The sequence below is a fragment of the Leptidea sinapis genome, chromosome 7, assembly GCF_905404315.1.
Source record: "Leptidea sinapis chromosome 7, ilLepSina1.1, whole genome shotgun sequence".
In the NCBI taxonomy this organism is placed as follows: Eukaryota; Metazoa; Arthropoda; class Insecta; order Lepidoptera; family Pieridae; genus Leptidea; species Leptidea sinapis.
This window is the reverse complement of record NC_066271.1, coordinates 5,225,025-5,369,203: the sequence shown is the minus strand read 5'-3', so window position 1 is coordinate 5,369,203 and position 144,179 is coordinate 5,225,025. Positions and strand designations below refer to the sequence as shown.

Sequence of the window (144,179 nt, the reverse complement as noted above, 5' to 3'; positions counted from 1 at the left end):
CATATTAAAGATAAACCATGTTGCTCCATTACAATTACATATTAAAATTACCAAATTTATTTTATCGAAAGTCGCAAATGCGATTTGATTGATTACCGATTTTCATAAGAATCTCATGCTCGATGGGTTCTGGGGCCGCTAAATTACATTAAAAATTCTTCAAATAAACTATTACAATTAAGATTCTGATTCTGATTCAATTAGTATTATTAGTCAAAATCTATGAGAATCGAATAAACGTAATTAAGACGATTAACACCTGTTATCTTATATTTTAGTTACATAAATTATTAAAACTTTCGTGAGACTTTATTTATTTAGATCCACTTTACACATGATTCGACGGTGTTGATACCGACTAATTTCGTTTTTTTTTTGTATGAAATTAAGGGACGTGACGAGCAGGACTTTCAGTTGTACAACATTGGATTTAACAAGTTTAATGAACAAGATACCATACGAGTAGTTAGTTAAGTATAGTAAATACATCAATATACGCACACTGAAAATATATTACATTAACGAATAAATTAATACACCATTGACTTTCAAAAGCCGATTAATTCACGTTCAAATGCAAAATCAACGGGTTTTTTGTATCAGGAAATAACCGAGAGATTAGATTAGCTTACAGTCCAAAAAATATGCTGAATTTTTATATTTTAAATTGTAGTTCTGGTGTGTGCCTGAAATAACTCAATAATGACAGAATATCCGACGTAAGCTTCTTCTACTTGTAGCTAACAAAATAATAACTTATACTACATAGCGATACAGCATAAATTGCCTTAAAACAGTTTTTAATATGTGAATTGCGAAATATTCAAGAGATATACACACAGTAAACATGCAAGTCAGATTTGATTACAGCTACAATCTCAGCTATCTAAACAACTTGTTCGGCTCTCAACGTGGAAATGGATATGAGAGATTATATCAAGCGCACATTTTAGATTTTCGATGGTATGAATGGGTATTGCTAACTCAAAGGGCTTCACTATCACTAATCTTGGTGCGGAGTTATCTTGATTAATGTCATATTGAAAGTAAATAGAGAAGTAATTAGGACTTTAGTTTAAAAAAATCTGAAGAATAATTTCTTATATTAATACAACCTTAAAGTTTCGAGAGTAATTTTCTTCTATTGTTTAATAAATACTTTCTGTTTTGTGATAACTGTAAAAAAGTCATTTTTTTAATAACATTTTTTTTTAATAAGGTAATAATCTTACGTTGAATAAATTTTATATAAATTTTTACTTTTATCAATCTGTTTTTGACAATTAATTGGTATGCGTAACATTATTTATTTTCAAAAGGATTGCCCCGTTACATATTAGCATTTGAAGTTAATTTGTTATTGCGTCGATTTAGTGTAAATATTATAAAAGTTTTTTTTTTATGGAATAGGAGGACAAACGAGCGTACGGGTCACCTGGTGTTTAGTGATCACCGCCGCCCACAATCTCTTGCAACACCAGAGGAATCACAAGAGCATTGCCGGCCTTTAAGTAAGGTGTACGCGCTTTTTTTGAAGGTACCCATGTCGTATCGTCCCGGAAACACCGCACAAGGAAGCTAATTCCACAGCATTTTAGTACGTGGAAGAAAGCTCATTGAAAACCGCATTGTGGAGGACCGCCACACATCCAGATGGTGGGGATGATATGTTAACTTGTTTTAAATATTGTCATAGTAGTTTATTAGTTTTAAACGAATTAATTTAGTTGCTTGCTTAAACAGGGCCTGCTATAATATGTATAAACATATATTATATCGTCATCTAGCTAAACTTTAAAATTGCAAGAATTTTAGTATTAGGTTTATAAGAAGATAGGTCATGTTTGACACTTGCTAATCTTCGAAGGACCTGCCATGATATAAGTTTACCAATGGGAGGCTTCTTTGCACAGGATGCTGGCTAGATTGTGGGTACCAAAATGGCGCCTATTTCTGCCGTAAAGCATTAATATGTTAGCATTACTGCGTTTCGATCCGAAGGGCGCCGTAGCTAGTGAAATTGCTGGGCAAATGAGACTTGACATCTTGTGTCTCAAGCTAACGAGCGCAGTTGTAGTACCGCTTAGAATTTTTGGGTATTTCAAGAATCCTGAGCGGTACTGCATTATAATGGGCAGGGCGTATCAATTACCATCAGCTGAACGTCCTGCTCGTCTCGACCCTTATACTCATAAAAAAGTATTTAACTTAATTAAAATAAATATTGTTATAAGACATTAATAATTGTGGCCATAACGTCTGTTCATCGAGCGAATAATTATTATAATTATAGTAAAAACGGCAGAAACTAAAGACAAAATATAATATATTTAAGACTCATTGTCAAACTCTTCGTATAAGCATTACAAAGGACACCGATGTATCCTTGTCATCAAGAATGCCCGTGGGAATTACGCGTAGTAAAAATTCAGGTACAGATACACGAAATGTAATGTCAGGAACGTGATCTACGAAGAAATACGTTCTCTACCTTTGACTGTGTAAGCAAAATCTGCATATCTCTTTCACTGGTCGTTTCAAAAGCCACTGCCTCCCTCGTGTGTCGTTTACGACGACCCTCATACAAGTTCACATTGCGGAAGTTTTGCTCCCACACTCTACCGGTTGCTATAAATTTAAAGATAATTTATTGTACACTTTTCCTAAGGAATAAAATCGATGCGTTTCGTAAGAAAATTTTTGATAATAAACTGATTCTGTTTGGCACCTGACCTTAAATTTTTCAGACGTCTTAAATATTTGATGTTTCTTTTAATATCTAAAGTATATTTTTCTTTATTATGATTGATTAATTATATTATATTATGACGTTTTTACCTACTTACTACTTCAAATCAAAATCAAATCGAAATATATAGCAATGTCTTTATCAGCAATGTGAGTGACATTGACTTCATATGAAATATCTTTATTTGATAGAGTCCGCATGAAAGCACAATAATATAATTTCCTTTGTGGTAGAAACTGTTTCATAGTGCCCTGCTTATGAATTTATTCAAGTATATCTAGCATTAGCCCCATTATATCCAGCATTACCTCTTTTGCATAAAGAGGATGTATATATTCCATAATATGCCATAAAACAGTTTGTATTTTTGATATATGGATACTTTGTTACTATCAAATGTTTGTTTCTGTAGCATACGGTTTTTGGTTTTTTCGTCCATTATGAGGACAGGCAAAGGGTTCGAGCCCATATAACTATATTCGTTAATATTCAACAACCTTATATTGATATGTGGTACTTAATAAACTAACCTTCTATCTCTTATTTTCAATTATTTAATTTAATGGGTGAAAATTTTAACACATGCAAACGTTTAATGATTTTATAAATAGAATATTAAATGAAAATAATAATCGGTTAAATCAAATGGTGAAATCCCAGGAACATTCAACTCTTTATCTCTCTCTCTTTTAAATAAGAATAAATGAGAAAATCAAGAACCAGATAATGACTTGACCTGTAAAAAGTGTAAGTGTTAATTTATAATAATATCAATATAACTCTAAGTATATCATTCCTTGTGAAATAAATACAAATCTCACTTGTTAAAATAATATAATTATAAAGTTTTTTTTTATTCAAAGTAGAGAATGAAATGCCAACTTTGCTCAAAAGATCAGGTTATATCGTCAGCGTTTCCGAGAGAAAGAAATTGCAAAAAAAAAGTAATGCTCCTAGCTCTTCAGCAAGACGAGTACGTTAGTACTTAGTTGGTTACAAGACTTTAATAATATATTTTTGTGTCTGTTAATTATTCCTAAAGTTAATTACTAGTCACTTTTACTGCAATCGTACGTATAGATTACACGCACAAAACTTTTTTATTAAAATAAGTTAGATAAAGATTGTTATAATATGGATGCCGTAAATCATTTAACTAACGCGAATATAAAAATAAAATACCAACTCCGAGGCAACAAATAGCACCAAATTTGGATAATTAATTAACTGTTTACAGTTTGTACTTTAGAACCAGTGGGAGGCTCCTTTGCACAGGATGCCAGCTAGATTATGTGTACCACAACGGCGTATTTCTGCCGTGAAGCAGTAATGTGTAAGCATTACTGTGTTTCGGTCTGAAGGGCGCCGTAGCTAGTGCAATTAATGAGACTAAACATCTTATGTCTCAAGGTAACGAGCGCAATTGTAGTGCCGCTCACATTTTTTTAGGATTCTTGATCCTGAGCGGCACAACATTGTAATAGGCAGGGCGTATCAATTACCATCAGCTGAAAGTCCTGCTCGTCTGATCTCGTATTTTCATAAAAAAATAATACTATTTAATTTGTATTTTTAAATTTTAATATTAAGTAATTCAGTAATAAATGCAAAATATAGATGCGCATCGTGCTTTAAATATTTACGAGTGTTTTAAATTTATATAAACATTTTAAACATGCCCAAGTCAAAGGCTACAGGGTAAACAGTTTTCTTGACGACTTCTTAGAGACACTTGTTATACCAAATAGGTAACAATTTACAAACTTGGCTAATTAGACTGTAACTCCGCCCGGTGTGCGCTTACCTTCAAAATTACGACATAGTTCGTATACTTGTTACTTAGAAGTTGGCTTTAACAACAAAGCTTTCTTCTACTTTAAAATTAACTAACTTTGTAATTATATTGTGAATAAATATCCATACCAAACGTTTCTTTCATTCTATTACGTACAATATATTTTTTTTATGCCAATAAGGGACGAGACGAGCAGGACGTTCAGGTGATAGTAATTGATACGCCCTACCCATTACAATTCAGTGCCGCTAAGGATTCTTGAAAACCTCAAAAACTCTGGGTGGAACTACAACTGTGGTCGTCACCTTGGAGACATAAGATGTTAATTAAGTCTCATTTGCAAAGTAATTTCACTAATTACGGCGCCCCTCAGACGGAAACACAGTAATGCTTATACATAACTGCTTCACGGCAGAAATAGGCGCCGTTGTGGTACCCATAATCAAGCCGGCATCCTGTGCAAAGGTGCCTCCCACTGGTACCCTGGACCTCGCTGGAACGTGAAGCCCCCTCCAGTTCCCCTTTCACCCCCTCGCGCACGTCCTATTGCGCCAGTACGGTTTGCAGTTTCATTACCGTTATATACATGTCGAGATATTTTAATGTTTCACTTCACTTATCACAGCTTTGTTTTTGAAGTTTTCGTTGTCAAGTTTTGACTTTTGTTGTTAATAATAGTTCTGTTGTTTCTGTTGTTCTGTGTCGCTCTAAAGTATTGCCAGAAAAATAAATGCTTTTTTACGTAACTCAGATTTTTCATCATTATAATAATAATCAACATCACAACAGAACATCCTACATCAATATATAATAGTGCTAAAATAAATATTATATTAAATAATAGGCTAAGTTGAAATATGTTTTGATAGATGGACTGGGAGTTTTTTGTCAGTTCTTCTCCCCATGTCAAAGTGTAACTGATGTAGCTTCATGACATTTACCAAGTGTTGTTGCAATATATTATGTTATTGTCACTCCCTATGGTAAATATATTTATATATATATATACATTTCTATTGCCATAGCTCATCGGTGTTTAGTGAGGGTATTGATAACTTATATTGATCCGAAATAAATAAAAAAAAAATTGAACTTTCGTAATCATAACAAAATTAATACCGACAAATTAGAAAATTATAAATTGTAGTGTATGAGGAACGTGATTGCGTAATACGCGACTTGATAATATAATTACGTACGTATTATGAAAATTATTAGATATGATTAATTATGAATACTTCAAATTCTTCAATTTGAATATTTTTTTATAGCGTTGGTAGTATAGTCTATATTTTAATAATTTTTTCTTTCAACCAATATGCATATCTGTGTTTGTGTGTGTTACAATATTATCGTGGATTCCTCCATTCCAAGTAATATAAGCATGTCATTATATTGATCTGTCTGTGAATGCGACTGTAGGGTGAATTATATCCCTTAATCACGCTACAGGTGTTAAAAGTGCTCCAATTTAACTCCATTTAATATTTCGCAAGTTTTGGGCACACTAACCTATTTACGATAAAAAAAGCTACCACTACTTACTAAACATTAACGCTGAACGAATAGACACGAAAAGCTTTTCAGAAGCTGCTTTCAGTGATGAAAGTGAATACCTTGTAAGCTTTTTATCATTTTGTTTCTTACCTCAGTTTGTCTTCTGACTTGACAGGAGGGATTAAAGATTAAATATCTCGAAAGCTTTCATCGTGGTAGGGTGCGCAACATAAATAACATCGAAAAAGACAATCGTACAAAGGAATACCATGTAAAGTAAACGATTCGTACTCCACTGATAAGTTAATGTATAAGTATATACAACGCCACTCGGACATTTTTAACGACCTTTTAAATAGGCGATTGAGAGTTTAGTTGTTTATAGTACGTCAATGATTTTATATATAATGATATATAGTGATAATTAGTTTAAGTCTGGAGCTCCAGCTTTCTATACACCAAGATTTATAACAAGCACTTCAGTACTTTGCTATACAACTCTATGGAGTTCAAAATCTTTGATATTGTGTGAGTACTATTACTTATATATACTTATTTTCACATAAAGTCTTATGCTTTTTTCCACGTTTAAAAAAATCCATACCATTCATAACCTCGCGCCCTTAGACATGTGCCCGGGGTTCCTCTTGGGATAATCCGCCTATATATTTAACGTATTTCTTTGTGGATTACATTCATGACATGACAATACTTTTCTCTGCCAGTACTTGAATTTTTATTACACGTGAATCCCACAGGCATAGTTCATGACAAAGACACATCGACGTCGTTACGCTCTGTGATGCTAATATCTTGTACGTGGGCCACGAGAATAAGACACAATTTATATAAGTTATGTTATAACTTGCTGTATGATTAAAGTATTCATTTTTTCTATTTTTTCCATTAGAGAAATTGCAAGTTTCTAATTAGGACATTTCTCTCACTTTTCTAAAGTAATATGACATATTATTTTATTCCATAATATTGACTAAAAAATAAAAGATTAAGTCAAACAATCAACCATCTGAAAATTGATATTGTTTTCATATTATTTTCAATGTAAGCGTCAATGAATAGAGTAGAATTATGTGTAATAAGGAAATTATACAAAACTTGTGCAATGTATTGATAAAATTCTATTAACTATACTTGCCTCAACAACAATAAGATACTAGAAGAACGTACAGTTTGAATATTATGTAAATTACCATCCAACAGATAACACTTGGTGTGTCAGATTATACCTACAGAAATATTTTTTGAATTCAGAACCCGATTATGTTTTCTTTAAGAGCTACAACTTATATTTTTAGAACACCTTCCCCAATACTTTTAAGTAAACATCGGATTACAAGGTGTCATTTAAAAAAAGTAAAAAGTAAATAATGAAGTGTAACTGAATAAATCATTTAATATCTACAAATATGGAATTTGGTTCTAAATTTAAAATTACTACGGCAACACCTAAGTTTGTATTCGATATATAATAATACCTACTAATGAGATATTAGACATTGTTTTTACTTCAAGCTTCAAATTATAGAGAGCAGGCTTTTCCTCGTTTAAAGTGTTATTTTTTTATATCTTAAACATTTTGATATTATATAGGAACATATTTAGGATACCTTCCGTTCACCAAATCAGTTCAGTGGCACTGATTGCATAAGAACCTTAGTTTGATCAATTATGGTCACTTAACTACAAGGTCACCATACGTGAAAGACTATAATATTATAATAACACTAGCGGAACGCCCCGGCGTCACATCCGTGTGAGTAGAACATAATGTGGGTTTGATTTAATTTAAGCACTCGTACAAGTTCCCACTACTTGGAGTATTTAGAAAATATTTTATTTTCTATCCTTCAACATACTTAAAAAAAACCTTCACAACAATCCAGCCAGGACTGTTCTACTTAAAGGCAAGAAAGACGAAATAAAAATGTGACCTTACAATTAAAGTATTTCACTACGTAAAAAAATAAAACCTATTTACAATAACCATTTTCAAATAGGTACATAGCTCCTACCAACATAGCTATCAAACGTAAACCAAAATTGCGACCTTTATATAAATGTTTCTGTGCAATCAACACACTAAAAAGTAATGGAAAAATTAATTATACTACTACATAATCGAGATAAATTAAAAAAAGATAAAGACCACAATAAAAACCAAAATAGACCAGAGGCTAGTGGTAATAGGAGTCTTTATTGATCTAAAAAGGCTTTTGATATAGTCCGTCATACCTTCCTGCTAGAAAAACTGGAAGACATAGTTATAATAGAAACAGCACACATAATCCTAGACCCAAGACTTAAAAAATCAGTATCAGATTGTTAAAATTGGAGCTGGTCAAGGCAATTTCAAGCAGCTGAGATGCGCCGTAAGCCAGGGATCCTTTCTTGTGCCTTTATTATTCCTATTGGCAGGGTCATCTTAATCTTTATGCACGAGATATGTCTATTTTACTTCGGAAAAATCTTTGAAAACCTCATGAGAAATGCATAAGATAACTGAAAAATACTGCATAAGTGGTTCAAATATAACCATTTAACTATCAATACCTCCAAAACATCATGTATGATTATAAGTGCAAAAAAAAATCCCTAAACTTAACCGCCCAATCTTACCATTAATGGACAAGAATTACAAAGGATATAATATGAATAAAAATACCTTGGATATAAAAAGCAAACACTTCTCTCTAGTAGGCTCTCTACACAAAATAGTTTGGTGTATTCCAAAAAAACTCGACTAATTTCATATAATTCCCTAGTAAAAAATTTAATAATAAAAGTAGTTTTTGCCTTCCAATAAGTGTATTGAAAGGCAAAAACTACTACCCATTCCAAAACGAATGCCTCAGACCTGAGAAGAATGGGCGCAATAAACTCAATGAACCTTATATTATGTTCTTTGTTTTAACAAAGCTTAAATAATAAACATGCTTCATAGTAATAATTTGGTATATTATTAAACTATAAAACATAACATAAAATTACAGAAAAACTCATTCAAAACGCACGATAAAGTCAAGTTTATAAAGCATGAAATTAAAAGTACCTATGAATATGAGACAAATTCATAGTCAATAGGGAAAGCGAAACATTAAAGTGGAATATTAATCTCGCAAACAAACCTACTGTTATAATTACACACTCGACTGCCTTTACAAATATTCTACATAAATTCCTGTGTTGTATAAATTATCTACGTCATGTATCTGAGAATCATTTTCTGTTGTAGAAACTTATCTAACTAAAAATGGGTGCTGCTAGTGGTGCTCGACCTGTTTCAGTAAATTCATCATTGTATTTTTTGGATGAAATTACTGATAATGACAGTGGGAGTGGGAGGCTCCTTTGCACAGGATGCCGGCTAGGTTGTGGTTACCACAACGGCGCCTATTTCTTTCGTGAAAGACTAATGTGTAAGCATTATCGTGTTTTGGTCCCAGTTAGTGAAATGATTGAGCAAATTAGACGCAACATCTTGTCTCAAGGTGACGAACGCAGTTTAAAGATCTGATCGGTACTGCATTGTAATGGGCAGGATGTATCAATTACCATCACCTGAACGTCCTCCTCGTCTCGCCCCTTATTTTCATAAAAAAAAACCTTACACAAACAATGTATTCAAGGTCTTAAGGTTGATGCATCCAATATACGATAATTCGATAATTTATATTTTATACAGTTTATTCTTACTCTGTTTTAGATGATTTGAAAGTTATAATAGAAAGTTTTAGCTCAATATGTCTTGCGTTAAATTTTTCGAAATGAAAACTTTTTACTTGCAAAAATTTCCAAATTTCAGACCGGGTTGATATTACCAATAAATTTAATGTTCTGGCCCCCGATATTACGGTTTTGAATAAGGATGCACTCCACCTTCTTAGAGCTCCATTATTTCCTGTTTCAATTCCAACGATCTTAGATGATAACATTAAAAAATTTAATAACGTTTCGGACAGATTATTTAAGATTCATTCTCATATGGCCTTAACTATTATTCGGTCATGTTTATTTGTTCCAAAAACATCCCTCTTAAGGTCTAGCCCGTTATGGAGTTTTCCAAATTTACTTGATGTGATTGATATTTTTGGCCGTGACACAAAATGATTCGGGCTTTTGTTTACAAGCGTTGCCTACTGACACGATTGGAATGCTACTTGACAATATAACATTGGCATATTGACAATGCGTCATTGTCAATCACTCCAGATGGTATAAAACTGTATGAACCACAACAATGAAGATATGGCGTTCAGGTAGATGGTCTTGGGCATCACGGGCTATCTAGCCCAAAATCGGGAGGCCGTATCAATCGTCATGCCAGCATTATTGAAGTCATCTGCAGGGCATTTGCCGCTCTTAACATACCAGCTGTTTTAGAGCCAAATGCTATTACCCGCCGCGGTGGTGGATGTCCTGACGGAATGACTCTGGTGACTAGGGCACGGGGAAGGTCGCTGGTGTGGGACGCGACTTGCGTCGACACTCTAGCTCCTTCCCATATCCAGGTTACGTCAGTTGGTCCTGGGGCTGCTGCTTTGTCTGGTGAAGACAGTATGCGTCGCAAATATGTCTGTCAATGAGTTTTACATCTTTGTGCCGTTTGGTGTCGAGACACTTGACACATGGAGCCCAGAGGCACGGAGAATGTACAAAGTACGATCTTCTCGCCTCAATAGGGCTACTGGAAACCCAAGCGCGCGCCGGCAGCTATTTCGGTCAACGGATCAGCCTATTTATCCATCGTGGGAATGCTGCCAGCATTCTTGGTACGCTTCCCCGTAGTGATAGTTTTAATTTTATGTAATCATAGTATTGTAAATATAGTTATAAGATTTGTTTTGTGTGAATAAATATATATTGTTTATTCTTCAAAACTCAATGGCCACTTTGTTTAATCAATTAGAGTATTTTACAATGGCAAATATTCATAACAAAATAGTTTGTATGGTGCTGCATCCAATATATGAATAGTTTTCTTGGTTAAAAGCGTTTTAAATATCAAACATTTTATAAAAAGTTATAAAGAATAAACTGTATAAATACAAATTATCGTATATTGGATGCATCAACCTTTAGACCTTGAATTCATTGTTTGTGTAACGATTTTTTTTATGAAAATAAGGGACGAGAGGAGCAGGATATCCGGGTAATGGTAATTGATACGCCGTGACCATTACAATGCAGTGCCGCTCAGAATTATTGAAAAACCCAAAGATTCGGAGCGGCACTACAACTGCGCTCGTCACCTTGAGACAAAATATGTTAAGTCTCATTTGCCCAGTAATTTCACTAGCTACGGCGCCCTTCAGACCAAAACATAGTTATGCTTACACATTACTGCTTCACGGCAGAAACAGTCATCCTTTGCAGAGGAGCTCCGTATTGGTCTCTACTATAGTTATAAGTTATAACTGTATATATATTTATGTATGTAAGATGCAATTTTGTTCTTAGTAGCTTGACCACTTACTACAGCCGTCAGAACTAATATCAGCATTATGAAGTGTAACAGGAAGTAATAACTGAAGCATTGGTTTATAAAGCAGAATGCCCCGAGGTAACAGTCCTAATTTAAACTGAGACTCAGAGAGCTATTGTTTCTAAACATCCAATAAATTTGCTTACTGTTCTTATGAAGAGAAAATATCATAATCCAAATATATATTACACAAAACTGAAAACAAAATTTTATGAACGATGCGGGACGCGAACCGCTACCTATCGCGTTCCGTGCGAGCGCTCTTTTCATCTGAGCCAACCGTTAGAGTGACGTATCGTTTATAAAACCTTGTATGCTTTGTTTCACTCTCAGGTTGTAGCTTCATCTACAGGATCTACTTTACAGTTAATAACCTGCTCAACCCCAATATTTGAATATTTGGAAATTGACTTGAGATGTCGCTCTTGTAAATCTAAACAATTTGTTATGTTATTAAAGTGACCCTCACTTCTGGGATTAATTACACAAATAAAACTGAAAATAAAATTTTATGAACGATGCGGGACTCGAGCCAACCGTTCGAGTGACCTATCGTTTATAAAATCTTGTATGCTTTGTTCAACTCTCAGGTTGTGGTTTTAATATTGATAAATGCGAATATGAGTTTGATTGTTATTATTGCACACTTAGATAATTTATACGTCTAGATAGAGTGTCTTGCTGTTACACAACCGATAAAAACAGGCTAGGCTAAATACTCTACGCTATTTATATGACACTTTGTGTTAGTGTGCGTGAATTGCTCAAAATAGAGGTTAACTCTAAACTCAACGTTTTCACAGCTGTCATAGTCTATCTATTTATCTAGACGTACACGTATAGCGGCCGTTTTCAATAACGTATCTCTAGTTACGGATATATTGCTATCAAAGTTTAATGACAAGATCTTATCTATCTATAGTTAAAATGTCCAATACAGTTATTTTATTAGTTATAGTACAATGCTATCTGTCGGTAGGTTATGGAAATGTATGTGTTTTCTTTGCCCGTATACAAAGAAAACACCTATTTTATTAACGTCATTCACAAACTAAAACAGAAAGTGTTATTCAAAACATCATCACCAATATAATATTTTATTTCTACTCATTGGAATCATTATAATCAAATAAAATAACAAAATAACAACCGACTTCAATAACACTTTTCCAAAATAATAGATATAATATGCACTAAATAGTTTTAATAATAGTTAAATAGCGTATTTTTATACAATCTAATTAATTAATCTAATTCTAGTAACGATTGTTGTTATTTTTGGAATCGGTGACCTTCCGCCGCGGCCCCGCTCTCGCCACTTGCCTCCTCACATCGCGCGTGCGACTCAAGCACATCTCACCTATAACTATGTATATAGTTACAAACCTACCTTGGATGACACTGACTTCTTCACTTAGCCTTAAAGTAAGAATTACAAGTAGTTTTAGTTAAATTGTCGTGCAATTGGAAAATTTTATTTTATTTGATTATAATAATTCCAATGAATAGAAATAATATATTATATTGGTGATGATGTGTTAATAACGCTTTCTGTTTTAATTTGTGAATGACGTCATTCAATCAATGATAAATATCACGCTACTTTATGTAGATAACAAAAGTAAAATCGAGCAAAACTCACCAAATAACAGAATTCAAAACAACAATTTTTCCTTCACTTAGAATTTATGATTCGCTCTCATTATTTTAACCTGTTCATTCAAAACGAGGTATCGATGAAATTTTTACGCACGCAATTCAGCGATAATCTAACGTACAATAGTGAAACTCAACGCAAAGTTCCTTATCGTAAGAAGTCGTTAGTCGATATTAAAATGCACCTTATGGGTATAATTAACACAAAAATGGAGTAACTTTAACAATATCAATATACATACCTACTATGAAATATTTAGCTTTTATCTGAAAAATACGTTTAATAAGGCTTTTGTGATTAAAGGTATAATTAAATAAAATAATAAAAATTTTACTTCTAATTTGTCACGTGTACGTTAAAATACACCCATACATTTGTTATGGATATTTGGCATTCCAATAATTAGTACCAACATTCAGAATAATATTTATAGAATAATTTGTAGTTACAGAGAAAAGGATTATATTTCTTACACGCTCTCGGGTGACTTTTTGAAACAGCAAGGTTTAGTTAGAGAATCAATAATATTACGTAGTAATTTAAAGAGGAACATAATGTCGACCAATGCTCTACGGGACTTAAGTGAGTTAAGGTGGAAATACTGCAGTCTCCCTGTATTTTAGGAAGATTTATTGATGGAAATTTTTTCGCTAGATTACAGCTATGCGATAAATATCGATCCTTTGCACAGGATGCCGGCTAAATTATGGGTACCACAACGGCACCTATTTGAAGGGCGCCGTAGCTCTTGAAATTACTATGCACATGAGACTTAACACCTTATGCCTCAAAGTGCCGAGCGCAGTTGTAGAGCCGCTTATACTTTTTGGGGTTTTTCAAGAATCCTGAGCGGCACTGAATTGTAATGGGCAGGGCGTATCAATCACCATCAGCTGAACATCCTGCTGGTCTCGTCCCTTCTTTTTATTAAAACAAAATTATATTTTGATGGGGAAATGTTACAAAGAAGCTTGTAAGTCTAATGCTGAGATGTATAGAGCGTACTCAGACTTCACTTACGTAAAACTAAGCTCAGACTAAGTCTGATTATGGCCGCGGCGAAAGCTTCAGTAGTTCACATCCTTTGCTAGCTTCAGGATATCATTTCTTCCGTCCTGAGTATGGAACCACGAACTTTTCTTTTATCGACTTGGAAACACACGAGTAGAATGACCACGAAGTATAAATGATTTCAACTAGTTTTATTTTTTAGGTATTATCTTGTTTTGGATGGATAAATTTATGGTTATGGAATTGGATTGATGGTTGTGGGAAGATTAATTATAGCATGTTAATAGCCCAGCAGAATGATAACAAAAAAAATATGCTCATCAAAGCGCTCCAACGAAGCCACGTCATAGAATATTCAATAGTATAACGAGATCTAAACCCACAAAGCTAATTAGTGAATTAAATAGACTCCCGACGGCGCTCTTATTATTTCTCTTTCACAGCGATGAATAATTGTGTGCAAATTAACAGTGACAACTCATTCTGTCAGGCAAGGCTTTCTCATAGTGTCGTATTTTACTTCCATCCTTTGTGTGTTACTCAGATTATTGTAATTAATGTGAAAGTTTTTGTAAAATTATATTTCTTTAGGCACGTTAAGAAAAAATGATGGGAGTGAAATTTTAAGATGCGCGCGCATCACTGTAAAACAAAAGTAACAGGGTGAAATTGGTTCCTAACATTTTTTTTTATTTCTTCGTTCTTTATTGGGATAGGCAAAGAGTTTAATCCCGTAGCCGTATTGGTTATTTAATATTTAGTTTTCAAACCCATCGTTGCAAGATTTTTACAATATTGTTATTTCTTCAAACGTAGAATACCACGAGGAATAAACAATTTAAATGATTTTTGCTTATTCAAATGATTTGAGTTTTCTTTAGTGTTAATTCCGCCAATATTTGTCTTTAAGCAATTCGACGCGTGTTTCGCCTCTAAACGTGGCATCCTCAGGACGTGTTGTCTCGCTAAAATCTGGCACGATACTGGTCCAGTCAGTCCAATATTGGCGGAATTAACTCTAAAGAAAACTCAAATCATTTGTATAATTATGGATTTCCGCAAAGTAACGCCTACTTCAATAAAAATGGATTTTTGCTTTGTTAGGCCAAAGAAGTATAACTTCTTGCGTGCATACGTAAGTCTCATAGTACACACACACTTATTTTTTGTGTTTACTGTCTATTACTAGTTTACTCAATAATACCATATTATTCTTTTGTAGAAGTCTCATTCAGACAAGAAATTAATCTTACTAAATAACAAGTATTAAGAGTTAATTACTATATAGACACAATTTGATTTTCATGTAAACACAATTAGCAAAGTGAATGGACAAGGAATATAATGTAATGTAATGTAAACCTACATAATCCTTTGCATCGTCATTTCAGATTTCAAAGTTCTGCATGTTAGGTTGTGTAGGAGAACCTGTTATACCTTGGCTATGGCCTGGCTGGTCTCAAAAATTCCCGCGTTGTTAAATTATTGTCTAGTGTATTCTGTACGTCACTGCTGACTATTCAAATAAGTGTTTAAGTATAAGCAATGTCTAAAGATTGTTGAACGCTAAACAACAGAAAGACACAGTTTTGTAACAGTACTTTTTTAAGACCAGTGTTAACACATGTTTAACTTTTTTGTAGTCCAGCTAAAGCTGGACTATAAATGCTATTAAGGAAAAATAAGAGTTTAAATAATGTTTTCCACGGATAAAATAACCTACAAAATATATAAAACTTATTCTTTAATATGTATATATTAGCGTAGTATTTGAAAGAATATCTATAAAGCTCAAGGTTGTCATATTCAATCTTGCTAAAAAACCGTTGAAAAAGGGCGAATCACCGGGCGTTTCATACTATTGGACCAAGAAACAGGTCAAGTCTATTCGACTGTTAAGTTTATTTTTCAATGCATCACAGTTTGTTATTTGATTTTATCGCATGAATATATATGACTCACATAATAAATTGATTCTGTGGTTTTATTTAATATCAATACTGAAAAGATCGATATATATGGCCCTGCACAAATTTTATTTAAAAATACCTATTATAAAATTATTTAGCTTACAAGCAACAAACTTCATCCAAATAAAAACCACAAAATAGACGGATTTTCAAGTCCGACATACTCAAGTCTCCTGTTTTTCACTTCTCATATTTGCGTAAAAATAAAAACATTGACTTACTTTGACTCACGGACATTACCAATTGTAATTTGTTACTATATAGCCTTAAAAATCCACATTTCATTGTTCACCATCTCATTACACCATAAATTGTGCTCCTTCAAGGGTCACATTCAACTTTGTTGAGTAAAAGTATTCTATCTTGAAAAAGGATGAGATGAGATTTCGTCAGAATTAATTTTCTTTTTCTGAATGCCTTTTGCAAGTTGTAAATTTTCGATGGTCGCTGCGCCACGTTCCATCTGAGTTTGCGGGAAGGTTATTAACGAAATGTCTGTTTCCAGTAAATTAGATAAGTGAAATAATTCCGCGCGGAGTTTCCTGTTAATTTGCTAATTTTCATCGAGTTAAATCTATTAATATTAAGGAAGACCCAGCTTGGAAAGATGAGGAACACTACTTTAACGTTGAAACTTGTCATTTTATTGTTTTTTAAATTAGATTAAGTATTGGTCTCCGCTGCGCTCCAACTAGATGCCGCACTACCTAAGAACATAAGCATATTTATTACGGTAACTATTAGATGCTTGTGTGCATAATGATATTGGCACTAAAATGGCATCTTTAAAATTTTGTAACATACGCTTCGTGTTATTTAACATGGAAATTAATAAAATACAAAATTATTACTGATGATATGTGATACCAATGTCTTTCTTATTTCTTGCAGTATTATTTTTTACAAACTTTACTACTCAACCCGGCATTTTAGTTTCTAAGTATTAAAAGAAATAGCACGCGCCATAGTCTTTGGCACAAAGATACAACCTATCGAACATAAAATAATAATAAGATTCTGATATAAAAAATGGGACGGAGTATATAAATTGTCTAATAATAAAGTTTCAAATTAATCTGTGGTTTTAAAGGGGATTAAAATCACGTTAAAATATTCCGTTACATACAAACAGACATACATACCAGGCTAATAAAAGTGCAACAGATTGTTTAAATTATGGTATTGTGACCAGTCCAACTTTCAATTCAATCGAAAATTTTAAAGTGGGTGAAAATCATTTTCAAAGGTTCCATTACTTACATAGATGCTAACATACAACCTGACAGGTGAACAAGAAATACGGTCAGGATTTACGGGCGATGCGTCACTCGGCTTAGTTGGTAAGACCGCTTGGACGGAAACCGAGGGGCGCAGATTCGAGCCCCATATCGCCCATAATTTTTGGCACATATAAAATTTTTATATTTAATCCCAGAAATGAGGGATATTACTAAAAAATAACAAACTGTACTTTCCCCGGGGCATAAAAAGAATAGGGAAGTCCCAGGCTCATGGCTGTCGTAAGAGGCGACTAAGAGCTTTTTAGAAGTGGGAGAGTCACGCTGCCGTCTTTTGACGTCAGCACAATCGGGCCAGACTCGTCCGGGTTAATTACCACACTCGCACAGGATACCAGCGTGAAGTAGCGGCCTAGTGCCGCTATGTTTAGCATAGGTTAGTATCGAGGACCGGTGGCCATTCCTATTCGTAGTCTTGGGTGATTTCAACGGGCACAATGCCGAATGGCTTGGATCACGTACCACAGACTACACCGGGCAATCTGTGCATAATTTTGAATTGGCGTATGGTCTGTCCCAATTGGTTGAGTCGCCAACGCGGCTCCCGGATGTGGATAGCCACATGCCGTTCTTATTAGATCTTCTGCTGACTACACATCCCGATGGTTACCAGGTCTTTGCCGACGCCCCTCTCGGAATGTCCGACCATTGCCTGGTCAGGAGTGTAGTGCCTATCCGACGCCCACGTCGCAGACTACCAGCGAACCGCCGCGTTTGGCACTACAAGTCAGCAGATTGGGATAGGATGCGTTCCTTTTTTGCATCCTACCCTTGGAGCAGGGTTTGTTTCCCTTTGGATTATCCTAGTGCCTGCGCCGTTGCAGTAGCCGATGTGATACTACAGGGCATGGAAAATTTTTATACCAAGCTCTGTAGTACCGATCGGTGGCAGATCACAGCCTTGGTTCGATGCGTCAGTTAAGGCAGCATCTGACTGCAAAAAACAGGCGTATCGAACTTGGGTTGCAGCGCTGGGCACAAAGGATCCGAACTGCACAGTTCTTAAGAGGAAATACAACCGTGCCTCCAGATTTTTTAAGCAGCAAATCGCCCGTGCAAAGTCAAAACACGTCGTCAAAATCGGCGAGCAGCTTTCCAGTTACCCGACCGGAACACGCAAGTTCTGGTCGTTGTCGAAAGCTTCTCTGGGTAACTTCAGCCAGCCGTCCATGCCGCCGTTGCACATGAGGAATGACACCCTGGCCCATACGGCAAAAGAGAAAGCCGATCTCCTGTGCGCTCTTTTCGCCTCCAACTTGACTCTTGACGACAACGGAAAAACACCGCCGACCATCCCGCGGTGTCAGAGCTCTATGCCTGAAGTACAGCTCAAACAGAAAACTGTTAGGCGAGCTCTGTTTTCGTTAGACGTCAGAAAGTCGAGCGGGCTGTGCTTAGAACGTGTGCCTCTGAGTTGACAACGGTGCTAACGCGTTTATTCCGGCACACTTATTCAAAGGCGTAGTCCCTGACTCATGGAAGTCAGCCCTTGTCCATCCGATCCAAAAAAAAAGAAGACAGTTCGGATCCGGCAAACTACAGGCCTATTGCTATTACCTCCCTGCTTTCCAAAATCATGGAGAGCATAATTAGCCGTCAGCTCTTGGTATACCTAGAGGGTCACCAGTTGATTAACAACCGACAATACGGCTTTCGCCATGGTCGCTCAGCAGGTGATCTTCTGCTATACCTAACACATAGATAGGCTGCGGCTATTGAAAGCAAGGGGGAAGGCCTTGCAGTTAGCCTGGATATAGCGAAGGCCTTTGATCGTGTATTGCACAAGGCGCTTCTCTCAAAACTTCCATCATTTGGGCTTCCCGAGAGCTTGTGCAAGTGGACCTCCAGGTTCCTCAGTGGGAAATTCACTTCCTCAATTCCACCTACGCACGACACGCCACAAGTTAGGATATCATCCCCACCATCTGGATGTGTGGCGGTCCTCCACAGTGCGGTTTACAAGGAGCTTTCTTCCACGTACTACAAAGCTGTGGAATGAACTTCCTTGTGCGGTGTTTCCGGGACGATACGACATGGGTACCTTCAAAAAAAGCGTGTACACCTTCCTTAAAAGCCGGCAACGCTCCTGTGATTTATTTTTTATTTTATTTATTTTACATTTTTTGGAAAACTTACAGCTAGGTTGCAAAATATAAGTTACATACATAATTACAGAAGGACAATTAAAAGTTTTCACAGATAGAAATCGGTATATGATGTAAGAGTTAAGTGGACAACAAATACGAAAATTATATAAAATGATAAAGAGACAAAAATAAATTAACAAAATAACTCAAATTTACAATTACACCTGATTGAAAAAGTTCTCGTTAAGGAGCTGTTTTACCTGCCTAATTGGAGTGGTGAACAAATCCAGGTCTAATAGCTTAGACAAGTCGTTGAAAGACCGACCAGCCCGCAGTAGATAACTATTTTGTCTATAATTAGTTCTAGCTCCGGGAACATGCAGGCAGCATGGTCTCCGGAGTGAAGCAAACGGAACCTGAAGACCAATGCGCGCGAGCAGTTCAGGCAGTCGACCGAACCCCTCGCTTTATTCATTAAGTAAATGAGATCGGCTATACGTCTCCTCTCTTCCAATGGCAGAATATGGAATTTTTGACAGCGCTGATGGAGTTTGGAAGATATGCTTTTATTTTAAATTGAAGATGACGCAGAAACCGTTTTTGTAACGCTTTAATATGTCTATTCTATATATTGTAGACGGGGTTCCACACTTGTGAGGCGTATTCTAAGTGACTTCTAATATATGCACAATTTAATATTTTTATGGCTTTAATGGATTTAAATTCTGAAGACATACGTAAGATAAAACCTAAGGATTTCGATGCCTTACTTATGATCGAGTTAATGTGATCGTCAAAAATTAATTTATTATTAAATACAATTCCTAGGTCGCGAATCGAGTGGACTCTTTTTAGAAACGAATATTTTAATCTATAATTGAATGTAATGGGAGTAGATTTTCTAGTATATGAAGTTATATAACATTTATTAACATTTAAATCTAATTTATTTTCTTAGCAATAATTTTCAAATCTATCGAGATCATACTGAAGGTGTTGTGCACATTCAAGTGATCTGATAGGAGATAGTATCTTCATATCGTCAGCATATAATAATATTTTTGAATTAAGAAAGCATGAAGAAATATCGTTTATAAATATATTAAAAAGAAGGGGACCTAGAAGTGATCCTTGAGGAACTCCTGATGGGATCAGGATTATTGACGATGCGTAGCCTTGTAGTACGACGGTCTGGCACCTGTTTTGTACATATGATGTAAACCATCTGAACAGATTACCACGTATACCAACAGACTGCAACTTACGCAATAATAGTAAGTGATCAATTCTATCGAAACATTTACTGTAATCCGTATATATTACATCAACTTGTGACCCGTACGCTCGTTTAACATCCTATTCCATAAAAAAAAAAACTGTATAGATATGAATAAGTGACATCTCAAGTCAATTTCCTAATATGCAAATATTGGGGTTGAGCAGGTTATAATGTAAAGTAGATCCTGTAGATGGAGCCACAACCTGAAAGTTGAACAAAACATACCAAGATTTTTTTATTATATTTATTTATTGCAAAACGAACAGCTTGAGTTATGTACATATTGTAACACATAATTTATATTACACACAATTATATACTCTGTGATTACGCAATAAAGTTTCCACTTAAATATAAACAAAGTAGGAGTGAATATAATACAAAATATAACGATTTGATATACAATTAAACATAAGGCGAAAAAAGTACACAAAAATACAAAAGATACAAAAGAAATCAAATTTATTGGTTGGACATATTTTAAGGATGTTTAAGATATTCTTTAATTATATTAGCAAATGTTCGATAGCAGCTGATGTCTAAATGTCTATAATAATTATTATAAGTGTTGCATGTTCTTATAATAAAACAATTGCTAGAATAATTCGTACGAACGACGAAGCCACGAACAGGGATAAAGAAAGTATCGATAGAACGTGTTTACATATTTTAAATTTACGCTTGATGTTTCACTGTCGGTTGGTTCAGTTGGAAAAAGCACTCGGACGGAACGAACGTCCAAAAATGTTGGTAAAAATTAAATTTGTAAAACAAAAACATGTTAAAAATCAATAAATAATCGTCTAGCAATCAAGATATTCAAATATATATATAGTTTATGCTAATCTTGTAACGCAGTTCTGATTATAAATTTAATGTAACATTCAGCTTATAGTGTGGTCAAACTTCACTGGGACTTGTATGAATTGTTAAATTTCATCTCTAGTAGCCTATTATTCTACTCAAGCGTTTCAACTTCGTAACTAGAAATTAATAATGCACAAACAAGCGACCGTGGTTGTGATATTAAAGCTCAGACTTGCGTTGACAAGTCAAGTGATTTTACGAGAGTTAATTTTTCATTAAAACCTTTGCTTCATGTTGTATCGCAACTGGACAATTTATGTTTACTAAAATTATATATTGAACTGCTTCTAGTTTACGTGATATCCCCCACTTCTGGGATTAATTATACAAATTAAATATGTAACTAAAATTTATGAACGATAATGGACTCGCTCTTACCACCTGAGCCAACCGTTCAATACGTGGAACATAAATCTTGGTATATATTGTTCAACTCTCAGGTTGTGGCTCTTAAATTATTTAAGATCTCAAATCAAATCTCAACGATTTGTTGGCTCAGTTGGACTCAGCTCAGTTCGGATGGTTGGCGCCTTTGGTAATAACGCTCGGACTGAACCCGAGAGTTGCGGGTTCGAGTCCCGCATCGTCCATAAGTTTTGGTTACAAATTTAATTTGTGTATTAATCTTTTAAGACTCCGATTGAATTACTTTTAAAGTAAAGCTTATTATGAATTTCATGCCACCAGCTAGGAGCTAGAGGAAGAAAATAGCTGTTCCATTGCAACTTTTTAATAATCAAAGGTTAACAGAATTAAGTACAGTGAATATGCTTATTTTAACGTTTGTGTGGTAAGGGTTACTATAGTATAAATGACTTTCTTAATGATAACACAGATTGGGAATGCAGCGAACGCCCCCAGGCTATTTTAGTATAAATTTCATTACTTATTATATTATATTACGTATTATATTGTAACTAAATGAAGAAAAAAAAACCCGCTGAGTTTTTGCCCCCGTTCTTCTCAAATCTAAGGCATACTATTTTGAATGGATGGTAGTTTTTGTAGTGCGCAGCTGGACAGGGCGGGGGGTGCGGAGGGGTGCGGGATGTTCCGGTGATGACGAGTACGGTATCACTGACACTGTATCACTATTGGTGTCCACGGGTGCACAGAATGTACTCACAATGTCCACTACGTGGACCACGTAGTAGACTGAACTACGGGCTCAAGTCCGCAGTAATAGGTGGGACGTTATCGCGAACCCAGCACACTCACCCTGACGAAGGACCTCCGAATGGTTCGAAACTAGTCGGTACCGACACCGAAAACAACGTAAGTAAATCCGTATTTATCGATAATTTAAAAATATTTTTATTTGAATTTTAATATGTAAAAAGGAAAATTTATTTTAATTAAAAATATTGTCATTAGATGTGAGATAAAGAGACAACTAACTCTTTTATAAAGAGCTAGAATCGGTATTGCAGAGAGTAATTATGTATGAGAGAGTATGGCACAAGGCGCTCCTCTCAAAACTTCCATCATTTGAGCTTTCCGAGAGCTTTTGCAAGTGGACCTCCAGCTTCCTCACTGGGCGCAGCATACAGGTTGTTGTCGACGGTTATTGCTCCAACCCAAAGCCCGAGAACACTGGAGTGCCCCAAGGCTGTGTGCTATCTCCCACGCTGTTTCTTATGCATATTAATGATATGTTGGACACCTCCAACATACATTGCTATGCAGACGACAGCACTGGTGATGCCGTATACACGGGCCATGCAGGTCTCTCTCGGGAAATCGTCGACCAGTGCCGGGAGAAACTTCTGTCTTCTATCAAGTCCTCTCTCGAGAAGGTCGCGGAATGGTGTATATTGAACCTTGTCCAATTTAACCCCCAGAAGACTCAAGTTTGCGCGTTTACCACTAAAAACCCCATTTTGTCGTATCACCGCTCTTCAACAACACTTCCCTTAAAGCCTCGCCTAGTATCGGAATACTGGGTCTCGAAATCTCGAGCGATTGCCAATTTCGTGGCCATCTGGAGGGCAAAGCCAAATTGGCTTCAAAGAAGCTGGGCGTCATTAGTAGAGCGCTACAAAGCGCAAGTCCACACATGGAGTATTGCCGCTATCTCTGGTCTGGCGCACCCCATTATCAGCTCGATCCATTTGACCACGTGCAACACAGAGCAGCTTGAATTGTCGGGGACGCCCTGGTGGGAGAGAGAGCCTGCGCTGATATAAGACATTATAACTAAGGATAGATGTCTGGAGGTATGGCGTTCCTCCACAGTGCGGTTTTCAAGTTTCTTCCATGTACAACCAATCTAATTAATGAGCTTCCTTGTGCGTTGTTTCCAAGACGATACGGCATGGATACTTTCAATAAAAGTGCGTATATCGTCCCAAAAGGCCGACAATGTTCTTTTAATTCCTCTGGTTTTGCCACATAATATGGGTGGCGGTGATCACTTAACATCAGGTGACCCATACGCTCGTTTGTCCTGTCTTTCCTTAAAAATCTGCTTATCACTTTTATTTATTTTATATTTTGATAAATTTGTTTAATCCATCAAATACACTTACAAGTTACAGTAAGATTTGTTTGATTTCCAGTTACTCAATCTCTTATATTTTATTTACGTGCTCTCTAGCAGATTTGTAGGAACGCGAACGGTGTAACTGATAAATTGACATGAAATGCACGTGACACTTTCATTCATTGGTTCTGAAACAGGCTAAGAGCTGTTGACATTTAAATAAGCTTTATAAAGCTTAAATAAAACACTTTTAAAGGATTAAAACACGTGTAATTGTAACGTTTATTTAAATTTGTAACACTTGCATTAATCAAAGAAAATACTAGAATGTTTTATGAAGCTTCTTTGCCTGCCTTTTGCAAGATTGACATCGGGCTTTCATTGGATATAATTTGTAGGTCTACCTACAAATTTAATTCGAACTACAATGTGTTGTAGTGACAAGGTGTTCACTTACAAAAAGCATACTTAGTGAAAAAGCTTTAGTCGGTATCTCTCTCATTCTGTAAATGTGAGAGAGAGAAAAATTACATCTACTTACTCAGCATATTGGTCTTATTCAGGCGATCATATGTTAAGCACAGATAGTATTGCATTGTTGACTTGTTCTAAGCTTCTTGAGAAAAAGAAAGTGACACTGTCAGTATATAACAGCATATAGGTATGTTATTGAAGTTTATATTAGATTACTCGTAGTGTTAGTCAGAGTACTGTAGAAGTTTATATTAAAATAGCCTTAAACACTTAAGTTGCGGCCAAACTGTCGAGATAAAGGGAATTTTTGAATTGTCACTACATGTTTGGACAAGGAATTTGCTATTTTAAAAAATATAATAAAAAAAGTATAATACTTTTTTAATTTATTAATGCAATTTTTTTCGAGTAGAATAAGGAACTTTGTCCCTAAAACGTATCTTACGATACCACTTAAGGGCATTATTGATTCAAACAAAATTGATTCCTTTAAGATTTATTATGATGTTATATCTAAAACTACCGCCGCTTCGGAAACAAATGATGCTCTGTGAAAGAAGAAAGTGCGCAAGAATGTCTGCCAGCATTCTTTTTGCGCTCTTTATTTATAAAATATACTATATTTTACTGTCATTGTTATTGCTATAAAATAGTCCCAGGCTATCTGATCACTTTGGTATTCAGCTGTGGAGTAGTAGGATTTACCACAGAGCCATTTTTTTGTAAAACATTTATATTTATTTACAGACAATGCTTGAACAGTGACTGGGACTTATTTTTTGTTATCAGAGATATATTACAAAATTTGCTAATTAATAACCAAAACCATCACTTTCATATTTAAAATACCTGAAGCCCATTTCTTGAAAGGCAGGAACATATACCATATTACTATTCTACACGACCAACTGACTCGCCTTATCATGAAAGTAAACAAAATATGCTCAGTTGAGGAATCCCTACATATACAATACACTGGCACGATTTCTTCAAGGTTTTTCTTGCTTAATAAGGCCCTTTTTTATTGTATATGTTATCAAATAAGGCTTAAAGTATTATTCTCCCTCTTCCTTGCTATCTCCGCTCTCGTTATTTAGTTAGTCATTAGGCTACTCAGAAAACTTGTGATAATTTTACCGCGAGAGAGCAAAGCGTGACCATATGTATCAGTTAACCCCAACCGTAAGATTAAAAAGAAATTCCTTCCAAAAAGAAAAGTATTGTATTAATTATAGCTTACCAAAAACACAGATGTATTTAATATATTTTACAATCTCTTAGGCTATATAGATTCAAGCTGAGTCAACAGTGTCGCGAACGATCTTTACGGACAGTCCAACAGTAATTTGGTGTATGATATGGGCTTAAGAGCAACCTAGTCACGTTAAGAATTAACTTGTAACTACTGACTATTTAACTATTGTATCGATAGTTCCATTCTTCAGACCTATAAATTTATAACTAGATACCTCACTACCTAAGAACAATAGATTTATTATTACGGCTTATTAACTATTAGATGCTTGTGTGCGTGCCACCTTAACACACAATGACATCTACTAACATACGCTTAGTGTTATTTTTTTTACATTGAAATTAAAAAATACAAAGTACTAACTGATAATATGTGATTCCAGTGTTTTTCTTATTTATTTATTTATTCAAGGTCCACCAACACAGAATACACAAGACAATTCATAAGATTATAACATTAATTTCAAAAATCGAGTTCCTGCAATTACAGGTGAACACATCATGCACATAAACATACAAACAATTTCTGTTAGTATTATTTTTACAAAGTTTTACTACGCAATCCGGCATTTTAGTTTCAATTACTAGCAAAGTTTAACAGAACAAGTGGCACGTCAACGTAACGCATTGTTCTAGTTTGGCTGGAATACGCCCAATTGGGCGCAGTTGAAGCACAGCGGAGACCAATTCTTAATCTAAGACGTGGAGCTTATCGTTTTAAATGAGTAGGCTACAAAACTAAAACTATTGATGAGCGCTACGGTCTCATTTTTAAAAACATGTTTGTTAAATGTTGTCATAGGAAATTAGGAGACTGGTAATCTGGCGATAATTTGGTAGTCTAGTAATAATCGACTGGTAATTGCTACAACACTTGTACTAACTGAACTAATAAAATAATTCAATTAAATGAACAATCTAAACAATTTGTTATTTTTTAAAGTGATAAATAAAGTTTTATTATTTATAACGAGCCTGTTTTGAAGAGCGTTATTGTTTAGATGTTAGAAAGTTTATTTATATATATATACAGTAGGTATGTATTCAGAACATACAGTATTTGTTATATATAATGGTCGTAACAGTTTGGTCGCGTCAATCAATTTCAAACTAACAAAGCAACAAAGTTGAAAGTATAAAAGAAATAAAAACAACAATCTCTCCTGTCTTAGATTCTTATAATAATATTAATATTATTCCTGTATTTACATACAAATTATTGGACATTGGCACAAAAATAAAGTTAATTATTTATTTCCATTACAATTAAATTCATGAGATATAAGTACAGTTTTTCATTCTTTTTTTAAGTCCATGGAAAGCTAATAGGTACAGGAGCGCTATTCGATAGAAACCCTAAAAAACTAATAATTAATATAACAAATATTAATTAAAATACATTCCTACTGAACTGGCTGAAAACCCAAGAGCTGGCAGCTATTTCGGTCAACGGATCAGCCTAGCTCTCCAACGTGGAAATGCTGCCAGTATTCTAGGTACACTTCCCCGTAATGATAGTTCTAATTTAATGTAATTGTAGTATTGTAAATACAGTATTATAAGATTTGTTTTATTTGAAGAAAGAGAATATTATATCTATTATTTAGTATTCCCAAGTGGTAACCCAAGATACCCATCTTATACTACTTCTTATCTTGATTATTTAAGTGCAGTGATCGCCAGAAAATGAAAACGGACAAAAATTCAAGAACAGAACATATTGTATTGATTGTTTTCATATAAAACACAGCCTGAACAATGTTATATTATCTTCTTCGAATAATTCTAGTCATGAAACTTTTTTTTGTATATTTTCCATTCTCAACTTAGAATATAATATAATATTACTCTTTCTTTCAATACAAAACGCTACTTGATATTGAAAATAAAAAATGATTAAATACAAAGTATTTGTGTTGTTTCTATCGCAAAAGTATAAAACGATTTTCGGAGATCCAAATGGCTACCAGCTCCTAACTCACAACAGCTGTTTCAAATTACACTCTTTGTTTTTGTTATGAAGCTTAATACCGACGTGACCTTCTGTGGCTACACAAAAGTCAATGTTGTCCTTTTAGATTTCATAGAAATATTTTAATAATATAGGTTAAGATACGTTCCTTAAGAAAGAAAGATAGCCACTGTACGAATGTAAAACAAAGCGTTCACTGAATATAGCGCCTTGATAGTTTGACAAAACGACACATAAAAAATACTAAACCTGTTTAGCTTGGCACAAAAGAGGATGAAGTGAATTGAGCTGACGGCCAACCTCCGGTAGTAAGTACATAAGAAAGTAAAAAACATATCCAATTGTACCTCTTAACATAACAAACTAAAAAGGGCTATACACGGATTTTCCCCGCGAGATCCAATCAGAAATTAGGACATCCGTAGGAGAACCAAAGTCACCGATGTCTCAGATGGTTATGAAGAACCAACTGCCAAAGTGCCAACTGAAACGGAAGTGGGCAGGCAACTAGTTCGACAGACAAATGGCCGTTGGAACCATGCTCGAATGGCAACCACGTACCGGAAAACGTAGTGTTGGAAGGCCCCCCACAAGATGGACAGACTATCTGGTTAAGATCGCCGGAATACGTTGGAAGAGGGCAGCGCAGGACCGATCGTCATGGGTACCACAACGGCGCCTATTTCTGCCGTGAAGCAGAAATGTGTAAGAATTACTGTGTTTCGGTCTGACGGGCGCCGTAGCTATTGAAATTACTGGGCAATGGGCAAGGCATATCAATTACCATCAGCTGCACGACCTGCTCTCTTCGTCCCTTAATTTCACTGAAAAAAAGCCTCAAGGAAGGTCTCATCATCAGCTCAGAATAGATTTTTGATTAAAGCTTGCAGAATACACAATGACTGCAATTAAATCACAGATATTCTTCGATGTAATATGAACAGTTTTGTATCTTATCTTAAACAATTTAATGGTAGCTAAAGGTTATTTTAGTATCGGTAAATGTATCCTAATTTTTAAATTTGTAATTGCTTGCAGTGATACACTGTTTGCTCTGCAAAAGATAGCTGTTCGTGCTATATATCAGCTTGGTTATGTCTATAACAGTCACTCAAAGAAAAATTTATAGAAATAAATATTATGACAGTTCATTGTCAGTACATTTATGAAAATTTATTATACAGTAACAAAAATCGTCACCTTTTTGCTCTTGAAAGTGATTTTCATTATTATAACACTAGGAATAAGGGGTTGCTTGTAACTAATACTAGTGGGCTCCATAATATACATAATACCATTAAGGAAAAATGTTTACACTTTTATAACAAAGTCCCAGCCACTGTTCAGGCATTATCTATAAATACATTTAAATGTTTCATTAATTAATGGCTCTGTGGTAAATCCTACTACTCCACAGCAGATCTAAGTGATCCGACAGCCTGGGACTAGATTATGTTTATTTTATAGCGATAGAAATAGCCTTACAATATTGTATATTTTTATTGAATAGAGCGCAAAAAAAGAATGCTGGGAGAGTTCCTATCGCCGCTTGTTCTCTCTCAGAGCGCCATTTGTTTCCGAAGCGATAGTAGTATCTAGTATATTAGAAATGACATCAAAAATAATTCTAAATGAATCAATTTTGAGAAAATAAATGCCTTTTATGCCTTTTTATACCTTCATACAATTCATATAATAGATACGTTCATACTCTTGCGTATGCCAGTGGTTGCCCAAGCACTTAATTTAATTAGGTTTGTATTAGCCTGTATTGATTTTTATTTACTTGTATTATGAAATTACTCAGAGATGCAATAGAATACTATGTTGTACATATCATTAGGGTTATCTGAATTTGGAGTAATGTAACATAATTTATTTCCTCACTTTTCATAGAATGTGTCTGACATTGATTTTGGTCTAAAAATAATTACCGGAATTGCTGTTCGCGGACTATGATTAATTAATGAGATCATTTAACATTTATAATCGGAGCGGACTCCGTTTAATATGCACTTTTCAACTACTTTAAAGTTTTAAATTATATTGTCAATGTCAAAGTTGAAGTTGGTGCGATTCTAGTGGGCTCGGAGAACACACAATTAAGGTTAAATGAGTGTATGTATTAAAATTTCCACAAACTAGGATTTTTTTTATGCTTTAAAATTTCTAAAATTGTCTTCTAATAAAGATATAAAAAGAAGCAAGCTAGAAGATGGCGGTCTATAAACATATTATTAGATGGTTACTGGCAAGTATGTCTCGTCATGACAGTCACATATAATACGATTTTGTTACAATTTATAAAACTTATAACTTAATATATTATATTATAATATTTATAAAACTATACCTTATAATTATACTTACTTATATTTATAAAATTTGTAACAATTTATAAATTGTGGGATGGCCTCGTCTAATCGTAGCAGTTGACGAACTAAACTTAAGCCATCGCTACTCACGCAAAACGCGTTAATTAAAATATTTTCAATACACTTGCTTGTAAAGTGAGTCTTATTACATCATTTTAAAGGCCATAAACCGAACTATAACACACATGTGCGTCTTAATATTACACACTAGTGCATAATAGAATTATGCCTACAAAGATAATTTAGTATCTAACTGCAAATTATGAGACCAAACAGAGCATTTTCAATTTAACCGGGTAAACCGGGTTTTTGTAACAAGAAAGAGGTTTTATGCCGCTGCATATTCATTTACATTATTCGAATAAATAAATGTGTGCTTAGTTTAGAAAAAAGAAACTATTTATATTATTACCATCAAATTATTTATAATTCACAATAGTTTGCACATAAATACAAATATAATATGCATTTTATCACAAAATTACAATTTTGAAGTAGGCTGTAGGCTATTACATATAGTAATCTATCACCTTACATTTGGCGCGTGCAAAAATATAGAACTTGCGCACCATTTCACATAATTTTCATATTTTGTTTGAACGATTTATGCAATACATGTTTGCCATTTCCTCGCAAGTGTTTTGAAAAAGTGCGTCTTAAACTTCTAGACATTCGGCTCATTTACTTATGCCCTCGCCTGCGGTTCAGTCTACAACCTACAGCCTTGTGTATAATGGGCAACTTAGTTCACTTGTATGTAATACTAGCCGTTCCCGCCCGCTTCGCTGGGCGAATTTTAAAAGAAAGGAATATTTTAAATAAATTTGTTTCCTAATGTAATTAGCTACTCAAACGTCCGGGCAACTAGAGCGGCTTTTTTCTTTAGACAGTCAAACGTCCAGGCAACCAGAGTGGCCCAGTCGACTTGCGTATTTATTTTGTGTTATAATCTGTAGTATGAGTGAATTAGCTTGTCAAATACGATTTTTAAGACTCTATGGTAAGTAATTGTAATAGGCTTATCTTTAAATATCAAGTATCCGAGCAAAAATTAAAAGAAATAATTAATTGAAAATCGCTTTGCGGGGGGAATTGTCATTTGTTTATTTTTGTAGTGTCAAGTGTTTTGTTATTGTTTTGTTTATCATGTAAGTGTAATATTTTAATTACGTATTATATTTGTTTTATATATGAAATTAATCCTCATGATATCTAGTTTCCGATTTTATCTACAAATTACATATAAAATTCTTCTTACGACATTAAATCGACAAATTATAACAGTATGATCGATACTACTTTGTCGATTTGGTTTAAATATCAAATTTTTATTGTAATCCAATTAATTAACAGTAAATCATTGCTTGTAATAGGGACAAAATATCATAAATATAATGTTTATAATATTCAACAATCTGGATGTATTGAGACAACCAAGTATTTCACGTTTTAGTTGTGCATTCCGCAGATAAATTGTAGGTATATACTAAGAATGGGTGCTTTATTTTAGTTTAATGCAACAATCCCGTAAGTCGAAGTAATGACAAATTAATATCAAAAAATAGGTTATATAGTCTATTTCAATAATAATCAAGTTTTATTAATGTGTGCGCTAATATTTTACATAAAAACTAAAAATAAAGTAAAATAATGAAAATGTTATCACATTTCTAACTATAATCTCGAGCTTTAACCTTGTATTTATATATAACTTGGTTTCAAAAACATTATTTATGATTTGACACGTTGATTTTCTATACTTTTAACTACGTTAATGTATTTTTTATATAGCCATAGGTGGAGTCGTTATGTAATTATATCGCTTCTAATAATGATGAATCTCGCGCTCGCCGTCGGATAATCTTAATCGCGTCATCGGACGTTTCGCTACCTGCCAGCTGTCATTAATCGGACATTAGGAAACAAATTTATTTAAAATATTCCTTTCTTTTAAAATTCGCCCAGCGAAGCGGGCGGGAACGGCTAGTATTACATACAAGTGAACTAAGTTGCCCATTATACACAAGGCTGTAGGTTGTAGACTGAACCGCAGGCGAGGGCATAAGTAAATGAGCCGAATGTCTAGAAGTTTAAGACGCACTTTTTCAAAACACTTGCGAGGAAATGGCAAACATGTATTGCATAAATCGTTCAAACAAAATATGAAAATTATGTGAAATGGTGCGCAAGTTCTATATTTTTGCACGCGCCAAATGTAAGGTGATAGATTACTATATGTAATAGCCTACAGCCTACTTCAAAATTGTAATTTTGTGATAAAATGCATATTATATTTGTATTTATGTGCAAACTATTGTGAATTATAAATAATTTGATGGTAATAATATAAATAGTTTCTTTTTTCTAAACTAAGCACACATTTATTTATTCGAATAATGTAAATGAATATGCAGCGGCATAAAACCTCTTTCTTGTTACAAAAACCCGGTTTACCCGGTTAAATTGAAAATGCTCTGTTTGGTCTCATAATTTGCAGTTAGATACTAAATTATCTTTGTAGGCATAATTCTATTATGCACTAGTGTGTAATATTAAGACGCACATGTGTGTTATAGTTCGGTTTATGGCCTTTAAAATGATGTAATAAGACTCACTTTACAAGCAAGTGTATTGAAAATATTTTAATTAACGCGTTTTGCGTGAGTAGCGATGGCTTAAGTTTAGTTCGTCAACTGCTACGATTAGACGAGGCCATCCCACAATTTATAAATTGTTACAAATTTTATAAATATAAGTAAGTATAATTATAAGGTATAGTTTTATAAATATTATAATATAATATATTAAGTTATAAGTTTTATAAATTGTAACAAAATCGTATTATATGTGACTGTCATGACGAGACATACTTGCCAGTAACCATCTAATAATATGTTTATAGACCGCCATCTTCTAGCTTGCTTCTTTTTATATCTTTATTAGAAGACAATTTTAGAAATTTTAAAGCATAAAAAAAATCCTAGTTTGTGGAAATTTTAATACATACACTCATTTAACCTTAATTGTGTGTTCTCCGAGCCCACTAGAATCGCACCAACTTCAACTTTGACATTGACAATATAATTTAAAACTTTAAAGTAGTTGAAAAGTGCATATTAAACGGAGTCCGCTCCGATTATAAATGTTAAATGATCTCATTAATTAATCATAGTCCGCGAACAGCAATTCCGGTAATTATTTTTAGACCAAAATCAATGTCAGACACATTCTATGAAAAGTGAGGAAATAAATTATGTTACATTACTCCAAATTCAGATAACCCTAATGATATGTACAACATAGTATTCTATTGCATCTCTGAGTAATTTCATAATACAAGTAAATAAAAATCAATACAGGCTAATACAAACCTAATTAAATTAAGTGCTTGGGCAACCACTGGCATACGCAAGAGTATGAACGTATCTATTATATGAATTGTATGAAGGTATAAAAAGGCATAAAAGGCATTTATTTTCTCAAAATTGATTCATTTAGAATTATTTTTGATGTCATTTCTAATATACTAGATACTACTATCGCTTCGGAAACAAATGGCGCTCTGAGAGAGAACAAGCGGCGATAGGAACTCTCCCAGCATTCTTTTTTTGCGCTCTATTCAATAAAAATATACAATATTGTAAGGCTATTTCTATCGCTATAAAATAAACATAATCTAGTCCCAGGCTGTCGGATCACTTAGATCTGCTGTGGAGTAGTAGGATTTACCACAGAGCCATTAATTAATGAAACATTTAAATGTATTTATAGATAATGCCTGAACAGTGGCTGGGACTTTGTTATAAAAGTGTAAACATTTTTCCTTAATGGTATTATGTATATTATGGAGCCCACTAGTATTAGTTACAAGCAACCCCTTATTCCTAGTGTTATAATAATGAAAATCACTTTCAAGAGCAAAAAGGTGACGATTTTTGTTACTGTATAATAAATTTTCATAAATGTACTGACAATGAACTGTCATAATATTTATTTCTATAAATTTTTCTTTGAGTGACTGTTATAGACATAACCAAGCTGATATATAGCACGAACAGCTATCTTTTGCAGAGCAAACAGTGTATCACTGCAAGCAATTACAAATTTAAAAATTAGGATACATTTACCGATACTAAAATAACCTTTAGCTACCATTAAATTGTTTAAGATAAGATACAAAACTGTTAATATTACATCGAAGAATATCTGTGATTTAATTGCAGTCATTGTGTATTCTGCAAGCTTTAATCAAAAATCTATTCTGAGCTGATGATGAGACCTTCCTTGAGGCTTTTTTTCAGTGAAATTAAGGGACGAAGAGAGCAGGTCGTGCAGCTGATGGTAATTGATATGCCTTGCCCATTGCCCAGTAATTTCAATAGCTACGGCGCCCGTCAGACCGAAACACAGTAATTCTTACACATTTCTGCTTCACGGCAGAAATAGGCGCCGTTGTGGTACCCATAATAAAGCCGGCATCCTGTGCAAAGGAGCCTTCCTTCTTAAAAATAAGCAATCCGAATCCATTTGAAGCATATAAAAATAAATATTTTTAATATACTCGTTGTCGTGCAACGAAACACTTTCATTTTACAACGTTGCCGACACCAGCTTTACTAAATTAGCACCACCAAGCTGACAGCAAAGTAATATTTTCCTTGTTAGCTCCCGGGAAAACAGAGTGAAACCTTAATTACCTGCAACTTGTACTGCCGTATATCTTTTCCTCCATGGTTTTATTTTCTATCCGACATCTCGTTATAATGTACGAATTTCATTTCTTAGTAATATGAAATACCCAGAAAAATTAGTTGATAATGATTTTTAAATGAAATAAAACTCTATGATGATGTGCTATGAAATTTCTTTGATTGGACATATTAACAATTTATTATTTTTTAAAGTAATAACACTCATTTTCTGGAATTAATTACACAAATAAAGCCACAACCTGAGAGTTGAACAAGACATATCAAGATTTATGAACGTGACGTCACTCTAACGGTTGGCTCAGTGAAAGAGCGACCACACGGAACGCCAAAGGACATTATTAGTTTTGGTCAATCAAAATTATAGGACAATACCGCGTCTCGAAATCTCAAGTGTTTACCATTTCCCTGGTTGTGTGGATAGTAAAGCCAAATTGGCAATCGTGATACTACATCCTAGCATATTATATTCTATAAGTCGCACATCCGGCCACATATGTAATTTTATTTTCATCTCTGATTTGGGGCACCATAGTATCAGCTGCATTTGAGAGCAGCTCCAACACTCTTATTTAAAAGATTTGATACTAAAACACTTTTTTTTTATTTTTATATTATATACACACACACACAAACACATACACTTACAAACAAGGCTTATAGCACAGAGTAGGGATGGATACTTACGAGTATAGAGTGTGATATATTCTATGTATGTAATATGATAGATTTAAATACATAATTATATGAAACTCAGTATCTGTTATTATAGTTACAACATATTTTTTTTATTGAACAGGAGGACAAACGAGCGTACGGGTCACCTGTTGTTAAGTGACGACCGCCGCCCACAATCTCTTGCAACACCAGAGGAATCACAGGAGCGTTGCCGACCTTTAAGGAAGGTGTACGCGCTTTTTTTGAAGGTACCCAAGTCGTATCGTCCCGGAAACACCGCACAAGGAAGTTCATTCCACAGCTTTGTAGTACGTGGAAGAAAGCTCCTTGAAAACCGCACTGTGGAGGACCGCCACACATCCAGATGGTGAGGATGATATCCTAACTTGTGGCGTGTCGTGCGAAGGTGGAATTCGGCGGCAGGAATCAGGTTAAACATAATAAAACAAAACTAGATCAAACATCAGCCGCAAATATGCTGCTGACACAGTATGAACATGTATGTCCAGCGCCGATCTTCCGCTTGAGCGCATTTGTAAGTTTAATTGTTTTAAATTTTATTGATGATTTATATTTGGTGAACGTGGACCCTAATAGTTCCCTAATAACACCTCAGGGACGTGCGGCAGCTGAAGCGCTGCTTGGAGTATTACATATTACATATTACTCCAAGCTGTAATATATACAGTATTTACAGTGAATGTAAATATGCCGTAACCTGAGCCGGTACCCTTTGTTTCATTTTAATTTGTTAAATGTAGTATGTATGTTATTCTGTATTTTTATTGCTTTGAGAACAATGAATGTGATTTAATTTTAATTTTAATAGTCGGGAATCTAGCGTTCTGTGAATGGCTCCATCGCCATCACCGTCCATCACGGGAGTATTCCGAATAAATGTTTTACCTAATCCCTTGCGCCTAACTTCACACCACATATCGCAAACTTATTTATCATTCTCATCATGGATGTGTGAAGTACCGCCTTAATACGATTTTCAAGGATCTTTCCACTACCAACTTTAGGAATGAACTTCCCTACAGTATTTATTCTACGACACGACATATATACATTCAAAAAAGCTTTTACAACTACCTAAAATGCCGGTAGCACTCCTGTATCCCTGGTGTTGTAAGACTGTGGTCGACGGTGATCACTTCCTATTAAAAGTACGTTCGTTTGTCTTCCATAAAAATCTGCACTGCAAGTTTATACTCCAAGCAAATAAATCTTAAGACTTGGCTTCGATACCATAATGAAATTGCTTTTCGAGAACAAGACATGCAGTCGAAATACTAACAAACACTTAAAGGAACTTAAAGACAGATTTATAGAACCTCGGACGCATTTCGGGGACATTTCAATTCACAATTGTAGTTTGGTGCCACCTTGCTTTATGAATATGATGCACTTGATATAGAGCCGCAAACTTATTGTTTTTGAGTCTTTGGTTTCTTATAGACGTGATTTCTGTTAGACATACGTTTTTTATTTTTAAATAATAATAGATTTAGCCTTAAGGCGTTAATGGGATATAAAAAAAATGGAAAGTGTGTGGATGTGTAGCTGTTTAGCCGAAAATTTTATTAAATTGTTTCTTTTTTTAATGAACCATTCAAATGTCATCATAACGAGCCAGATATAAATGGCATAGCGTAAGATATTTAACTACAAGTTTATACATAATTTGAGAAGAGATAATAGCAGTTTAGTTAAAAAGACTTACCAATGAAATAGTGTTTCCGCATACGTCATATTTACGGTTTGTTTTACGTCCGCTGAAAATTCCGTATCTCTAAGTAATGATATTCCGATTTCTATATAAGAAATGCTACGATCGCTATAGATTTAAAATTAGAACGTTAACTTAATGCCTTTGTTTGAAGACAATAAACACAACAATGACTTGGGAGAATCACCCACTACATACGTGACCTCCCCGCGAAAGGTGGAAAGAATATGCATATACTTGGTTTATTCTTAGGTCTAACTTAATATCAAGTGTATTTGTGAGGCCGTAAATTTTATTCTAAGCTGTGCAAAACTTATATCTTAATTAGATAAACCTAAGTGTTTGGCAACGAAATCATAATGAAATTGGTTTTTTGGAAGAGGTCATGCAGTAAAATAGGAAGAAATACTTTAAAGAGAATTTAAAGACAGATTTATAGAACAGAGAAACACATGTTGAGAACATTTCAATATACAATCGAGGAGCAGCCTTGCTTTATTTAAATGTTGCACTCGATATAGTGTTGCCAATTTATTGTAACTGAAACGTTGAATGTACAGGATTCACATTGAATTTTTATTATTAGAAAGATAAAGTTGTAGTTAGAATACTTCTTCCTTCTTCATCTTCAACCTTGATCTACCCAATACTGAGTAAAGGTCTGTTCCATTTTAGACCATTTTGTGCCGTCCTGAGTTTTCCAGCCAAGCATCCAGTCCTTCCCAGCCGAACCAAATCTTCCGTCCATCTTGTCCATCGGACCTACAGCAAATATGGCCCGCCCAATTCCACTTCCTAGAGGCTATTGTTTTTCCTATGTCAGTTAGTCCCTTTCTCTTGCGGATTTTAGTGTTCGTAGTTAGAATGGGTGTAAGTAATTACAGCTGCCGATCTTAGATAATTTATACGTCTAGCATATCATCCCTACACGTCATACGATGAAGCATGTAGATTTTTTAATATAGACCCACTGGAACTCCGCCGAAACCAACAAGATGTAATTTTTCTACATTCTTTATTGTCAGGCAATACAAACTGTTCTGAATTATTAAGTGCCCTATCGTTTAATGTACCACAATATAGAACACGTCATACGAAACTCCTGGTTGCACCACGTACCAAAACGAACTATTATAAAAACTCGATTATTTGCAGGATTCAAAATAATTACAATAATGACTATGATATTCTAGATATCTTCATGTTAGAAAAGGATAAATTGAAGCGTGAAATTATTAAATTACACCAGTCTAAAGCAGTGCCATACTCATTTGTTTAAAATATATACATATTGTTATCTACTAACCACACACATACCCTTTCACACCCACACACAAACATACACACAGTAAATAAGAAACACAAGAGGCAGTTGTTCTGTAATATATCTTGTTGTAAAACTGTTGTAAAATAATATTGTCAATATGAGTAATCTATAATGGCCTTAAGAATTATGTTTTATATTATTGTTTATTAACGTTTACTGTAACGCTGTTGATTACCAATAAATAAATAAATAAATAGATAGAACCTCTTGCTGCTAGACAACTGATGGAAACAGACCAGGTTTTTTACTTTAGTGTGATTGACAAGCTACGTCTTACACCCGCAGTTTGTATGTCACTTTGTGTTTGTGTGCGTGCATTTCTCATAATAGAGGCTAACTGTCAACCTCAACTTTTTCGACGATTTCACAGCTGTCACATTGTATCTAGACGTATAAATGATCAAAGCTGCGTTTTGCAACACCACAGCATGCTTCAACTATCGCAGTGGGAGGCTCCTTTGCACAGGATGCCGGCTAGATTATAAGTACCGCAACGGCGCCTATTTCTGCCGTGAAGCAGTAATGTGTAAGCAGTGCCGTAGCTAGTGCAATTGCTGGGCAAATGAGACTGGAGGCAATGCATTATAATGGCCAGGGCGTATCAATTACGATCAGCTGAACGGTCTGCTCGTCTCGTCCCTAATTTTCATTAAAAAAAATACTACCAACCGCTGAATGAAACTTATATGCCAGGCCTGTTTTTTCATCGGTTATCTAACAGCAACATACTCTATCTAGACGTTTTAATTATCTAAGATATATTATTTAGACATAGAGATTATAAATTTAGACTAATAAATCGAATTAGTAGCTAGTGTGGAATGACCTAAATGCTGCTCTAGCAAGGTCGTATTGTAATTTACCAGCTTTGATGGCAACTATAATCATCCAAAAGTATATAAATAAAAAAATAATGATCTGGTTTCATAATACAACAAGTACCTGAATAGCAGATTTGTATAAATGTACAAATTCACAACACTTAGTAACCAGTAACAATTCTAAACATTGCATATCGAAATAAAGAAAAGCTTTCAAGAAATTCACAAATTCCGAAAAAATAACATCAAAAAAAGCAAGCAAAACATATCTCATCGCTAATACAATCTAACTCAGAATTTAAACGTACAGAACAAATAACGAGATTTATCCATTAATAATTGCAACGTTCAGAAAACCTGAGCTGAAAGTATATGGCCAATAAATACGAGTAAGTAACCCTTATAATATTAAGCCCTCCATTTGGGGCGTTTTTTACATTCGTGCACGCCATCACGCATTTTATCTAATTGAGATTTAATGGTCCTTCGATGTTAAAAATTTAACTTCAAAGCATTTTTTGTTTAGTGATAATTATGATCATTGATCATCAGTGTCTAAAGACGAAGGTTTTTAACCAGTGTCTGTTGCCAGTAATGACATACGGAACGCAGTCGTGATCGTGAACTATGGGCGTTATCAGGAAGCTCATGGTCGCTGAGAGGGTAATGGATAGGGCTATGCTCGGAGTTTCCCTGCAAGGAAGTTTTCCTTTTGAATCAGAAATGAGGAGATCCGTAGGAGAACCGAAGTCACTGACATAACCCAGATGGTTGCAAATCTGAAGTGACAGTGGACAGGACGCATAGCTCGACGGGCAGGTGGCCATTGGGGCAGTAAATGGCGACCATGTACCGGAAAACGCAGTGTTGGTAAGCCCCACACAAGATAGACCGACGATCCGGTCAACATCTTCGTATAGAGTGGATGAGGGCAGAGCAGGACCGATCGTCGAGGAGATCTTTGAGGGAGACCTATGTCCAGCAGTGGACGTCTTCTGACTGATGATATTATGATCATGAGTTATGTAGTAGCAGTAATGTAAATTATTTACTCAATTGTCTTCCCAAAAATGCATAATATGAGATAAATAACTCGTTGTATAGAGAAATATAGAGTATATTTCTCTATTCAGGATTAGGCACCAGAAGTTTCTAACACGATTAGCGCACAAAAGCAAAGCAATGCAGTCCAACCAAACATTATAAACGCTTTAAAATGAACTAAGTCAGATTTGTAGCTCTCACATTCAGAATACTAGAACAACTGTGTTTAAGAATTTAGTTCAGTGACTTCACTGTGATTTGTTGCAATATCTTAAGTGCTTCATAGCAATAAGTGCACTAACTCGTAACGAATTGGTTTTTTTGAAGAAAGAAAAATGATAACTATAGTAACAGTAAACTTTGATTCAAGTATTTAATAACATAGTATCTCTTGTATTATGTTGTACAAATACAACAACATTCTTGTCAATTTAATTGTTTTTAATTAAAAGGAAAAAAAAGTCATTCAGAAAAGTCCTTAAATGGCGACCAAGTACCGGAAGACGCAGTGTCGGTAGGCCCCCCACAAGATGGACCTACGATCTGATCAAGATCGCCGGAATACGTTGGACTAGGTCATCGCTGGACCGGTCGTCGTGGAGATCTTTGGGGGAGGCCTTTGTCCAGCAGACGTCTTCCGGATGATGATGAAAAGGAAAAAATATTACCTATTAAGGCGTACAATTATAAAATTATAATTTATGGAATCAAATATAATATATTCATTACACCGTAAAAGTGCTTAACACAAACATGAAAGGGGACTTATCGCGCCTTCTTGTTAATGGATCACTAATATTAGCATAACTTAAGAAACTCATTAATTTTGTGATGTTTTAAATAAATAAATAAATAAACCCTACTAACATTATAAATGCTTAAGTTTTTAAGAATGAATGGATGTATGTTTGTTGCTCTTTAACTCAAAACTACTGAATAGATTTTAATGAAACTTTACAAGAATATAGCTTATACATCAGAATAACACATAGGCTATAATTTATAAAGCTGTAGTTTGAAATATCGAAAATAATACGATAAGTTTCAGTATGTAGGAATAAATCTGCAATCTGCGAGGTAAATTGTAGGAGTTACAAATATCCATATAATATACCATCCAATATACCCATTAAATACTGTATAATATAATTGTTTATCACATTAATATTATAATGGTGAAAGTTTATGAGTAACAGTTTGTTTCTTCTTTATGCACAAATGGCTGGACAAATGATTAATAGTTTATATAAATAAATAATAATTTCGATACAATTTGGTATGAACTGCAATTTGATGTCGCGGGTATCAGCTAGTTATTTAATAATACTCTTGGTAATTAATAATCTTTAGGATTATTCTATGTAATATTTTTTTAGAAAATCTCTACTTCTAAGCAATATAATACATACTTTTAAATATTGTAATCTGGGCTGTAATTTATAAAAATTCAAAGTCTATGTAAATTTAAAGGAGTATTTCGCAACCAAGACTAAACTGTAATAAACTTAAAACTTAGCTAAATGTGATAAAACACGAACTTAACTTTTTCATTGGACAGTCTTAGCTTAAGCTCAGCATAATTTCAGATGTCAAATGACAGTAAAAAAACATAGATTATGCTAAGTTTACACTCAGCTAAGTTTTACATAAGTTAAGTCTGAGCAAAGTCTAAGTACGCTCTATAGATCTCAGCCTGAGACCAGTAGGAGGCTCCTTAGCACAGGATGCCGGCTAGATTATGAGTACCACAGTGACGCCTTTTTCTGCCGTGAAGCAGTAATGTGTAAACATTATTTTGTTCGTACTGAAGGGCGCCGTAGCTAGTGAAATTACTAGGCAAACGAGACTTAACATCTTATGTCTTAAGGTAGCGAGCGCAATTGTAGTGCCGCTCAGAATTATTGGGTTTTTCAAGAATCCCGAGCGACACTGCATTGTAATGGGCAGGGCGTATCAATTACCATCAGCATTACACCCTGCTCGTCTCATCCGATACTGTCATAAATGATAAATAAAAGACTCTCCCATAATTCGAATGATTAGTACATTGTTCACCAATGTTAGTGATTCCTACTAGGGTGCTGTTTGTAAGCGAAGCTGAGGGCATACATCTAAATAATGGAATCGCACATACTCCCCAGTGATACATAGTGATTTACTATACGAGGACAAAAATAAGAAATTATTATGACTTTAGCTAACAAATTACACAAATTAAGAGAGCTAATTGAGTCTCTTTGACAGTCTTTGGAAATTGTTTCAAAGGCTTTCACATTTGATTTAGAAATTGTACCTAACCAGTACGTTTCCCTTTAAATAAAATAGTAAAATAAACAACAAACAGAACACGTTAGATTTTCATACATTTTTTCTGTTCTCTAAACAACGTTTGAAATGCACTTTCATACAACATTTCTGCCCGTCTATTTGTGCGAAATAAATGACGTAATTTTGGCCCAGTTTTCACATCAATACAATTACTTTCGCAGAATGACGTGTATTATAATAGTTATTTATGCAACTGTTGTGTAATAAGGGGTATTAAAACAAGAATATGAGCTTATAACATGAGGCGAAGTCGAGTGTGATAATAGTATCACATGAGTGTTGCTGTTAACTGTTGTGAGAGTGAACTGTTGATACCAAATTATCAACAGTTGCATACAAGAATTATACACCCATAATATGAATCCTCTATAAAAGATTCTGAAACAGTTATCTTAGTGCTAACATTAAAAAAGCTAATCCTTGTTACCATAACATCATCCAAAGAAGTGTTATTATGAAAACGGATACTATAATGTTGGACTGAATTTCATTACAACACTCGTTATGGGAGGATTTAATGTTAGTTATTAGTTAGTTATTAGGATGATGTAATGGTTATAAGACATTCGGTGTTTTAATGTTGGCAATAAGCAGTTTTAGAATCTTTAATATAGGATTTAAAGCATGGTTGAAGATCAATATTATTTTTACATCTGTCTGGAAATCTGTAGCGTGCAATTACTTGGGATGGAATCCACATCGGTTCCAGGCTGATATCGTGAAAGTTTTTTTTTATATAAAAATATGGATTACAATATAATATCGTACAATAAACATTTATAATTAAAGAGCCTGAGGGTGTTCACTTCATTCCCAGTCTGTGGTGTCATTAAGAAAATCGGTTATGTTATAGTTACCTTTCCCATACAAACGATTTTTAACAATTCTTTTGAATTTCGCAACATGGATTCATAACTGGGATCATATTGTAGAAGCATATAATATTGCCCAATAAAAGACTTACTAGCTCGACTTAACGAGTAGTAAGCATAACAAGTTTATGTTTGTTCCTCGTGTTAACATTATGATTGTCACAATTTAAATAGCAAATTCCTCAATGTGCTTATTAACATATAGAACATTATCAAGAATATATTGAGAAACAACAGTCAAAATGTATATTTCTTTAAATTTTTCCTTTAATGATTCTTTAGGACCTAGGTTATAAATAGTGCGAATAGCCCTCTTCTGCAACACAAAGATGGTATTAATATCGGCCGCAATGCCCCATAATAATGTACCATTTATTTGTTTTCAAAAAAATAATACAGTTTACACCATAGAATTACAATATACTAGCATATAAACAAACAAATCGTGCGAGAGAGATGGAAATATCTAACGGCAGTACACCACGATAGAAAGGGAAACTGTTTTTTTTTTCTGTAAAAGTATTCATATATTTTGACTGATAAATTGTAAGCAGTCAGTCACACTTGGCCGATTTCACCACTGAAGTAGAACGTGGTTAAAAACTTTGAACTTAGCTTACGCCTGTAAGCAAGCTTACAGTTTCACTTGGGATTTCACCAACACAAACTAAACGCAGTTATAGCCTAAACACATTTAAATGGTGACCGCTGAATTTTGGCTGTTCAACATATTTGATCGCGTTCAAGTGCTGTCACTGTCGTTATTGAAATAAAAACATTTATCAATTTTGATTTTGTTTATACTTCTCGATGACAGTTTCGACAGGTATTTGATACATTCTATTGTTTATGACATGTAAACTCATTTTACGTCAACACACGCAAAAGGTATTGGTGAAATCGCTTAGTGTTTATTATCGATTAACCGAATTCACCAATACGTTTAAACTCTTTTTAGGGGTTTCATCTAGTGTGTCTTTACTGGTTTTTCTCCACTTTACTTACTTTATTAATATTTATATTTAAACAAGAAAAATAATCGATATATAGATATTGTAATATTCTTCTGAGAAATAAAGTTCTTATATCGTAATTAAGACTGGCATTTGAACTGGTTTACGTTAAACTGAGTGTAGTAAAATCAGTTTGAAGTATCAGTGGTGAAATCGGAGCTAAGTATTTTGAATATTAAACCACTAGCTAACTATAATACCTAGTCATAAGAAATTGAGGGGTTTGAACTTCCACTTATTAAGAACGAAAATGAAATGAAAATAGTAAGAAACGATATTCAATATTTTAAAAACATAGATCACAAAGGTTGAATCACGGCATGAATTTGTAAGGAATTTCAAGTGATTTATAATGGCGACCAACTCTCGGTGTATGGTGAATGGTGGAAGTACTCCCGGACAAATTGAAAATCAATGAACCGCGGAATTCAATTTGATATTGAAAGCCATCTGTCACGGTACCTCGTAAGGCGCTAGAGAGCTCTATGTGATATCTTCGACTTTCTTTCGCATATAAAATCAATATACGTATATAAAAGGCGTTCATTTTTTAATTATTCATTCATACGCGGTTCATAAAATGAATTACACTATGTTCGCTAGCAGATTCCCGTGTGCTCTCTCACGTAAAGTTAGTTTTCATTTGTCATATTTTGTATGTATCTTTGAATCGAATTTTGTTCATATTGTTATGGTTATTTGACATTCCAATTAGTACCAACATTCTGTTATGATAATATTAATAGAATAATTTGTAACTTGTTAATATTATATTGTTTAATTTATTATATTTTTAGTAATTGTAACATTATTTAATCACATGCAAAATCTTATTGATGTCACTTCATTATGAAGTTGGTAGTTTCGTATCATTAAGATTGTTAGTAGGGTAACTGTTACGGATTGCTCTCAGCTATTGGGTGCTTCTTGTTGGGGTAGTCGAAAGTGTCGGACGTGTTAGCTGCTGTTCATTCGAATGCTCTGTTGTAATAAATCATTTAGTGGTTCGTATAAGTGTTTTACATGAGTTAAGTAAATGTAAAGAATACATATTGTAACGTTTGGAATTGAAGAAGCTGAAGTCATCGTTATTGAAGCTCAACGTAGGCGTACCCATAAGGTTCATTCTACCAAAGCTACTAGAGATCTAACCTAAATACAAAGATTGGCTTGGCCATACATACATGGAACTGAATAAATAGACAGACTTGGTATTACATGGATCTCATAGCTTTTTACGGTAGAAGAACTTACAAGTTATATTTTTGATGGTATCTCATTTCTTTTAGTAGACAGTCCTACTTTTTTCCTTTCCTTTTCAAACCACTATGTATCAAGTGCGACTCACGTACTCGGGTGTAATGAGTCCCTCGGTTGCGTCTCTGCCTGCCTTCAAAACTGCCACCTTAACAATTCACTTTAATTCATAAATATTTAAATACTTCTTTAATGATTTAAACAAGTATGATTTTAAAATTAAATTTGATTTTTTTTTGTTAGTTAAAAATTATTTCCGATTCGACTCTTACGAACTTTTTTTTATCTAGTGTAGTCACAGGCTATGTTTGAAGCTCTCCTTTTATCCAATTATTGGTGTAAAAATCCATCTATAAATACGCTCACTAATCCTCCACTATTAAGGTATCATTAATAAAAAAAATAAAGTTATTCTTACTATTATTCTCAGCTATTACAGAAATTAAAATAGTCCGAAAAAGAGCAGAACAGAAGTAAATAATATGCTGAGAAAACTCAACCACACGTACAATTTAAAATAAACAATTTGGTATGCAAATAAAGCAAGGTGCTAGTTTATTTTCAAATTAATTTAATATTATTGAGCGGAAAGAAACAGGAATCGGATCGCCAGCATAGCAAGCCAAGCTACACTCGGAGTTCAAATTAAATTCTTGCGAATATTAGAAGCTCACAATTATGATAGTCATAACCCAACAAATACAAACATTAATTAAATTTTGTTTTCAAATTTTATTTGTGTATTAATCCTAGAAGGAAGAATTATCATTTAAAAACATTATAAATTGTTTTACAGTTAGTTAGTTTTTGTTACAGTTGATTTACAAGAGCGACATCTCAAATCAATTTCCTTATATGCATATATTGGGGTTGAGCAGGTTATCAACTGTAAAGTAGATCCTGTAGATGAAGACACAACCTGAGAGATGAACAAAGCATAAATAAGCACGAGGTGTGATAGTTATAATTACAATTAAAAATAAATTACGTCTAAGTTTGAAATCTTTCATTCTTATATGATTTTTACTGTGTTTTCACACTCTTGAAACATCCTGTATTAAAAAAAATTGTGACATTAAACTTGCTCTGAATTTTCGGAACTCCTCATCCACTTGGTAGATCAACATACGCTTCTGGAGAAGGTCAAAGAAACTTTTCAATAACACCATAAATGGTCATAGCATTTCAGCATTGGGTCACCGATCCACACAATCGTTGGAAGCAATCACTTATAACTTCATCAGAGCTAAACTGGCGACATGTAGGACTAATCTTAATCGGCTGAATGATTTATTGTCTGTGACTGTTTAAATTGATTGATTTTAACTGGCCTCAGGATTGTATTAAGCACAGTGGAGATAATTTTGAATGAGACCCATATTTCATTAATTTATTATTATTAATTAATTTAAATATTAGATTTTTCCTTGTATCAATTTTTATGAGAAGATTAGATTATTCGTAAATTATTTTAAACAACTCATTGCTATTTTACAAACTTTTATTCCAACCGGCTATCAAACCTCCTTCATATATTTAAATTACAGCGCAGAAGTGAAGACTATTAGAAGAATTCAAATTCCTATGCCTATGCCTATGATTCATATGAGTTACCTCTAGTCTAGAACAGATAGTAGCATACATACATTTATTAAATAAAACGTATGTCTGCGCTATATACCGTCAATCCAAGAACACACGCCACCTTTTTGGACTGCAGGAGAACAAGCGAACATGAAAGTCATCTCCCAGTTACATTTCAAGGGTTGCTTGATGCTACAGCTGGGAACACTTTCGTAATAGATGCAATTTACTAACAACCCATACAACTAACATGGTGTTATGCCTTTGCCATTACAGCTAATAAGTTTATAATACCCTTAAGACGCGGATGAAGTTCCACCATAACTGAAAGTTAACTTCCTTTGCAACTGACATCAATTCAACAAACGTTTCATAATAGTCTGTAGGTCAAACAGAAGCAATCAATTCTGACGACTTATCGTCAGTCGCTGATTGTTTTAGTGTTTTGAAGTTGTTAAATCCGTAGAAACACGCGATGGTCACTACTTTCAAACGTTATTTACTTACATAAACGTGTTTGGTATTAGATTTAGAATACAATAATTAGAATACAATGCCACCAAAAAACATAACTTCTACCTTAAAACTAGTGAGTTCCAAATAATACCAAGTTGGTCAATTTATTTAGTCAACTTATTTTTATAAAAAAAAAGCCCGCTGAGTTTCTTGCACCCGTTCTTCTCAGGTCTGAGGCAGTCTTTTTTGAATGGGTGGTAGTTGTTGACTTTCAATAGGAGATTTTGAATCCTATTTTGAATAAAAATATGTGAATTTAAATTCAGTCCCAACTTATAGGTCCGTCTGTCTTAAGTTATTATTTATGTCAGGGCAGAAAATAGTAGCATGATTCTTTGGAATATTTTATGTGTAGGTGAATGTTTTGTAAATCGAACAGGTATGAGCTTCAGTCAGCATGAATCTAATTCAAAAATTTTTGCTTTAAAACAATGTTGAAACGCGAAAACATAACGTCTCAAATGAAATAGTAAACAAAACAATTAATGTGAAATAGTGAAGCTGAAACTTGGAAATATTTTAAAAGTTTCTATTTTGTGCATCCAAGAAGGATTTGTTCGTATAAAGTTCAAGTGTGGGTTTAGCAAGTTATTTGCTCCGACGTTGAAATATGAAGGCAATTTCCAAGGAATTCTTGTTGAGTTTTCAGTCAATCCCTCGCGTTAGGCAAATCTGAATGTAACACGTATGATTAATTAAATAAACTTTGTAAGTATTCTTGAAGCACGAACATATTGAAATGGGTTTTTAATTAAATAAATGTGGCTTCATTGCACAGGATGTGGGTTAGTCTGGTAACAAAGCGGCGTCTTATTTTCAATCAATATGTCTCGATCCTAATGCTTGAGTACAGAGGCGCGGAGTACTATCTTCGTGCCTCAATAAGGCTACTGGAAACACAAGCGCTGGCTGCTATTACGGCCTACCTACCGACTTACGCATCAGCCTAGCTATCCAACGGAAATGCTGCCAGTATTCTTAGTACGCTTCCCCGTAATAATAGTTTTAATTTAATGTAATTATAGTATCATGATTTGTTTTGTTTGAATATGTTTCAAAAAGTATCACCACAGAATTACTACAGTTTCCATTTGCGATTACTTTAAAGTTAACTGAGATTGCCTGCGAGGATATTGTTCCACGTAACATTGGATGCACTTACTGCAAGGCTCTTATCTCGTCGAGTGCGTCGTTAGAACCGACACTGAGAGCAGACGAGCTGCTTGATACCATCGTATTGTTATCAGCACATCAATAACTGATCTCAAAATGCATTCACTTGTTCAACAAAGCTATCGACAATACAGGATGGAATGCAACTTGAATTGAATCTATGACGTTGCTCACTTATTTATTTATGACGACCCCTATAGCCCAGTGGCTAGTGACCGAGTTATGGAAGTTTATATGTATTTATGTATGTTTAAGGAAGTATATATTAAGATTAAATTTATTTTCCTGAATAAAACAAAACTTATAACTATATTTATAATACTATTACTTCATAAAATTAAAACTATCATTACGTGTAAGCGTACCAAGAATACTGGCACCAATACCGCGTTGGATAGCATGGCTGATCCGTTGACCGAAATAGCTGCCAGCGGATTTCCTTATTGAGGCGCGAAAATAGTAAGTATATTGTATTCAATTAAATATATTTGTTTTGTACCCATAGTACAGGCTATGCCTAGTTTGGTGCAAGATAATTTGTGTAAGAGTGTGTCAATATTATTATTATTATTTACTGCCGATATAATGATGTTTATATCTTAATCTATCTTTTAAAGGATTTTTGTGGTATGGTTGGTCATTACTCTGTTTAAAAAATATATAAAGGAAGATAAGAATGTTCTTTTTGAAATGTAATAATTAGGTTTTCAAACACGTAACTGACATATATCCAGTGCTGCAATCAAAAAGGGGTGAAATTATCGCAGATACATGCACTACAAGTGGGAGGCTCCTTTGCCAATTTCCGGCGTGAAGCAGTAATGTGTAAACAACACTGTGTTTCGGTCTGAAGGGCGTAGCTAGTGAAATTACTGGGCAAATGAGACTTAAAATCTTATGTCTTAAAGTGACGAGCTCAGAATTTTTGGGTTTTTCAAGAATCCTGAGCGGCACTACATTGTAATGGGTAGGGTGTATCAATTACCATCAACTGAAGGTCATGCTCCTCTCGTTCCTTATATTTATTTAAAAAAAAATGGAATTTTACAACTGTATCATACAGTCTAAAAAAAATATATTAATGTATTCCTTAAAATGTATTTATTTATAACATTTATACATTATTATCTAATGTTATTTTTTTTCGAACGCTCGTAGAGCATTTTATCAAAACATCAAAACAAAATATAATATATCAGTACCTTTTCAAAAATTGCATTGTCATGATTTTATTACCATTTCCATTACATCCCAGGATGATTAGATAATCCCATTTCGAACACATTCTCTCGTCCGGAAATCTGACAGATTTTAATATCATATAAAACGTGTTTCACGGAATTGACAAATTCAAAGCGAAATAATATATTATTCAGACATCACATTGTTTGTTTGGAGGAACATTAGAAAATGAGTGAATGTAATATAATAATAATTAGTCCTTTCCAAATCATGATGCTGCGCATGTAAATGCATACAGTAACAGATACATTAATTTGAATAAATAGATGACTTATCACATTGGTCTCTTCCAATTATTCAAACGACGAGCTAGTTAGTTAGATTGCAGGTTGAAGATAGGAGTGTTAACGGTTAATTCGTCAGCTTGTTGCGTGACTGCTTGCGATTTATAGCTTAATTGCCGAGTAAGCTTTAAGCAAGCCTCAGATAAGGTGTCTCTAAGTGAATGTAGGTGCTCACAACAATCTTAACTAATAATAACTTAGATAATTTATACATCTAGATAGAGCCCCTTGCTGCTAGACAAACGATGAAAACAGGCCAGGTTTATTACATTAGTGTACGTGACAAACTACGTCTTACACTCGCGATTTCGCACGGCATTTGGCACTTTGTGTTAGTGTGCATTGCTCAAAATAGAGGTTATCTGTCAACCTCAAGTAATAAAATAATTACTTGAAACATAATTTTCCTTAATATGCTATTGGATATTTTAATTTTTGTTAAAAGATTTCTGAAGAGTTGTATCCAGGCAGCAATAAAACTATACTAACTAAAATATTAAAATATAGCTATATTAGGTTGAAATAACCTGAACAGACAAGACATTATGATACTCATAGTGGCCTTTGCTGAATTTAATATGTATCCGTGTAACAAAAGTGAATTATTTTAACTAGAATTCGATGCATTTATAGTTTGCAAATCGAATTATTTAATAATAAATAGTAGTTGTAAAAATAAATCTTCTACATAGATCTCTAAAAAAAAATCAAATTAATGTGTTCTCATAGGTCCTCGATAAATCTGCGAAGTTTGAACTAAATCTGGTCGTTTAAAATCGCGCCTAAATGAGTCGGTTACAAACAAACAAACATACAGGTGAAGCTAATAAAAAGCATGTTAAAATCAGCAATAACCTCTAAACTAGAGAAATAAATTGGCATGTCTTTGGAAAATTTTACGCGGACAATACAAAAATACAATCAATAATTAGATTAATATAATTATATTATTATTATTATTATTATTATTATTATTATTATTATTATTATTATTATTATTATTATTATTATTATTATTATTATTATTATTATTATTATTATTATTATTATTATTATTATTATTATTATTATTATTATTATTATTATTATTATTATTATTATTATTATTATTATTATTATTATTATTATCATTATTATTATCATTATTATTATCATTATTATTATCATCATCATCATCATCATCATCATCATCATCATCATCATCATCATCATCATCATCATCATCATCATCATCATCATCATCATCATCATCATCATCATCATCATCATCATCATCATCATCATCATCATCATCATCATCATCATCATCATCTTCATCATCATCATCATCATCATCATCATCATCATCATCATCATCATCATCATCATCATCATCATCATCATCATCATCATCATCATCATCATCATCATCATCATCATCATCATCATCATCATCATCATCATCATCATCATCATCATCATCATCATCATCATCATCATCATCATCATCATCATCATCATCATCATCATCATTATTATTATCATTATTATTATTATTATTATTATTATTATTATTATTATTATTATTATTATTATTATTATTATTATTATTATTATTATTATTATTATTATTGTTATTATTATTATTATTATTATTATTATTATTATTATTATTATTATTATTATTATTATTATTATTATATATTATTAATTAAAGCGTGTATTTAAAATACTTTGATGCAAGTATCCTACACAATTTTTAAATGCGAAAATAATATTGACACACTTTTCACACAAATTATCTTGCCCCAACTTAAGCATATATTGCCTGTGTTATGGGTTACAAGATAATGATATATTTAATACAATATACTTACTTACATACATAAATTCATATAAACATACATAAATACATTTAGACATCCATGACTCGGAAACAAACATCCATATTCATCATATAAATGCTTGCACCTACCGGGATTCGAACCCGGGACCTCTAGCTTAGTAGGTAGGATCGCTAACCACTCGGCTATACAGGTCGTCAAAATGTGTGAGTGTATGTGTATGTTTGTTACTCCTTCACGCAAAATCTACTGAATGGATTTTATTGAAAAAAATTGAGGCATACGAGCGGGCCACCTGGTGTTAAATGATCACCGCTATCCATATTCTTTTGGAACACCAGAGTAATCACAGGAGTGGCCTCTATCTCTGCATCTACTGAAAATTAGGGGTGAGACGAGCCGGACGTTGCCGGTGCCGCTCAGGATTCTTGAAAACCCCAAAAAACTCTGAGCGGCACCACAGTTGCGCTCGTCACCTTAAGACATAAGATGTTAAGTCTCATTTGCCCAATAATTTCACTAGCTACGGCGCCCTTCAGACCGAAACACAGTAATGTTTATACATTACTGCTTCACGGCAGAAATAGGCGCCGTTGTACCCATAATCTACCCGGTATCCTGTGCAAAGGTGCCTCCCACTGGTGACTGTTACCAATCGAAAGCCACATTTGTCGTGAGTGTCATATATATGCTATATATTAACCTGAAAAATGAAAAGACTTTTTCGTGTGTCATCTTGATGTATTTACAAGCGCTACCAACGTCATGAACTGTCATAAGACATTTGACATTTTTGACATTATTTGACATTTTTAAGATCACGATATATGATTGATTAGATTAGACATCCCAATTAATTATAATATTTATTTAACTACTAACTGAGTTAGTATTGTTGTATATAATTACTCGTATAACTATAATTTTAGAAACAACTAACATTTGGTAGCATCATCACTGTGACGGTCGCGCCCTATATGAGCCAGACCGCTCAGTTCGAGAGAACGTTAATTATTGTGAATAATTGTAAGGGGTAACGCTGCCCAAATTGTATTGAGTCATTTATTAAAATAATTATTATTAGTGGAAATAGTAAAATACAGATTTTTCTATCTTAAGTGCATTTAAATTACAAACCCTAGAAGGGGTTGGTAATTTAACACGTGGTAGTCGGATTTGTAAATGAAGTGCGTCGGAGAGAAAACAGTCGAACACTTAAAATAATTTATATAGCAAAACAACGTTTGTCGGGTCAGTTAGTTATATACATATATATGCAGGTCTGCACAAAGGTCGGCATAAATTGTAAAAGTATAGGAGAATTAAAAAGTGTGGCGCGTCATCTTGATCTCATAATTTCTTTGGAGGTGAAGCTTTTATGATTCGCTTGCGGACAATCCGTCAGAATTATGGAAATAGCATTGAAATGTTTCGCGAGAGATTCAAATTAGCACCTCACATCAATTTGAAATTTGATTTTCTTCTAATTTATGTCAAAATAAAAATATATCTAATAGACAAATAACATAAATTTTTCAGTAGAGAAATTTATTATTTATTAATATTAAAGGTTTGCATAAAAGGTGTATTCAATTCAATATTTATTAAGTTATTTTATACTTTTTAGGTTTTGAAGTCGGTTTCTTAAACGAAGTTTTATAATATTTATTTAATTTTTCTGCTAAACATGCTGTATATACACCCTCGTAGTCGAGTTGCAGCATATCTTGTATTTAGTAAATTTTAGTTGATAGTTTTCTTGTAAGTTATGTATTCGTTGTAACTCTGTTGTTACTCACAACAGAGTTACAACCTATTAAAAAAAATAAACATGCGAAATAAATAGTTATAAATGTAAATTGTTGTCTACCACACAAAATACATTCAGAAGAATAGAGGATAAAAATCCAACAACCGAATTTACATTTTCACACGCCATTAGTAAATATCACGAGATACAGAAAGGCGTGAAAACAAATCTGTACGAGATAAAACTACTTGTAATATGCGGCTAATGTTTGTGAATAGGTCAATACGATACGATAAAAGTTTCTCGCCGGAACGCGATGTAATCTCTATATTAAATCTCGTGTCTCTTATTACCGTGTACCTCGGATGTACGCTTTATATTATATTATTCAGATATAATAATATAATATATATCAGAAAAGTTTTCGAATGCCGGAATGTACCGGAAGACGTAGTGTTTGTAGGCCCTCCACAAGACTGGTCAAGATCGCCGGAATAGGCTGTTTGAGGGCATCAAAGGACCGATGGTCATGGAGATCTTTCTTTGGGGGTCGGGATGATGATGGTGATGATGATGATGATATTATCAATATGCTTTCTTTTCTATAAGAGAAAAACTGCCCTGCCCAAAACAATGCATTGCCGCCTAGGATTCTTAATTGAACTTAATATTCTGAGCAGAATCATGATTGCGCTCGTCACTGCGATATAAGTTGTCAAGTCTCGTAAGCACAATAATTTCACTGATTCCGGCACCGTCAAACCGAAACACAATATTGCTGCACATCGCTGATTCACAGCAGCAAAAGGTGCCGCTGTTGTATCTGCCCGCCACCTACCTTCTTCTTAAAAGAAGCCTCCCTCATGTATTTACCTCTGGGTTTCCACAACCGCGCGTTTTGCTAGATTTTTCTTGCCTTGCACAGCCACTTTCTCTCAATTACCGGCTGCTGTTTTCCCGAACCGATACTTAACCGAAAGAGCAAACTTCCACCTAAAAAGGCCGGCTATGCATCTGTTGACACCTGTTGTTGCGGATGTCCATTGGCGGTTGCCTCACCACCCCCCATCTAGTGAGTATCTTTCCTGTTTGCCTCCTCTTATATAAAAAATATATATTAATAAATTAATAACAAGTAACAATTCGTCCCCTAGGCTTAAGACCGCCGCAAAATTGATGCCTCTGAGATGTGGTGTTGGAGGCGACTGCTGAAGATCCCTTGGACGGCTTTCTGAACCAACAATTCCATCTAAAAAGAAAGGCCATCGTCGACTGTGCAACTATGAATTCTGAAGTTCTTTGGCCACATCTCCAGAAATGAAGGATCGATTGGTAGTGCAGAACCAGGTGTAGAGGAAAAGAGCGAGGGGATGCCCACCCAAGCCATGCAAGGATCTGATCAAAACAGTTACCCAGACAACTGTGGTGGAGTGCTCCCGCAATGCTACAAACCGTCATAAGTGGAGGAGCAAGGTGCGGAGGCAGTGCGACCCAAAACTAAGGAGACCAACGGCGTCAGTAGACGCATCATCTTAGCGACAACTCTGATAAGAGTATAAGTAGTAAATAATTAGTGATTTGCAATATTTTGCTTCAAAAAATTATATAGTTTTGGTTGAAACCGATCTTTAGGCCACATCTTAATAAAATAAAATAAGATTGACAATTAAAAACACCAGTTTACCAGTTTTAAAAATTGTTTTATTTATCTTTCATATTACTATTAAATTATTATAAGGGTATGGTTTGTATTATTATTATTCTTTATTTTTACGTAGCACCAACGTCAAAAAAACAACACTTAACACAAGACGTATGAACAAATAATCAATATGACGAAAGCTTTAGTATCAAATTAAATTTTTACATCTTTATTTAATGTCAAAAGGTCCTAGCTAAAACTATAACTTACTTCTAACAAAGCAATGACTAGTCACTGCCACACGAAATAACATTATGTACAATTTACAACGTCAAATATTACAACGCAATTGACAACACAATCCAATTACATAAAAACATCACGAATACATTCCAAAATGGCAACAGATGACAAACGAGAGCTATCAATCTTTGGGCGAAAAATGCAAAGGACTCGAGACAGCTAAGGGTTCTCTCAGACAGAGCACGATTTCTGCGGTCGATTATTTGTGTTATGTTACTCACACTATATACCATACATATATTATTTATATAAATATGATTGCTCAAACGCGTGGCGGTTTTCTGTCTGAGAGAAATAATTGTCTAATATTTGAAGCATTCTTCATCAAGTAGGTTAGTGATTAGTCACCAACCAAGACGAAATGCTTAAAATGGTTTTGGCTACTTTTTATTATAAATCAAATTACTACTGGGAAAGGTTTTTAATTGAACAAATAAATTCGTAACCTATGAATTAGAGTGGAAACTTTACCGACTCTTCGTCGTTACTACCAGGAGTGATCATAGGCTGATGATACCACCACTGCTCATGTTGCATTAATGTGCGTACAAATTACGCGCGGGAAACTATCGAAAATTACTTTTGAGACCGCATCAAAGGATCTTCTGTCGTTCGCTCCCGCGCAGTTGGGACGATTTGTTTTTGTGGATTGCCACGCGCGGCGAATATTTAAAAATAGACAATTAACAATGAAATTTACTGTTTTGATACTTGAAAAAGGTATTGCAGGCTAGTATAGGAGTCTCTATGTGCGACAAATCAGTTATGGCTATTTTGGTTTACAAGAATGAACTGGCCTGTCTAGTTGCCGCGGGCTGTACAAGCTGGATCGGCTGCCGGGTGGCATTCACTTTACTAAATTAATAACAACATATTGGCTCGCGCGGCAAATGAACCTCAACTCGGGCAAAACACTCGCGAGGCTGGCGCGCGTAATCTGTACGCACCCTTACACTTCTTATATTTAGCATTATTCAACAGTTGCTAGATTTTAATTATTTTTTCGGTCTGTCATCGGTTAATCATCTAATGTCATACACAATATTTAAAATTATTTTCGTTTGAGGTTTTCGGGGATGTAGTTGTCTTTCCCGGGTATTCCAGTTCCACCGCTGTCACCCAACCATGGATATCTGAGAACAATTATTAATATAATATTAATACCCAGTAAAATATTCTGTAAGTATATCGTTATAGACCAAGACGAGGCCAAGGAAATATAAAGCTCGGGAAATATCAGTTAGAACAAATAACAATTAATCTAAGGGACAAATTCATATACTTTCAATCTAACGCAAAGGAGACGGGTACGCAAGAAAATATAACTAGATAGAAAACACTATAAAAACCCAAATACAACTAAATGCAAATACCAAAGATGAACCAAGAAAATGGATGACAAAAAATACTGTAAGACTGCTAGAAATGAGAAATCACTTAATCAAAGCCAAAGATACACAAGATAGAAGAAAACATTTAACGAAGATTAGTAAAGAAATTAAAGATAGCATAAGGAAGGATAAGAAACAAAGTAGAATGGAAATAATTGAAGCGTATATAAGTAAAACGGGTGGAGTCAAAAAAGCATACAAAGAATTGAAGAATTCAAAAGATTGGATCGTTAAAATGAAAGATAATACTGGAAAATGGAATCATCGCCAAACCGACATATTGGAAATTGCAACATCTTATTACAAGAAATTGTACAAAAGCAACCCAACAACATGTGAAAACACTCTGGTGGGTACTTCAGGCTTTTCTAGCATTCTTCAAGCTGAAGTCGAAAAAGCTATAGTCACCCAAAGAGTAGATAAAACACCGGGTCCTAATGGCATAAGTAACGAATTCCTGAGAAATTACAAGGAAGTTTTAATACCTGTCCTTACAGAGATGTTTAACACTATCTTAAACACTGAAATAATACCTCAGCAATGGACAGAGTCTTACATTATTCTGCTCTATAAAAAAGGAGATAAACATGATATTGGTAACTATCGCCCTATCAGCCTAATGTCAAATATTTACAAAATCTTCGCTAAGATCATTTTAAAACGTATTGAAAGGACATTGGACGAACATCAACTCATAGAGCAGGCTGGTTTTCGTAAGGACTGCTCAGTGATTGACCACATCCATGTAGTTCGTCAAGTTTTAGAGAGGTACAATGAATACCAGCTTACATACTATATAGCATTCGTCGACTACAGTAAAGCATTTGTCTCCCTACTACACAAAAATATATGGGAAGCATAAGCAGAACAAGGGATTGAGCATAAATACATTCGATTAATAAAAAACGTATACAGTCAAAGTACAGCCAGAATACAACTAGAAAAGAAGAGTCATCCATTCAAAGTAGGAAAAGGCGTTAGACAGGGAGATCCCTTATCTCCAAAAATATTTTCAGCTGTTTTAGAATCAATTTTGAGACGAATCAATTGGCAAAATTTCGGAATCAATATAGATGGCGAATCATTAACGCATTTGAGATTCGCTGATGACATAGTGCTATTCGCTAAAACATCCGAAGATATGAAAACTATGATAGAAGAACTTGCAACAGAAAGTGAAAAAATAGGGTTAAAACTCAATCCAGACAAAACTAGAGTGATGACAAATGGGAATAAAGACATGATACAATTAGGAAACACTGAAATCAACTATACTGATGAATTCATATATCTGGGACAGCTCATAACTCAAAAAGAACATATGCGAGAGGAAGTAAAGAGAAGAATTAGGAACAGCTGGAGAAGATATTGGAGTTTGAGAGAGGTTATGAAAGACGAAAAACTTTATATTAATATCAAATTGCAAAGCAAATTGTATAACACCTGTATTTTACCCGTTCTGATATATGGCTGCCAACAATGGACTTTAACTCATGAAATGATTACCAAACTCAAAACTTGCCAATATGCTATGGAGAGAAGTATTCTGAACGTGAAAAGATCAGACAGACTAAAAAACCGCGTCATCAGAAGTAAAACAAAAGTCATCGATGTCAAATCCAAAATTAGAAGACTCAAATGGAGATGGGCTGGGCACATGGTAAGAGGACATGAAAAATGGAGTAAGAAAGTGACAAGATGGTATCCCAGGGAAGGGAAAAAGAAAAGAGGTATACTCCAGAAAAGATGGGAGGACGATATCAGGGAAGTGGCAGGAGTAACTTGGAACAGAGTGGCTCAAGAAAGACACGAATGGAAACGGTTGGAGGAGCCGATTGGCAAACAGATCCACAAAAAATAAAAAAATACAAATACTAGAATAAGTTATTTTGTTTCTAATGTTTTATGTTTGAGTATTGTTAGTTATCTATGTTAGTAAGGATCTGAATAAAGGCTATATTATTATTATTATTATATATATATCGTTAAATTCAGTGTTAACAAAATAATAACCAATATCAAACTAGATTTAGCACTTCTTCATAGCAATTTTAATAATTTATTTAATCGAACAATTTGTATCAAAGCAGTGATAGTATTGATTAAAATTTATAAATTGCTTATAATTTAATAGTAATAATAATTATAATCATAAATAACAGCAAAATCAAAATAGTGTATTATTTTAAAAATAAATATTTGCACGGTTTTTAATCTTCATTATTCGTTGCTCTAGAAGAACATTGACAAATAATTTTTATAACAAATTCTCATTTTGAACTCTGTTTATGACTTTCAGAACTCTTTTTAAATAAACTTCAAAAAAAATTTTTTTTGTTTGGATTTATAATTCGTTACTGATTGTACCTATCATTGTTTTCTGTGTATTTCAAAAACAGTTTAATTTGCAAATGTATTAGTTTTGGCGTCATTGATTCCGACACTAATGTAGTTTTTATCTGTTCTGTGGCACCGAGTAGTTTAGAACCAATTCGAGGACCTATTCTTGCACTGCCTCTGGGTCAGCTAGGCAACATAAATAACTGAATAAAAACTTACTGATTCGGGCAATCGAAACAAGATTCCATGTACCGCGTGTCACTGAAGTTTGTTTCCGGATGTTTGAATGACAACGCACACTTATTGGGCAAATTACAGGGTGCGGCTGGAAGATCCTTTTTGTCACATCGCCAAGGTTCATAATTGTTGTTCAACAATTTCACCGGTTTCGGTTCTGTTATCCATGTGAGAGCTTGTGTTACTGTGACGAACCAAACGTTGTCCCTGGAAAATATATTATTATTACTTTTAAGTATTTTATTTTATTTTAACATTAATAATTACTTGGCCCGTGGAGCCCAGAAGCACGGAGAATGTACAAGGTACTATCTTCGCGCCTCAATAATGAAACCCAAGAGATGGCAGCTATTTCGGTCAACGGATCAGCCTAGGCCAGTATTCTTGGTACGCTTCCCAGCAGTGATAGTTTTAATTTTATGTACTTAGTCATAGTATTGTAAATATAGTTTTTTTTATTTATGTTTTTTTTTATGTAATAGGAGGACAAACGAGCGTACGGGTCACCTGGTGTTAAGTGATCACCGCCGCCCACATTCTCTTGCACCAGAGGAATCACAAGAGCGTTGCCGGCCTTTAAGGAAGGTGTACGCGCTTTTTTTGAAGGTACCCATGTCGTATCGTCCCGGGAACACCGTACAAGGAAGCTCTTTCCACACGCGTTGTAGTACGCGGAACAAAACTCCTTGAAAACCGCACTGTGGAGGACCGCCACACATCCAGATGGTGGGGATGATAGCTTGTGGCGAGTTGTGCAAAGGTGGAATTCGGCGGCAGGAATCAGGTTAAACAGCTCTTCGGAACACTTCCCGTGATAAATGCGGTAGAAGAAACACAATGAAGCGACGTCTCTACGCAACGCCAAGTGATCCAGCCGTTTGCAGAGCACTGGGTCCCCGACAATTCGAGCTGCTCTGCGTTGCGCGCGGTCAAATGGATCGAGCTGATACTGGGGTGCGCCAGACCAGAGATGACAGCAATACCCCATGTGTGGCAGGACCTGCGCTTTGTAGAGCGCTAGAATGTGGGCCGGCTTGAAGTATTGCCGTGCTCTATTGATGACGCCCAGCTTCTTCGAAGCCAATTAGGCTTTGCCCTCCAGGCGAGGCTTTAAGGGAAGTGTTGTCGAAGAGCGGTGATACGACAAATTGGGTTTTTTTAGTTGTAAACGCGCAAACTTGAGTCTTCTGGGGGTTAAATTGGACAAGGTTCAATTTACCCCATTCCGCGACCTTCTCGAGAGAGGACTCGATAGAAGACACAAGTTTCTCCCGGCACTGGTCGACGATTTCCCGAGACAGACCTGCATGGCCTATAGTTATACGATTTGTTTTGATTGTTAGGATGTTTTAGGGTTTTTGTTTGTTTTAATTGTTTGTTCTACTTTGTATATTTTTTTAATATATTAATATATTAATATAAATACTTTCAAGACTTAACTCGAATAGTTTTGTAAAATTACCAAATTTCATTAGTAAAAACACATTAATTTCAAACAGAGATAGCCCGCTTTAAGTTGGTCGACAGTCTAAAGGAACTGATTTTTGAAATAATATGCTTAATAAACAATGTTAAATGCAAAAAATAATTAAATAATTTGAAGGTAAATAAATGAATGGCCGTGAATTTATTTCAATACGAGAACATTGTCAATTTGGACGAGTTGGCAGAGTAAATGCAGAATAATTAAATTACAGCTGAGTAAAATAATGTAAAACCAATTAGTCGGCGGCACTTTTGTAACGAGAGAACAATACGGCCCATTCTGCTGCGGATGAAAGCCTATTGAAATTATCACATTGTCCAAAATTATTTTATTCTCTAGTTGATTTTAAAATAAGCAGACGCGAGGCTTTCTAAATGATATCAACTGCATGATGATGATCATGTTCGATGAAGCCTTCGAATTTAAAAAACTTTATTCTGTGTAAAACTTTATCAGTTATTTAGTGCAAGTCAGGATGAAGTACCAAAAATACTTAAATAGAGCGGCCAAGGGCGAGTCGGACACGCCCATGAAAGGTTCCGTAGCAGCAAGTAATTCAAGAATGAGATCCTGAGCACCTGGCCGGGTGTCTGGATTACTCAATTCACAAGCATTGGTGTTCAGTGCACCAGGAGGCTAATAGGAAATAAATAGACCTGAATACAGAATTGTATTTTAATTTTTTTTATAATATAATTTTACTTTATACATGTATTATTGTAATTTTAACTGGGAGCATACCTTTAAATAAACATATTTGTATTATTATTATGTAAAAGTTCTTATGTTTATTAAATTAAATGTTTTTTTTATATTTGAGTTGATTGAATGAAAGATAAATTGCGGATTACGATTTAAGGATCTCGTACAAACCAATTTTGGGTACACACGTATGGGATTTGATGAAAAACAATTTCAGAATATATTTCTTTTTTTTTTGTGTGTGTGAAAATATTATTGTGGTTCACAGAATACATCTGCTACTAAGTTTCAACAGTATACTTCTTATAGTTTCGGAAAAAGTGGCTGTGACATACGGACGGACAGATAGACAGACATGACGAATCCATAAGGGTTCCGTTTTTTGCAATTTGGCTACAGAACCCTATAAATAGCGTTAAAATGAGTATAACCAATGATATTATATACAATAAAGAGGTAGATATCGCACTAGCGCGCGCAAAATGTTGCAGACAAATTCAGACAATTGTCGTAATTTCATTTAGTCGGCTAATAGCAGCGAACTAAGCCGAACGTTTTCGTGGCGTGACAATAATAATCTAAAATGCCTACCTGTGTCTTAAGAAAATGTATTTCATACGATACGAAATTATATAAAAGAACTTCGTATTTGTATTTTATCACGATTTTATTTCTTATTTACAAAAAAATCTCGAATTATTAACGTGGTGGTTCGAGCAAGACAAAGAATATGATATCAACTGCAGCGCGACAAGGACAAATAGTATGTGTCATAGATTAATCAACCAGAAGTGAAATCGTAGGCAGAATACATAGCGTTCGTAACCGCTTGATTGCGAAACTTGAGTTTTCTAGTTAGTTAGGGAGCGTCTTTCTTAAATAAGATTATGATGATTATAATAAGTTCTGGCTTTCAAAGTCTTATAATAAAGGTGGTATAGAATGAGATTAGTAATAGCAGGCTATTTGATATTTTATTAGTACTTAATCTTGGAATGTATGTAACGTATCAGGAACTCGTCTACTCGCAAAATCGACAACGACACATTTGGAACGATATGATAACACTCCGAATATACCGCAACTACCCTGTTTGCTGCGGGATGATCGAGGTAGTATATTTTAGGACAATTTAGGAAATGATGTAAAAACGGCGTTGTTGCAGTGAATGTAATACGAAATTTAATATTTTTTAATAAACAAGTTAATAATAGCTGAACTATCAAACTACAAAAACAAGTTTTAGGGTAGATGGCGGACGTAGACAGTAAGTGCTATCTGCTTGCGTAGGAGTTTTTTCAGTAACACTGCCCTTTTGGTATATCCCTTGCTAACTGCAGAAGAATCAATGGATCATTTTCTGTTTCTCCCATTATCTTATTGTAATAAACCCTCAACAGAAATACATTCATAAATAATATAATACACAAAAAATAATAATTATAAACTTAAAACTTTTTGGGAGCCGTCGTTAGTACAGTTGTAAAAATGGAACCCTTATTGTTAATACATTTCGGTTTTGTTTTCATATGTCTGTATGTTTTCATATGTTTTTTATTATTTACTGTACAAATAATTTATATCATCGTTATGGCTATATATTATAATCAATATTAAATTATTATTTTTTAAATCAATAACACCTAATTTAACTAATTTAAATGTAGTTTTACCACTTTAAAACTTTTATTACATGAACTCATGAATTAATCGTATTTTAGGGATAAATCACGGTGTACGGTAAAAAATCATATCTGGTGAATGATTCTGTGTTTTTGCTATGCAAATACGAAGTAATTAGTCAATTAGACTTATCTCTTTTTCCCTTGCGATAATTGCATTTACTATCCTTCTTTGACGTGTAATCGTATTGTAGTGTGCTATTGCAATGTTAAATTATTCATGTGTGCGTTTGTGTATCATTTCCAAACACCGAATGTTGTCTAGGTAACCTATCTATACTTTAAAATATCATTGAGTATAACGATATTTAATAAATAGAAATTTAGAAACATAAGTCCCAGCTATCTTTATCATTCAAAAAATCTTTCACATTATAATAGGCCTTAGATGTTAATTTATTTTTTACGATACATTTAAATTTCTTAATTGGAAATATTTTAATATCATTTAGGAGTTTATTGTAAAATATAACACAATCCACCTTTAAAGATTTAGCAACTGTACGGAGCCTAGTAGATGGAATTGCGAGTTTATTTTTGTTTCGAGTTTTGACATTACCTATGTACATCACTATTCTTTTTAAATTGACTAATATGTTTATGAGCGTACATGAGGTTCTCGTATATGTACTGGCAGTGTACGATCATAATATTAATTTCACTAAACTTTTCTCTCAATAAATCCTCCTTGTATATACTCCGTTTTGTTGTTTAAATTTAGGGTAACTAGTTAATCGAACAAAATATGTTTGCTCTCGGTGATGAAAACTGCCCTTATGAAAAGCTAAAATTAAGTTTAGACTTTCAGAATGGCAACCTGTAGCTATGTCACTAGAAGCTAACTTAATAAATTAAGACCAAAACAATGTACGTGGGTAACAATGAAAATGTTTAGAACTGGAGGTCTACTCGCAAAATCTACAACGATATATTCGGAACGATACGATAATACTCCAAATAGATCGCACTTAAGCAACTCTAACAAATGTTCATATTCCATATCGTTTATCGTAACAACATCGTAACCATAGACTAATATTTTGATTTTTAAACGATATTTGAGTGGATGAATTGAGCGCAAACCTATAAAAACTAAATATTATCTGTGCTATGTCGCTGTAAGTGTCAAAAGTCAAAACATAGCTTATCCGCTAAGGACCATGCCAGACTCTGCACCACCAATTTAGTATCATTTACACAAAATGTGAATATTAAAAAAATATGCAATGAATATAATATGACCATTTAAAATTGATTGAATAATACAACACTTGCGGATAATAAAATGTAAAAAAAGCTCAACACTTCTCGTCGACTTCCTATGTCTCAGACGGCCATTTGCATTACTTTCTACGCATAAGCGATCAACAAAATGATTTAAATTACTTGGTAATAAAAAAATCCTGTTGAATAGTAAATCTCATAATATTATTTTACTAATATTTATTAAGTATTTATATTGTATGGCAAATAAATCTATACAACTTGAAACGATAATAGCAACGACAGCCTAGAAGGTGTCGTTGAGATTACCGTAAAAGTGACGTTTGATTATTTGTCAAATTCGAATATTCGTCTCTGACATTTTCAACTAAGAGTAGGGTTAGGACCGATAATATCGAATAATGTTTCGTTCGTTCAATCATCATTTCGACATTGAATACGATATAACTAAGAGTAGAATTCGACACGACTAATGCCACGATAGATCGAATATCGATTTTAGGAGTAGGCCTGCTGGTCAGTTAGAAACATTGCTAATGAAAACTTTTTTTGAATTTCAATTTTAGAACTCTTTGGTATGTAGTATATTGCATTCATTTGTCATTTGTTTTTGTGAATTGGCGGCAAATCTATAACTCGTTACACGTGAAAATGAACCTAACGCGAGAAAATTTTCAGTCAATGATTTATTATGACTTTCATTGTCGGCTTACTCAACAACAAAACTATGATAGGCTGCGATTAGCATTTCTTAATGAAGCCCCATCTCGTGTCACTATTTCCAAATGAATAAACCGCGTGGACGTAGCAATCTCAATGATGATCCGCGTGAGGGACGTCCTTTAAAAGCGACTACTGAAGATAACATCAGTGCTGTGCGACGCATGATAGAGGAAGATAAGAGAGTGACCTATCAGCAGATACGGGCAAGCCTAGGCATTGGTATGAGTCAAGTTCAAAAAAAATAATTTAAACGTCAGGAAACTTTAGACCAGATGGATTCCCAATACTTTAACTAACGACCAGAAACACCTTCGCATGGACTGGTGTCGCCAAATGTTAGATAAGTTCAACGACGGGGACTCAAATGCTGTATTTGACATCGTCACAGGTGATGAAAGCTATCCAGCTTATATATTGCTACGAACCCGAAACAAAAAGACAATCATCTAAGTGGGTGTTTCCTTTCGAGGATCGGCCAACTAAGGTAAAGAAAGGAAGAAGTCAAGGAAAAAAGATGATTGCCTCATTCTTTGGTCAGAAAGGTCATTTCGCGACAGTTGTGCTAGACGATGGAAGGACAGTTACTGCAGACTAGTATGTCAATCGCTGTTTCCCTGTAGTCTTGGAAAAAAATCGACAGCAGCAGAATAGGCTCACTGCTTTTCTCAGTGGTTCCATCGAATGCGAATATGTGTAGAGAGGAACTGAGATTACTTCGAAAATCAATAAAAGTATTTGCAACTTTTTACATTAAGCCGTTTATCATTTTATAAACATTTTCAGTGTTACCTAGGTATCTTTATCTTCTATCAATGTAACTTCCCTAAATATATTTGAAACAGTACTTTTGTCTGCGATTCTTTTCATTATGAATAAATTTACTTCTTTAGATGAGATTATTTTAACGACAATAATAATGGGAACAAAATAATACCACGCGAGTAACTCTAACTTTTTATCTCGCTATTCCTTATTTTAATAATCTATGTGTACAATTTTTCGGTACAAAACAGTATTGTAAGATATTATTATGCAACTCTTAAGTAGCTTTGTTCATATTTATTTTACTGTGTGGAAACAAAATATACTTGTATTATTTACATATCAAAAGAAAATTAATAAAACAGCTGATGTACCCAAATGCTCTCAACATATCAACTAATTAAATCTGAAAAAATGGAACCTTTGTGGCCAGCGTATAATGACAATGGTGATGGGAAAGTTAATAAGGGCCGCGAAGACAATGTAAATTACTTTAAATAAATATTGCTATGCTTCACGTAGTTACACATTTTATCGTAACAAATAAATAATATGCAAGGCGTTCAACAACGGTTGTCTACTGAACGTACACGTTGTTGTCCACGGACTGGGAATAAAGCGAACACCCTCAGGCTCTTCAATTATAAATGTTTATTGTACGATATTACATTGTAATCCATATTTTATATTTAAAAAAGCCCGCTGAGTTTCTTGCGCCCATTCTTCTCAGGTCTGAGGCAGTCTCTTCCGAATGGGTGGTAGTTTTTGACGTTCAATAAGTGATTTTAAATCCTATTTTGAATAAAAATATTTGAATTTGAACATCACTATCATCTAAAAGGTTTCGCCTTACATCATTTATACGTCCAGATAGAGCCTCGTCTGCCAGGCAGGTCAGGTTTATTATTTTAGTGTACGTGACAAGCTACATCTTACACTCGCGATCTGTATGCCACTATGTGTTAGTGTGCGTGCATTGCTCAACTTCAACTTCAATTTATCGACGCTTTCACAGCTGTCAAAGTTTATCTAGCTTAATTTATCGGCCATCTTTGATGACTGCCCAATTTCTCATTTATTATTATAGATTAAATAATTAAATAGCAATTTAACTCACAGTTCTGAAGCCCAACGCAAGAACTTATGTAAGCCACGTTCTAATTCTTTGATCTGGAACCAGTTGGTATGGAAGGGCATCATATAGGGCGCTCTATTCTGTTCATAATGTCTGTTGAAATCTTCTTGAAGCCATTCTAAAACCTATAAATAATAAAATTTGAAATTTAATTGTTTTTTTTTATGGAATAGGAGGACAAACGAGCGTACGGGTCACCTGGTGTTAAATGAACACCGCCGCCCACATTCTCTTGCAACACCAGAGGAATCACAAGAGCGTTGCCGGCCTTTTTTAGTTAGAACTCAGGTTTATTCTTAAAATTACCCTTCCTTCCTTCGTTAAAGGCCGGAAACGCTCTTATTATTTGTTATGTTTTTAAAGTGGTAACCCTCACCTCTGCGATTTATACACAAATAAAATTTGAAAACAAAATTTTGTTTGTGCATTAAGAAAGTAACAAAACCTGAGAGTTAAACAAAGCATACAAGATTTTAAGACGATACGTCACTCGAACGGTTAGCTCAGTTGGAAGAGCTATCGCACGGAGCGCGAGATGTCGTGGGTTCGAGTCCCGCATCGGTCACAAAATTCTGTTTTCAAATTTTATTTGTAAATTGATCCCAAAAGTGAGGGTTATCACTTTAATAACGTAACAAATTGTTTATATTAGCAAGAGCGACATCTCAATTCAATTTCCTAAATTGCAAATATTGGGGTTGAGCAGGTTATCAACTGTAAAGTAGATCCTGTAGATGAAGCCACAACCTGAGAGTTGAACAAAGCATGCCAGATTTTATGATTCCTCTGGTGTTGCAAGAGAATGTGGGCGGCGGTGATCACTTATCATCAGATGACCCAACTCGTGAACTTTTCCTCCTGTTAAGTAAAAAAAAATCGATTACCAAGAAAATATATTTACGTAAATAAAAAAAACTATAAACTTATACTTAAAAAATACTAGCTCGTGACTCGGCTTTGATTCACGTAACTACAATAATTAATATATACAATTATTTCATTTTTTGCTGTTGTTCTCTTAAATACGACGAATTGTCGGCGACCCAGTGCTCTGTGAACGGCTGGATCATTTGGCGTTGCATAGAGACGTCGCTTCATTGTGTGTTTTTTTCACGGGGAGTGTCTTCGCATTTATCACGGGGAGTGTTCCGAAGAGCTGTTCAACCTGATTCCTGCCGCCGAATTCCACCTTCGCACGACACGCCACAAATTTGGATATCATCCCCACCATCTGGATGTGTGGCGGTCCTCCACAGTGCGGTTTTCAAGGAGCTTTCTTCCACGTACTACAAAGCTGTGTAATGAGCTTCCTTGGGGTGGGTGACATGGGTAGCTTCAAAAAAAGCGCGTACACCTTCCTTAAAGGCCGGCAACGCTCTTGTGATTCCTCTGGTGTTGCAAGAGAATGTGAGCGGCGGTGATCACTTAACACCAGGTGACCCGTACGCTCATTTGTCCTCCTATTCCATAAAAAAAAATACACGGACGTGTATAAAGAAAAGGACTCCGTGTCATCTTACAAAATCGTGAAGCACCAAGCCGATCGGCCGCCATCATGAGATTTCCCATCGTCTGTGACAGATCAGTGTGCGTCGAAATAAAATATTTTAAAAAATGCCGTCGTACTTTTTGAAAAAGTGCAAAACAATATATCAGAATTAAAAAAATTGGAGTTATATTATTATGGGAGAAAAATTGTGTTAATATTATCACCCGCACACACACTAGCGTAAAAGTGCTTCACTTGCTAATATCACAGAGCGGATTCCTTCTTTTGTTACTCGTCCTTGATTAAATAATGTCACAGCAAGATCTGTCAAACTGAGCGTTTAAAATTTACCTCATAGAATAATTATTACAGGGGAAGACCCCGAATCACATGGATGTCTATAATAAATAAGAACCTCAAAGAAGCCCAAATAAATCTCTCTCGGTCCTAGGACTGGTAAGAGTACCAGTCCTAGGACCGAGCCACCTGGAGACACATGATACGGAGGGCCGCCCCTAATAAAATGGAAAAGGGCCAGGCAAAGAAGAATAATTATTACAGAGATAAAATTTAAAATTTAAAAAAATTACAAATGATAACAATGATTTTAATCAAATTTTGCACACCTAATTGAAATTAATTTATATTATGTGAATAATGCTTTTTTTTATTTTAGAGGTTTTTAAAAAAAAAGTGAGTGTGTACTTATGTATGCACGCAAGAAGTTATACTTCTTTGGCCAAACGAAGCAAAAATCATTAAAATGATTTATTCCTCGTGCTATTCTACGTTTTTAGAAAGAACAATTCTGTTAAAATCTTGCAAAGATGGCTTTGACAATTAATTACTAATTAATGAATACGGCTGTAAGGGCTTGAACGCTTTGCCTGTTTTAATAATGGACGAAGAAACCAAAAAAAAATAACGAATGACGCAAACGTCAGAAAATTTTAGGAACCAACTTCACCCTGCTACTTTTGTGTTACAGTGATGCGCGCGCATCTTACAATTTCACTCTCATCATTTTTTCATAACGCGCCTAAAGAAGTATAAATTCAAAAAGACTTACGTCATTAGAGTCATGATTATGAAGAACACATTGATCCAAGTACGGACAATGGCCGCCCTCGTACGTTTCCACGTAGTGTGTGTTAAACGGAACCTCCCACAAACCTGTAAAGTATTAACACCGTTTTATAACAGGGCCAGAGTTACCAAGCCTTCTTGTGGTTTTTTAATGATAATAAGGGGCGAGACGAGCAGGACGTTCAGCTGATGGTAATAGATACGTCCTGCCCATTACAATGCCACTCAGTATTCTTGAAAAACACAAAAATTCGGAGCGGTACTACAACTGCGCTCGTCACCTTGAGACAAAAGATGTTAAGTCTCATTTGCCCAGTAATTTCAATAGCTACGGCGCCCTTTAGACCGAAACACAGTACTGCTTATACTTTACTGCTTCACGGCAGAAATACGCACCGTTGTGGTACCCATAATCTAGCCGGCATCCTTTGTTGACATTTATGAACATTTAGGAATGTTAACAACAAACAAAAATCGATACAATAAGTATATTAACTATCATATTTATAATATTAGTTAAATAATTGAGATTATAGATACATACCTGGGAAAGATTTTGTGGGACAAGTGCCAGATTTACATTCGTGAGCGATTTTGTAATCGAGAGTGTACGGCCACACCGGCAATGGTAGCGGTGGAACTCCAATTGAACTGTCGTAGATGTAGCCAAAATCTTCTAAAACCTGTGAATTTTTTTAACAGACATGTCAGTTTTTTTTATGAAAATAAGGGAAGAGACGAGCATGACGTTCAGTTGATGTATGATATTTTCCCAGTCATTTCACTAACTACGGCGTCCTTCAGACCGAAACACAACATGCATACTGCTTCATGGCAAAATAAGCGCCGTTGTGGTACCCATAATCTTGCCGGCATCCTGTACAAAGGAGCCTCCCACTGGTTAAATTTATGAAACGGAAACAAAGCTGGTCTTATTTTAATTGCCTTTAGAAACCTCTTGCCTCCGTGGTGCCATAGACAAATAAATGGTAGCGAATAGAAATAGAATTCTACTCATTTTTTAAGATGTGAATTTTTTTTTCTTACGATAATTAACTTTTTGGAAATTCTAGGATTTTATAGTTTTACTAAAATTGATTTAAAATCACTTTATTATTTTTCTACAATTTAGAATATTATTACTCGAAAGCCTTATTATCATTATTAAAACTTATCCAGCGTATTTATCAAATTACTTAACAAATTCATAATCTACAACCCATTTGCAACAAGGATGAGCCAAACCTGAGAAAGGATGCAAAAAGATCAACTTAACTTGTTCTATTTTAATATACAAAAGTTGTTTTACAATTTAATTTATTTCAAAAAGCTTGGCGGTTATAGCCCCGTTCACAAGCATTCATATTTATTTATAAACCATTTTTAGAATGAGAATAGCAGAAGTATTTCGTAATAAAGCAAATTTTCGTATTGAACAAAACATAGAATTTAATTTCGAACCTTGAATTGTGTATTTCTGCCGGGTTTGAGGAATGGTGCTCTAGTGCCAACAATTTCTGAACGTGATATATTCGCAAATCTGCGCAGAATCTCTCGCAATCCGATCATTTCACCGACCCATTCTTCATACCCTTTGTCCTGTAGACCTTGTTGTTGTGATATTGTACCAGTCGCAATCTGAAATGTTATTTAGTGAACATATTTCGAATGTTTGTGATTTACGAACAAATTCTTTAAATACTAAAATCGTGGTCGGAATTATTAATATTATTATAACATTACATAGTTAGTAAGTGCCAGAAGTTATTATGTTTTTTTTGGTCAGTAATTGTGTTACGTTATTCGGCAATGGTGTCCTAATAATTGGACGTAGTTCCTGAAAAACGTTCCAAACCACAAACACCACATTTTAAGGAATTCGTTTTTAAAGTTTAATAAATATTAGTGTATTCCATACGCGTGGGTTGGGCTACTAAGTCATGATGTCATTTAAAGAGTGACAGTGACAGCAGCACTAGCGCGGCCTTTTTTGTCAGTCCGTTAATATGAATGAAGTGACCAGTTTTGTGTTCTCAACTCAATCTCGACATGATTGTGGTTTGGCAGGTTTTTCTGGAATTACGTCCAATTGTAAGCGGAGACCTTAAATACCAAGTGAAATATTATTTGAATAAGTTCAAAATTAGTTATTAATGCAACTGTTGTGTAATAAGGGGTTTTAAAACCCAAATGTGGGTGTCATGGTGGTTTCAAACACTCATGTGATAATAGTATCACATGAGTGTTTTAATTCCTAATTATCAACAGTTGCATACAAGACTTTATCTGCACCCATAATATGATACCTATACAAAAGATTCTAAAACAATTAGATTACTGCTAACATTAAAAAAGCCAGTCCTAGTAACCATAATATCATCCAAAGGATTAGTTATCATGAGTTTCATTACAACACTCGTTTGGATGATGTAATGGTTATTAGGACATTGGGGGTTTTAATGTTTGCAATAAGCTAACTGTTTTAGAATCTTTAATAGAAAATTTAAAGCATGGGTGTAGGTAGAAATTATAATATTCTGATTGTAAAGTTATATTAAGTAGGTGTACGTAAGTATATTTATTACTTCTTTGTATAATTAACAAAATTTCACTTACTTCGTGACCGTCATGGGCAAGCGATTGTACCATCACATAGTTACTGAAAAGAAAATCATTAAAATTATTACTGAATAAGTTAAAAATAGGGATTTGACGCGGGGCAAATTATACATCGAAACTATTTGGTGGTTGGTTTTTTTTACTGGGGTGCACCAGACCTGAGGTGACAGCAATACTCCATATGTGGCCGGACCTGCGCTTTGTACAGCGCTTGAATTTGAGCCGGCCCTTCCAGATAACCGCACAGTTGGCAATCGCTCGAGATTTCGAGACCCAGTATTCCGATACTATGCGAGACCTTAAGGGAAGTGTTCTCGAAGAGCGGCGATACGACAAATGGGGTTTTTAGTAAAGTAGTAGTAAACGCGCGAACTTAAGTCTTTAAATAAAATACTTAAGAAGCGATACATTACTTTTGCATACAAAAAGTAATGAGACATTCACATGTTGGTGAGCGATACGTCCTGGCCATTACTATGCAGTGCCGCTCAAGATTCTTGAAAAATCCAAAATCAGAATGCCACTGCAATTGCATCAACTTGGTACGTCACATTTGTCCGGTACAAGGTGACCAACTACGGCGCCCTTCATACCGAAACACAAGAATACTAGCATACTACTACTTGGTAGCAGAAAAGGCGCTGCTGTAGTACCAACCTAATACACGGCCACATTATCTCTGGATCTCGCTGGTACATGAAGACCCCTCCCGTTCCCCTTTCACTCCCTCGCGCTCGTCCTGTTGCGTCAGTACGGTTTGCAGTTTCATTACCGTTAGGTACATGTCGTGATATTTTCTATTATATTTTTGAAGTTTTCATTGTTACGTTATAATTTTTGTTTTTAATAATTCTGTTGTTCTGTGTCGCTATAATAGTACTGACAGAAAAATAAATACTTTTTTACTTTACCCTGATTCTTTCATCATTATAATAATAATAATCAGCCTCACAACACAACAGAACACCTTTACAACAGTATATAATACTGAAAAAAATTATCGTAGTTTATTTATTAATAATATTATCTTAGTGATGCTTGTTATGCACACCGTACGCTTTGATACGCGATGTGACGTCATCGACGTTAGGTCCAGTGATATTATAACTGGATCGTAAACGAATCAAATGTACAGAAGTTTCCCATTGGTCTTAATCTTAATATGTAATTTTGCTTGGATAATTGATACGTATATGTAGACTATAACAGCTGTGAAAACATCGAAAAAAAAATGTAAGCCGTCACGGGACGCCTGGCAGATGTGAAACATCGACATTATTTTGTAAAAGTAATATGCAGAAAAGAACATATTGTGATAGGAACTAAATATGTCATAATGATAAAATAAAATATTACGATTTTTTTCCAGATAACGATTACTATTTATTGAATAAACATTTATTTTCATTAAATATAAAAATTTACGAATTTATTTCAAATCGTGATTACTTAATTCGTTTAATCAGTGACTTGGGTAAAAGTTATATTCGATGTTGCCTCTGAGGACGGTATTACTGTGACAAGGCGACGCGTCGCCACGGCATGCGTCGCCACGCCAGAAATCGGTTTTACGTGCGGCTATAGATGTTTCACATCAAAATTTTGTTTAGGACTAACCTCTATTTAGAGCAATTCATGCACACTAACATAAAGTGTCATACAAATCGCGAGTGTAAGACGTAGCTTGTCACGCACACTAAACTAATATTCCTGGCCTGTTTTTATCGGTTGTCTAACAGCAAGAGACGATATACATCTAGACGTATCAATTATCTAAGATATTTTAAAAGTGTTTTAATTTAAATATGCGTTACGTTCTTGCGTTAGTAAAAAGTAAATAAAATTGGCAATTACTAAAAATATATATTCTAGACCGTACTAAATGTCACATTACAAAATGAAAATTCTACAACATTGTAATGTCTCAGGCGGAATTCTTAAAAAAAATTCGTCATTTGTTAAAGTTAATACGAGTTCCCAGCGCACGTTTCCCATCTCATCGTAAAGGCAGCATGGCCTAATCGGCTTCACTGCCGATAAACCAATTTACTGCTGTGTGTGTCGCCTTTATTCGATTACCTAACGCGTCTTCACAAAGGATCGCAAGAACCTAGATAATGGAATGGAATGGAATTACGTTACGTACTTTGATGGCATACGCATAATAGTGACATAAGACTGACAAAATGTTTATTTTTGCTGTTTAACTACTTAGCAATGCATAAGCCATTTACACGAGCGTTATGTGTTTGTCTGTTGAGCAATATTCAGTCGCTACCTTGATGTTTACTTTTAGAAATACATTTCTATCAACAACTCTTCTAACTATATTACAATACTATGACTACATAAAATTAAAACTATCATTACGTGGAAGCGTACCTAAAATAATGGCAGCATTTCCGCGTTGGATAGCTAGGCTGATCCGTTGACCGAGATAGCTGCCAGCGCTTGGGTTTCCAGTAGCCTTATTGAGGCGCGAAGATAGAATTTTGAGCATTCTCCGCACCTCTGGGCCCCACGGGCCAAGTGTCTCGACACCAAAGGGCACAAAGAATTATGACTCACTGAGACCAACAAGTTGATGTTGAAATAAATTAGTGCTGGGGGTTAAAGTAATGGATGGCGTAGTAACCGACAATTTAGTGAACCTTAGACGCGACTTTGTCTTGACTTTGCAAACTAAAAATACGCTATGGTCGAAAATAGACATTTTATAATGCCTACATCTACCGGAAGTCTCGTCATAGTGACGTAGCAACTGGGGCAGAAAAGCTCCACGAAATTGCACTTCTAACGTGGTTTAACAGTCAATGTATGAAAATATGCGTTTCTAACGTGGTCTTCATTTTTTTTATTGGAACAGGAGAAGAAGAAGCGTACGGGTCACCTGTTGTTAAGTGATCACCCCGCCACCCACATCCTCTTGCAACACCAGAGGAATCACAGGAGCGTTGCCAGCCTTTAATGTGGGTGTACGCGCTTCTTTTGATGGTTCCCATGTTGTATCGTCCCGGAAACACCGTACAAGGAAGCTCATTCCACAGCTTTGATGTACGTGGAAGACTTACTTAAAAACCGCACAGTGGAGGAACGCCACACATCCAGATGGTGAGGATTATATCTTAATTTGTGACGTGTCGTGCAAAGGTGGAATTCGGTGGCAGGAATTAAGTCAAACAGCTCTTCGGAACACTCCCCGTGATAGAAGGTAAGAACGATGGAAGACACACAATGAAGCGACGTCTCAACGCAACGCCAAGTGATCGAACCGTTCAAAGAGTACTAGATCCGAGAAATTCGAGCAACTATACGTTGCACGCGGTCTAATGGTTCGAGCTGATGCTGGGTTGCGTCAGACCAGAGATGACAGCAATACTCCATATGTGGCGTGGACTAGTGGCTATTGAATATAGTTAACGGAAAACAATACAATTAACACACAAACTAAGCAACTATTTTTGAAATATTTTTCGAAGGCTATCAAAGACTTCAAATATCTCCCTGCGTTTAATATGTAGAAAATATATTTTTATTTTATTTGCCAAAATTACATACATTTAGTTTTTAATTTTATTTGTTGCATACTTTACATATTATGTTGTAATTGAAATGATTTGTAAAACGATAAAAATATAAATCTTGATTTAAAATAGTGGCAATGAGTTTCTTGCTTATTCTTCTCATTAGCTTAAACCCTTTACGAAGTAGCGGTAGATTTAATAAGAAAAAATATTTTTTTTATATTCATAAGTGTCATTTCCGTGACCTACATGAATAAAGTGATTTTGATTTGATTTGATTTGATATGATATGCAGGATAAACAAAAAGCACTATTTATGACCAAGGAGAAAATGCAAGTCAATACTCGGGTGTTTGGAGGCCCTTGGCTGAGCCTCATGCCTACAGATAATACCCAATTATGTGTCCCTATCATCGTCTCCTATGTTAACAACATACAATAACATAGTTCCTAGTATTTTTCCTAAGGGAGGGTACAATTAATTATTTGTTATGCTTTAACTGCAAATTAAACTTAGGTCTAAGTTATTTCCATAAATTAAGAACAACACTAACCTGTACTCGTGCGATAAGAAGAAAGTGCCCCGAATAGGACAGTCGTTGGGATTGCGCAACTTTCCGTTGAAAACTTTCTTGTATAAGTCGAAATTATTCAAATTAACGGCGCCGTCGAATGTAAGCATTATCATCTGTGGTGTCTAAAAGTTAAATTAAACGGAACATTATTAAGTCTCACAAGAAATGGCCCATCATTCACTATAACTCGCTATATTTCACTATGTGTCACTTTATTTATTATTAACGAATAAATCTATTCCCTTTTCCCTAACCAAAGTGCCTTCGTATTAATATTTAAGCTGGGCCAAAACATTACTAATACGTATAAATATGCGAACAGAAAAGTTGTATGATAATCCATTTCTTCCGTGGTTTTGCAGTCAATTTAATGCATTTCTAAAGTGGTTTAGCAGTCAATTAAATGATTAATAATTCATTTCTACGAGGTTTAGCAGTCGAATAAATGTTTGATAATTACTACCGTGGTAATGACGTAGTGCTAAATGATAGAATTTATATATTATGTACTATGTGACAGTCTTTAAAATAGCTTTTTAATTCATTATCTATCAAAAAGATACAGATTCACGTTATTAGATACATTGACGTCGTATTAATAATACACTATATAAATTTCGAAAAATAATTAAAAATTTCAATTCAATTCGTAAGGATTTAAAAATATTACTTAAAATATACTAGAGATACTCACATCTTCGGGTTCAAGACCGCCCGGAATTAACGTGCCGTCTTTTGAACAAAAGCAATATGGAAGTTGACACTCCGCTGGTTCACATCTTGTAGCTAGGTCCAGTGGTGCTTCAGTAATGGGAGCAGGCGCTATATTAAAAAAAAATCGGTATATTTCTCAAAGGTTTTTTTGTTGGAAAGTTGCAACTTCCAATAATCTTTAGCAAATTTAATAATTCAAACACCACTTTAAAGCTTATGTGTATTGAAAAGTATACAAATGCTAAACAATTATATTTATTACAAAATTATAGTGCAAAATTAACTGCACAATCTGTTGAAAGCATAGACTTAGAATAAACTAGTATATCTTCCAAACAGTCCGATGCGTAACCATTTTTTAATTTTGACATTGACAAATCAAAATTAGTCATATAGTGGCTTAGTAGAGGTTTTTGAAGTACCTTTATTTAGGTTAAATTTTATTCAAACATCGTTTAAATTAAGTGTAAGTTAAGCTTCAGTTAATCCAAATCACACAACTGAATGACACAAAAAAGTTGTTTTTTCATTGGCAGTATCAAATACAAATTGAATATATTATTAATCACCATTTGTTGGATCAGCGAATGAATAGGACTTTGTGTAACATACAAGTATATCAAAGAGGATGTAAATACTACGTAATAAGTTATATTATTATATTATTACAAATATAACATTATAAATATTGTAAGTCCTACAAAATAGTATTATTATAACCTAATTTAAGTTCTGTGGATTTTGTGATGTTTTAAATAAATAATAATAAGAGACGGGACTGCCTAAGTAAAAATTGAAATGTAGTTTAGTATGAAACATGCAGTGATTCGACGTTAGTTTGAAATAGTAGTAATTACAGTATGGCGATTGGCGACGAAGTATAATCCGGCTAAGTTTCAAAACGAACAGTTGCTTATAACGTAGTAAATTTCGGCTATCGCCGTTTTCTACAAGACTCTAGCCGTCATCTGTCAATCTATCAATGACTGCATTTTTCATACAATCGAGTGAATTGCTTTTTTCTTAGAGAGTTTCGTTAGTACAGCAGTTGTAGGAATTGTTATTCGAAACTTGTCGACGGCGTTGCATTTGGCATTTGCTGTATTCTAATCATGTTTGACATTCGTGCTATGTCGAGAGACGCTTGGTTCGTACCGGAAGCTGCTGTTATGAACCATACGCCTGATTACACGCTGTATATGATTCTACCATTGACTTACAAATTACAATATATATAGACAAACAAATTGTGCGAGAGGATGTTGTCGTGATCTATATATTGATCGTATCAGCATGAAACTACCACCATTCGATGCGAAATTTATTCTAGATTGTTTATGGCTACTTATTTTTCAAAATCCAACGTTCCTTCATAAATTTTTTGCCTTTCAAAATTCGTCCAACGAAGCGGGCGGGAACGGCTAGTTTGTCTATATATTGTATAGAACGTCATTGAATGCAGAAAATAAAAGCGCGACTTTCGAATTAAGAACTTTAATATTCGTAAAGTCTAGATATCGTATCGTATATTTGACATTTAATTTGCACATTAATTATTATTGTAGTACACACATTATCGTATAATTAGCTTTGTTTCAACAGACAGACAGATTTTTTGAAATAATAATAAACGCCTCAATACTTTCTTATACTTTTATTAGAATTTAGGACCTACTTAATAAACTAAAAAATTCTTACTACAACTTATTATTTATCTATAAATCTAAGGCCCATAACAATTTTTCACATAGTACGGTACGAAAGCCTAGATTTAAAATATACCGCCTGTTAATAATAATGGATAGCCTTTCGGAAGGACCTAGCCTCTGCAACTCAGGGTATCCTATCGCAGAGGGTAGGGCACAAAAACATTTTGTACCACATATTATTAGTTGAATAAAGGATTATTATTATTATTGTTGTTGTTGTTGTTGTTGTTGTTGTTGTTGTTGTTGTTGTTGTTGTTGTTATTATTATTATTATTATTATTTTTTTAATATACTTTGCAGTCTTTAATTTTCTCGGCGATATATTTTGTTATGACAAATCGTCACTGGGCTTCGATAGATTAATTATATATACATAATATGTATAATAAATAATATTGACACATTTTTACACAAATTACTTGCCCCAAACTAGGTATAGCAGGTACTATGGGTACAAGACAACAATTAATAAACATACATAAGATACATAATAGCTTTAAGGGTAAATGTATACACTTCTACAATAAAGTCCCAGCCACTGTTCAGGCATTATCTATAAATAAATTTAAATGTTTTATAAAAAAATGGCTCTGTCGTAAATCCTATTACTCCACTGCTGAATATCTAAATGATCGGACAGCCTGGGACTAGATTGTGATTATTTTATAGCGACTGTACAATATTGTATATTTTTATTGAAAAGAGCGCATAAAAAAAGAATGCTGGGAGAGTTTCTTGCGCCGCTTCTTCTCTCTCAGAGCGCCATTTGTTTCCGAAGCGGTAGTAGTATCTAGATACTAGTACCGCTCATTTCTTATACTACTAGTACATCAATGTCTCGGAAACAAACATCCGTATTAATTTTTTTGCACCTGCCGGGATTCGAACTCGGGACCTCATGTTCAGTGAGCACGGTCACTCACCACTGGGCCATTTGGTATATAAGCAGATACTTACTAGTAGCGATAGGACCGCATCTCGCCTCAGCCTTAAAGGTGCAGTACTTGCTGATATCATCGAAATACAGACCAGAAGGACATCTATTTAAGTACGGGTATCCATCAACACACTGAAATAAATAATCGACTAGTTACTTATCTATTTCATAACAAATAGTTTTTTTTATATATAAATAATAGTTTAAATAACTAAAAAACACACTTTTTATAATATATAACCGAACGTAAAATAGAAAGGATAGGTGGAAATTATATAAATTAACAAAAATCTTATTTTGCAAATTGAAAAATGGAATAATTGTATCAAATGAATGTATTGTCATCGGCCCTCGATAAATCTACGAAGTTTGAACGAAATCTGGCCGTTTGAAGTGGGTCAACTTCATGCCCATATGAGTCGGTTACAAACAAACAAAACCTGTATGTAACAGGTGAAGCTAATAAAATGCATGTAATATAATAGTTTAAAAACCTAAAAAATACGTTTTATATAAAATTCAACTAAAAATAGAAATAAAATTTTAAATATTTTTAATTGAAAATAGTGTAAAAAAATATATTTTATTGTAAAAAAAAGCGTGGGGTGCTTTTAAGATGTTATTAAAATAATAATTCTTCTACACCCCACGCTTTTTTTCATAATGAAATATATTTTTTTTGAGTTGAATTTTATATAAAGCGTGTTTTTTAGTTTTTTTTAAACTATTAATTTATTTTTCATTTTTAGTTAAATTTTCTATAAAAAATCTATTTAAAACTATTAAGTACTTTAACATCAATTCCTGCCTTATCTACTATAGATAAAAATTATATAAATTCACAAAAATCTTAGTTTTCAAATTGAATAATGGAATAATCTTATCAAATTAGTGTATTGTCATCGGTCCTCGATAAATCTACAAAGTTGGAATGAAATCTGTCCGTTTAAAGTGGGTCAAAATCGCGGCTAAAGGAGTCAGTTACAAACATACATACAAACATACAAGTGAAACTAATATAAAGCGTATAAAAAGGGCAAATGGGCAAGAGAATCGCTCGATGGAGAGTTGTGAGGTAACCGCTCATGGACATCCGCAAAACCAGGGATCAAGTTCCTTACCGGCTTTTAAGGTGAGAGCACTATCTAAAAAATCACCGTGATCTGCTGTTCTGGTATGTCACAGTGATCTATCCCAAAGCAACAACGTTCCTAAGTCACTTACAGTCACAGTTGTCACTAAGTCTTTCCGTACCCTGACTTTTCGGCAACACTAGTATAATTCTTCTGGTGTTGCAAGATAATTTGGGTGGCGGTGATCACATAACATAAGGTACGCTCGTTTATACTCCTCTTCTTTCTCAAAAAAATGGCGCACGTAATGTTTTGTTAATTTTACGTACTTTTAATTTTATTTTCTAATGTAAATATTGTAAATAAGTGGAATTTATCTGGACCGTTATTAAAGAAACTCTACGGAACTATGAAGTATAAAGAAATTCGAATCGAAGTGACAAAATCACTGTAATATTTCACGGTGACTTTTACGGAACTGAAACGACAGTTACAGTGACAATATAATTACGTTTTTTCCCATCACTAGCTTTATGCCTGAAGGTCCCTGAGTCGTATTGGTTCTGGAAAACTGCAGCTGGTGTTTAATTTCACAAAGTGTCTTTTATCATTAAAATAAGGGACAAGACAAGCAGGACGTTCAGCTGATGGTAATTGATACGCCCTGCCCATTAAAATGCAGTGCCGCTCAGGATTCTTGAAAATCCCCAAAAATTCTGAGCGGCACTACAACTGTGCTCGTCACCTTGAGACAAAACATGCTAAGTCTCATTTGCCCAGTAATTTCACTAGCTACGACGCCCTTCTTCTAGCGTCTGTGCGTGGGAAGAGGTTCCCGCCAAAACTCATCGTTGTGGAATGCCAGACGTCAACATGGTGCGTGAAAAGTTGATCCATATTTGAAATTTAAATTACAGACACGGCTCTTTAGCTATGAGTGAGTTGAATACGCAAGTATACATTGATATTGCCCGCGCATATAAGTCGCCTTTCGCCAGTGAGACCTTATTTTTCTTTTTGTCCGTTCGATGACACTGTTCAAGGTTCATACTAGTACGTCTGGGTACAAAAAACATGACTCATTGAATATATTTGTGGCCTCACAACTTTCAAAGGTATGTATGATTTACTCAAGTATGTTGTCATATTCTTTTATCTTGTATCTTTAAACGAGCAATTCTTGTATATCTTAATATGTATATTTCTTTTGAGCGTCTGTTGTAACTGAACTCCTCCTAAACGGCTGGACCAATTTGAATGAAACTTTCTGTGTGTCTTCAGGTGGATTCGAGAATGGTATAGATCATAGGTTCTCAACGTGGGCGATAACGCCCCCTTGTGGGCGTTTGAGACTTTCAGGGTGGCATTAGAAGACCCAGAGAAATTTAGGGGGCATTGAGATGGCGCAGATGTGGCGTGGGTAAATTTAAAAATATAGTCTAAAATGCAAAAAAATACACGAAAATTCTCTAGAAAAAAACATATTCTCAAAGTGGGCGGTGAGCAAAATAAGGTTGAGAAACTATGGTTTAGATTCACTACTGAACTACCTCCTAAACGGCTGGACCAATTTTGCTGATTTTTTTGTGTGTTCCTGTGAATTTGAGATTGGTTTAGATTCTCAATTCCGTCCGTATAATATAATTCTCCTGCTCATGTGTATGTTAGTGAACTCCTCCAAACGGCTGGACCGATTTTTCAAATTTAAGACGTGTGTACAGGACGTCTGTCGGGTAGTACTATATATAATTACACTAGTATATATATATATAATTTGAATTTCGGAAACGGCTCCAACGGATTTTCATAAAATTTAGTATACAAGGGATTTCGGGTGCGATAAATCGATCTAGCTAGGTTTATCCGTGTTTCAATGAGAAACAGCTAGAATTATATTAGAATACAAAGGTAAATCTCGCCACTATATACAAGACTATAATAGCTCAGATTGGGTAATCCGGAAAGCAGAAGACCCGTTCGAATTCAGATGTCCTATAAGTTTTTTTTTTGTTCAAGTTTTGTACATTCTAAAAAATCAGAGCAAGGCTCGGTCGTCCGGATATTTTTAATTTATGACCGCAGGGATCTGAGACGATGCGCGATGGCCCCGAACTTTTTGAAGGGCAAGCCCTTCATTTAAGTCTTCGAATTCATTTGCTGTTGAGTACCTTCAAGACAAGGGCATACATACATACAGAGGCCCCGGTTCGAACCTCGCCTGCCGCGTACAGATGTGTTGTCGGTTTTATATATGTTTATACCTTGGACAGCTCACCGCACAAATGTATCTGTCTGCACAAAAGTGCTCAGAATTCTACCAATGGGAGGCTCCTTTGCACAGGATGCCGCCTACATTATGGGTACCACAGCGGCACCTATTTCTGCCGTGAAGCAGTAATGTGTAAGTATTATTGTGTTTCGGTATGAAGGGCGCCGTAGCTAGTGAAATAACTGGGCAAATGAGACTGAACATCTTATGTCTCAATGTGACGAGCGCAATTGTAGTGCCGCACAGAATTTTTGGGATTTTCAAGAATCCTGAGCGGCACTTGTAATGAGCAGTGCGCATCAAACACCATCAGCAGAACGTCGTGCTCGCAGAGCATTTAATATGATCTCTGTGGCCACACAACACATAACGATCAAAAGTTATTTAATGTATTTCTAGTTTTATGTATATTTTCCCGGATATTATCCGAAGCATAGATGGTAGAATATCTCTATAGCTTAGAGACATTCTACCTATGATCTATGCTCTTTAGACCTATGTCTACCCTTCAAACAGACAGAAATTGGTCGGGTGGTAGTACTGCCCTATACGAATACAGCTCAATGCTCAGGCAGTCCTACTATTTCATCAAGTGACGGCTTGTCAGTTTTCCCCATAACTTAAAAATTAGACCACTGACTATGTCTTCAACTTGGCTTAAATTGGTCTTTAAGTTGCTTTATATTTAAAAAAATATAACCGAGCATTGGCGTACAATAAAGAACTAGACTCAAAATCACGCCCAGAAATTTTCTGAATCAAATCTCTGCCTACACGTTTATTAGGCAGAGCTTTCGTTCAGTTGTGTTTCAACCGCGCTTTGAACACAGCGCCACGCAATGACAAAATGTTCAGTTAAAACCTAATAACAGCATAATTATCCAAACTTAAAGAGGATGTCGTATTTCAGGTAAGGGCTTCAAGTTAACAAAATTATTTAACTACATTTGTTTTGTTTGATTACATTTCTTTCATTTTGGAAAATAAGGGCCGAGACGGAAAGGAAGTTCAGCTGATGGTAACTGATACGCCCTAACCATTACAATGCAGTGCCGCTCAGGATTCTTGAAAAACGATTCAAAAATTCTGAGCGGCACTCCATTTGCGCTCGTCACCTTGAGACGTTAGATTTTAAGTCTCATTTGCTCAGTAATTTCACTAGCTACGACGCCCTTCAAACCGAATCACAGTTTCTAATGTTTTCACATTACTGCCTCACAGTAGAAATAGGCATCATTGTGGGACCCATAATCTAGCCGGCATCCTGTGTAAAGGAGCCTCCCACTGATCTCCCATCCGAGCTTCTTTATTAGAAGCGTAGATATACTAATAGATTTTGAACATTACTAACTATGAACAAAGCCACGAAATAAGGGTTTAATTTGAATGAATTTTTAAATTTTATCTGTATAATATAATGTATACGTTTATACAACGCCGCTCGGATATTATTTGAAGACCTTTTAATAATCAATTGGGAGTCCAGTTGTTTTTTTGTACGTCAATATAACCAAGCTTCCACTTTCTTACGTCAGTTATTATAAAATATGATCGCAGGCTTGAAAAGGAAACTTAATATATCAACTAATTCAAATTCATATATTTTTATTCAAATAGGATGTGACATCACTTATTCAAAAATTGTTAAAAACTTAGTCATAAACTACCAACCATTCCAAAAGGAATGCCTGAGAAGAATGGGCGCAACAAACTCAACGGGCTCTTTTTTTTCGTCAAGAAAATATGTTTACAAAGTAATATTATACAATTAAACTTATTATTTAATATCCTGAGGGAGGTCGCTCCATTCCCAATCTGTGGTATCACAAAGAAAGTAATTTATGTTATAGTGACCTCAACCGCACAAACGTTTTGTAACAATTCTGTTGAATAACGTAATACTTTTGTTTTGAACATTATCTGGGATCTTGTTGAAAGGTAGGCATTATAAGTTTATGTTGATCCCTTGTATTTAACCTGTCCTTCCTACATGTATAACACACACATACACACACACACACACATACACACACACACACACACACACACACACACACACATACACACACACACACAGTGGCCACATTGCTGAGTGTAGTAAGTGCCCTATATTTGAAAAGGCAGCTAAGATGGTTCAACTAAAACCAAAATGAAGATTCTGCAGCTAAATCTTAATCACTACGAAGATGCCCACAACTTGCTCACGCAAACGGCACGAGAGCTAAAAATTGATGTTGTACTAATATCAGAGCCCTACAAAAAGCTCAACATAGGAACCTGGATATCAGACAAATACAACCAAGCAGCTATTTGGGTCTGCAGCATGCAGTCTATCCAAAACCTTGCTTACCAACCAACAGTTGGCTTTGCAAGAGCTAAAGTTAGCGGGATACATCTCTATAGTTGTTATGCACCACCGAGCCTTTCAATTGAGGATTTTGCCTTATTAGTAGATAACCTCACGGACGATGCAAAAAACTACAGTCCAGTAGCTATTGGTGGGGATTTCAATGCTTGGGCAACTGAATGGAGTAGTAAGTCCACAAACCCAAGGGGGCAGATTCTCCTTGAAGCTATGACGTCACTGGATGTAGTTCTTATGAACAGGGGTGACAAAGCAACATTCGTTAGAGGGGAAGCATCTTCGATCATAGACATAACCTTTGTAAGCAGCCAACTTGCCAAAGGAAAAAACCACTGGAAAGTTACGGAAATCTATACAGCTAGTGACCACCAAGCAATTTATTGGGAAATAGGTGCGACTATAAAAGATAGACTGAACACCAAAACTCATGGATGGAAAATAAGCCATTTTGACTCCGAAGCTTTCAAAGTCGCATTAATTGACAACCTCTCCTAGGTAATGACCCTAATGAAAAAGCAGATGTGATCAATAGAAGAATTACTGTAGCCTGTGATGAGACCATGCCTCGTAAACGTAGCTCATACCTACTGCCCCCGGTTTACTGGTGGAACGAGACGATCTCAATCAGAAAGCAATGCATCAGGACGAGAAGGCTTGCACAACGCGCTCGTAAGAAGTTACATTACCAGCAGATGAGGGCAAGTTATAAAGAGACACGCAGACTGTAGAATAGAGCAATCAAGGAGAGCAAGAGAAGGTCTTGGGACGAATTACTGATGAAGCTCGAAACGGACCCGTGGGGAAAACCCTATAAAATTGTAATGTCACAGTTGAAAAGATAGCCGTCACCTAGTCCGAAATGCCCGAAGTTACTCAGTGACATTGTAACTACACTTTTTCCCAAACAGAAAATGTACAGGTTTGAGTATACCAACACGCAAATGGGAGATTCAACTATACCGCCAGTGACAGAGGACGAAGTATCACGTGCTTGCCATAAGATTGGTAATAAAAAGGCTCCTGGGCCTGATGGCATCCCTAATGTAGCCCTTAAATGTGCTATCAAATCTTCGCCCGCACTTTTTATCGATCTTTTCAACACCTGTATTAAAAGTGGCACTTTTCCTGCAAAATGGAAGCTCTAAAAACTTGTCCTCATCCCTAAAGGAAACAAACCGTTAGACGATCCTTCCTCGTACCGCCCACTGTGCATGCTGGACAGTATAGGGAAGACTTTTGAACGCATCATCCTCGACAGAATCGATGTTATATAAGAGCCTCAACTGGCAGACAACCAATATGGCTTCCGTAAGGGTCGATCCACCCACGATGCTGTTAACCGGATTGTAAGCAGCAAAACAAGCAATCTCTGGCTCTAGGTGGAAAGGAGGGACTAAGAAATACTGCCTTGTGGCCACCTTAGACATCAAAAATGCATTCAATTCAGCCCGCTGGGAGGTTATCATGTACCGTCTCGCTGAAATGAATGTCCCGATGTATTTACAAAGAATAGTGGCCAGCTATTTCTCAAACAGGGTCCTTGAATATGAGACCGAGTCTGGACTATTACAATACCAGATCACAGGAGGCGTCCCCCAAGGCTCAGACCAAGTAGGCCTTAAGCTCGCAGAGCACAAAACTGAAGCCGTCCTCATCACCAGTAGAAAAAGAATAGAAACAGTATCGTTAAAAGTAGGTAACTACGAGATCACCTCTCAACCTTTCATACGATACCTCGGGTTGATGATAGACACACGCCTTAATTTTAAGAAGCAGGCCGAGTATGCAGCAGACAAAGCGTCTGCCGTGGTACCAAAGCTAGCCAGGCTCATGCCAAATGTAGGTGGTCCAAAACAAAAAAGAAGAAGGGTTCTTGCATTGGTAGTTACTTCAATACTGATGTACGGAGTAGCCACCTGGTCAGAAGCACTAGCAAAGCAAGAGGTACAACGCAAAGTCACACCAGTTTACAGACTGAGTGCACTCCGCGTAGCGAGCGCTTTCCGCACAGTCTCGGGTGAAGCTGCATTTGTCATAGCTGGAACCCTACCTCCAGAAATACTGGCTGAAGAACGTAGAGCGATGTTTCATCACAGGAAGACGGAAACCTCAATGTTGCCAGCTGAACTCAAAAGCAAACAAAAACAGAAGAGTTTGCAAAGATGGCAAGAACGCTGGAGTTCTTCAAGTAAGGGACGTTGGACCTACCGCCTGATACCCGAAATTGCGCCATGGGTTAACCGCAAGCATGGGGAGGTTAACTACTACCTGACCCAGATGATCTCTGGCCACGGATGTTACAGACAGTACCTCCACAGATTTAAACACGAGGACTCCCCAGATTGCCCAAACTGCACAGACGCAATCGAAGATGCGAATCATGAATTTTTTAAATGCCATCGATACATAACCGCTCGGGACAAATGGGAGAAGACAGTAGGTACAAACATTACACCTGATAACCTTATCAGCGTAATGCTTACTTCTGAAGTAGCATGGGATGCAACTAGTGCATACGCGGCAGAAATACTAAAAGACTTGCGTAGGTCAGAGAAGGCGATTCCATGGGGGCTAAGGAGATAGAAAAAAAAAAACACACACACACACACACACACACACAAACACACACATGTTTTACTTTCTTTTTATTTTTCTTTCTTTTAAATGCAGTATTGATAAATTTGTAGTTTAGTAATTAAATTATTATTTTACAGTACAATATAGTATCTTCAAAATTTGTAATAGTAATGCCAATGATGACTACCAAGATAATGGTTTACTGTTAACCTATCTTTATTTGATCCCACGATACAGTCTCCGACTAGTGTGGCGATTCAATGGCAATCATAATTTAGTCATACATAATCATAGTCATAATATATAAATATTATAGCTTGTAAAATATTAAAATTTAATATAATTTAATGACAATGCATTTGTAAAAAGATCGATTTAAATAAATTATTCTTATTCTTATCCTATCGTTCCTGGTGTTAACATTATGGTTATGACAGTTTCTAGCAAATTCACTAAAGTGCCTATGAACACACATTACATTATCAAGAATAGTTATGTCTGTGGTTCCTACACTTCCTGCTGCGTATTTAAATTATTTGTAATTTATTTACATTAGTAATATCTATATTGTTATTAGTTCAAGTCCAGTTTCTATAATGTATTCTCAAATCAGGTTCTGTTAGGTTAAATGTCAAATTATCATAGTTTTAAATCCTTCAAGTGACTAATTGGTTACAAATTATTTCCGTGTTTTTCTAGTAAGTTTTAGAACTATTTGCAACGGAAAATGCTTTTGTTTTACGGAGTTTCTTGAAATATGTTTTTATATAGTAATAATAGAAATATTTAATATAAGTACACAAAAATCGTCACCTTTTTGCTCTTTTATTAAAAAATAGCTCTGTCGTACATCCTACTACTCCACAGCTGAATATCTAAGTGATCGGACAGCCTGGGACTCGATTATGATTATTTTATAGCAATAGCAATGACAGTACAATATTGTATATTTTATTAAAAAGAGCGTAAAATGAATAAATGAATGCTGGGAGAGATTTTTGCGCCTCTTCTTCTCTCTCAGAGCGTCATTTGTTTCAGAAGTAGTATCTAGTATATTAGAAATGACATCAATAAGAATTCTAAAAGAATCAATTTTGAGAAAATAAATGCCTTTTATGCCTTTATGAATTTTACCTTTAAATTGCGATGCTGTAAGATAAACATTAACGGTGTTATTACAAAAAACTAATTAAAACATGGCTAGACACGTGTTTTGTTAAACAGTGACGTCAGTCACCTAACAAAAACCACGTATAAATGGAGTTTATCCTTTTCTATTACAAAACAGAGTTTAGCTTGTGTTTAACTAAAACGTTGCTAACCACAACATAAACTGAAGTGTACAGGAACAATTGAAGGAACACAAGGCAATATTGTCAGCTGTCATCGATCTGTCATCATATAACCTTGATTCTATATGAATATATGATGTATCCGTTAGACAGACCTTAGACAAGCTTCGACTCGTGTTTAAATATAAGCAACAGAAAGACTAAATAGATTTGTAATAGAAATTTTTAAAAACAGTGTTCAACACATGTTCAACTTTTTTGTTATAACACACAGTTAATATCTAATTCAGAAATAAATTTATTATTACATTTTGAAGTTTTTATGTGAGAGTGATTAAACAACATTTGCAAAAAGAATTGCTTTATATCTGTGACAACTCTTCAATTTTATATTTTATCCGCCATTAGACAAGATCGATCATCAATAATAATTAGGCCCATCCATTTTGTTTTAATTTTCGCACTAGAAAATACTCTCTGATAATTTTTCTCTAACGTGCCAATAGAACTTTGTTTCACATTAAGACAGTCGTCACAACGAGAGGCGACTTTGCTCATTGCTGCTTTAAGGCGGTGGTCCAAGTTACAAGATATGGTTTATTGTTATTATATTAATAAGATGTTTTTATTCGTTGGTTTGTATATGATAAAGCAGCAAAGGCTGCGTTTAAATAAAGTTTTAAATGTGTTGAGCGAAGTCGCTTCCCTAACAGTTTTCGGAAGCTTATTGTATAGCTGTGCTCCTGCAAATGTTATATTAATATTTTTACCTTCAATAATTGTGCCAATCAGAACTGCTATAATTCAACTAAGTGATTTAAGTTTTGCAAGAAAAATAAATCACTTAGTTGAATAATTATATTCGTAAAGACTTCAGAGCACAAATCAATAAAAAATAAGTAAGTTAGTTGTACTTTTGTGGAAGTTGTGGACTCCGAATTATTATTAACTACATTTGTTTTGTGTAATTACATTTCCGTTGCTAAAACAAATTGTTTTTTTTTATGAAAATAAGGGACGAGACACGAGCAGGATGTTCAGCTGATGGTAACTGATACGCCCTGTCCATTACAATGCAGATCCGCTCAGGATTCTTGAAAAACGCAAAAATTCTGAGCGGCACTACAATTGCGCTCTTCACCTTGAGACATAAGTTGTTCAGTCTCATTTGCCCAGTAATTTCACTAGCTACGGCGCCCTTCAGACCGAAACACAGTAATGTTTACACATTACTACTTCACGGCAGGTGGTACCCATAATCTAGCCGGCATCCTGTGCAAAAGCCACTGGTGATGGCAATGATGCCAGTGATCAAAATTCATTTTCCGAAAAAGACTTATTTAATTTTGATATAATTTTTTTTTACTAATAATATTGGAATAATAAGTTATTGACTTATTATCTTTAATATTGAAGTATAAAGTAGCCTATATTTTGTTCCAAAATACGCTCTGGTATATATACTTTAGTTATTTTCATAGTATTATGTCCTATGGTATATTGCTGTGGGGAAACGCTGCCGATATTAATACAATATTTGTGCTGCAGAAGAGGGCTATTTACTTTACTTATAACCTAGGCCCTAAGGAATCATTGAGAGCAAAATTCAAAGAAATTAACATCTTGACTGTTGCTTCTCAATATATTCTTGAGAATGTAATGTATATTCATAGGCACATAAGTGAATTTGCCAGAAACTGTCATAACCATAATGTTAACACCAGGAACAGACATAAGCTTATAATGCCTACTACTCGGCTAAGTCGAGTTAGCAAGTCTTTTGTGGGGCGATGTATATGCTTTTACAAAAGGATCCCAGAAAATATTTAAAAAAAAAGTATTACGTTATTCAAAAGAATTGTATCAAACGTTTGTGTGGTAAAGGTTACCTTAACAAAAATGAATTTCTTAATGATACCACAGATTGGGATTGGAGCGACCGCCCGTAGGCTAGTAACTAATAAGTTTAATTGTACAATGTTACTTTGTAAACATATTTTTTGATGAAAACAAAAGCCCGTTGAGTTGCACCCGTTCTTCTCAAGCCTGAGGCATTCATTTTGGAATAGATGGTAGTTTTTTTTGTCTTTCAATATGTGATGTCACATCCTATTTTGAATAAAAATATTTGAATTTGAATTTGAATTATACATTCATAACATTTACCTGATAAAATCTTCTACATGTCGCTGGGTCCGCAAAGTTACCATTTCCTTGTGTTCCCTCGGGACAAACAAAGTCTTCCGCTTCTTTATCTTTTTGGCAGTTGACTGAAAAGCGATAAAAGAAAATTAAAAACTTCACAACAAAACTTTTTTTTTTTTTGAATTTATCTTATAAATTTCAAAACAACGTCGAAATATTAATGTGGACGGATTTTTTTGGAAAAATTAAATACAGCCTATACCAGTGGGAGGCACATTTGCACGGGAAGCCGGCTATATTATGGGTACCACAACGGCGCCTATTTCTGCCGTGAAGTAGTAATGTGTAAGCATTATTGTATTTCGGTCTGATGGGCGCCGTAGCTAGTGAAATTATTGGGCAAATGAGACTAACCATCTTATGTCTCGAGGTGTGCTATTGGATTGCCGCTCAGAATTTTATGTGTTTTAAGAATCCTGAGCGGCACTGCATTGTAATGGGCAGGGCGTATCAAATACCAACAACCGATCGACCTGCTCGTCTCGTCTCTTAATTTCATAAAAAAAACAGCTTGAATATATTATACTGACATTAAATAAACGCACTTACTACACGTAGTAGCTACCTTCCCGTAATCATAAAAAAACAATTAAAAAAAAATACATAATTCCCCTAAATAAATTAATTCTCTGTTTTTTTTAATACAAACCTGTACGTAAGTAATCTAACACTGACACCTATTTTTCCACGCCGAGCAGAATTGTGATATTAACATAAGTGTTATAAAAATTTTGTTTTTTAAATATAAGTACTATATATTGATTGTTTGAGAATTTTAAAATTTCAATTATTTATATTTTTGAAAATTTGTGCAGTAATTTTTGAATTTATCGCAAAAAGACAGACAGACCCGGTGGAGGAATTTTGTCTGATAAAATGTAGTAATACAGTAGGAAATTTAATATGATTTTTTAAATTATTTTAGATCCGTTTACTTATAAAAACCTCCCAAAATACGCATTGGTGGGTAACTTATGAAGCAAAACGTAAAGTAAGGTAGAAAAAAGGAATAGTAGGTAAAAATATTTCCATCCTAAATATTTGTCATGATAATCTATATTTTCTGTTCAAAAAACACTTCTATCAAAATGCCAATGAAATGACCTTCTCAGCAATATAATGTAAAACATGTACTGTATACACCACCTGTGTTTTGGTCTGTAGGGCGCCGTAGCTAATGAAGTTACTGGGCAAATGAGACTTAACATCTGATGTCTCAAGGAGACGAGTGCAATTGTAGTGCCGCTCAGAATTTTTGAGTTTATCAAAAATCCTGAGCAGCACTGCACTGTAATGGGCAGGATGTATCAATTACCATCAGCTGAACGTCCTGTTCGTCTCGTCCCTTATTGTCATAAAAAAAGTATCGAAAATTTGTGTCAAATTATAAAAAATGCGGAACGGAAGGAAGCACCTTACATGAGCCGGATCCAACGTAACATTACGTAAAATATTTGAGCACGCAATGCTGTAACAACATTAGTTTTATATAATCGTGGCGTTCAACTTGATTTAAATTGAAATTAATTTATACTTCCGCAACACTATCACGATTGTAATCAGCTGTTGAATATATCACAGCAATATTGAGGCTATCACCAACCTTATTGCCAATTAGCTGACCCGGCAAACGTTGTTTTGCCAAATAAATTATTTTTAGTGTTAGACCGTTTCTTTGATATTGCAACATTATTTTTCTAAAATACAAGAATTTTTCTAAAATAAACGTAGCCTAAGTTACTCCTTATTACATCAGCTACCTGCCAATAAAAGTCCCGTCAAAATTGGTCCAGCCATTTCGGAGATTAGCCGGAACAAACAGACACACAGACAAAAATTTTAAAAAATGTTATTTTGTTGTATATATTCATATAAATGTAGTAAAGAATGTTTTATTTCAGTATTATTTATTATTTATCGGTTATTTCAATATTACAAACAGACACTCCAATTTTATTTATATGTATGTATGTATGTATAGATTGTACTATCTTTTTTTTATATCAAAGGGGGAAAACGGGCAAGAGGCTCACGGGATGGGGAGAGGTGATGCAACCGCCCATGGACATCCGCAACAACAGTTGACTGGCCATTACAATGCAGTGCCGCTCAGGTTTCTTGAAAAACCCAAAATTTCTGAGCGGCACTACAATTGCGCTCGTCACCTTGAGTCATAAGATGTTAAGTCTCATTTGCCCAGTAATTTTACTAGCTATTGCGACCTTCATACCGAAATAGAGTAATGCTTACACATTACTGCTTCACGGCAGAAATAGGCGCCGATGTGGTACCCATAATCTAGCTGGCATCCTGTGCAAAGGTGCCTACCACTGGTATGACAGAGAAGGAAAAACGAGGTGACCTGTATCTATATTCGGGTCCCCTGTTGGTAAGTGATCACCTCTGTCCCATACTCTCTTGAAACACCAGAGGAATCACAAGAGCGTAGCCGACCTAATAAGGCATCGAATAAACGTACATATGATTCGAAGACTGAAAACACGTTGGTACGTGGCGGGCGAGGATTGAACTGGATTGTGCCACTGAAAATTTTTTAATACCGCTATTTATTTACGGTGTGTGTGGATGATGCAGCTACTGTACTCAATAACTTTTGTATTGTATTAATTTCCATTTACTTTTTTGACTTACTCGTGTAACGCATTGACTATTTGATGTTTGAGTATGTTTGTTGCATTACTTTACATATAATTGAAATGATTTGTAAAACGATGAAAATTTTAATCTTGATTTGAAAGAGTAACAATGAGTTTCTTGCTACTTCTTCTCATTAGCTCAGCCCTTTCCGAAGTAGCAGTAAAATTAATGGGCAACTGAGACTTAACGTCTTTTGTCTCAAGGTGACGAGCGCAATAGTAGTGTCGCTCAGAGTATGTGGATTTTTCAAGAATCCTGACGGGCACTGCATTGTTATGGGTAGGGCATATCAATTACCATCAGCTGAACGTCCTGCTCGTCTCGTCCCTTTTTTTCATAAAAAATAAAAGAAATTTCCTTGAAAATAGCATTATATGCTGCTGTGCTAGTCCGTCCGTCTGTCGCCAAGCTGTCTCTCATAAACCGTAATAGGAGAGCTGATATTTTTGCAGAGAACATTACTGTTGCCGTTATAACACTCATAGACCTACAATACTAACTAGCGTATAGACTGACAAAGTGTGATAGAATAACAGATCCAGTAAAATAGTAAAACAAAAGCGAATCTATTGTTACTGTAACCGATTTTGATTCGCAAGTCGTCAACAGTCAGCCACGCTTGGCATTAGCCGCTTATTAACTTAAATATTAATTATTAAATAATCGCGCTATTTATAACCTAGGTACTAGAGAATTATTGATAGCAATAAACATCTTGACTGTTGCTTGTCAATATATTCTTGTTAATAGTATGTATGTGCATATGTATATAAGTGAATTTGCTAGAAATTGTCATAACCATAATGTAAACACCAGTTAATACCTACTACTTAGGTGAATCAAGTTAGTAACTCATTTGCTTTTACATCAAGATCCTAGAAAGTTTTCAAAACAAATATAGGTATTACAAAATTCAAAAGAATTGTTTAAAAAACAGTAGTAATAACATAAACGACTTTAAATGATACCACAGATTGGGAATGGAGCGACTGCCCTCAGGCTATTAAATAAAAAATAACGGGTTGCACTCCGGGTGTGGCTGCGGTTATGCATTGTTTAATTGTTTGGAATCTTTAGGGAATAATTTCGCACGAATTACTTTATTTATCAGTATAAAGTACTAGCAGTAAAGTTAAAGTTATTATATAATTTATTTTATGAAATACTCACATAATGCCTCTATTTATTTACAGTATCTGTGGATTGATGCATCTACTATACTCAATAACTCTTGTGTTTATAAGTATTAATTTACTTTTTTTTGTTGCGTCACTTTGCATATATTGTAATTGAAATGATTTGTAAAACAATTAAAATGTACATCTTGAATTAAAAGAGTGGCAATGAGTTTCTTGCTACTTCTTCTCATTAGCTCAACCCTTTACGCAGTAGCGGTAAATTCAATAAGAAACAATATTTTTATTTTTTTTTTGACATTCAAGTGTCATTTCCGTGACCTACATGAAATTAAGTGTTTTTGAATTTGAATTTAGCATTTATGTGGTTAAATACAATATTCATTTAATGCGATATCGTACACAAAAATGACAATTTAAGAATTTAACACAGAACTAGTATAAATATTTGACATTACAATAAATATCTGGACGACCGAGCCATGCTTGGATTTTTAAGATTGTATAAAACTTGAATAAAAAAAACTAAAAGGATATCTGGATTCGAACCGGGGTCTTCTGCTTTCCGGATCACCCAATGTCCCATCTGAGCTATAATAATCTTGTATATAGTGGTGAAATTTACCTTTGTACTCTAATGTTATTGTAGCTGTTTCTCATTCAAACATGGATAAAACCATTTTTTTTAAATTGAAACCTAGCTAGATCGATTTATCACCCCCGAAATCCCCTGCATACTTAATTTTATGAAAATCGTTGGAGCCGTTTCCGAGATTCAGATTATATATATATATATATATACAAGAATTGCTCGTTTAAAGATATAAGATACCAGTTTATCTCTCAGAAAAATCAACTTTCATGGATAACTTCAACGAGTGTCTTACAAATTATCGATTAGGTCTCGTTCATGATCCATTTACTCACTTACTACCATTATCCACTTTTCTTGGCATTGGGTATATTTAATACCCAAGTGCTCAACGCCGCGCCGGTAAAAAAGGTTTCACTTCAATAAATTTTATTGTACGGAATTACATTGTTACCGTGTGTGTTCGTGTTTTTTTATGAAAAATAAATAGTAGTTAAAAAAATTAAAACTTTTTAGAAAAGCGAACTAAAAAATATAAAATTATTCCTAATTTTTAGTTTGGTTTATGACGTATAAGAGCATGTTTTTTCAGTTTTTTTAAACTATAATTTGCATTGTTGCATTAAAAATACTCTTTGGTATTCGAAAATTTCCTAATATTAGATAAATCGGTTAAAGATAATGCTTGAAATTTAAAATTAACATCATTTCCTGCCTTATAGACGATAGATGAATATTATATAGATTAACAAATATATTATTTTGCAAACTAAAGAATGGAATGAATTTATCAAATTAATGTATTGTCATCGGTCCTCGATAAATCTACGAAGTTTAAACGAAATCTGGCCGTTTAAGGTGGTACAAAATCACACCCAAATGAGTCGGTTACAAACAAACATACAGATCTACAGGTGAAGCTAATAAAAAGCGTGTAAAAAAAGCCCGTTGAGTTTCTTGCGCCCGTTCTTCTATAGTCTGAGGTATACTTTTTCGAATAGGTGGTGGTTTTTGACTTTGAATAAGTGATATTATTGGTTTGACGCACACATTGCCAAATCAAAATTGGTCCCTCAGTAGTATATCCTAAGTATATGATAAAAAGAAAATTATAAAAAAAAAAATGTAATTTTTTTATATTATTTGATTTTTTATTAATTTGAAGAACACGAACTAATAATTTATCTAAATATGTGTAGATCTAGTAATTTTGCAATGCAGAAATAAACGTAAGTGTATTGCAATTTGATTATAGACAGAAATTCTGCCACAGATCGCACCCTTACTGTAAGTAATTAGAGAGTTCCATTGATCATCATACTCGACTACAATTACTTGACCATAACAAAGTTACGGTAGGTGACTCAAATATCCGGATAATGTAAAAAAGATTCGGCCGAGTATCGTTAATTTGCTCTTAAGAATTGAAGAGTTTCGTAACTTTGTCATGGTTCACATAATCATAACCTTATCACTCACCAAACTACCTTTCAAGTATATCCTATCCAATAAAAAAAGAATCATCGAAATTGGGTGGCGCGATATTGAGTTTTTCGTAAATTTGTCGGGCACATACTTATAGCAAAATTGAGCAAAATTGCAGTAACCCAAATAAAAAAATCTATCGTGCTGGTATTGAAGTTATATGTATTTATATTACCAATGTGCGTAACGCTAAGTATATCTCACACTGGGACCACTTTAGCAGTGGGAGGCTCCTTTGCACAGGAAGCCGGCTAGATTATGGGTACCACAATGGCGCCTATTGAAGCAGTAATGTGAAAGCATAACTGTGTTCCGGTCTGAAGGGCGCCTTATCTAGTAAAATTACAGGGCAAATGAGGCTTAACAACTTATGTCTCAAGGTGACGAGCGCAATTGTAGTGCCGCTCAGAATTTTTGGGTTTTTTGAGAATCCTGAGCGGCACTGCATTGTAATGGGCATGTATCAGTTACCATCAGCTGAACGTCCTGCTCGTCTCGTCCCTTTTTATCATAAGAAATCATTTAAAAAAAACAATATACTTAGATAAATATGTTTTTTTTTCATTTCTGTTACGTCTAAGAATCCACATCGTAATCTTGTCTAAGACCAATGTGATAAGTATTCAAAGCAAGAATTATTTAAATAAGTGGCTATGTGACAGAAATACAAATAACAGTTTTCGGATTCGTCGTTAGATTTTCTGGTACTTCAATGAGCACACAAGCAAATTCTAATCAAGCAAGTTCTAATAACCTGTGACTGGTCAATTTATAATTTATACTTTAAAAGTCCTCGACACAATAAACCTGTTATAAAAACAATTATTACGACATAATAAATATCACAGTAGATATACATTTTAATTATAATTATAAATGTTTATTGTACGATATTAGATTGTAATCCATATTTTATATAAAAAAAAAAGCCCGCTGAGTTTCTTGCGCCCATTCTTCTCAGGTCTGAGGCAGTCTCTTTTGAATGGGTGGTAGTTTTTGACGTTCAATAAGTGATTTTAAATCCTATTTTGAATAAAAATATTTGAATTTGAATTACATTAATACTTAAATATTGAATAAATCACTATGTAGAATAGTCTAGAAAACTGTAGGTTACTTTTTTTTTTCAAACTACCTTCAATAAGTAATGCTTTTCAGCAAGTTTTTAAGTATGTTTCCGATGTATTATTCGAAAGTCTGTCACATTTTTGTACGCAACTAAAACGGCTCGCTCTATAACATCAATATTATTACAAGTACTTACATATAACCGGTCATGTCTCAATGTCAAGTGAAAGAAGGATTTCGCGACTGACGAATCTTATAGCTAAAACTCTAGTTGTGCTTATTGTAAAACTGATTAAAAAATAAGTTATACTATTTCGAAGTCCTTATTACATTTTTTAGTAACTAGGAAATGCTTAAATGAATGAGTTAAGTAATTATTTAAATATACCAACTATGCTATGTACCATACGCTTACGATCATTCCATATATATAAATGGCTTTCACTAAACATTCCTTTAAATGGTTGCGTTACAAATCACATCACACTTGCATAACAATTACACAACACATTTCTATTCACAGGCATAAAAAAAATTTATACAAAACTAACCATTTAAAAATATGGCACAGAATATAAAAATTCGACTGCATGCCGTCATCGTGTAACGTATAGTGTCGAATGTCGATTCAGCACAGCGACATACCACCTTTCACTAGTTCGTCGGCACTGCCAAGACTATGTCGAAACCAATGGCTGCCACCACTAAAGCTTCTCGTCTGATAATCGTCTACAAGCTTTCTACCTTTCAAATGTAATGACAATTGTTACGTACTATTGACATAACAGTCGTGACTCGATTCTCGTTATATGCAGATTTTATATCTGCCAATGAACTCTTAGGTCGGTCACCTAAATGTATAATAATACTAGCTGACTCAGCAAACGTTGTATTGCCATATAAAGTAATAAAAATAAATACAATTTTTGCGGTATAAAAAATAGGTGACGACCGATTCTCAGACCTACCAAATACGAGTATATAGTATATAAAATTTATCGTGCTACAATAATTATAATATTATTGGATTCAAAAATAAAATTCGGTGCTCTAACCAGCTGAACTAGCCGGAGGTCGTGGATTCGAGTCCCGTATCGTTCGTAAAATTTTGTTGTTTTTCAAATTTTATTTGTGTATTAATCCTAGAACTCATTTCTAGGTTATCACTTTTAAAACATATCAAATTGTTTATATTATTGGATTGCCATCTTGCAACCTTATTGCGGATCTGTGAATGGAACAGAATAAGATAAAAATCGCGATAAAAAATAGATGTTGATTGTAGACAGATATAAATTTGAAGTTGTATGTATTTTAATGCTGAATCATAATAAAATAGTTTTGAGGGCGGGTCACCCTTATAATTTAGGGTTATGAAAAATGGATGTTGGCCGATTCTCAGACCTACCTGATATGCACACAAACAAAATTTCATACTCATTGGTTTAGCCGTTTTGGAGGAGTATGGTGATAAACACCGCGCATTTTATATATTATATATAGGCAATTATTAGGATTAATAACGAGTAGGTCGCTGTATGCTTCTACCATAGGAGACTCTGCTTCATATTGTTAAAGTTATTAAATATATTTAAATACATCGTTAGTGTTACAGCTTTATTAATTTACATTTATTTTTTAACTTATTCGTGTGTCGTTTGTTTTTAATTTTAGTGTTTACTGGCACTCTAACAATTGCCCAGGCAGATGCTGAAAATCAGCGCTGCAACCAGTACTAGATTGCTGAACAAGATGAGCCTTTTGCTTTTGCCACACAACATATTTAGTTAAGTTAGGATTGAGAATATACTAATTATTTGAATTGTTATATATTACAAATATCAGATCCGTTCAGGGGTAGTTTTAGATACAGCGATACTAAGTGCTGGAATTACCGCCACCAATTATTAGACAATTAAAAAATAAATGAAAATTTTAGATTGAAATATAAAAAAATAATTCATTAATTATATAATAATTATCCTTAATGTACAATTTATCTAATAAATTAACACAATTCTGTATGTTTATTGTGTATATTTAAATCTCATTTATTTATTTTTACCTGTAACCTAATCCCTCCTTTATTATATACAGTTACGTACAGATTATAATATGATTTAACATTGATTATTATAACAATTATTTATTTATTTCTATTTTATTACACTATAAATTAAAATAAAACGACAAACTCAGCAAAATATAATTTTCAGTAATTTTGTCAGTCACCCTTTGAAACCTGTTGTGTTGGTGTCTTCTGCACTGACCAACAATATACTGAGTCAGCTCCATTTAGCAGTGAATCATGCACAAATTAATTATTTTTATTTATTTATTTTTTATTTTTATAATATTTGTTACGTTATTTGATTAAGTATTTCAAGATTTTAATTAATATTGTAAGTTGTTGTTTTTGTGTGTGTGTTTTTCTATTCTATTAAATTCTATATTGTACATTTAAGTTTTTTTAATGAAAATAAGCGACGAGACGAGTAGGACGTTCAGCTGATGGTGATTGATACGCTACCCATTACAACGCAGTGCCACTCAGGATTCTTGAAAATCCCAAAAATTCTGAGCGGCACCACAATTGCGCTCGTCACCTTTAGACATAAGATGTTAAGTCTCATTTGCCCAGTAATTTCACTAGCTACGGCGCCCTTCTTACCTTCTAACACAATAATGTTACTGATTCACGGCAGAAATAGGCGCCGTTGTACCCATAATCTAGCCGGCATCCTGTGCAAAGGAGCCTCCCACTGGTAAAACTTGCCTTCTTACACTCGCGATTTGTTAAGCGCTTTCTTTTAGTGCGCGTACTGATTTTTTTCAACGTGTTCTCACAGCTGTTACGGTTTATATTTATAAAATATCTAAACTTTTGACATTTATAATATGTGTCAATTCTTTGACCTTCAATACATATAATAAAACAATGTCCTCCACCGCGTCTGTCTTTCTGTCTGTTCGCCATAAACTCAAAAACTAGTACACCGATTTTCATGTCGTTTTCACTAATGGATAACGTGGTTCTCGAGGAGTTTAGTATAATATAATTTGTAAAGTTTTTGCATACATTCTTGTATACATTTACGATATTTCTTAGAGGAGTCGGAAAAAAACAATCTTGGGAGCTTTCAACGACAACAGTGTCAAAACTCTGAGATATAACAAAATAATGTATGATGGAATTATGTGTCTTATACAGAAAAGTACCCGAGGGCATATTTCTATCTCTAAAGGATAATTTACTATACCCATCTTTCTACTTTAAGAAATTGGCCATTATAATAATAAGCGGTAATGTAAAAACTGTTTACACAAATAGGATATTAACCGTCTTGGCTACTACAAACCAGGAACGGTAGTTGAAAGGTATGATAATTTAGATTATACGTTTTTGTTCCAGTTAACTTATTAAATAAGATTACACATACTCAATGGCTTTAGACAACATTAAATCAAAATCATTATTAGTAGTGTTACTCATTAATAGCGGACCCGACAGACGCTGTTCTGGCAATAGAAAAAAAAATATCTAGGTATTCGGAAATCTATCTATATATATAAAAACAAAATACCACTCACTCACAGACTGACTGATTAATCACGAAATCTCAGTAACTACAAAGCCTACAAACTTAAAATTTGGAAGGTAGGTTCTTTCTAGGACATAGGTATCAGCTAAGAAACGGATTTGAGAAATCCTCCACTAAGGGGGTGAAAGGGGGGTCGAAGGTTGTATGAAAGTCCTATGTTTTTGAAGTTAGAGACGTGAAAGTCGACATTTTAAATAATAAAAATCTGTTTAAGTCATTTTGGAAAATTCCCTTTTAAGGGTGGTAAAATAGGGGAGGTAAAGTTTGTATCGAAAAGTTGTGATTATAGTTATTTTAAATGTAAGTATATTAAAAATGACATCAAAAAGAATTCTTATGGAATCAATTTTGAGAAAATAAATGACTTTTTTGCCTTTTATGTACTTATTTCCTATTTAATATGTTTGATCATTGGCAATTGAGCCAAGTTCAAATAGGCGTATACCAAGCAATACGCTGGTATTTTTAAAAAGAGCGCGGAAACAAATAACAACGTGATACTCGACTCGTATTGACAGCGAAAACCGCTTAGGAGCCTCGTCGATGCGCATGTTTGTGTGAGTGTATCATTTCGAACGTTTGTAGTAAGTTTTCGTACTGGTATATATTATGTCTACTGTGCTTTATGCCACTTAATTATGAATGAAATAAGACAGAGACCTAATACGAAATTAAAAGGTTCAAATAGTAAAAAAAGTTACAACTTTTCAAAAAAAAATTGATTTCTAACATGGCGTGTCAACAGCGACAAAATAGGAATTTTGTTTGTAATGACCATAACCATATAATAAGTAAAACAACTAATATCAATAAAATCATGAAAGTATTAAGTATGTTGATTCAAACATCAAAGGGTGTAAGTGTTGGGCGTGCGTGTGTGTAAAGATATTCATGTGCATCATCAACTAGTTTTACAGTCTCACCATCTGGAACAAAGATGTCAATAATGGTTGAAATAATATATTAGTTAATAGTAAGCTGATAAAAAATATGTCGATATTTTTATTGGTTGAAAATATTAGTTAATATTATTTGTCAGTTACAACATTTGTTTAATGGTTGATGTTGAATATTTTATATAAGTTAACAGTTAATTGATAAAAAAATATCGCTATTTTAATGGTTGAAAATGCCAAGTACAATATTTGGTTATTGGTTGATGTTAATGTTAATGTTAATGAAGTTGAATATTTTATCATATTATAGCACATAATAAAATGTTATTAGATAAAATTAAATGAATTTTTCATCATACTTGAACACTTTATAACATACACTTGCTTTAAGATTACCTTCCTCATAAAAAAAGGACTTGAAAAATAAAATTAACAATAACAAGTCACTTACTAATCCGCTGTTGTTATTTGTTTAAAATATCACTTCAATTTGTTGCGAATAAAAATATTGCATACAGCAAATCACTAATCGTAGTATAGTTACCTATTTGTTTAAAATATCACTTCATTTTGTTTCTAATATTAATATAGCATAAAGCAATTCAACAATCCAAACACTATAGTGACTACAGTAAGGACGATAATCGAATGAAGCTAACATAATTAATAGGTAGACTTCAGTCCAGTAGCATAATATTATATGAACGTACGAAAATGTTGCATAACACTAAGAAATTAAAGGCAAAATTTTCAAAGCATTCAATTTAGTTAACTCGGAAACCCAGGTTGAATTGATTGAAGTTGATATGATATTTTTATTCAATAATGGTAATTGTTAATTTTATTTATTGAATATGTTTTTCATTTATCACTTACATATTTTATTGGATGATAGGTTGAAATGGTTGAAGTTGATATGATATTTTTATTGAATAATGTTAAATTTATTTATTAAATATAATAGTTCATTTTAAATATTAGTTAAATTTATTGGTTGATAGATGAATATAATTCATCATCTCTAATCTTGAATAAGGCATACCATCACAGAATAGGTCAGTGTAACAATATAATATTCTAAGATCTGGGACCTTAGAATTAATATTCTAAGCTATAGATATATTTTGTGATGGAAACACTGGATTATCAACGTGTCTGAAGGAAATGTCAAGTTGACAATTGATATGTAATTTTAATTATGAACAGTCAACACGTCTTGTAAATTTGTAGGTTCCAAGATTGTAATCATTGTTGAAGTTTGTAGAATTATATCTAATTTATGTGAATTAAAAAATAAACATACACTATCGCTATAAAACCAAAAGAGTAAAAAGCATGATCTGAAATACTATATACACACAATGGCAACTTTACGAGAACGGCAACTAAGTATGTTTTTGAAATCCTTTTACTTCAGTAAAATTAATTTAATTGTACTATCCTTTTAATCGATTGCTTATTGCTCATTTCAGATGCCTTAAAACAGATGCTTAATTTGAATGAACCTATTACAAAAGCAGTTGCAACTGAACCAACATGGAAAGTCCTTGTTTATGATAGAGTGGGTCAGGACATTATCTCTCCACTCATTTCTATTAAAGAACTTCGTGAATTAGGAGTTACTTTACATGTGTGAGTATTTTAAATACAATATTACTTTACAAGCCCTACTGAATTCGATTCTAAAGAACCCCTATTATTATTAACATTGCACTTAGCAATTGGTTCTAGAAATGAATGTTTTTTTTCTGAATACTTGGCAATTTTGCTATTATTCTGTTAATGTGATATAGTGACATATTGAAGAATTCTTTATGGGTCTTGGCTTCATATAATATGTATAAAAGAAGGTTTAGAACATACACTGTCCTAGAAATTTATAATATGCTGTTGAGATGCTTTTTATCACAAAATTCTTAACAGCACAGTCACCTTGTATGTAAAAGACTTTAATTGTTTTGATTTAGCAATTTATTCACATACATATATAATTTTTTATATTGTAGGAATACTGAGATATTTGTTTAAGATATAATTAATCTTCTATATTTTTTTCTTTTTAGTTATTTACACTATAAAAGATATTTTACTTAAATCTAAGTACAAACATAAACCCATTGGGGTTTTACCTTCTACTGCAATTGTTGAATGTAATAAATTAATTAATTAAAAATAAAAATATATTAAACTACATAATATGAGTACTTAAAACTAATTATTACAATATAACTTCAAAAATATGTAATGTATTTCTGATGATAATTTTACAAACTTATTAAATTATATTACAAATAAACAAACCTACTGCATACTTATATACCTATACCCTTCATTTGCGTTTGTGTATTATTGTTCTTTGTTGAGGGTAGTTTTGTTACAACATATTATATTCAAGATATTTATGTTTCATAAGAAATGAAAATTATTATTAAATTGTACTACTTATATTTATTTTAAATAATAACATTTAGTGAAATGATAATTCAAAATAAAAAGTGTGTGTGTGTAATCTTTAAGTGCGATTGAAGTAAAACTTAATGATAATTAACTTTAGGAATAATTAACAGATAAATATATATATACTTTTTTGCTTATCTGAAAGCTCATAGGCAAAATATGTTATTTTCGTTTGCCCTTGTATGTCCCACCTATTCTAGGACATCCAGTATATAATAAATATTCTTAAAAAGTTTAAAGACAAGAAGATTAATTTATACCATTAAATATATACATTAATAAAAGCTGTGTTATTATTAAATAATTGAATTAAAATAATTAAATTAATAATATCACACATATCAATATAACATTGTTATTGAATATTAACGAATATGGCTCTATGAGCGTTGACCTTTTGCCTGTCCGTTGGACAAAGAAAAATGAATGAATGTTGCAAATGTCAGACTGAGAACTTTTATTTATTATTTATTACAAAGTTGTCTTAAATGAACAAATGCACTTAGAGATTTTCAGAAAATATTACTGAGCAATTTGAAGCAATTTTTATAGGAGTGGTAGTGCCATGTTGGGTCCTCACGGACACAACCGAATTGGGCCGGCACACCCGGAGAAATACCACTACCCCACTCGAAACCGGCGTGAAATAGCGGCTATGCCGCTGTGTTTCGTCCGGTGAGTGGGGTATCCGGAGGCCTACACCCCCCCTCCCAAATACAAATGGCAGCAGAGACTAAAACGAGACTACTCCAGGACGGTACCAATCCGTCCCTGGACGTCCACAATTAGGGCCTGTACCTAACAGTGGTTGCCCAGGCTGCCCCGCGTATTCTGGAGGGGGCAAATCTGCGCTGACTCGGGGCAGACAGAGCAGGAGGCTCAAACCACCCTCCTCCACACTCACTGTGGACTTTTGCAACATCAGGGGGCTTCGCTCAAATTTAAATGCCGTCCACTTTCAACGGGAGACGACGAAGCCGGCCCTGCCCTTTTTGACCGAGACACAGATATCCTCCCTGGCTGATTCATCTTACCTTTCCTACCCGGGGTATAATTTGGAACGCTCCTTTATACCACGGGATGGCGTGTGCGTTTACGTCAGGGAGGATGTCTGTTCTCGACGCCTGAGTTTTCTTGAAGGACAGGACCTATCCATCATCTGGCTGCATGTAGACTGCGATGACCATCCGCGAATCTACGCATGCCTGTATAGGTCCCATAGCGGTAACGCAGAGACTGACCGGCTCCTCGAACACATACAAATGGCTACAGATTCCGTGTTGGAGCAGATCCCCACTGCAGAGATCGTGTTTCTTGGCGATTTTAACGCCCACCACGCCGAATGGCTAGGCTCACGTACCACCGATCATGCAGGGAGATCTGTTCACGACTTCGCCTTAGCATATGGTCTGACGCAACTGGTTATTGCGCCAACGCGAATCCCAGATGTGCAAGATCATACACCTTCACTGTTGGACCTTCTGTTGACCTCACATCCGGACGGCTACCTAGTTTCCATTGACCCTCCTCTGGCATCGTCGGACCACTGCCTGATCCGGAGCACCGTGCCGATCACGCGCCCATCACGGCCCCGCTTCTTAGGCTGTCGCTGTGGAGGCAGATCTGTTTTTCGCTGGGAGATCCAGATGCCGCTGCTGACGCTGTTGCTGATGTGGTACTGCAAGGTATGGAACTCTTCATTCCATCCTCCTCTGTGCCTATCGGTGGCAGGTCCCAACCATGGTTTGACCGCTCCTGCAAAATGGCCTCTCGCCGAAAGCAGGAGTGTTATCAGGCTTGGGTCAATGCGGTGGTATCTAAGGATGTGAATTCCAGCGAACTTAAAAAACACTTCAATCATGCCTCCAGGTCCTTCAAAAGAGTTATTGCTGACGCGAAGTCGAAGCACGAAGAGAAGGCCAAACTGGCCTCTAAAAAGCTTGGTGTACTCAGTAAGGCGAGACAGCACTTCACTAAAAGCCACCGCCTGCAACTTTATTAGGCGCAAATTCGGCCTCACATGGAGTACTGTTCTCACCTCTGGGCGGGTGCTCCCCAGTACCAGCTTCTTCCATTTGACCGCATACAACGAAGAGCGGCTCGAATCATCGACGATCAAGTCATCTCCGATCGGCTTGATTCTCTAGCATTGCGTAGAGATGTGGGTCCTCTCTGCATCTTCTACCGCATTTATCACGGGGAGTGCTCAGAGGAGCTGTTCGGGTTGATTCCAGCGGCCGAATTCCACCATCGGACATTACGTGCAAAGTACCATCCGCATCACGTAGACGTCTGGCATTCCACAACCGCGCGTTTCCTTCGAAATTTCTTGCCTCGCACAGCCACTTTGTGGAATCAACTACCGGCAGCGGTCTTCCCGAACAGATACGACTTAGGGACCTTCAAGAAAAAAGCATACTCCCACCTTAAAGGCCGGCAACGCATTTCTTGACACACCTGTTGTTGCGGATGTCCATGGGCGGTTGCCTCACCTCTCCCCATCCCGTGAGTCTCTTGCCCGTTTGCCCCCTCTCATATAAAAAAAAAATATACCATTCAATTATAATGGTTAAAAATTGTTTCAATTGACTTGTTTCTGCCTATGTATAAAAATATTCTGAGTTACCCCCAAGTCACGCCTAAAGAAGTTTTACTTCAAAAAATAAAGTAATAAACTCAAAGGTAAAAATAATTTACTAATTTCAGTCAACTGCATTCAGATCGAGATCCTATCCCAGAAGTGCCTGCAGTGTATTTTTGCGCCCCTTCAGAAGAAAATTTAGGCCGAATATGTCAAGACCTAGATAATGGAGTGTATGACCAATACCATTTGAACTTCATATCACCCATAACAAGACAGAAACTTGAAGATCTTGCTGCTTCCGCTATTCAATCAAACTCTGTTATGAGTATTCACAAAATATATGATCAGTATTTGAACTTCATTTGCTTAGAAGATGACTTATTCATAATGAAACATCAAAAATCGGACTCTTTATCATATTATGGTAAGATTAAATTTGTATTGATTATCTTTTAAGATATTTTATAAGGTTAGATATTGTTGAAGTTTGTAGAGAGAAAGTGCGGACAGCAGGGGGAGATGTTTGGATCCTAACCCCAGACCCTGACTGCATTTAACTCGCGCGCTAACTGTAGGTCTAATAGTAATAATAAAATTAATTTCCACCTTTGTTTTGAGTCATCACAATATCTCTGGAAATGGTAGGAATATTGCTTTCGCTGCATAGAGATCATTTAATTTAACGCTAATAATAAGTTCATGATATATGATTGCTATTTGCTTAAACGCTTGTAACATATCTAATAATAAAATAATAAAATTAATTTTCAGCTATCAATAAAGGTGACACAAAGGATACAGAAATGGAAGCGATCATGGATGATATTGTTGAGAGCCTTTTTTCGGTTTTTGTTACATTAGGCAAGTCATTTTCATTTTACTCATTAAAAAAAAGTGATAAAATAAAAAATTAAAGTGAATTCTGCAATTGTTATTGTAACAAACAGTTAAAATAGCATGTGATGTGAAATTTGTAGATATAGTTTAGTTTTATTTATTTAGAGCATTGGTAGAAGACGATCAGCTCAAACCAAAATACAGCAAAAGAAGAATATTTAATTTATTTTTCAATATACCCAAGTACAAGAAAAACCCCCGTCACGGTTTATGAGCAAAAAAAATTATTGATGTAGGTTAGACCTCCATTTTAAGACACTATTTTGGAGATAAGTTTTGATTGTCAAAATGACAGGAACTATGTCACAGAAATGTATAATTAATTAATTTATTTTATTATTATTTATTAATTAATTAATTTAATTTATTTTTCAATATACTCAAGTACAAGAAAAACCCCCGTCAGGGTTTATGAGCAAAAAAAATTATTGATGTAGGTTAGACCTCCATTTTAAGACACTATTTTGGAGATAAGTTTTGATTGTCAAAATGACAGGAACTATGTCACAGAAATGTATACCATAACAAGATTTTGGATATAGGTACTATATGTATAACATGAATCCAGGTGTATTAATTTTTATGATAAAGATATAAATATCTAATAATAATTGCCTTTTATTCAGACAAAAACTAATCCTAATCTTCTAAGTCGGACACTCTTGTCAGAGTGGTCGTGGTTGCGCTGACGGGGTACATGGTGTGGTGTTCGGTGGGTCAATATCCTTTCTGAGGGTAGATCTCCTGGCGTAGTGCTTCCATTTCTGACGGTCAGAGGCCTTGCGAATACACTGGACTATGGTGGACTCAGTAGCCTTTGTAATGGCGTCTATCCAGCGGGTTGGCGATCGACCGCGTGCTCTCTTGCCTTTCGCCTAGCCCTGAACTACCAGTCTCTCCATCGAGTTCTCATTTCTAGAGACGTGACCAAAGTAGTAATAATAGTCTGTCTTTAATAATCCTAATACATGACTCTTATCTAAATACTTAATTGTCCGTTTGCCTCTGGGCAAAGGCCTCCCCTGTTCTTCTCCACTCTTCTTTATTTGCAGATAGTCTAATCCAGGTTCTTCCAGCCATTTTCACTATTTCATCTTCCCATATTCTAATTTGCCTACCTCTATTTCTCTTGCAACCTCTTGGGTACCATCTAGTGATAGTTTTACTCCATTTATTGGGTCGTCTCATCAGGTGTCCATTTCCATTTTAGACTCTTTATAGCATAAGCAACATCAGCTTCTCTTGTTTTGTCTCTCAAATGTTTATTACTGATCTTGCCTATTCTGTTTTTGTTGATTGTGATTCTTAAATATTGTAAAAATATACTAAAGTGCAATTATTTTTGTTTCCCATTTATTAATTGTCATAAACATATAATAGGCTTGTATTTCAGGTAATGTCCCAATAATAAGAAGTAGCAAAGGGAATGCTGCGGAGATGGTAGCCAAAAAATTAGATAAGAAATTACGAGAGAATCTGTGGGACGCAAGGAACAATCTGTTTCATGGCAATGCGGGCCAGAGTGGCGCTTTCAGTTTTACAAGGCCAATGTTGATATTGTTAGACAGAAATATTGACATGGCTACACCATTGCATCACACCTGGACATATCAGGCTTTGGCACATGATGTGCTTGATTTATCTCTAAACAGGTTTGGAAGCACTTAAAATTATTGAATACTGTAATTTGTATGAAGGAGTTGATAAGAAATATTATAACTGATTTTTTTATTCAAATTTTTGCTAGGTACTTTAAATTCAAAATTATTATAGTATTTTGATATATTACTCTTTTTAAGACATCAGCATCAGCTACTGGCCAATGGCCTTCCCAAAGATCTCCACGATGATCCTGCGCTACCCTCATCCAACATATTCCAGGTATCTTGACCTGATCGTGGGTCCATCTTTTGGGAGGCCTACCAACACAGCGCCTTCCGATTAAGGCATTAATTACTTCTTATTTTATAATGATAAAATATGTATTTAGTTAATCCAAGATTTTTTTAATAGTTTTATTTCGAGTGATTTCAGTTTAGTTCAAACAATGACGTTTGCATTATGATAGTGCTATTTTTGATTATTATATTAATTACTAAAACATTTTGCGCCTAACAGTAACTAAATTGATTATTGCAATATTATAAGCAGCTATAAAAAAGTGCAAAATATATATGTACATATTACATATTAATCATATTATAAACAAGCAAAGAAAATATTTTATTCATATTTTGCATTTAGGTTTTTTATAAGAAGTTGCGACAACATATATATTATATTATCACGCTAGATGCATACAAAATTTTTACTTTTTTTATGAAAATAAGGGACGAGATAAGCAGGATTGGCACAGATTCTTGTAAAACCCCAAAAATTCTCACTCACAGTGGCACTCACTACAACTGTGCTTGTCACCTTGAGACATAATACTTATGTTAAGTCTCATTTGCCCAGTAATTACACTAGCTACGGCGCCCTTCAGACCGAAACACAGTAATGCTTACACATTACAGCTTCACGGCAGAAATAGGCGCCGTTGTGGTACCCATAATGGAGCTGGCATCCTGTGCAAAGGAGCCTCCCACTGGTTTAATTAATACTTCTATTAGTACCTCTATTTAATTTCTTGCCATCATATAGATAAGTTATATTTAAAATAGATCTTATTTTTACTATTTCAATGTATCATTTTCAGCTTAAGGGTACTATGATTATAAGTATATTATGTATGTGTTCTCATGTAATAAAGAATCTAGCATTTAATTTTATTAACGCGAGTGTTACACATTTAAATAAAACACTTTTGAAGGATTAAAACGCGTGTAATTGTAACTGTGTTTTTACATTAGATTTTTGCGTAAACAGTCTAAAATTATCAATTATCTCTATATTAAAACCCACGACTACACATACCAAAAAAAGAAGAGGACACTGTCAGTAAATTTTGCCAAAACTTGACAATGACAACTATGACAAATACTATCTTTGACTCATTTCAACTGCAGTCCCCCTGAAAACGAGATCTGGAAAAGTCTTGAAACGTCGGGTTAACTAAAATAAAAATGTAACTTTTACGCAAAAATCGAATGTAAAAACACAATTAGGTACAATTACTCGCGTTTTAATCATTTAAAAGTGTTTTATTTAAATGTGTAACACTCGCGTAAATCAAAGAAAATACTAGATTTTTTATTGCTTGAGCACACTCACATATACTTAGGCCCAGAACACACGGTGAAATGCAAATGCAACGAAACTGCAACTACTAGTTACTTTTGAGTTGCATTTAAGTTTCTGCCATAGATTCCGTTGAGAGTCCACACATGACGCGACCAGTTTGAAACGCGTTGTAAATCAGTTGCATTGAAACCGGCGTGCAGGAAACTCGCGTTGCGTTTCATTCATTTTTTGTCTTGGCGTCTTTTTTACAAAATGGCTGACGACGAACAAAACAACATTAAACTTGTGTTAGAAGTGCAAAAATATCCTTGCTTGTATAATATCACACTATGAAGCTACTCTATCAAGTTTGTTTGATTGTGGTTGCAGCGTGTGTGGAAAATGGTTGAAAGTGGTTTCAAATCAATAATTTCAAAAGCGTTTTGTTACATTTACGTTTCACCGTGTGTTCTGGGCCTTAGAATCATAGTGGCCTTAACACTTGAAGCCGATCAATCTGCATTTTGTAATTAATCTAAACCATAATCTTAATTTAGGGCAGTAGTTCCAGAGAGCTCTGGGCCGGCTTTGCCTGATCAGAAAATTAAAACCAGGACTTGTGATTTGGACTCCAAGGATCCTCTGTGGACCGAGCACAAGTGTAGCCCATTCCCTACCGTGGCTGAAGCTATACAGGAAGATCTAGAAAAATACAGGTAAACATTGAAATCATAAGAGATATAATCTTATAGATAAAATTATGAATTTACATAGTGACGGGTTGGGTTACCTTAAACATTTTAGTGTAAATTTTTTTTATTTTTTATTATGATTTACTTAGCATTAAATAAATACATACAACTTAAAATTTTCATCCGTCTTCGATCAACATCTATTGTAATGGATTACAATAATAATTATTGAAGTACGATCAGTTTTATGTACGATATATTTGGTTGGTGTGAGAATCGGTCGTCATCTATTTATTATACTCCAAAAAAATTCAATATTCAATTTATTTTTATTATCTACTTTATAATTACTATTGAAAAATTAAAAAAATCTGTGTGGCACTACAACTGCGCCCGTCACCTTGAGACATAAGTTGTCAAGTCTCATTTGCCCAACAATTTCACTAGCTACGGCGCCCTACAGACCGAAACACAGTAATGCTTACACATTACTGTTTCACGGCAGAAATGGGCGCCGTTGTGGCACCTATAATATAACCGGAATCCTGTGCAAAGGAGCCTCCCACTGGTAAATAGGCTATTGAGAGTGTGGTTGCTTATAGAACGACAGTGTTATTTTGAGTAACGTTGAATCTAAACAATAGTGTAAATATTGTTTTATATTGATTATAATCATAAGTGCCGGGTTATTGAGAATTCCCGAAGCATTACATATTTATATTATACCCTACGAAAAATACCAACCATAATATTCATAGAGAAATAAAATTTACAAAAAAGAAATAACTACAAAAAATGCAACTAAGGATCACTAATCTCAGTTTCTCCAACCAAGAACTAGGGAAAAAATAATATTATGTATGCAGGTGTCCGTGCAGCTTTATAATAAACTTTCTAAAGATATCAAAGAGTCGAAAGCAATATATAAATACAAAAAGTGGCACAATATATCCTTTAAGTGCATCAAAATCCCCTACTCATTATAATAATAATATAGTGGTCAAACACCTATATAATATTATACTCTATATATTTTCAAACTTCGTAGGAGTTCAGAGGCTGAAGTGAAAATATTAAAGAGTTCAATGGGCCTGGATGCAGACAGTGACCTAGCTCTCAGTATGGTTAGTGACAACACACAGAGACTCACCAGTGCTGTCAACTCGCTGCCCCAGCTCATGGAGAAGAAGCGGCTCATCGATATGCACACAACCATTGCTACAGGTATGACTAATTTAAAATTAGAATAAAATATGGCGTCTCGTGTTATATCTTTCCGATTTCTACGACGTTCAGTTAATATAATATAGTATTGACAACTTTTACACAAATTATCTTGCCCCAAACTAGGCATAGCCTGTACTATGGGTACAAGACAACAATATATTTAATACAATATACTTACTTAAACACACATAAATACATATAAACATACATAAATACATATAAACATCCATGACTCAGAAACAAACCTCCATATTCATCATATAAATGATTGTATCTTTTTTTTCATGGAATAGGAGGACATACGAGCGTCCGAGTCACCTGGTGTTAAGTGATCACCGCCGACCACATTCTCTTGTAACACCAGAGGAATCACAAGAGCGTTGCCGGCCTTTAAGGAAGTTGTACGCACTTTTATTGAAGGTACCCATGTCGTATCGTCCCGGAAACACCGCACAAGGAAGCTCATTCCATAGCTTTGTAGTACGTGGGAGAAAGCTCCTTGAAAACCGCACTGTGGACCAGGATTCGAACCCGGGACCTCTAGCTTAGTAGTCAGGGTCACTAACCATTCAGCTATATGGGTCGTCAGTTGATGGTAAATTATACGCCCTGCCCTTTACAATGCAGTGCCGCTCAGGCTTCTTGAAAAACCAAAAAATTATGCTGTTTATTGTAAATTATTAGTGCTGCACTACTATTGCGATCGTCACCTTGAGACATAAGATGCTAAGTCTCATTTGCCCAGTAACAAGCTACGGCGCCTCCTTCTGGTAAAAGTTACATATATTATTTAAAATATAAACGTCTCTCTCGTTGTTATAGGATAAATGAATTGAGTATTTTTGTATAAAATAATATACTTAGATTTAAAAGTTTGGCAATAAGTTTCTTGCCACTTCTTCTCATTAAACTCATCGCCGGAATACGTTGGATGAGGGCAGCGCAGGACCGATTGTCGTGGCGATCTTTGGGGGAGACCTTTGTCCAGCAGTGGACGTCTTCCGGCTGGGATGATGATGATATTTAAAATGTGGTATTATTGTTTTTCAGCAATACTCAATGCAATCAAATCGCGGCGACTCGATTCTTTCTTTGAATTGGAAGAGAAAATAATGAGCAAAAGTGGCGTCGAGAGCAAGTCGGTGATTGATCTGATTGTGGACAGCAGTGCGGGGACTGCTGAGGACAAGATGCGTCTGTTCATCATATACTACATGTGTAGTGGCCAACTTACCGAGGACGAGTATAAGAAGTTCGAATCTGCTTTGATTGCGGCTAACTGTGACGTCAAACCCATGGCCTACATAAAGCGGTGGAAGTAAGTACTACTGTCATTTTATTTGTATTGGTTAACTCGGCAAGAGGCGTACATTTTTGATATTTTAACTAAATAAATCCTTTTTAATGAAATCACAGCATTAAAAATAGTTTTTATTGCACATGACCTAAGAAGTAACAAAAGTTAGGCTTAGAAATATTTTAAAAAACAATTTAAAAATGCTTTCAATATCAAACGAACAAAACATATTATTACTTATAATATCTTTATATTTGTAACAAGTATTAATTTAGTATTTATAAAATTTTGTCTAAAATACCCGTACGCACATTATACGTCTAATTACTAGCCGCCTATTCAAAATGGCGGACCATCGCACGTTTCTCGAATGCTACCTAAAGCGGCGCGGCACGAAGTTAAGCAGAAAAAAAATATTTATGAATTTAAGAACTTTGTGGTAAATTTTCTCCTGCCATGTTTATGCAGCCACCCAAAACGGCTTCAAATACCTCATTACGTACTCAGATCTTTTAAATCCACAATAGCCAATAGAAATTATTTAGGACATGTTGTGATAATCATAGTACCTACTGCCGCATGCTCGGACAGTGTTATTCCCGACATCCCCACTATCTGGATGTGTCTTTTACTCTCTAGCGGACGTGTTTCTACTTAAAATGCTTACTCTAAATTTATGTAATTTTAACGTTTTTTTTTTTTGTGCTTGGATAAAGTAATTATTTTTATACATCATTATTTGTGTGTAAGTCATTGAAAAATTCAATTACGTCTTTACCGAAAACATTTATATACTAACAGTAAAAGCTACTTATTCGCGTTGCCTTTTTTCGTGGATTAAAAATATGCGAACCAATTCCTATATTCGCGCATCTAATTGGTACATCGGTTATAAAAAAGGATTCCAAAAGATATCCAGCCTAACAACCTTTGTAAACGCATCGTCAAATAGACTAATAATAAATTAAATTTAAAATTATTGTAACCAAGGAGTTTTTTAATACTGAGAGAAAAAGTTATAAAATTCTTTTAACCATTTCCAAAGCCTGAAGAATAATTAATCAATATGGTCAAAATATTATATTTGTTCTTTAATTTGTCACCTAGAAATGTATCCTATAATTTCATATAAATTACCATTCCATATTCACGGATTCTGTATACGCGGCATATATTCGAAACATACCCAGCGACAAAAGAGCATTTACTGTATATTGAAATGAATTTCTTATTACATTAAGGGACGAGACGTGCAGGACGTTCAGCTGATGGTAATTGATACGCCCTGCCCATTACAATGCAGTGCCGCTCAGGATTCTTGCAAAACCCAAAAATTCTCAACGGCACTATAATTGCGCTCGTCACCTTGAGACATACGTTGTTAAGACTCGTTTGCCCAGTAATTTTATTAGCTACGGCGCCCTTCAGGGGTGCTCAAGCTTGAACTGCTGGCGTTCTACCTCAAAATTGTTAGACTACGATCGGTCGGCTCTGAGATGCTTCAAGTATGTGTTAATATAATATAATTAAGTTCGTATATTGATTGTCGTCTAGGTAGAGTGTCACGATGACATAGATATTAGTTTTGCGCAAAATATTCATTTTTTTAGTCAAGGTAAGTGTAGGTCTGCTCTTAAATCAATTATTTATTGGTTCTTATAAAACAAACGCGTTCTAAAGTTCGAAGCTTAACTAAAGAGCTACTTTGGATGTTGAATCTGCATGACACTGCATGTCCTGAGCATACTTTTCCTAAGATGGTACGTAATTACCGATTTTAGTTTATCATACCGGATGTTTTTCTCGAGATCGACTCAAAAAGCACTCGCGATCGACCGTTTGAGCACCCCTGGCCTAAACATTACTGCTTCACGGCAGAAAAAGGCGCCGTTGTGGTACCCTAAATCTAGCCGGATAAATGAAAATGAGTGAAAGAATATTGTACATGTTTTGCTTATTCTGTTTACAGAAGCTTCACAAAGATGTCTAGTCACTACGAAGGAGGTGGTACAAAAACAGTATCCATGTTCTCCAAGCTTGTATCACAGGGGTCTTCCTTTGTTATGGAAGGTGTCAAGAATCTGGTTGTCAAAAAACATGTGAGTTTTACTAATTTTTATAAGGCATTTAGGATTTTATAGTGTCTGTAATGTTTGGTGGGTTTTTGCCATAATCGCTACGCTTGGCAATCTCTTTGGCGATCCCAGAAGATGTGTGCTCTTAACAAAAGATAGTGCTGCCCATCCTACGTTGTTTGTATCCCTTACGGCCGTTCCCAATATACTATCTACAGATAGAGATAAACTACTACCTTCTAACTACTAATTAGCTGTCAATAATATACCCGATATACCCGATAAGTCATTCTTATCGCCTTATATTGGGACGCGTGAATTGCAATTTCTATACAAACTTCTATTGTTGGTGAGCTATACGTCGTCCCATTGACAGACAGCGTGTACGGATAAGGTGAGTTACCGTCGATAAGTTTATTAGGACAGAAAAGTCAACGATAGTAACGATTTTTATCTCAAGTAAGAGATAGACTGAATATTGGGAACGGCCGTTAGTCGCCTCTTACGACACCCACGGGAGGAGATAGGGTGGTGCTATTCTGGTGTGACACCACACACACAGCACATGAGGGCAGCGCAGGACCGAACGTGGAAATCTTTGGGGGAGGCCTTTGTCCAGCAGTGGACATCTTCCAACTGATGATGATGTAGGATTATATTATTTTTACATTATATGCAATGACGTTATATACATTTATATAAAGCGGAAATATCGAACATGCCACAAATGACAAAATAACTAGCTTCGACTGTTATACATTTATACATTAACTCCAGTTGTTTAAAATATTCTTTGTCAATAACCAGCAATGGAAAAGATGTATTCAGTTCAGGTTTGATTCGGAAAGTGACACACGACTAAGAAGATCAGCACACGTCGCTTCATTGTGTGTCTTCTACCGCATTTATCACTGTTCCGAAGAGCTGTTTAACTTGATTCCTGCCGCCGAATTCAACGTTCGCACGACAAGCCACAAGATAGGATATCATCCCCACCATCTGGATGTGTGGCGGTCCTCCACAATGCGGTTTTCAAGGAGCTTTCTTTCACGTACTACAAAGCTGTGGAATGAGCTTCCTTGTGCGGTGTTTCCGGGACGATACCACATGGGTACCTTCAAAAAAAGCGCGTTAAAGGGTGGTAACTCTCTTGTGATTCCTCTGGTGTTGCAAGAGAATGTTGGCGGCGGTGATCACTTAACACCAGGTGACCTGTACGCTCGTTTTGTTCTCCTATTCCATAAAAAAAAAATATTGTCTTTAAGCACACGTTTACCATTCCGCTACCAGACCGCGAATGATACATCCTTATAATTTGTGTATAGTGGCCATTGATTATATGGTATGGTGGTACTATAAAATGTTTATTATTTGGGGGGTTTGATGATTACCATTTCTGGAATGTTAAAAAGACCCTTAGATGTAATTTTTTGCTGGTTCAATAGTCTGATGCTTGGTAAAATTATTTCTTTTCTTCGATATTAAATAGGGCTGTTATTGCTAGGATTGGCTTCTCGAATTAATATCTGAGTATTAACTGTAAAGTGAACTCTCAACAGAAATTGCCAGTCAGTCGGACTGTTGAAGCGGCTTTGGGGGCTACTGGTAACGACACGGACCTGACCTGGTTGGACCCTCGGACCGCTAGGACTGATGCTGCGGCCCGTTCCAGGGGTACGAGACAGGCGCCTCCTTCTGATGCCATCGTATTCGTCATTGGCGGAGGCAGCTACATAGAATACCACAACTTGATTGAATTAGTTAAGGTGAGTGCGCACTTACAACCATTTTTATAGATATAAGATTTCCACGACCATCGTTCCTGCGCTGCCCTCATCCAACGTATTCCGGCGATCTTGACTAGATCGTCGGTCCATCTTGGGAGGCCAACCAACTCTACGTCTTCCGGTACGTGATCGCCTTTCGAGGACTTTTCAGCCCCACCTGCCATCTGTCCGTCGAAATTTGGGGCCTGCCCACTGCACATTTGCGCAATATTTGAGATTTGTCCGTGACTTTGGTTCTCCTTCGCATCTACTCATTTCTGATTCAATCTCTCCACTGCCCTTTTATTACCATGAGCTTTCTCATAAGGCACATAGTTAGCGACCACATCATGTTTACACTTTTATATTATAAATGTTTTATTAAAAAATGTCTGTCATAAATCCTATTACTCCACAGCCGAGTATCTAAATGATCGGACAGCCTGGGATTAGATTATGATTATTTTATAGCAATTACAATGACAGTACAATATTGTATATTTTATTAAAAAGAGCGCAAAAAAAAACTGGGAGAGTTTCTTGCGCCGTTTCGTCAGCTGTCAACCTCAATTTTTTTCGACGATTTCGCAGCTGTCACATTTTATCTAGATGTATAAATAATCTAAGGAATTTACTTACCCGGTGTTCCCCGTAATAGGCTAATAAAAGCTATAAAATACTAAGAACGAGGCAGTAAGGGCCCGGGCTATAGCCTGTTCGCAAGAACGAATTAAAAAAAACTGTACTCCGTGCTCCTGTCAAATCAAACATCAATGGAGGTGCGTTCATAAATCATAACGCGTTATTTTTATGAAACTAATTTATTTATATTACTAATATTTAATAAGTACATAAAAGGGCTTAATGGTTTATAATTTGACGCTATAAAGCGCAATTTTAAAATGGATTTTTAGTAATTTCTACGCAAAAAAAACCCGCTAAAATCATATCATTTTAGGTTTCGACACGCAATTTTATTTCGTTCATTCTTCACAAGCGATCCAAACGCCATACAGTAAAAGGCACTTCATGGTACCAATTTTAGTCATTCAGTTTAGGTACTTAAACTGAATTGCATCGGATTCGCATCGCTTATTAATAGTTGATGGTAGGCCCTCAGGTCCTACAAAAATAAAATTCGTGCGTACAAAGTAGGTACACATGTTAGAAGTGCAACTTCTTTGGCAAACTTATATTTATGTTAATCTGTACTCTAAATGTAATGTTTTTTGTCAATATTAGAAATAATTAATTATTATTTGCGTTTCATCCGTAAAAGATTTACCCCCATGCGCTCAAAGAAGTTTCTTTAGTTTATACTTCAAAAGTAAATTTTTTTTTCACATTTTGTAATTTTATTTGAAAATTTTTGTTTTAGCAACAAGCTTCCAGCGGGGCCCCAAGAAAACTGATCTATGGTGCAACAACGTTACCAAATGCTTCACAATTTTTAAAACAACTGTCGCTACTGGGAGAGGAAATCTAATGAACATTCCGTGTTTGATAAGTTTAATTGAATGGAAGTAAATGAATCGCAATGTATAAATATTTTATGAAATAAAAACATATTTATTAAATTGTTACTTGTTTTATATCATTGTGGTTGTTTTAATATAATTTTTATTATTATTAGATGTTTTAGGATACTTTTTTAAGTCTTATAAGCATTAATTTTTGTAATTCGGTTCCATTCGTTGCTATGCGTTACTTTAGGTTAATTATAAAGTCTGTTGCACTTAACTTTTAATCTATAATTCCAAGGGGCTGTAATCGACTAGCTTCAACGCGTGCTTGTCTCTGTAGGTTGGGGCGCCAATTTTTCCAAACTTTTATATTTTACCGATTTGATGCAAATGGCTCAATATTGTGGGGATGCCAACATCAAGGCATGCCGTTAGGACTTTTTCGCCGGGACACGACGGTGGCGCGACTGGTTGTGTTTGCGGTAAGCTACCAGAGTCACGACACCATATTGAGGTTGCCATCGTATGCAATTAAAACGGCTCTATACTAATTGGTGGTGGCGCCACCAAATTGGTTGCGGAACCAAACGGACACCAGGTGAGTAACTTTATTGAGCTGTATAACATTTTGTTGGTAGCGGTGACTGGTTGCTGTGAAATATAGCCCTTGTTCCTTGGTAGTTTATTGCGTTAGCACTCTACCTTCACATTGAATTCATCATTATTTATTCATAGTCATCCTCGGGGCTAATTCAGTCGATGTTTCTTTACAAGAATGAAAACGCTCGGTACCCTAATTAGCCGTGCCCTCCCCAAATACAGCATTGATACCTATAGCAAGCAATTGTCCAAAACAAAAACCTACAATAAAAGTTACATAACCAAATACCTGTAAAGGGTATTTGTGGAAAAGTTGTTAAAAATCCACGTTGTAACTCGTATTTAAAAATTACTCTTATATTATATAGGTAGGTACTATTCTTCTTCACTTTTATTGACGTATGAAAAACCATAGAATATCATAAAATGTATTGAAGTACGCCTGCTTCAATAAATTTTACTTTGCGGAAATCCATTATCATCCAAATGTTTTGAGAGTTAATTCCGCCAATATTTGTCTTCAAACAATTTCACACTTGTTTCGTGGCTCACTCCGGCACGAGTATGGCACGCCTAACACTGGCGAAGAAAACTAAAAACATTTGCATACAATATCAATCAATCCTTTGTGTTTGAATCTATGGAGTTTCACTCTTAAATCTCGCACCAATATTTTATTTTAGTGCACCGCAAGACAGTACGCTAACACACCTATTTACCACGATGTGCTACAGAAGTCGACAGTTGCCCGCCATCTTGCCTGAGCTGTTCAAAAGCGTCTCAACACCCATACTTCATAGCCTGACTGACGCCATACAGCTGGGGTGCGCTCAGAGCCTCAAGGTTTTGTTATTTCGTCGTTTTTTAACTCTCTTCTATGTTCGGAATGACCACAGTTATCTTAACTTATACTGGCATAATGTACCTAAGTTATAACGTCGAAGTTAAATCTTTGAAAAAAGCCCGCATGGTATTATCCACTATCGCAATACCTATTTGCAAAATTGAGGAATATAAATAAAATGAAGGACAAAATGGTCACAGCAAATATGCAACGGAGTTTGCCTATAATTTTGGATATACAATGAGCTAGCTACAAACTTAAGTTGGTAGCTAAAAATTTATTGTATCAAAGGTTATGGCCGCACCGATGCAGGTACCTATCTGAGAAATCGATGGACGTTGAATGAACGGACCAGTTCAATCAACCAGTCTAGCGACGGTTAACGTATTTTAAGTGGACTAGTTCAATTCATAGACTACAGACGTAAAGGAGAAATTAGTTTGTCGTCCGTTTGAAAGAAGATATAAATGATGAAGTAATTTCCCATAGGTACTACATACTTACTAAAAATCAGTTGATCTTTTAAGTACGACAATATCTATATGATTTTGTAATAATGCTTTTACTTAATTTAGCTAGTATAATCCTCATTAATTTTACATTATTAAAAAAATTAAAATTTTAATAGTACTAATTCATTCAGTATAAATTAATGTCATTATTACGAAATAACACAGTCTATTCTAAACCACGGCGGTCGCGACGAGCCCATACAGTCGATTCGGTCGTTCCGTCTTACGTTAACTTAATAATTAATGTTAATGTAATAGACTGTCTTCTCTAGCGTCTACAATACCGTCGAAGGTGATCTACAGTCCACAATTTGAACTATAGCCCATCGACTAGTCGACGAAAGAAAATGAACGGTTTAGTTTCGTTCACACTATATACGACCCATCGCTAGAATAAGTGCCGCAGAACACTTGGGAAAAAATATGTGTCCATCTCATAATATTGAGTAAATACTTTAATCTGTATGAACATGCACAGGTGATGAAATAAAAAACTATTTTCAACAAGTCAGCATTTTTATTTACAATGACATCGAATGTAGAGCTAACATCTAATCAACTACTTATAGAATTTGATTATTTTGAACAAGAAGTATAAAATCTAAAATCACAAGTTAGCTAAATTCAGTGGCAATCAGATAAAATGGTAGGTATTAACAAGAAAATTTAACATTCTGGGCGACGACAGGTGATTGTTGTGGGCCAACTAACTTCACTTCACTGAAAGCCAATGACATTACAGAGAATATCGCTGTCACATACTTCACTCTGTTAGTAATACGACATCCCATTTGACACATTTAGGATTATTCATTAAAAAACTGGGCTGATTTTGTCAAACAATTGCAATATATATCGAGACATTGAAATCTTTGAAGAATATTAATGTACGGTCTTTACTTTAAAAAAAAAACATTTTTTAATTTTTGTGTATATATTTACATCATTACATTTTTAAAATGTGTCAAAAGGGTATTTGTATTTGAAATACAGTTAAAACGTATTCTTGAATATATGTATGCAAAATTAAGAGATATATTACTGCTACCTCCAAATCTTCATACAAATATTTGACATAAACGCTAATGTCAGTGTCACAGCTATCGCAGGTAAGTAGCTGTACAGAAGTGTCTCAAACATGGCCGCTTATCAAGTAAATATTTCATCCCACTAATTATTGTGCTAAATAAAAATGGTCAATTCATATTAAGAACACAATAACCATCAAAAAATAGTGATATTTAAGTACGCTTGATAATCAAGGTACGCGATAAACAAATTCTCATTACTAACAAGGAACTTGCGTACAACGTTACTGCAAACTATTTTACAGACTAACAAATATCTCTTAAAAATTATTAGTATCACGGATCATTTGATATGATTTTGGCACAGTGAAATAAGGAATACAAATAAAGATATATTACTGAAGAGAGCAAACAAATTATTGTACTAACTACATAGAAAACTATGGCAAGACATTTATTTTAGAATACCGTCGTTTAAGATCATAAGCATTGAAGTGCATTCTGAATCGAAGCGAATATACAAAGTGGATACTGAAATGCGCCCAGTATTAATTATCAGAAACATGGCACATAATCAACTAGTCATGACTTAGTTCAAACAAGATTCAACATTGAACAGATCTATTTAAGGCGAGTTTTACTTATTTTATACTTAGTACAACACATGCAAAGCCTTTAACAATTTCGATTATGTCTCACATCTAAAGCCCGCTTTACTTTCACAATAACTTGCACATAATATAGTCTTAAATAAAAACGAAATATTACAACATAAAAAATAATTCCCAAAACAACCCAAACATAAACTTATAATTAGAGTAATAAAATTTATAAATATACGTATAGGACCCGGATCTTGAGGCGTGAGCGACTTAAGGCGCTTGAGTAGAGTCGCGTAGGGCAGGTTTCGTCAAAAAGAATTCTAAAGGAATCAATTTTGAGAAAATAACTGTCTTTTATGCCTTTTGCCTTCACGCGTTGCCCTTCCCGAAACTCCACCCACTATCTGCTGACATCTTAGTACCCCGCCCCCCACACCTTCTGTCACTCCGTGGGACGGTCGCGCACGAAGTTGTCGGACTATAATTGTTCGCTCAGCCACATCGCTCAAGATCCACGTACACGGAGCATAGAATGTGACTATAAATATATTTTTAATACATCAGCTCAAAATGTATAATTTTCCATATGTGCTGAAATTTATTCTTTCCCGCACTAGTTCGTGTTGTTTTTCTCCTGCATACTAATTATATGTGAATGAAGGTTTATAATCAAAAAATTTTACATTAAATAACTATTTTAAACATACGTAAGTATAATGTAAATAAATAAATAACGCAATTAAAATTATTTCGTATTAAGATAAATTATTGTGATGGTAGTTGGCTGAACGCATAGAAACCGTTGCCCTTCCATGTGTCCTTTAAAAAAACGTTGTTTTTCTTTTTTCGCAAATGTATTAAAAGACGTTTTCGATGCACGCGACGACCTCCACGTCACTACTGTTGACTATAGAAACGAACTCGTCAAGAAATGACATAAATGAACTTACGTCAGATAAAAGTATTTAACATGCATGCTTTAAGTATCTTATAAATGTATAGCTGGATAAAATATAGATATAAGTACATTGATTAAGTTCGTACGACATACATTTCTATAATAACAATGTCAGAGGTTATCAGTATGTATTTATAATACGCTTTCATTATAAGAACACGCAAACATATAATACATATTCGCATATTGATTTTAATCTATACGACGAATTGGAAACAATCTATAATATTAAAAATATTTAAATAATTAAAACGGAATGCAAACATCAGTACCTACTCATTTTTTTTTATTACAAAACGAAAACATTCGCAATTCCCACCCTGGGTTGCACCATATTAGCTGTTATAGTTAAGCAGGTTCAGCTGATGGTTTATGATACGCCCTACCCATTACAATGTAGTGCCGCTCAGGATTCTTGAAAAACACAATTCTGAGCGGCACTACCTTTGTGCTCGTCACCTTGAGACATAAGATGTTAAGTCTCATTTGCCCATATAATATTTACATTACTGCTTTACGGCAGAAAAAGGCGCCGTTGTGGTACCCATAATCTAGCCGGCATCCTGTGCAAAGGAATCTCCCACTAACTGTGGAATGTGTTGCACCATCGTATTCCTTGGCACAGTTAAACTTAAAAGTGAAATATGAAGTCAATATCGGAATATTCATTTGAAATTTTTGACAGATCGCTATTTAGCTATTTAACATTAACAATAGCTTTAACCGGCGAAGACTTGACGGTTACGGTTAACAGTTAAATTATGAAGTCATCTAAAAATTGTCAAATGGTGCAACACATTTTTCTTCTTAACAGGTATTTTAGCATGTTTGTTATTGCTAAAGCTAGTTAGTGCAACCCAGCCTTATTATGTTGCCCCAAACTAGGCATAACCTGTAACTATGGGTGCATGACAACGATATACATACTTAAACATAAATACTTATATATCGATACCTCAGATCCAAAGAGAAAGAAATTCAAAAAAGGGTTCCAAAAGAAAAACGAAAATATTCTAGATTCATAAAGAAATATTTAAAGTTACAACTAACGGTCGTTCCCAATATTCAGTCTATCTCCGGCTGTGGCCTACTTGAGATAAAAATCGTAACTATCGTTGACTTTTACTGTCCCAATAAACTTATCGACGGTAACTGTGTCTGTCAATGGGATGACGTACAGCTTACCAGCGATAGAAGTTTGAATGGAAATTGCAATTCACGCGTCCCAATATAACGGCCGTTCCCAATATACTATCTACAGATAGAGATAAATTACTACATTCTACTGTCAGTAATTACCTGTCAATAATCTGAAGCTGTCCCAATATACCCGATAAGTCATTCTAATCGCCTTATATTGGGACGCTTGAATTGCAATTTCTATGGTTCAAATTCTATGTGTATTGGGACATCTTCAGACAGTAGAAGGTAGTAATTTATCTCTATCTGTAGATAGTATATTGGGAACGGCCGTAAACTGCATTCAATTATCGACTTGTTTCTCTGTGGTTGGTTACGGTTTTTGGAACATTGTCTCATAATTGTCTCAAACTGACTGAATTTCAGACTTGTTACACTTTAGAACTGAGGTATCGATATAAGTAATCATCCATGATTCGGAAACAAACATCCAAAATCATCATATAAATGTTTGCACCTGCCGGGATTGGAACCCCGAACCTTCTACTCAGTCGGCAGGGTCATTAGCCACTAGGCTATATCGATCGTAAAATGGGCGTGTGTTGAATTTAAAAAAAATGCAAAAAGCGAGCACTGAAACAAATAAATATATTCATAAATGAATTTTAATTGCTTCTGTAAACAAATATAACGATAAAAGCTATTAACCTCATCATTTGGAATAGTCCGGATACGAAACCGAAAATACTAAACGAACTACACAAAAACTAGCCAATACCAAAAGAGACTTTCTATAAATTATCGATAAGTCATGGAATGTCGATAAATACCAATATATTGCAAAAGGAATGTCCAAGGTAATTAATTATTTACAAGCGCAAAGATTTATGTATATAAATAGCAATATGTACGTTAAAACTTATATGCATGTATACATTTATGTGTTAATATTTAAACCTACAATATAATTTGGAGTGCTGTGGAAGTTACGCATATAATGGCGTTAATTATGATTATAAATTCAAAGCAGAGTCGATACTAATGACGGTCGATTATTATGTTATTACACTCGCGATTTGTGTGTCACATTGTGTTAGTGTGCGTGAATTGATCGAAATAGAGCTTAACAATCAAGCTCTATTTTGAATAGAGGTTTACTGTCAATCTAGTTAAGCTGTTACAGTCTATTTAGACGTATTAATGATCTAAGATGATATTGAAGTTATACTTCTTTAGGCGCGTTATAAAACAATGATGAGAGTGTAAATTTAAGATGCACGCGTATCACTGTAACACAAAAGGAACAGGTTGAAGTTGGTTCCTAAAATTTTCTAACGTTTGCGTCATTCGTTATTTTTTTGGTTTCTCCGTCCATTATTAGGACAGGCAAAGGGTTCAAGCCCATACAGCCGTATTCATTATTAAGTAATTAATTGTGAAAACCACCTTTGCAACATTTTTACAAAATTGTTCTTTCTTAAAACGTAGAATAATAGCACGAGGAATAAATCATTTATTGATTTTTGCTTCGTTAGGCCAAAGAAGTATAACTTCTTGCGTGCATACAAACACTTTTTTTATTTTTATAGAAGAGACCAGTATTGAACCGCAGCTTCGAAAACACACTTTACCCACTGCGATTATTAAGTAAACAGTTACAATCAGTACAGGCATTAGCTGTCAAGATCATTAAATTCCAGAGAGCTGTTTACATCGACAAGAAATGTTGAAATTGAATCAGTAATCAACGAGTACGTTATAAATAAGAACATACAACCCAATTACATTATCTCTGGGAATGACGTCGATGACGTCACATCATCGCTTTGTTACGGTGTGCAAAACAAGCATCACTAGGATATTACTAAGTATTTAGAAATATACAACAAAGATATTTTCAGTATTATAGATTGATGTAAAGGTGTTGTGTTGTGATGCTGATTATTGGGTGGAAAATGCTGCTTCCCTCCATAGAGAGGGAACAACTCATACAAATAACTTCCCACCTAAGGTCCGGAATGAACTTTAATAATAAAACTGCTGTGAAGAGTTTTATGTAAAAAAAAAACTAATTAAAAAAATGCTGCGGCCATGTGACTTTCTAAACAGCCCGTGTGAACTTAGCGCAAACTTCTTTGAGCGGAATAAACTGCAACAAGTACGCAGTAAGTTCCATATTTGAAATTTAAAAAGTAGACATAAATTGGCGGGATACTAATCTGTGCTTAGATAAACGACTAGTTTTATTACTCGCTGCGCTCGGGCGTCTAAATACCTCGGGAATTGATTCTTTCGACCCTCGGTTAACAATCTACTATTTTATGGCAGAACTACTATAGCGACACAGGACTATAAGCAACAAAAGTCGAAAAGTAACAATAAAAACTTCAAAAACAAAGCAGCGATAGCATGAAAATATAAAGATATGTACATAACGGTACCTAATGAATCTGCAAACCGTACCGACGCAACAGAATGTGCGCGAGGGAGTGAAAGGGGAGCGAGCGGGGATTCGCGTTCCAGCGAGGTCCGGAGATAATGTGGCCGTGTAGTATGTGTAATATAAAAAAATGAAGTAGAAGTCAATAAGGGGGTTATTCATAATAGTCTGCTAACTTAAAGCATTGCTAATTCTCACTCTGTCTTCCTCTATTGACCTAAGTCAGAATGAGAAAAAACACTCCTAAGCGGCTGTTTAAAGTTAGCGGACCATTATGAATAAGGGGGTAAGTGTCAAATGTAAAAAGAAACCTTTTGTCAATTGCAAATCCATAATAATACTACATAATGATATAATGTCAGATTGTATGATGAAACCCTCACAGTTGAACTAACCAAACAACTTTGGTAAAATTTGTAAGAGTAATTCTATTTGTGGGTTACGCGACCCCTTATTGCAAAACGATCTACAAACAGTTGTATATTCAGAAAACATTTCACAACTCTGTGAAAGTTGCGCCTGTTTATTGTTGGTTAATTTCTTTCATCGCGAATTTGTTTCTGAATATTTTTATTTTATTTTTAAAGTGATATTCCTCACATCTGGGCTTAATTATACCTACAACGGAGCCACAATCTGAAAGTTGAACAAGACATACCAAGATTTACGAACCATGCGTCTCTCGTGGCTCAGTTGGTACTCGGACCGAACCCGAGAGGTCGCGGGTTCGAGTCCCGCATCGTTCGATAAATTTTGGTAACAAATTTAATTTGTATAATTAGACCCAGAAGTAAGGGATATCAATTTAAAAAAAAAACAAATTGTTTAGATTTGAAAGAGCGACATCTCAAGTGAATTGTCTGATAAGAAATTATTAAGGTTGACCAAGCTATCAACTGTAAAGTAGATCCTTAGATGGAGCCACAACCTGAGAGTTGAACAATACCAAGATTTACGAACCATGCGTCACTCGGACGGTTGGCTCAGGCGGTAAGAGCGCTCGGACGGGACCCGAGAGTTCGAGTCCCGCATCGTTCACACATTTTGGTTACAAATTGGAATATTTTTCTTAATGTAGCCAATATCTAAGTATATCTGTTCAAAAACAGCGCTGGGTAGGTTGTTGCGAAAGCTTTTCATACTAAGGAAGCTGAGGTAAGGGGAAAAATATAGGTTATTCTTATACGTATTTTTTTTCCTACGGTGCGCGATATAACCTAAGTCACGTATAAAATAAATAAAACCTTGAGAAACAGTGAGAACGGTGCAACATTAACATTAGTATCACATACCACATAAATAGTCTTACCGAAGATAATATATATTGTTGATTACAATAGTTCTATCATTTAAAGTTTACAATAACAACGAACACATCCAATATTGAAGATAGATAAAAATCTCTAAGCCATCTGACACTTACAAGTGAAAAAAGTTCAAAGACTCGATCGGGGTTAAATACATTAATGAAATGGCAACACATGCATGCAAATACGATCCAAAAAGGACCAAAGATGCACTAAATAGAAGCATTTTTTTTGTCAATAAAGTGATTCATATTCTCTTATTTTAAAATTACTACGACCGATCCGAAAAACAGCGCTTTGAGAGTTGGGTTACCATCCGTGCTGGAATATAGTAATAAAACTACATATTAACAAATATCAAATAAGTCTTTACGAGAAACGAAACCTAAACGAGATCAAATAAGAAGTCCGGACTTTTATCGAAATGTCATGTTTTTTATCACGACTTTTCAAATTACTAAATGATAACCCTATTTGAGAGAAAACACTGCTAAGAAAGGCTAAAAAAGGTATTATTATGTCCCGTAGTGTTATAGTCACTCTAATATAAATTATTTGATTTTTTTCATACACTACCAGGAAATATTCTACGACAAATTTGTGACAATAGGCCGAAAAAACCGCTCCACGACGAAATGCGCCACATAGGGGAATATATCATTGTAATGTACAATTATACATGTTTTTATTGTAAATGTATAATATATATACATTTATTTTTAAATAAAAATAGAATCATGCAATAACGCTATAAAAATTTAGATATATTGCATTTGTATATGCAGATATGCGAATGCATATTTATGCCAATGTCCATCAGTGACTATTGAGATATAGAAAAAATATATATATTATAGATGATAGATTATAATATATAGGTATACAAAAACAAAAATGATAATGGGTCTGTGATATACAAACAGATAATTTCTCTACATGTATAGTTTAAACATTGCTAAAACAGACACTGTGTATTAATTTTTTTTTTTTTACAATTTAGGAAGGATTCAGTTTAGAACATTAAAACTTACCTATTTAAATACCGCATAGACAGTTACGATTATATTCATGTTAAACAGCTTAAATATTTGTAATGCATAAAAGATTACTTATACAATAATACAGCTTAGTTATACTTAGAATCGTACCTACTCGATTGTCATAACAATATAAAGTTCGAGAATAAAAAAGAGTGTTTATTAAATTATGTGTTAATACGGCTGTACTCACTTTTTTGTCGGTGTCGGTACCGACTAGTTAACCTACCACACTCACCCTGATGAAGGGCCTCCGAATGGTCCGAAACTAGTCGGTACCGACACCGACAAAACGTGAGTAAAGCCGTATTAACAACAGATAATTTAAAAAAGAGTGTGTATGAAAAATTGGATTTAATAAGTGATGTTTTAGAAAGAATGGCAACTAGGTGTTAGGTCAGACTGAACCTTGATACTCGTACGTATACTTGACACTCTCTCACACTATGGTCGGATAGAGTGGATGGACAAATAGCCTAAACACATGGTCGGATTTGGACCGGCCGAATCCTCGGAAGCGGTCCGAACTGGACCATATTCGATGGTATGTCGCATTATTCATCTCACAAATTTATTATTATTACCGTCCGGAGCGTACAGAGTACGACGCCGGACCAATTGGTGCGAGGCGCCCAGCCTGCCCACCGGACCGTCCAAAGGTCCGACCATACCAAATCCGACCATGTGTTTAGGCTATAAGAGAGATTTGCTCCGAACCTATTCGGTCTTAAGAGGACTCTATAGGATTTGGAAGACAGGAGCGCTGCCGGCCCTTCAGAAAAGTTTCCGTGAGCGAGGACTCATTGATGCGGTCCCATATACAGCGTACTACGTTGGGTACGAATTGCAATCTGTACATGTCGCCCCTCACAATTACCGCCGTTAGCCGTATATTATACAGACGTGCCCTTAAAAGGAGAGTGTAGATTATAGGGTTCATATATGAATATTTATTCTCTCATAACTTTTAAAAAATCTGAACAGATTTATAATTTCATGACTGACACGTACTATTATTAATTTAATGAAAATCTATACACAGTTATTTTAGATTACCAAAAAATTAGTTATTTAATTGACATTTGTGCGAATAAATATTCCAAAAATAAAAATATTCAATAATAATTTTTTTATTTTTTAGCACTAATCACACCCCCACCACACCAGCGCAGAAATTTGCTTGAAAACTGCCATTTACTTTCGATGGATACATCGAATTGCAAACCTTTTAACATTAAAACGCGTTATTAATTGTTAAAGCAAAATAAACCTTAAACTTTCAAATTCTTAAGGCAGTAAGGGGTCAATGACCTCAATTTACAAACTATCACCCCATGTCAAAAAGTATGGCAAGAATTGCAACACAGCCCAAAGGTCACAGAAGCACTGATCAACTGTATGTTTTCCACACTAAGTACACTTTCCTACAAATGTATCAACCAATGACGTTCTATTACACATACGAGGACATATCATTGACAGTATGATAGTGGAACGCCAAAAGTGTGCTTAAATACAATGTAAGTATTCTATTCTTCTTAGTCATGTGTCAACTGTCACTGTCCGAATCAAACCTGAACTGAATAAATGTTTTACATTGCTGATTATTGACGAAATTTTTTTTGAAGCAACTGAAGTTAATGTGACAATGTATCGATATAGCAGCCAATGCTTAATATGGTACATATTCGATATTTCGCCTTTGTTTCTATATATACAACGTGAATTGTCTATATGTATAGAACATCATTGGTATCAACAATTCTTTCTTTTTTTTTGTCTTCATTTTATTATAATCGTCTCCTTGCAGCAATATGTGTGTCCTACTAGTATATATTGGCTTGCTTGGAGAATGACCTACGCCAAACCCAATTTCCATAATTAAGCATGTGGTTGGCTAGTTCAGTCTTCCTGAGCCATTCTTTCTAACGTAAAACTTATTTAAAAACCTAATTTCTCAACTATTCTGTTTATATTAGAATATTTCACATAGTGAATGTGATAAATGGTTATGTAAATATTTTAAAAATATTTAGTTATAGATTCTAAAGTCAACAAGAACAATCGCAACAAGTTAGTGTTACATTTAAGTTGAACATCAAATCATCTTAGAATGTTGGAAACCGCAGATCTAATATAATATATTCTTAACCTTAAATACATAGTACAGATTAATTCAACAATTTGAAACTTTATATTATGAAGAATTTAAATTTTTATATTACTATGGACATATTCGTCCCATGATTTTAAGCATGAGATTCAAATATTACAATAATTATAGACTATAAAAATTATGCTTTGCAATAATAAAAATTTCATATGTATGGCATATTAAAAGTATATGTCTAGTAAAAAGTAAAAATATAATAAATACAGTTCGTTGATAATTCAATTATGGCGTTCCAAATTCAAATGCTTAAAAAATAAAAGAAATAGTACTTACTTAAAAACAAAATATTCTAGCAAATAAATGCTTCATTGTAATAGTTGAGGAAATAAATTTTTCATTTTATAGATTTTTATACCTTAAAAACTGCCAGATTTAGTTATAGGCCAGTTACATTGACAATATTTTTTTTCAGTAATTAGAATGCAATTTTTTTAGTTTTTTTATTGCAAATACATTCATCATCTCAACTATTACAATTTGTTGCAATATTAAAATCAGATCCAGTTATTAGTCAGGCATAATGTTATGCATTTATCAGTGTCAAGATATTATATGATATTAAGTTTGAGGGTTGAATTTTATAATGTTTTTGATAAAAATTCAACCATGAATGAATATAATATGTATTATTCTTACTATTGTTCTGTAGATGGTTGCGGCACATCTGGTTGTGGTGCAGGGGTGTTTGGATTGCGACTGGTGCCGCTACTGTATAGCCGTAACTTTTGCATTTGTCGGATCACAGTGGTTGCATGGTAGGCTTGTTTCCAGCGTGACTTGGCGAAGTTCTTCAGTTGTGCAGAAACAGTACCATGGATATTCTTATTGCTGGCTGCGTTACCAGATATCCAGGGATGACCTAACGCTTGCCTGTAAATAGGACCATAAGATTATTAACATGTAGTAAATTTACTTCACAACATTTTTTAGGGAATATCAATCTGGTCTCTGTCTTATAAATAAACACAATGTAAAGTTACTACATACATACATATATATATAATCACGCCTCTGTCCCGTGGGGTAGGCAGAGACCACTTCTTTCCACTTGATACGATCCTTAAATACTTGTTTCGCTAAGTCCACTTTCATTATTCCCTTTATACATGGTTTTCGGTTTATGGTACTCTCGACCTGGCCTTTTTTCAACACATCCCTGATTTGGTCTCGAAACGTACGCCTTGTTCTACCCTTTCCAACACTTTCATTCACACTCGCATTATACACTTTTTTCGTCAATCGTTCTTCATTCATCCTCTCGACATGGCGGAACCATCTCAGCATACCTTTCTCAATTTTAGTACCTACATCTTCTTTCAGACCACATTGTTTCCTTATCTCACTATTTCTTAGCCTGTCACTCAGCTTAACTCCTAACATACTTCTTAACGCTCTCATCTCAACTGCATTTATTCTGCTTTCATGTTTCTTCTGCCATGTCCAACTTTCACATGATTGTCGGAACCAGCACCCCCTCATGTACAGCCAAATGAGCCTTGTTAGACACCTTCAGACTGCTCATAAAGGAGTGCAAAGGTCCATTCAACCTTCCACCTGGAGACGGCGAAGCCGGCCCTGCTCTCTTTTTAACCGAGACACATATATCCTCTCTGGCTGATAAATTTTACCTTTCATGCCCGGGATATAATTTGGAACATTCCTGATGAGGAGGATGTCTGTTCTCGACGCCTGAGTTTTCTTGAAGGACAGAACCTATCCATCGTGTAGACTGCGACGACCATCCACGAACATACACATGCCTGTATAGGACCCATAGCGGTAATACTGAGTCTAACCGCTCCTCGAGCACATCCAAATGGCTACAGATTCCGTGTTGGAGCAGATCCCCACTGCAGAAATCGTGTTTCTTGGCCCATATTTTAACGCCAACCACGCCGAATGGCGAGGCTCACGTACCACTGATAGATCACACGTAGATCTGATCACGACTTCGCCTAGGCATATGGTCTGACGCAACTGGTTATTGTGCCAAAGCGAATTCCAGGTGCGGAAGATAATACAACTTTACTGTTGGACCTTCTGTTGACCTCACATCCCGACGGCTACCTAGTTTCCATTGACCCTCCTCTGGGGTCGTCGGGCCACTGCATGATCCGGAGCACCGTGACGATCACGCGCCTAACGCGACCCCGCTTCTTAGGCTGTCGCCGCGTGTGACACTATAGGACAGCAGAGTGGGGTGTAATTTGGATGGATGGTACTTTTTTGCATCCTACCCATGGAGGCAGATCTGACTTCCTCTGGGTGATCCAGACGCCGCTGCTGACGCTGTTACTGATGTGGTACTGCAAGCTATGGAACTCATTCCATCCTCCTCTGTGCCTATCGGTGGCTGGTCCCAACCAAGGTTTCACCGCTCCTGCAAAATGGCCTCTCACCGAAAGCAGGAATGCTATCAGGCTTGGGTCAAAGCGGTGGTATCTAAGGTAAAAATTGCAGCGAACTTAAAAAACACTACAATCATGCCTCCAGGTCCCTCAAAAGAGTAATTTCTGACGTGAAGTCGAAGTACATTGGCAGAATCTAGCACGCCTTCTAGTCGCTCGCCAAGGCTGACCAAGGAAACTTCTGCCAGCCAGCCGTTCCGCCATTGCACAGGCAGGATGACTCGCTGGCCTATGACGCGAAAGAGAAAGCTGATCTACTGGGCTTCGCGCCCAACTAAACTCTGGATGACCAAGGTGCACCACCACCGCATATTCCGCGGTGCGAGTCATACATGCCGGAGGTAAAAATCCGTACGCGCCGTACTTAAGACGCTTCTCAACTTAGAAATTCATAAATCGAGCGGGTCCGATGGCATTCCCCCGATAGTGCTGCGGACATGTGATCCGGTACTGGCGCCGGTCTTTACCCGTGTTTTCCGGCTCTCCTACTCATCAGGCGAAGCTCGAAACTCTGGGCGGCTTTAGTGCACCCGATCCCTGAGAAAGGTGTACGCTCGGATTCGTCCAACTACCGCTCCATTGCCATTGCCTCAATTTTTCCCAAAGTAATGGAGTCGATCATCAACCGCCAGCTCTTGGGATAGCTAGAGGAGCACTAACTGATCAGCGACTGCCTAGTATAGTTTCCGTCAGGGTCGTTTAGCTGGTGATCTTCTTGCATACCTCACCCATAAATGGGCGCAAGAGGTTGAGCTGATGCTGCAAATCAGCAGTATTCATTGCTATGCAGACGACAGCAGAGGGCATGCTTCCTACATCAGCCGTGCTAAAATGTCCTGGGATAGCATCGACGAGAACCGGAACAAACTTGTGTCTGAAATCGAGACTATGCTTTGCAAAGTCTCGGAATGGGGCCTACAAAATTTAGTCCAATTCAACCCCAAGAAGACACAAGTTTGTGCGTTCACCGCTAAAATGTCTTCCTTCGTCGTATTCCCTCGATTCGAGATCACTCCTCTAACTGCCACAGCCTGTATTGGCGTACTTGGCGCCGATATATTGAGCGACGTTCAGTTCCGTGGTCACTTGGAAAGAAGGCCAAACTGGCCTATAAAAAACTTGGTGTACTCAGTAAGTCGAGACAATACTTCACTATAAGCCACTGCCTGCAACTATATAAGGCGCAAATTCGACCTCACATGGAGTACTGTTCTCACCTCTGGGCGCGTGCTCCCCAGTACCAGCTTCTTCCATTCGACCGCATACAACGAAGAGCGGCTCGAATCATCGACGATCAAGTCATCTCCGATTGGCTTGATTCTTTGGCGTTGCGTACAGATGTGGGTTCTCTCTGCATGTTCTACCGCATTTATCACGGGGAGTGCTCAGAGGAGCTGTTCGGGTTGATTCCAGCGGCCGAATTCCACCACCAGACATTACGTGAAAAGTACCACCCGCATCACGTTGACGTCTGGCATTCCACAACTGCGCGTTTTGCAAGAAATTTCTTGCCTCGCACAGCCACTTTGTGGAATCAATTACCGACTGCGGTTTTCCAGAACCGATACGACGCATCTCTTGACACCTGATGTTGCGGATGTCCTTGGGCGGTTGCCTCACCTCTCCCCATCCCGCCTCTTGCCTGTTTGCCCCCTCTTATATAAAAAAACATGTTTCCTGCATTCACTCTTCTTTCAATATCACTATTACTCTTGTGTAAAGTTACTCCAAGTTTAAAATTACTTCTCCTAGTCATGTAACTTTATAGGGAAGCATTTCTAAACAGTGGAAATAGACAGATGTGATTGAAATGTGGTTATTTAAATGAACTGAACAGTTTTCTTCCTTAGCATATAAGTTAAAAAATGAATATTACTTCATTGTGACCTCAACTATCAAACCCTCCACATATTATGGTGAAAAGGCTAAAAAAGAAGGGTCTTCTGTATAATGCAGACAAGTGCACGAAACTCGTCAGCTTATAATCAAGTGGTCACCAATAATAATAAAAATGTATTGAATCATGTGAGAAAGTGGCGAGTCGACATCTCCTGAGGATGCCTCATGTCGTGGCAAAACACATGTCGAATTATTGATTAAAAGACAAATCTTAGCAGGTTTTACACTCAAGAAAACTCACAACTTTTGAATATCAATAATAAACATGAAGGTAAGGGAACAGTGCAAAAAGAAGCAATTTTGATATTTTTACCTAGAAAAATGAACTATTTTCCACATTCACTTTCACATATACAAAATTTCATCCCAATTGATTTTCTTGATTTTGCTTTTAAGTATGTCCATCTGTATCTCAATTCTAAGGTTGAAATTTCAGAAGGTGTCAAAATTCATAAACCTTGATCAAGTGATTTGTTTCTGTATTTATCAGTGTTCATAAAAGATATAAACAATATTTACAGTTTACACATTATATATTGAGATACCTTAGATCCCATATTGAAACTCTCTGACCGTTGCTATAAAACATATGCTAAAGACAGACCATTCATATTGATTTAGTTCATTAAAGTATGGGCATATTTATTTATTTAAGATTAAGCTTATATTATTTTGTGTGAATGTGTGGTAAAGTTTTTCCTTCAAAATAAATTCATATTGATTTGTGCCATTTAATGTGACTTAAGTTAATCAATTTCACTTATCATGGAAATATCTTCATATTGTACGCCAATTTACCATAGCTGCAGTTCATCACTGTGCTGTGCTTCATAATTAACATATTATATAAATTTGATATGGTATTAATAGTGTACTTTAATGAACAGTTCAGAAGTTCAATGTATATGTTTAGAATTGTAAACATTTTGCATAAATGCATGTTTTGTTCTTTGTTTTGCAGGTCAAAAATATGCAGACAGATGATTTTTGATGATAAATTGTCATAAGCAACCACTTCTATCAAAATGAGAACCTATAGCTTTTCATATGACTGGCTAAGATGCTATAGGAATTTCTCATATCCATCAGGCAGTTCTAGTTTATTTTTTATGTAAATAGGGGACGGGATGAGCAGGATGTTCAGTTGATGGTAATTGATACACCCTGCCCAATACAATACAGTGCCGCTCAGAATTATTGAAAAGCCCAAAAATTCTGAGTGCATTACAATTGTGCTCGTCACCTTGAGACATAAGATGTTAAGTCTATTTTGCACAGTAATTTCACTAGCTACGGTGCCCTTCAGTCCGAAACACAGCAATGTTTACACATTACTGCTTCACGGCAGAAATAGGCAGTTGTGGTACCCATAATCTTGCCGGCATCCTGTGCAAAGGAGCCTCCCACTGGTAGTTCTAGTGATAATTCATGCTACTTTTTGAAATTACAACATAGAAATAAACATTAAAACATGCCCAGTTTACCTTTTTAATTTAACATATAAGCAACATCATATTTAGGTAAACATTTAACTGCTAGATTTATTTGTGTACCTTGAATAATTTGTGAGTGACAGTCGACAGATTATATACTATAATGTATTACATTATTTTGACATTGAAGATTGCCTTCAATGGAATTGGACAAAAAATAACTGCAACATAAGCTGATAATGATTTCATTAATCTGTAATATTAAAGTGATATCCCCCACTTCTGGGATTAATTGTACAAATTAAATTTGTAACCAAAATTTAAGAATGATGTGGGACTTGAACCTATGCCTCTCGGTTTCTGTCTGAGCGCTCACACCAACTGAGCCAGCTACATCTCAAATCAATTTCCTATTATGCAATAGAGTTGAGCAGTTTATCATCATGATCCCGCAATTAATCTGTATACCCACAAGGGTGGGTGTGTCATGTAACTGAATATTTAACTTTCAGCAAGTTTATAAAATAGTTTGTTGATTTTTTTCTTCATATGTGATTTCCAATATGAGTATTGTGTATCTGTCCAGTCATGTACAATCTATTTTATTAAAATTGATTGAGTCTGGATATAGGTATGTTGAGGCTTTGTGAGAAATTATTCTTAACATTTGCATTATTTAAGCTGGTGATCATTACATCAGTAAGGTTATTTGAATTTTTACATTTGTAAAGGATACTGAAATTAAGTATAGAAGTAACAGTAAGTAGAAACTGACCAAGGAACCATAAAATACTATTATTAACACAAATAAGTCTCTTTTGTACATGTTGTTTAGATATAAAATATAATAAGAATCATACAGAGGTGAACTTACTTGCATGTGTATCGCTTCTCCACATCAACACACATAAGATGTCTGATGAAATCTTTAGCCGACTCACTGATATCATCCCAATATGGTGAGTCAAATTCAAAGTCACCCTTAAGAATCTGGGCAAACAGGTCAGCATCATTATTTTCATCATAAAACGGTGGGTAGCCACACAGTAGAATGTATGAGATAACACCTATGCTCCATACATCAACAGCTTTGCCATATGGTTTCTGAGCCAGCACCTCAGGTGCTACATAACCGGGAGTGCCGCATGCAGTAGCCATGATTCCTGAGTCTTCAATCTTTGACAAGCCAAAGTCACTTATCATTATTTTACTATCTTCATCAGCACTATAGTAGAGAAGATTCTCTGGTTTCAAATCTCTATGCACTACTCCTTGAGTATGCATGTAATCAACAGCTTCCAAAACTTGTCTGATCAGATTGGACGCATCTTTTTCAGTGTACGAGCCCTTTTCGACTATTCTATCAAACAGCTCGCCACCTGTTACAAGTTCCATGACTAGATATACTTTGTTTTTGTCTTCATATGTTTCTAACAGCTGGACGATGTTAGGATGTGAAAACATTTTTTTCTCAGCGCCTTCACCTTTAGCATTCTCGCTAAATCTTTTTAAGACTCTAATTTCATTCTCCAATGAATCTTCTTTGCCTTTCAGGGCTTTTTTATCAATAATTTTGCAGGCGAAATGTTGCCCGTTTTCTTTGCTTTCTATCAAGCGCACTTCCGAAAAGGCTCCTGTTCCCAACAAATCTTTTACAATATATTTGTCTTCAATGGAAGGTTGTTTTTCAGAATCCTTACCATCTTTTTTTGACTTTCTTCCAAAATCTTTCTTACCAAAAAGCGGCATTTTGACGCACCAGCACTACTGACACCACTCGAGGACGTAGTTAATTGAGTAAACTAGGCGTATTGTCCACATTCACATCAATTTTTATCTAAATTTGTGGAAACTTAAAATTGAATGTAAAACGTAGATACAAATTGAAAATGGAATGCAGAAACAGAACGATCATTCAACGTTGTCATTTAGCTGTTGTCAGTTGTCAAAAATCATTATTTTTTATTTTTGGGGTATCTCCAAAGCTTTTGGCTAAGCTAACCTTTGAAATAATATATTCCCAAACTTAATCCGTTATTTGATTCAGTTTTTTTTTTGATTTGACAAAATATTATATTAAGTTAGATCAAATTATCTAGCGTAAAAAATAATTATACCAATTCAATCATCATCAAAAGATATTTATAATGTTATATTGACATAATGATACGTACAGTAAGACTACGATCTTTCGGTACGTAGCCAAATTCTAAACTAACACTGCGATCTTGTGAAGTGTCAAATTTTCAATTTTTTTTTCTGTTTCTCTGCGTGGAAACATGAATGCCTTTTTTGATGTATTGTTCCGTATAATTAACACAGAAAAAACTTGATTAAACTTATTCAACGTTAATCTTATATTCCCTAGAAGTAAGAAGATTTTCTTAGCTGGCAGCTAAGATAGCTAAGTCATCCAGTATATAAGAAATATTCTATATTATAAGAAAGTTGAAAGACAAGAAGATTTAATTTATACCATTAAATATATACTTACATTGATGAAAGTCGTGTTATAAATAAATAATTTAATAAAAATAATTAAATTATTAATATTACGCATATCAATATAAGGTTGTTATTGAATATTAACGAATATGGCTCTATGGGCTCGGACCTTTTGCATGTTCGATGGACGAAGAAAAATTATCGAATGTCGCAAGCGTCAGACTGTGAACTTTTATTTAATATTACAAAGTATTCATGAACAAATACACTTGGAGATTTTCAGAAAATATTACTGAGCAATTTGTAACAATTTTTTAAACCATTAAATTATAATTCATTTATAATGGTTAAAAATTGTTACAATTGACTTTTTTCTGTACTACTACTTTCTGTAGTACTAACGTAACTTCCGTCAGAAAGATATTCTGAGCTACCCCCAAGTCACGCCTAAAGAAGTTTTACTTCAATAATAAAATATAATATATATATAATAAAAACATTGAATCGGAGATGTGAAGTAGAATATCCAGTAGTAAATATTAAAATTTACTGCACTTTCAAGTTCCTCCAAAGTAGCGTTTGATTAGTAGGAGGGTAAGTTTATGAAATGAATTTATCCATTCGTTATTGACAGAATACGATAATAATAAGTATGCTGAGTGTAACAGAGGCCGTGTGCTAAACCTGTGCGATACATCGCTGGTAGGGAAGATGTTCTACTTACTCGCGGCCGCGCGCTTTACCTGCATGATACAACGCTAGTAAGGAAGATGTTCTACTTAGTTGCAGCCGCACGCTAAACCTGCAAGATACAACACTAGTAGGGAAGATGTTCTACTTACTCACGGCTATGCGCTTAATATGCACGATACAGCGCTAGTAAGGAAGATGTTCTACTTACTCGCGGCCACGCGCTAAATATGCACGATACAACGCTTGTAGGTAAGATGTTCTACTTGAAGTGAAAGTTCTTTGCACGAATGAGGGTAAATTTTATACGGATGAAACTCAATAAAGTGAAACATATGTGGACGAGTTTGTTCAAGAAGAGGGAGCGAGCGATTGAGAGAGGGTGAGAAAGGGCAAACGTAGCATGAAGCACATAGCCATGGAGCGGAGTAGGTAGAGAGCGAAAGAGAAAGGGAGATCGAGAAAAAATACACGCTATTGGTTGATGTAATTGTTTAGTAGTCAAATATTTATTTAACTTTAGATGGTAATTCCGTCACATATCGTCTTGTACTACAGTAAACGTAAATCTTTTTTATTTATCATTAGTATGTATACAGTGTGTTAACAGTGAGTTAAATTTATAAATAAACATTTTGTGATAAACTTGTTAATCATCCTACTAAGCAAATGTTAAGAGTAAGTAATATATTTTGAATATACCTACGTAAGCAATATACAGTGTCACCAACTTATCTGTGAACTGATGGGTGTCGCCATCATTGTTTCAGTGTTGCTAATTATATTATTATTTTGTTATATATATTATATATTAAACGCTTAAAATTCAGAAGTATCGCAATAAAACACCCGGAACACTCGAAAGTAGTAGACACTGACAGAACTCGAACGACATTTTAACATGGCGACCGTAGTTCCTATTTTTGCCACTTCACAGATAAGTTGGTATTACTATACATAAGTAGCAATCCCTACTCTGTGGTAATATGTTATGCCAACACTTGATGTGATTGATAGTAACTAAAATATAGATAGACACTTAATAATTAGTTTTCAAAGAGAATTTAAACACTACGTTTATTAGTTTTGGATTGCGCGTTTGCAGGTAGTGCATTTATTATT

At 35.0% G+C, this 144,179-nt stretch overlaps 3 protein-coding genes across 3 annotated transcripts; 1 reads left to right on the top strand and 2 right to left on the bottom strand.

Annotated features, from left to right (window-relative positions):
• Nucleotides 1-56,102: 56,102 nt before the first annotated feature.
• On the bottom strand, nt 56,103-100,132 carry LOC126965392 (chitin deacetylase 1). The gene is made up of 12 exons (XM_050808989.1): nt 99,975-100,132; nt 92,446-92,549; nt 80,724-80,835; nt 78,038-78,165; nt 77,323-77,465; nt 73,242-73,284; nt 72,087-72,263; nt 71,170-71,308; nt 70,609-70,712; nt 68,033-68,175; nt 60,319-60,543; nt 56,103-57,501 (listed from the first exon to the last, which is right to left on the bottom strand). Exons 1-12 carry the CDS (start codon nt 100,021-100,023, stop codon nt 57,420-57,422), a joined length of 1,449 nt encoding a protein of 482 aa, XP_050664946.1. The 5' UTR covers nt 100,024-100,132; the 3' UTR covers nt 56,103-57,419.
• Nucleotides 100,133-105,122: 4,990 nt separating this feature from the next.
• LOC126965387 (protein sly1 homolog) lies at nt 105,123-121,657 on the top strand. Its single transcript, XM_050808960.1, has 11 exons — nt 105,123-105,310; nt 105,394-105,553; nt 109,085-109,386; nt 109,734-109,823; nt 111,253-111,511; nt 113,579-113,737; nt 114,762-114,937; nt 115,991-116,258; nt 118,207-118,336; nt 119,872-120,078; nt 121,457-121,657. The coding sequence occupies exons 1-11, from the start codon at nt 105,283-105,285 to the stop codon at nt 121,562-121,564; spliced, it is 1,887 nt and encodes a 628-aa protein (XP_050664917.1). The 5' UTR covers nt 105,123-105,282; the 3' UTR covers nt 121,565-121,657.
• A 2,337-nt stretch (nt 121,658-123,994) lies between these two features.
• Nucleotides 123,995-141,809, bottom strand: LOC126965397 (calcium/calmodulin-dependent protein kinase type 1-like). The gene is made up of 2 exons (XM_050808996.1): nt 140,797-141,809; nt 123,995-135,052 (listed from the first exon to the last, which is right to left on the bottom strand). The coding sequence occupies exons 1-2, from the start codon at nt 141,669-141,671 to the stop codon at nt 134,818-134,820; spliced, it is 1,110 nt and encodes a 369-aa protein (XP_050664953.1). The 5' UTR covers nt 141,672-141,809; the 3' UTR covers nt 123,995-134,817.
• Nucleotides 141,810-144,179: the final 2,370 nt, after the last annotated feature.

Bases quoted from the DNA above. Each gene is read 5' to 3' on its own strand.
- LOC126965387 (XM_050808960.1), top strand. From the start codon at position 105,283: ATGGCAACTTTACGAGAACGGCAACTAA. The intron at 109,387-109,733 runs GTAAGATTAAAT...ATTAATTTTCAG, and splicing joins GGACTCTTTATCATATTATG to CTATCAATAAAGGTGACACA. The intron at 114,938-115,990 runs GTATGACTAATT...ATTGTTTTTCAG, and splicing joins GCACACAACCATTGCTACAG to CAATACTCAATGCAATCAAA.
- LOC126965392 (XM_050808989.1), bottom strand. From the start codon at position 100,023: ATGACGGCATGCAGTCGAATTTTTATATTCTGTGCCATATTTTTAAAT. The intron at 80,836-92,445 runs GTAAATGTTATG...TATTTATTTCAG, and splicing joins CATGTAGAAGATTTTATCAG to TGTGTTGATGGATACCCGTA. The intron at 70,713-71,169 runs GTATGTATCTAT...AATACTTTACAG, and splicing joins TCCCACAAAATCTTTCCCAG to GTTTGTGGGAGGTTCCGTTT.
- LOC126965397 (XM_050808996.1), bottom strand. From the start codon at position 141,671: ATGCCGCTTTTTGGTAAGAAAGATTTTGGAAGAAAGTCAAAAAAAGAT. The intron at 135,053-140,796 runs GTAAGTTCACCT...TCCTATTTACAG, and splicing joins GAGAAGCGATACACATGCAA to GCAAGCGTTAGGTCATCCCT.